Below are 144,179 nucleotides of genomic sequence, written 5' to 3'. Positions count from 1 at the left end.
ATAAAATGTTGAATCACACAATCAAAACATAATCATGGGATATGAACGATCACAAACCTCGACGTTCCTAACAGAGGGATCGGGAGGGACCTCGGGGTATTCGGGAAGTTCTTGATAGCCAGACGCTCGTGCGTTTATGAGATGAGAGAGAGAGCCGACGATGAACTCACCATGACCTTATAGAGAAGAACATTAGCTGCATGGATTGACACTAGATACTACAGCATATACAGAGACCTAAGAGGCAATGCTTGATCTTTCCTAATAAAGATACTAGACAACTCAAGTTTCAACATCACTACTAATGAAGAGACAAAACTGAGATACATAAAGACTCAGGTTTCAACATCATATCCTTCCTGGTGAGGATACTAGACTAGAATGTATAAGGACTCAAAATTCAAAATCAAATCACTCCTAATAAATATACTACACTGAAGAATATATTGGAGTGAAGTCGTAACATCAGATGACTCCTGATGAAGACACTAGACTGGAGAGCATAAGGACTCAAGTTTTAACATCAGATGACTCCAGATGAAGACACTGGACTCAAGCATTTAACAGCCTTGACTGAAGACCTTCCTTCACCTTTGAAAGATGACTCTAACACGGGAGGTGGTTTGGAAGCCAGCAATATCTTCTTGGAGTGTTTAACAATCTGTCCCACCTGAAATATACACGAGAACAAATAAATCGACGCCATTGGAACATGTCATTCGAGTGCTTTATTATACATTAAACAAAGTATTCGTAAAAAAAGAACCGCTGTCCAAACAAACCGAAGTTAATAACTGTAAATCACATTTTAATGGCAAAAGTTTCTCCATTTACTATTGGTTTGAAGATGCTAAAATCAAACTTCCGATATTATAATAGTTTAAATTTATAGCTCAAAACCAGTGTAGTGAGGAAGTTCATACTTGGTAGTACGGGACGGGGCGGGTGGCTGAATGGTTAATTGCGTGAGCTGTAAGCCAGACGGCGCGGGTTCAATCCCGGCTCGTGGCACATCTGGCAATGTGTCTGTAAACCTAGCCCGGGTTGACCAAAGCCATGTGAGGGAAATTTGGTAGAGGAAGCTATGTCCTCGGATGGACTGTATCTGCATTTGCAATGTTGCAGCCTTGTCACACTGTGTCACGCTGATATCAGCGTTGTAGTTGCGTGAAAGGTACGAGTGATTGTAGTCTGGTCAGCTGCCTTCACTATAATTTCAGTAACCAGGATGTTCCACTTTGTGGAACCCTCATACGTCGAAATCGACGGAGTCCATTACTTGGTAGTACAAAAATGTATGAATGGTAAATAATTTAATTTCGAAACTTTGGACGACGAAGTTCAAATCTCGATTGGTTCATTAAAATTTCTTTAAAGCAATAACAAAACAAACAGGAAATATAGATATGTTTCTTATCCAATGAGTGAATGTCTTAGATAAATTATATTAGATAAAATACAACCTAGCCAATGAGTGAATGTTTCAGATAAAACACAACCTAGTCAATGAGTGAATGTCTTAGATAAAACACAACCTAGCCAATGAGTGAATGTCTTAGATAAAACACAACCTAGCCAATGAGTTAACGTTTGAGATAAAATATACAATAAAAAAAGTTCTAAAATTAAACTTCTCTCCGGGAAACACAATGGGACGTAAAAATCGCGCTCGATCCCTTATATCGTAGCTCTGGTCATATTTGGCGAGATTTAATACATATTGACACAACTGCTGAGTCTACAGAAATAGAAGTGGTACGCAGCTTAGTAAGTCAAACTAAGACTAGAAGTGTGAAAAAAATAAAAAATATAAACAGTATATTAAGTAAAAAAGTATATGGTTTGAACCCGGGAGTATCGTTACATGTTTATAAATGTAGATCGTCAAGGTTGGTATAGTCCTGAGAAGGACTGTTTTTGTTGTTGTTGACTGACGTTTCGACAACCTTAGCGGTAGTCATCCTCAGAGTCAAATGAGGAGTAAACGTCAGGTTAGCCGTATTTGTTATCTGGTTCTTACGTCATTGTATTTTGTGTACAGGAAATGTGTGGGTGTCAATTGTGTATTACCAATGTGAATTAGTGTGAAGTTTAATGTTTTTAGTTGATCGTTTGTTTGAATTGTGCACTTTACAAACGATTTATTAATAAGTATAAACGTGTTCAGAAATCAGTTGGTAAAAACTTGAAATTTAAGAAAATTTCTAAGTTTGGAAAGTTTTAAGAAAACACAGTCCAACCTGTATTAAGCGCACCGTATTAAGTGGTGGCCGTATTGTACGAATCCAGACTAGAACCCTCCCTTCCTCCTCACCCAACCCAGGAATAGATCTCACCATCATGGATGTATTCCTGAGTTGCTGCCAATCTATAAATTGATCACCCTAATTCATAATCATAAAGTATTTTCTTCAAGTGGCAAACCTGATTTGGATTGATTAGAATTAATTTCGCACCAAGATTGATGATTTGTAATTTCACAATATCCTCCTGAAAACAACGGAAAAAAACATTAAAACACTCTTTTAAAAAACATTTGTCGAAAAACATGCAGAAATTTCGAGACAAGTTATGCTGAAATGTTGAAATCCATAACTCACAAACCTCCTTTGTGAATGACTTAGCGGCTATTCTCAGTACATCCGGGGCAACCTTTGGAACACGTTCCCCATATTCACCGACGAGCCAAATGATACTGGCACGAGCCATGGGAACCTGCGTGAAACATGGGGAGTAATGTCTTGAAGATTGGGAATAATGCCTTGAAGATCGGGAATAATGCTTGGAATATAGAGAGTAATGCTTGGAAGATAGGGAGCAATGCTTGGAAGATAGGGAATAATGCTTGGAAGATAGGGAGTAATGACTGGAAGATAGGGAGTGCTTGGACAATAATGCTTGGAAGATAGGGAGTAATGACTGGAAGATAGGGAGCAATGCTTGGAAGATAGGGAATAATGCTTGGAAGATAGGGAGTAATGACTGGAAGATAGGGAGCAATGCTTGGAAGATACGGAATAATGCTTGGAAGATAGGGAAGATAGCTTGGAAGATAGGGAAGATTGGAAGATATGGGAATGAAGTAATGCTTGGAAGATAGGGAGTAATGCTTGGAAGATAGTAATGAAGATAGAGAGTAATGCTTGGAAGATAGGTAATGGAAGATAATGCTTGGAAGATAGGGAGTAATGCTTGGAAGATAGGGAATGTTTGGAAGATAGGGAGTAATGCTTGGAACAAAGGGTCATGCATAATTACAAAGATTACATACCGTAATTTTATTCAGTATTTTCGTCATTTGTATGATTATTTGAGATTTATCTTTATGCTAAAAGAAATGAATAACAGCCATCCATCATAATACGTACGTTTATCGCAATCAAGATAAAGACAACGACAAAATTACCTTTAATTGTAATAATTTTTTTATCATTACAACGCTTTCAGCCACCACCGTTTCTAAAGTAAAGAAATTGACGTCTGACATGTATACATCAACTTCGACAAGATAAATTTTCATTCATTTGTAAATCTAAATGAGGATCCAAGGATAGTGCAGAGTTTAAAAAAAACACTACTTTTCGACTCGTAATTTCAATTAACCATAACATGTTTCGCACATTTATTTGATTACGGTATCAACTTCCGTTTCATTTTTATTACCAGGCCTTTAATGACCGAGCGCGAGGTCTTTACGGAGAAATAACGGACCGAGGTCTTTTTGTACAGACCGAGCCCGTAGGGCGAAGTTTGTACAAAAAGACTGAGGTTCGATATTTCTCAGTAAAGACCGAGAAAGCGAGGTTATTAAAAGGATTATTATATGGCATTATTTGACCTGAAACGAAGCTTGATTTCTTTCTCGTCTTTGCTGTTTTTTACCCGTCGGCTTTCACTTTTCTAGTTTTCGTCCATAAAAAATAAATCGTTTCAAATTGTATCGTCTGGATAGTTTAACTGTTTTCCAAGTATTTTTCCTTCGAATCTCATTCGTAAATGTTTTTTTGTTTCGTTTATTTTGTGTTTTGCTGTTTGCATTACGAAGTTTGTTTACATTTGACTGTTAAATTACGCGTTTTTAGACCGTGGTCCATTACGGGAAAATAATGGACCAGCAAAATGTTTCTGAGCTAATCAAAGCGCGCCATTTTGCCATACAACAATGCTTTTAATAATAATAACGTTATTATGCATTGTTGGAGATTTGCATCCGTAAATTTCATTATGAAATAAGCAAGCCCATTGCCAAACGTAAAAATAGTGTAAAAAACACTTGGTATAAAATGAAAAAAGCGAAAAATCCAAGTTTTAAAGATCTCGCGTTGGCCTGTGCGTACATTACAATACCAATTTTGCTTCAGGGTGATTATAGTTTTTGTGAACAAGGCCTGCTTTGAAGAATATTTAACAGCAATTCCCAAGATCGGTTAAAAAGCTATTTTTAACTTACTATTCCTATTGCATAGATAGCAGTTAACCAGACCAGTTAAACAGGTATTGTTATAACTTAACCGGTCTAACTCGACCGGCTAAACAGGTATCTGCAACTTACCATTCCTATTGGATAGCAGTTTAACTAGACCGGTTAAACAGGTATCTGTAACTTTGGGAATGTTCGATGCACAACGGCCAATGGCTTGTATCGTCGACGCAACGAACTCTTTGTCCGAATTGTTGATGTAATTCTGGTAACGAGAACGATGAGATGTAAAAAAGGCCAAAATGGGGCAACTACGTATGAAGAGGATAAAAGTATATATGATAAGGGTAACTAGGAAGTTTTCTTTATTTGATCTTCCATAATTACAGTGCTCGATTCGTTACAGCGGAGCATAATTATATTGTTAAGAAGAAAATTCACAAAACTACAATTTCATCTCGACAAGCCTGGTTGGTAGGTGATGAAGAATTTTTCTTTCAGGCATAGGTGGCATCTTTTGTTGGCGCTGTTGTACGGTTTGCTGTGAGTAATGATGTTTCATGAGATATCGTGAGCGATGTTGTTGTCTTTAAGTGTCCATATGTGTTTACTGAGTTTGGTTAAGTCTCTTAGTTTTTTGTGGCGGAAAGAGGCAGTGTGGTTCCTGTGTCGAGTTTTCAATTCGTTTTCTGCATGTCCGATGTAGGTCTCAGTTGTGTTAGTGTCCAAACGTTTAACAGTTGCTTGGTAGATGACAGATGATTGTAGGTAGTTTTCGTTAAGTGGGCAGTTTTGTTTCTGTCGGAAGTTGCATGTTTTATGTTTGTCTTTTTGTCATTGATGGTGTCATTAGTACTGTCAGGTGCTCTCACCTGATAAGGGTAAGTATGTATTTTGAAGGATAAAGGGCAGCTATGTATGTTCGTGCAATTAAAGGTAACTATGTATTTTAAAGTATAAAGGGCAATTATGTATGTTCGTGCAATTAAGCGTAACTATGTATTTTAAAGGATAAAGGGCAGCTATGTATGTTCGTGCAATTAAGGGTAACTGTGTGCGAAGAGATTAACAACTATATATGATGAGGATCAATTTTTAAAGAGAGGAAAAGTTTTTAAGGTAAAGGAACTCTGTGGGAGGTGACGCAGAAACAAGAGGTTATTGAGGAACAAATATTGTAGCTCTTCAAACTATAACTGCAACTATACAAAGTAACGTTCAGAAAATGACAGACAAGTTTTCATCTCGATGAAGAATATTTAAAATTTCAAAATGGGCAATTTCTTGAAACATCTCAACAAAACAATATTACCTGAAATTCCGCAATAGCAACGTTATATTACTTTCCGAAGCGATGTTCGTCATTATTTCAAGCTAAAAAAATACAAAATGCCGTTGAATCTTCAAGATAATTCTCATGTTAAACACCGATACACGTGTATATGACATGAATTTTTTATCGTCTACAATAACTGTCATGGACTCTCTTTTTAACATAAATGTCTGCATGCTTAGTTTTGGATTTTTTGATTTATTAAGATTTATTATAAGCTCACTTATTTGAAATTGACAACAATTGATGATGTTTAAAGCTCACATTTTTCACGGTCAGTGATGGAATAAAGAAATTCATCTAGATATTTAATTGTGAATTCTGTTTTCGAATTAGTTCAGGGAGCCTATGTATCAATTTGCTTTGCAAATACATTTTGTCTTTTACGTATTGTCAAAGTTATTGATGGTTCATCACTGGTTTTCCAAAATAGTGACAACAAACTTTCTGACGCAAGGGTAAGACGATTTCTGTTACCACTCAACAACATAAATTGAATACAATATAGGCGTATTGTTTTATTGATGAGGCTCACTGTGATGACAAAAGATCCCTAGGCAACAACGTTAATACTATAATAACCCCACTGGTACATAGGCTCAGATAAACCTTATAGTTGTGGTGAGAAAAATCTGTTATATTTGCTAGTGACTGACAATACTTTATGCACTTGTTGACGTAGCATAGACATGGACATTGAAATCGTCACAATATGTCAAATTCAAAAGGCCTCATTTTTTTACACCCTGTACATTAGGCCATGGTAAATAAAAGAAATTTTAATGGTAAAATTTGCCGTTAATGTAATTCTGGTCATCCTTAAATTTGTCCGGGTATAAAGTTTGATATTTTTATCAAGGTTTATGATTGGTTCAAAGTACAATGAACTACAGAACGCTATGAAAATGTCAAATTTGAAAAGCAAGAATTGAATTTTATCACAAACGTCTAAATAACCCATTGCCGGGAGAACTTGTTTTATTTATGAAAGGCTTTAAATTTTAAATCTTACTTTACACCATCTTTGTAGTTCTCCATATTTCTTCTCTAATGAAAAGAACGCAACTTGTAACACTTCTGGGACAAAATGGCAAAGCTATTACTTGAAACTGCGCAGATGACTAAAGCAATGTATTCAAAAATAATAATACTAAATGAAGAAGCGCTATCAACATCAGTGCATAAGCTGGCTGCTTCAGGCTGCCATGCTGCTATGACTCACTGAAAAGCAGAGAATCGACAAAAAATAAATAAATAATTTTTAAAGAAGATATGGACCTCAAAGATCTACAATAAACACTCGAATTGTCATTCCAAACGTCGTTACAAAACCATTAATGTACGCTAAACTACAAAATATTTTATCTTTCTTCCATTGAACGAAGGTTTTTCCAACAATACCAAATACACATACATTGCGACAATGCATGGGAAAGCAATAAGCTTCCAAAAAGATAGGATTGACATATGGCTGACCAACTAAACATTCCTAATATGTATATGTGAGTTGAAAGAGACCAATCAGAAACATGTTGTAAAAATACTTAACATGTTCAATAATTTCTTTTTCAGTGAATAAACAAAAAAACAATATAGCTAGCGCAGCATTAGAGTTGTGTGAATAGGCACGTTTTCTTTGATAAAACATAAAAATTATCTAAGTTGGTCAATTTATTTGACGCAAAACCATATTAGAGTCTTGAAATAAATTATTTCACTAAATTGAGAAAATTTCAGAAATTGAGTAAGTTATCATCAATTCCCGTTGATTAAATGTTTGCTGATAGCAAAGGTACTAGAAATTTTTTGCAACAATTAAAAGCAGAAAACATGTTATCATTTCCAAAACAACATACCAAGTATGGTAATTTCAAGATTTTTCTCGTTTTTTTAACTAATTTGAATCTTTATAAGATCCACAGTTGTTTGTGGAGTATTCTACATATGAAGAATTCAATGCTTGTACGGCCGAATTTGTAAAGAAAATAGTTTATAGTAGATGCCTATAATAAGCTTTCATTAAGTGTTTTAGTCGGTGTAAATGTTTTCATCGTCATCAGCTATATTATGAACTTTTACAACAATATAATCTATTTTTATGTGCTTAAGTAAACTACACTCAAAGATTACAAACTTAGAGACAATATACTTCATGAATAAGAGCTTATTTTACATATCTACATAAATGAGCACTGGTGTCAAATATATCTTGAGGGTTCAAAAAACAGCTGTTTGTATTTTGATTACAGCACGAGGCCAAGTTTGCAATGAAAATATAAAAACTGTATAGAAATCTGTTATGGTGGTGATCACAAATCTAAGCCTTATAGTTGATCCCAATTGTACCTAAATAAGCCTGAAGAACAAAAGCTGTTCATGAAATTTCCCTTTATTAATACCAATTTTGTGTGATGTCTACCCAATGTCAGTTGAGAAAAGAGGTTTAACTTGACCTTCTTGATTAAGATGGATGGGAAAATATCATATGGCTACAACACCAAAACTATCTATAGAACAGGAAACATATGTAAGTGATTCAAAAGCAAACGTTTTTCGATCTGAATTAGCTTAAATTTGTCTTCCTGTGCAGCGCTTCCAAAAACACAACACTTTCCTGTCCAATACTCCATAGATTAATGGAGTGACGGCGTGCGAGCCGAGAACTCGAAAACAATAAGCAACTAATAGATTTAACAAGTTAGTTTCTGCAGAATAAAACATGTCCAACCGAGCTGTCGTGAAATAAATATGACCCAATGCAAAGCAGAAAACCGTGCTGATGCAAACGAAAAAGGTTTTACGATTCTGAGTGTGTCTTTGAAGACTTGAGTTGGATTGTAGATGAGACTGTGTGACATTCGAGAATGCTTTTAGTGCTTTTTTTTGTTTGATCAATGCTCGAGCGATTATGGAGTAAACCACAGTCATGAACATTACTGGGATTATGTAGAAACAGGCGTAAAAAACAAGCAACGTATAAATGTAATAACGACCTTCAGGACCTAAAATGCACGGTTGAGTTGCTACTTCAACTGCCATAAGAAAACCAATGATGTATGCTAAGCCACAAACGATTTTTATCTTTCGTCGACTGAAAGAAGGTTTCAATGGATGAACTATCGCACGATAACGTAAAAATGAAATGATCAACATCATAGATACTCCACTTATTTGAAACCAAACAATTGTGCGATCCATACGAACGCAGTTGAACGATGTAGTGACTCTTATGATGTATATTGGAAATATTTTTAGCAGTACCAGCAAGTCACATATCGCGAGATGCAAGACAAGAAAGTAGAAGTTCTTCTTTAACAAAATCTTTTGTTATAATAACGAAGCGATCACAAGACTATTTCCAATAACGCCAAATGAACATATCGCGACAAGTGAAAATGTATAAGCTTCCATGACGATAAAATTGATGTATCTGAGTTACGTACTAAATGTCACTACTAAATGTAGGTGAAAACGGACCAATTAGACACAATCAAAGATTATGCTGAGAAAATCCTTAATTCCAGCTGTGGATCGCGCTGCAGCTGTACTAAATGCTAATAGCTAGGTTAATTCTCAAGAATGAAATGCATTAAATCATTTAAGATTCTCTTAAATCAATTAGATTTTTTGAACTAAATTGTTTCACTTAACGTATATCAAACATTTGCTCAATACTTTCATACACAATATTGTTTTCATTAGTTAAGAAAAATGCCAAAACTATTACTATGAAATTATTATTCATACCGAGTAGTTTGTCAAAACCTCTCCTTTGTTTTACGCAATTGTTTTTCCAAGTAAAATCTATGGCTTTCCCAGTTCCGGTTGAAATTATATCAAGTCAATGTGTCATGCTTAATTGACACGACAACGTATTATCACGTTCCGTTGCTGACAAAAATACGAGTAAACATATTTCTGTCGAAATCGATAAACAAAAATTGAGTATTCAAATCAAAGTCCAGAGTTTGATGATTATAAAGTGTAATATTCAAATATTGGACCTCGAAAATATATGTATTTTATAATGGCTCATAAGGGACCGTTCCTCCATTTTTTTCCTTTCAAGTTGTGACTTATCTTGCGACTAATGTTGCAACTTAGGTTGTCACTTGGGTTGTCACTTAGGTTGTCACTTAGGTTGTCACTTAGATTGCTACTTACGTTGCCACTTAGGTTGGTACTGGCTTAGAATAAAACGCAGAATTGGTTATAAAACGCAGAATTGAAGATAAAATGCAGAATTGGGGATAAAATACAGCCTATGAAAGTATTGAGCAAAAGATTTCACGCACATTTTCCCCTGATTCGTTTTATAATGAACTCCAAGTCGACTTAATTTTTTTTCTTAATTATTTGACTTAATTAATTTTCCAGGCGACAAAATGTTTATTGCAATCAATTCTTGCTTGATTCTGAAGATAACTACCGCTAAGGTTGTCAAAACGTCAGACAACATCAACACCAACATCCTTATCAGAACTCTACTAACCTGTAAAATCCACACACATGTAAAAAAAATTCCCGTAGCGTATTTGTTTGTAGCTACGACCTTTCCTATTAGCAAACATTTAATAAATGGGAGTTATTGACAATGAATGGTACTTTTCTCAATTTGGTGAAATAATTCATTTCAACAGAATCTAATATGGGTTTTTGTCATAGAAAATGGCCAATTCATAATAATTTCTACGAGTTCTATTCTTAAAGACGTGCTTATTAGCACAGCCGTAATGCTACGCTATATTGGACTTTTGTTTATTCACTGGAAAAGGAATTACTGAACGGCAGTGAAGTTCTTTGATATTTGGTTAAACAACTTTACAGTACAACTTTTCAAAATTTCAGATTTATCTGTTCTAACCTACATTTAATAGTCACAATTTATATAAATGTGTTATATCAATGATATCGTTATGGATATTTTTAATATTTTCCATTGTAACAAGATGTGTATTTGACATTATTGGAAATCCATTTAAAACATGAAATAAAGAAAATCGAGCTCTCCCATACATTAAGTAGCTCAAATTGATTAAGTATATTATTATGAAAGTCGTCCCTGTGTGGCATATAGCAATATGAGTATTTGGTATTGTTGGAAATACACTTGTGATAGCAGAGGCGGATTTAAACTTAGTCAACTAAGTCGGGCGACTAACGTATTAACGTGTCACTTTCAAAAAATTCCGTGGGTATTCCTTAAATTATAACACTTGAGTGCTTTAAAATTTCCGCAGGATTTGGGTCCATATACCGATTTTGATTGGTTTAAATTGATCAATTTGCGAGCATTCATTGGTTAGCGTATCGTGCAGGATCTGCAGGATCTATGTTCATTCTGTGATTCTGATTTGCCCAGACGAACCAGCTATATAGCTGTAATTGATGGAGATTTCTTGCAGGATCTATACCAATTTAAAGCTTGTGATTGGTCAACATTGTTAGTTTTTTGCAGGATATATCTATTTTTGGTATAAGATGTTGCCGAATCTTCGGATTTGATTGGTTGTTGTAGCGAACTTAGTCGGAATATATTTGTCTGCTTCATTGCGCTTGAATATTTATCGATCGTCATGGCTAACTCTAGCAGTATTTTAGATCGGGTTCTCTCTGACTTAAAAAAAAGTGATGATGTTGCTTTGCTTAAGACCTTTGAGGAATTATGTGGTATATATAATTCTTCTCGTTTCTTAATGCCTGAAGAGCATTTTCCTTTAATTGGACGATCTTTGTATCGTGATGTAAATGCTGAGACAGTCTATTTGCCTCATCATGTGAAGGCCGACAATACGAAGCCATCGGTTGCTCTAAGGTAAAATTAGTTAAATTAAGATAAGTAGAAATGAATATAAGCCTAATTGCGTAGTTGTTATGACACGTTAAGACCAAAACTGCCGATTTGTTGTCATTTCATTGTTGTTGAAATGATCGCTTTTAACTCGCTTTGTTGACATTGCATAAATTGTTGCAGTCTTATAATAATCAAGAAATCTTTCGACTGCTGTTTTATTAGATCTGAACCATCTGGAAATTGTCTATACAGCTCTGCTTCTCTGGCCTTGGTTGGAAGCAATGCTCTCATTCACACTTTGAGAGCTATGGTATCTATAGAGCTTTTTATATATGCAAATTATTATTGTTATCATCCAATATTCACTTCCACCTTAGAGAAGCATGGTGACAAGGTCTCTGTTAGTGCAAAAAATGTTTTGGCTATGTCCTGTTGTTTTGAAAGTGTGGATTCACGTTTATCAGGGCTTGATCTTGTTAAAATGGAAGCTCTTTGCAACTGTAGAGATAAAATTTGGGGTAGTTTTTGTGTATACTTGCTCTCTCCTCAGTTACTAATAGAATCATTTCTTTGATGTATCCTGATTGTGGAGAAGTTTCTTTTAAGTTGTTATTCAACCAAATTATTTCACCTCGTCTTCCTTTACCAACACCACCTACTCAATATAACTATTTATACCTCTTGTTTTGTTCTACAACTCTATTGACTTCTAGTAAAGTCTTTAAGCCAAATCACTTTGCACCTCTTATTTTCAAACCTATCAGTAAAACTAAAAGAAAGGCTTCTGCTTTGTTAGAAAAAGCTAACAAGAAAATTCCTCATGTTCAGGCAAAGTTGAAAGGAGAGTCTTCTACTGTTAACATTTCTAATTTTTTTCAACCAGTTTCAACCCCAGCAAGTAATAAGGCTAAAAAATTTATTTTGCCCAAATTATTTAGTACTACACAAACACAATCAACACAATCAAACACAATTAATACATAACCCAAAACAAGAACTTTTGCAATCATTTTCATTAGATTTTTCACAGCAATATCCAAATGATGTGAGATATTTTAGAGAAAAAGCTAGAAATATGAATGATTCTCAAAAGCTCCAGCTCATTCACAATGTTTTTAAACCGAATAGATCCTACCCATTTCCTAAATCAGCTGATGGTCGATCTTTTCTTTATTCGTGGCTGGAAGATTATTCTTGGTTGTGTTACTCCCCTTCTTTGGATGGTGCTTTTTGTCTGCCTTGTGTTTTGTTTGGTGATCAGTTTCGAATAAAAATACAAAAATTAAAAACTTTTAGTGAACCAATGAGATATTGGCCTGATGCTAAAGCTTGCTTCAAACGCCATATTGGTTTGAGTTCTAAGGCTCTCACCAGAGCAGGTTTGCACGAAGCACACGTAATAAATATTTGTCATTAGTTGGTCAGGCATCAGGAGAAGGACTGCAGATTGAGGTGTTGATTGATGAGCACAAACAGCAAGTCATCAGGCAAAATAGGGAAAAACTTGTATCAATAATTGATACTATTAAACTTTGTGGTAGACTTGGGTTAGCATTAAGAGGGCACCGTGATGATTCTTCATATCATCCGGAGGTTGGTTCTTACTCAAAAGGTGGTGTTGGTAACTATGTTGAATTGTTAAATTTTCGTGTTCGGGCTGGTGACACAGTTTTAGCTGATCATTTGAAAAACTGTCCAAAGAATGCTTCTTATATTTCAAAGACTACTCAAAATGATCTAATTGCTGCTTGTGGACAGGTTATCACTGAAAAAAATAACTAGTGAAATAAAAATAAATAAATTTTTTAGTATAATTGCTGATGAAGCAGCAGATTCTGCAGACAAAGAGCAGCTTTCTCTTGTGATTCGTTTTGTGGATTGCAATAGGAATGTTAGAGAAGATTTTGTGAGGTTTTTGCACTGCAAATGGGGTTTATCAGGGGAAAGTCTTGAGAAATTAATTCACAGTGCATTAACAGAACTTAAATTAAGCATTGAGGATTGCAGAGGTCAGGGATATGATGGAGCTGGGGCTGTTGCAGGGCATATCAATGGTCTTTCTGCACGCATTCTTCGTTTGAATTCTAAAGCAATCTACACCCACTGTTACAGCCATAGGTTAAATCTTGCAATATGTAATTCATGTTCTGTCCCCTTTGTCAGAAATGTTTTTTGTCAAATTAAAGAACTTTCTTACTTTTTCAATCTCTCTGATGGACGGCAAATGTTACTTTCAAAAGCAGTTGAAGACTATTGCCCACATTCAGGTAAATCAAAGTTAAAGGATGTTTGTCGAACTCGATGGATTGAGCGAATAGATGGTCTAGATATATTTCAAGAATTATTCCTTCCAATTTTTCATACTTTAACTGAAATGAGCCATAATGCTGGTCATGTGTGTAATCCAGAAACATCTTCTAAAGCTTCTTCTTTCCTAGCATTGATTTCCACCTTCAGATTTATTGTTAGCCTTGTCATTAGTAGAAATATTTTAGATTTAACACTTCCTGTTACTCAGTTATTACAAGCTAAAACCTGTGATGTTATGGATGGAATGCATTTAATTGAGTCATTAAAAAACTTGGGAATTTTATTGAGGAATGATGTTGATTTTCATCATGGTAAATGGTATAGTGAAGCAGTTTCTTTAGCTAAAAACGTAGATGTCGATGAAAAAATGCCCAGAACAGCTGGCAGACAAGTTCACAATGAGAATCACCCATCTTCTAGCGCTTCAGATTATTACAAAAAGGCTCTCACTATTCCTTTTCTAGACCACTTAAACTCTGATCTTCAGGCAAGATTTGATTTTAGTCAAATCAACGTTTATAACGGCTTTAGCGTTGTTCCATCAAAAATGATTTCGCTAATTAACAGTCTTCCACCAAACAAAAGAATTGGAAAGAGAATTTTCGTTTGTTTTCAGATTTTTACAAAGATGATCTTCCTAATCCCTTAGGATTAGATGCTGAATTGGAATTATGGGAAAAGTTTTGGACAACATATGAGGGATCATTACCGGACAGTGCAGCTTCCACACTTAAAGCTTTAGGGTTTGAAGGTTTTGAGAATATTAAGGCATGTCTACGGTTACTAGCCACTCTTCCAGTTACTTCTTGTGAGTGCGAACGCTCTATTTCAGCACTTTGCGTGCTTAAAACTTACAACAGAAGTACGATGGTTGAAGAACGCTTAAATGGACTTGCACTAATGCGAATACATCAGGAAATACTGTTGATGAGGTGATCAATAAATTTGCGTATGGAAACCGGCGATTAGAACTGAAATTGTAAAAATTTGACTCTTTAGGCTTGGTCATTATAGTTTTGACGAGAAGGAAAGAAAGAGCTTCTAATTTTTTGTATAGTCATGATATCTCATAAATCTTAGTGACAAACGTGTCACTTAGCCTTAATTTTGTATATTAAATAATTTCACAAGGGGTAATCCTCTGAGCCTGCGTGAAACCATTTTGAAATTATTTGTATGATGTGTTGCATCATTTTAATATGTCTATTCAAGTTTGAATTAGGAATATTGGATGTAGTATTTCATCTCTTTCTCGTAGCACTTTTTAAAAGAACATTGAAAACGTCAATTTATGTGTGTCATACACAGCACAATTGCTTTTGTATCTCTGTGAAAATGGTACAAATATACAACATCTTCTGTCACTAGACTTTTAATATGACCACCACTAAGGTTGTCGAAACGTCAGTCAACATCAACACCAACAGTCCTTCTAAGGACTATACTAACCCGGCGATCTACATCTTAAAATATATATGATGCGCGTTTTGATGAAGTTACCTAACATACAAGAAATATTCACCTTTTGTAAGGTCTTAATTAATGCATATGCGTTTTGATCTGGGAATAACAACAACTTTGTCTAATTGTGATACTTGTGAAGGAACAATTGACCTTATGAAAGACCAAATATTTAACTTCATCATTAACAGGGTTACTGACATTTGGAGTCATGCTCTCAAAGGAATTAATAAGTTAACTGTGTCACCAGTCAATAGCATATCTTTTCCTAAACAATAACTTTTTATAAAAGAAATCAGTTTGAGCTTGGAGTATCGTCAAAATTTATGGAAATTGAATGTTTAGGTCAGCGTTTCGACGTTTTCCTTAACGGTGGTTTGTGTTACTTTTCTGTTTAGCTCGGCAAAATAACCATTAGATTCAGATTATGTGTGTGCATATTCTTGGAGCGAGGTTAAAGGATTAGAATGACAGGGATGATGTAGAAAACTGAGCAATTTTACATCTTTGAAATGTCCCACGTTGTCGCTTTTTCTAATCAAACTCCTGTTGCTTTGTTGCAAAGGTGTGAAAGGCGAGTATCTGGCGCCTTAAAACCAGACTGCTCTCTTTTTGTTTAAGGCTTCTCATTACGTTGAGGCTGTCCATGTCGGAATTGCATTTTCACGTGGTGAGGGTGCCATTTCCTAGGCATGCTGATGAGCTCTGATATAGGGTGAAACAGTCCTTATAATTCATCATATTAACAATGTTGCGTTAGCAGAATTTTTAACTAATGCGACCACGCCCATTTATTAAAATTTTGTTCGACCACGCCCTTCCGACTAAGGAATTAAAAGTCCTGGATCCGCCCCTAGATAGCGTCAATATAAAAAAAAAGATTCATTAAAAAAAGAACTATGACTTTCTTTTCTTGCGTCTTGCAATATGTGACGTGCTGCCATTGTTATGTATATTTCTTTAGCATTTCAAAAGCGTCATAGTTTTCTTTAACTGCGTTGATATAAATCACATTTATTTTTTGTTTACAACAAGTGGAGTGTCCTATGATGTTTATCATTTCGTTTCAACGTCATCGTGCGTTCGTCAATCCATTGAAACTTTTCTTTAGTCGACGAAAGAAAAAAATTGTTTGTCGTTTAGCGTACATCTTTGGTTTGTTACGACAATTTGAATGAAATTTCATGAGCGCATTGTGGATCTTTGACGTCATTATTACATTTATGAATCGTTTGCTTATTTTACTTGTTTTTACATTTTCATTATAATATTTTCTTTCACTTAGCTACTCCAGAATTGCTCAAGCATTGTTCCAAAAAAATAAAAGCCCTGAGAGCTTACTTTAATACAACACAGTCTCACTCATTTACAATTCTTCACAAGTTCCAGTCTTCGAAGATGTACACAGAGTTTAAAAAAAACTTCGTTTGTGCAATAACTGTTTTCTGTTTTTTAGTAGGTCGTATATATTGTATGACAGGTTTTGTGCATTTTTATTTTACGCCAATTAAAAACGTAAAGATTATATACATTGCTCCTTTATTTAAAATTCTTTGCTCGTACAAAGTCAATCCCCTAATCCATGAAAGACTTGACAGAAAGATGTTGTATTTTTGGAAGTGCTACAAAGAGACAAATTTGAGCTAAGTTAAATAACAAAACACTACCTTTCAATCACTTGCATGTTCTTGTCTTAGTGGTTTTATGTGTTCAAATTACATAATGTTTTTAAAGACGTCTTTTATGTAGTTCAATATACAGACTCAAGAAGACTTCTTACGATTGTTTTAACAAAATATTCTTCTCACGATAGGTATAATCTGCAACTTGCTAAACTATCATAATTCAGTGTTAGCTGCATGAAAGTTGTTCTTTTTTATTATTTTCTAGTTTTTTTACGTGTGGAACATTTAACAATTATAACTGCACACGTTCTTTTTAAAATTCAAGTGAAGATTATAGATTGACAGAAAGATTAAAATGTAATTGCATTTCATTTACATCTAACTTTGACAAACTAAGACTTTTTCTCTAAAGCTATAACTAGCTTATACACTTCCTTCCACAGCGTTACAATACCATCTTTTTTTGACAAATGTTTCGATATATAGTTGCTGTTTTGTTGCATGTTCATTGGTTATCTATAAGCAAAGATCATTGTGATATGCGGGAACCGAAGGAGTTTTACTAAACCTCACGAGGATTAAGGGAACATTTAGTTACTTATATCTCTGAAGGCATGCGTTTGATTTGTAATAGCATGTTTGGAGAGAGTACAATTGATGAGATGCTCTTCTGTTGACAATAATTTTACTAAATTTTGAGTTCACTGATTTGAATATTGGCAACCATTGATGGTGTTCAAAACAATATATTGTTCAAGGTAACTTCTCAAATTATATAAAAACAAACAGTTTCTAAGTTTTGAGTGAATATGCACTGATAAATTAAAGCGTCCCATCATGCACAAGCTATGTTTAATGAGGACGTTCTTAAAACGAAATACATTCAAAACTAATTTAATTTGTGGTATTTTATTGGACAAGAAGCAGCAATAAGTCCCATTAATAAGAACTTTATTGGGCAAAATTGTTCATTAATCATTTCAAGATATGGTGGATTGGCGATGACACATTGAATATATTTTGGAAAAGCTAAAGATTGTTGGTGTACAATAAAGCTGCTGCACACACAGAAAAATGATTTTTTTGCAATAATTGATTTTTGTGGCTCCAATTTCATTAAGCAAACATAGCTATAACTCTTTTCTTAAAACTACAAAGTTTTTACTTTTTTTATATACACTTCAAGAATCTGAAATTTAATCTACAATAGTCCTTCAAAGTTTGGTTGGCAATCTAATAATGAATTTCTATATATACATAATGCAATTTCTTTGATTAAAGGAAGGTTTCAGTTAAATCACACAACAACAAAACTTAAATTCTATTCACACTCTAAATGATCGAACATTACTTTAAACAAATCATTATATTTAAGATAAATATATCCTTTAACACCCGATAAAGGAACATGCGTAAGTAATTAAAGAGCAAACATGTAGTTTTCTGGATTGATTCAAACTTGTCTTTTTGTGCACCACTTGTTCAAAAGAACAGATTTTGTCTGTCAAATATTCCATACATTATTAGATTGACAACGTGTGACCTCAGAATACCAAGAACAGAACCAACATTTATATTGATTATGCTACTTTTTTTATTACATATCTAATAGAATAAAACTGCATACAAATAAATACAACAGACTGCAAAACAAAAAATGTCATCGTACAGACAAATAAAGTTTTAACATTCTATCTGTATCTGTAAAGACTTGAGCTGGTGGAGGATTGTAGATGAGACTGTTTTGCATTGGAAAAAGCTCTAAGAGCCTTTTTTTGTTTCATCAATGCTTGAGCAATTATGGAGTAAGTTAAAATTATGAAGATCATTGGGAAAATGAAGAAACATGAATAAAACGCAAGCAATTTGTAAATGTAATAACGATCTTGAGGATTTACAATGCTCTTTTGAAATGTTATTCCAACTGTCGTAACCAAACCAATGATGTATGCTGAGCAACAAACGATTTTTATCTTTCGTCGACTGAAGGAAGGTTTCAATGGATGAACAATGGCACGATAACGTAGAACTGAAATGATCAATATCATAGATACTCCACTTATTTGAAAAAAAGCATCAATGCTGTCTCTTGAGCAAGCCAACCGAAATGAGTTAATTTTTAACATATATAAAAAATGTAAGATCAATACAAATGCGTCACATATCGCGAGATGTAAGAGAAGAAATTAGTAGTTCTTCTTAACAGAATCTTTTGTTTTAATATTGAAGCGATCACAAGAGTATTTCCAAAAATACCCAATGTGCATATTGCACTACTTAACACAAAGAAAATTTCCATGATAAAAATATGATGGATATGATTAAATTACTATACGTTTTGGAGTGGTCTGTATATTTCTGTATTTCGCAAATACCAAAATGAATTTGGTTTTTTTGTGCTCTGTAAGTGAAATACTCAACAAATGTGTTATATAACTTGTTCTGTCTTGTATGTTAGCTATACTGAGCAATTAGAATTCATAAAAGTTTATATTGTGCAATTACATAACCAAACATCAATAAAACGTATTGCTTTTTATAATATTTAATTTTAGAATATGATTACAGTTAAGTAAAAGCAAACGCACGTAACTTCTCATCACAGCTGCAAATGTGAATAGGCACGTTCCCTAAGACAAAGCGCATTCAAAAGTATCCAAATTTACCATATTTCTTCGACGAAATGCCATATTGAATAATAAATTTTGACTGTTTTAGGCAAAATCATTACATTAAACTCCATAAAATATTAATAACCTCAATGATTGAATGCTTGTCAATATTTAAGGTCATGGACACAAGCATAAACTGACGGAAACTAAAATGACTTTTTTACGGGAATTTCTAGCTTTTTCATTTTTCTATATTAAACTTTCCAAATGCCATGAAAAGCTGTTTATTAGTTCCGAAGTTGTTCAAGTAAATTGTTTTAAAATATAGCAGTACAAGTTTACGCATCTGCTCTTTCTCATTCGTTCTATTTTATTGTTTTAAACACTCCAAATACACTCGCTCATGTTTCACTATCCTAGACACCGCCAACACTCAATTTCTCTAAATCTTAATGAAGCCTTACGCATATGCAAACAAAAATCGATCTTAGAAAACAAATTAAACATTTTAACACAATTTTCTAATTGTAAATATTCTAACTTGTCTCTATCACACTCATATTTACCTTTTTTCTATGTTTACGTTTACCTTGATGTTTATCTTTCTTCGACATTATTGTTAACCTCTTTTATATTTTATACAAGATATTTCAAACAGTGGTCATTTTATAGGAGACAAGCATTGTTTTTAAAAGTGGAAAAGGACACTAATTTATTTTAATTTGCTTTTTTTCTGAATGCGAAGCCATTTTAGGTTCTATTTATTAATAATTTGCTTATATGTTTCTGTCTTTACATTTCTCTCTAGAAACTTTAAAACAACATGCATCAACACTTTTCCAACATTCCACAGAACAAAAGATTGAAAAATAGTATCATAATGAAGAAAACTTTTATTATTTACTAGAAGAATGACGACGAGTGTCATTACTTATTTAGGTTCTAGTGTGCACGTATATATTGCTTAAGATATTTTGCAGATAACTTTAAGTTATTTTGGTTAGTTTCCGTGTTGTGTTAGCCAAAGCAATAAAATTTTTAAAGAACGCTTCAGAGGTCTTCCTTCTTCTTAATTCTATTATTAAATTTGTAAAAGGTATAATTCTTGTTTCAAGACATTAAACTTTTTAAACATCTCCACTACTAGATTAGAACAGGAAACATGCAAGTGATTAAAAACGTTTTGTTATCTGCATCTGCTAAAATCTTCTTGTACAACACTTCCAAAAGTACAGCACTTGTCTGTCAAATATTCCATAGATTAATGGATTGACAGCGTGTGACCCCAGAATTCTAAGACGAAAACCAACAAATGAATGTATCAAGTTAGTTTCTGCTTTATAGTACCACCGCAAACGAGCTGTTACATGATATATATGACCAACTGAAAAACAAAAAACCGTTAGTGCACAAACAAAAAATGTTTTCAAACTTCGAATATATCTTCTAAGACTTGAGCTGGTGGAGGATTGTACTTGAGAATGTGAAGGATTAGAGAGTGTTCGTAGTGCGTTTCTTTGTTTCATCAATGCATGAGCGATTATGGAGTAAGTCACAGTCATGAAGATTATTGGGAAAATGTAGGCACATGAAAACAACGCAAGAATTTCGTAAATGTAATAACGACGTTCAGGATCCACAGCGCACTTGGAAAATATTATTACAACTGTCGTAACCAAACTAATGATGTACGCTAAGCCACAAACGATTTTTATCTTTCGTCGACTGAAGGAAGGTTTCAATGGATGAACTATGGCACGATAACGTAGAACTGAAATGATCAACATCATAGATACTCCACTTATTTCAAAAAAAACATTTAAGCTGTCTCTTAAGCAAGCCAACCGAAATGAGTTAATTTTTGATATGATAAGCAAGATATATAACAAATGTAAGATCAATGCAAGTGCGTCACATATCGCGAGATGTAAGACGAGAAAGTAATAGTTCTTCTTTAACAGAATCTTTTGTTTTAATAATGAAGCGATCACAAGAGTATTTCCAAAAATGCCAAATGTGCATATTGCAATACTCAACACAAAGAAAATTTCCATGATAAAAATATGATAGATATGATTGACGTACTATATGTTCTGAAGTGGTCTGTATATTTCTGTATTTCGCTTTTCAAATACCAAAAAGAATTTGGTTTTTTGGTGCTCTGTAAGTGAAATACTCAACAAATGTGTTATATAACTTGTTCTGCCTTTTATGTTAGCTATACTGACCAATCAGAATTCATGCGCATTCAAAAGTAACCAAATTTAGAAAAAAGATAAGTTTATCAATACAAATGCGTCACATATCGCGAGATGCAAGACAAGAAAGTAGTAGTTTTTTTTCAATAAAATGTTTTGCTTCAATATTGAAGCGATCACAAGAGTATTTCCAACAATACCAAATACTAATATTGCGACAATGGAAATTTTATGAGGTTCCATAAAGATATTACTGATATGTCTGACTTACTGAGTGCCTTATTTTCCTTTATTTCACTTTGCATATGAATGATGCTTATTTTACATATTGTAATATTTGAAATTAGCATCAATTATATGTTGTGGGTATGAAATACAGCTGTTGGTCTTTTCCTTACAACAAATTGGCAGTTATAGTATTGAAAATTGAAGCACTGTATCATTTAAGATGACAATATTATGACAAATTTGTGTTTTATAGTTAATCCAAATAGGCTTGACGAAAAAAAGCTGCTTCTGAGATTCCACTAACTTGATGAAAATTTTGTTTTAATGTCTAAACTATATGTCAGTGAATTAAGATGTGACTAAACATCTCCTTTGTTAATGAAGGGGGGTGGGTAGGGTAGTATTTATGGACACCGGACAAACACTTATTGTTTAGATAAAATTTTGTTTCGCTATTGTGTTTGACAGCTTAGATATTAAATTTTTTGTTTCGCGTAACAATCAATCATAAAAGAGTTCATGAAAATCGAAGTCATCAAAACGCCAATTGTTCACGTCATGTTTATTGCAGTTTGATAATTACCAACGAGACATCTTCTACAGACCAACATCTTCGCTTTCTACCAATGTGAATTTTTTCAGCAATTTATCCAATAAGCCAATCTTTCAGATGCCTTATGAGGTGAAAGTGACAGTTTTTGAGTAAATATTCAACACCGCATCGCATCATGCACAGCTGTGTTTAATTAGGGCGCGTTCTTAAACGATACGAATGCAAAACTAATCAAGTTTGCGTTGTTTTGTTGTATGTGAAACCATAATTTGGTCTCTTAGACAAACTATAATGGACTAAATTGTTCGACCATGTCAATATATCATGAATTGCCGATGACAAATCATCTAATTTTTTGCCCAGGTGAAACGATCTTTGAAGTAATAATGCCTGCTGCTGGACTAAGAAAATGACTTTTATGCAAGAATTGAATTTCAAATATTTTAGAATTAACGAAATAGTAAAGTAAAAATTTAATAGTTCTTAAAAGAACTGTTTTATGTAAACAACACTAACCCAATAGTTCTAAAAGAACTAACCGAAACAATGCATTTCGGCAGACTAATCCTCAGGTGTCAACGTCTGGTAAATGAAATTTTTAAAACCAAACGATATTTATAACGGCAAGAAAGAGTGTACGTCATCTTCAAAAGGAGAGAAATGCCGTTCATTCTTTCAGTTACACGTCACGGAGGCTGTTTTAATAGTTAACTAATCCCGTCCTCTGACGACAAAAGAATTATGTTTTCAATTTATCCCTGTTTTGAGGATTGAAAATGAGACGGTTTTTTATGCTTGTTTCAAACGTCGCATTTTACATGCGCCGAATGCATTAAAGACAAAAGAAAATGAGATGAACTTTTTCATTCTCTTTTGTTTTAATTGCATTCGGCACATGTAAAGTCCGACGTTTAAACGGGTCGGAGGCTTCTCTTTGTCTGATTAGTGCTCGAGCGATTAAGGAGTAAGTTAAAGTCACAGTGTAGAAACAAACAGTAGTCTCACTCCATTGTGCAACTTGGTTCTGTATATTTAATTAGTTTACTGGCTGCGGCTAGCCATCTTAGTGCTCCTACTGGTCAAAAAAAAGCAATTGACTGGCTGGCTTAGGCCTGTTTCAAACGTTGCATTTTACATGAGCCGAATGCAATTAAAACAAAAGATATTGAGGAATTTTATCTCATTTTCTTTTGTCTTTAATGCTTTCGGCGCATGTAAAATGAGACGTTTGAAACGGACCTACTAAATGTGAGATAAAACAGACCAATCAGAATACTAAAATACTTCACTAAATATCAAATAACCTTAATTATTTTAATTCTACTTAATTTAAGCTATTATTATAGTAAATAAAAGCTTTTTGGAACCGCATGCGAGTCATATATCAACGTGCAAATCACATAAGGGGTCTTATGAAATTCCCTCGTGAAACCCATGTTGTTTTTATGTGGGCTTTTTGATAACGAAATGTTTGTGGAAGAATTTGATGAAAGAGTGTTGTTCATATATAGCACGTCTGAAACCACAAAATAAACATGATTCAATGAGAAAAAGGAAATGTGCCAACACAAACAAAAAATATTCTTCATACCCCACATCTTGGAGTCATGTTTCAAATTATTTAGCCCTGTATTTGTATTCTTACAACATGCAATATTTCGTTTTTAAACGATTCACAATTATACTTGCGTGCAGATACGTCAAACGTCGCAACTCAACTGTAAAAATGTGAAATATAAATTCATGCATGCATTTGTCATGAAAAAGATGGCATTTTTACTTTGTTATTAAAAAATATAATTAGCTCACTATCGCTCTAGGTAATTTCTAAATGAACAAGTCTCAGTTTGTCAAAATTGAATATAAAGAAAATACAACATTTTCCTCTCAATCTTTCTCTCTTGATAGTTTTAGAGAACACTAGTTGATTGTCGAATATTCCACGTGGATGTAAAGTTCAAATATAATCTATAGACAATTCTTATTATTTCTTGGAAACATTGTGTTATTCAAGATCTAGTATGCAAGTAAATTGCTTGAAAATTTGTATTTCGTGACTCATCATATTTTAGTCAGCTTCAGTTTCAACTTGTATCATTCGAAGCAAATATTTTTAAGTGTCTTTTTTGGTTCTGTAATTAAATTCATAAAAGGACATTTGTTTAAAGGCATTAAAGGTATGTTGTTTCAATATCTAAACTACTAGAAAAAAAAATGCGAGTGATTGAATATCAAACGTCTGTCATCTGAATTAGCTTAAATTTCTATTTTTGTTCAACACATCTAAAAGTGCAGGACTTGTCTATTAGATATTCCACATATTAATAGACTGATAGCGGGCGACCACAGAATTCTAACACAATAAGCAAGTGATGGATTTACCGTGCTAGTTTCTGAAAAGTAAAACAAATGCAACCAAGCGATAGTATAGAGAACATACAGTACTGCTACTCCATTGAATTTTTTCTTGCCACGCATATCTTATTACCCTATTGGCAGCCAGTAAATTGCATTGTGTGACCAATAGGATTGACGATATGGCAAACGGCAGCCAGTAAACTAATTAAATATACTGCAGCCAGTTGCATAGCAAAGTGGCACAACTGTATATTCCTATTCTGTGACCAAGCTGTCATATAATAAATATCTATTTGTACTTTGTCATTTTGTACACGGTAGTTTAGACAGTGAATTTTCTTGTGTTGTGTAATAATCTATCATAAAAGAGTTGACGAAAATTTAAGCCATCAAACTAACGTTTATTGTTGACGACATTTAATGGCAATTTCATAATTACCAACGAGACGCCTTCTGCCGACCAACACCCCACTCACTAACTCTCTCGGCAGTGCAAAATCGTACTTCTTGTATACAATGTTTATAAACCATATAAGTGAAGAAGGCTGCCAAAGATGTGAGGAAATCATTGTTTGCAGCGGTTGAAGACGATCTAAATATTCATATTCTCATCGTGCTCTTAATCTCTTACATCTCTGATCCTGTTCTCATATTTATCCTCCTAAGTCCTCTTGTTATCCTATACATTTTTTTAATAGTTTTTCAAGTCCTTTGCTATTCATTCACAAAATCTTCTTACTACACCGACATTTGTTTTTCTTGTCTTCCTGATCATATTTGCTGCATTTATCCATTTATCTGAGAGTTTATTTTGATCACCTAGAGCCTTTCTCAAATCTTCCCTTAAAACAAGACAACCCTCTTCATATTGAAATGTTTTAAAATTCAATTTTGCTTTTGAAAACTAGCGTACACAAATCATATCAATAATTTTGCATTCCTGAACAGAACGCACAAAAAATTCTCATTCTTAAACCAAAAAGTAAACATTTTAAAAGGTAAGATATTTACAACGTTATAAAATATAGAGAAATGCTACGTGTTGCATCGAAGCAGTAGCTGACAAAACTATTTAACAGTTAAGCCTGATTAATATGATTTTTCAAAGTACCCAAAAACTGAAGTACATTTTAGAAAGAGAATTTCGTATCTAATACTGAGGTTATAAAGCCGTTATAGTTTGTATGTTTTCTCCGTTATTGCACTGCGTATATACATTGGCGGATAACTAATTACGAGGCCTGTAGGCTACGACAAAGCTGTGTGTCTTAAAGTAATATTTGTTCCTACAAATCAGTTCAGTGTTTTGATGACGTTTGTGTTTCTTGCGTTCCATTGCTTTTGCATTTCCTGGCTTCTGTTTGTAACTCATATAGTGTAAACATTAAGGAACAAATTTAAAATTCAAACTGACTAAGTCCCCTGCACTTTATGAGTTTTGCGCATTAAGCATTAAAACAGTAGATCGTAAAGTTTCCAGCAGCATATATTGTCTAATTTAGAACAAAAACGCAAAAGGTGAAATATGTCTAAATACAACGAGCGTCTTGAAAAGGCGGGCCTGTAGGCTTCAGCCTACTTAGCCTACTGCATTTGTATACGTCACTACGTGTATGCAGTCAAAATTCTTTTATCTCATTTTAGTATTTATTTGTTCAGTATAAAGCAAAATATACGATGTTTACAAAGACGCTGAATTGTTTTGTAAAATGCTGTCGTAGATTGAATAAATGTATTTATCTACGACAAATTTAACAGGAAACTGATTACTTTTAAATATGTTGTTCACAGAAAGAACTCTGCAAAATTAATTTTGAGATCATCATGGCGAACACATTTATTTATTTTATTTGTAAAGTAAATAAAGAGATGGAAAACATGCTGACCTGATTTACAATACTATTATGAAATTATGTATTGTTGGAAATCAACAAAAATGCATTTCTTAGAATTATATAAAAGCTCACAAGGCAATTCAGAACTGAATCATATTCTAGCTACTTTATAATGTTCGAAATACATAAAGGAGCCCCTATATTAAAAATCTCTACTTTTTGATACTGAAACAATTTAGATTGGTCTTATTTTTGGGCAGCATTTCCATAAAAACAACATTTTTCTATCCAATATTCCATAGATCAGAGAATTTAACGCGTGTGAGCCAAAAAGACGGAGAACATAAACAACGTAAAGATTAGTGGATGAATTTGATGGAACAGTGTTGTTTATATGGAGCACGTCTACAATGAAAAAACAAGCGTGACCCACTGTGAAGCAGAGAACTGTGCTGACACAAACAATAAATGTCTTACTATGCCGAGTATATCTTTGAAGACTTGAGGTGGTGGAGGATTGTAGATGAAAATGTGTCGGATTGAAGAGTGTTCGTAGTGCTTTTCTTTGTTTCATCAATGATTGAGCGATTGTAGAGTAAGTCACAGTCATGAAGATTATTAGGAATATGTAGACACATGAATAAGACGCTAACAATTCGTAAATAAAATGCCATGCTTCAGCCCATGGTCAATTAGTAAATAAAGCAACCTCAAAACTGAATCGTAATTCAGAAAGTAAAACCTCTCATTAATATTTACGTTATCCGTCGGTTTCAATAAATTTTGCCATCTACTATTAATCATACTATTAATATTAATCATACTATTAATATATTCTTCAGTTTTCATTCCGCCATGTTAATTAGAGGTGAGATGCAAAAGAATTTTGTCATCACTAGTAATATATTCTTGAGTTTACATTACGTCATGTTGGAGGTCTGATACAAAAGAAAATATGGTCATTGCTATTTTGTGAGCTCTAGCAAGCGTGGGCGATAATAATTGTTTTCCATGGACCATATGGTTAATTGCACCAAAAATTAGCACTACTACTTATCCAATCCTTTTATCTCATCTCAGAATTTACATGTCGATATATAGCTTTATATTGTATATTAACGTCACAGAAAATTTCTTTTTATAAAAATTTCTTCTTTTTATAAAAAAGCTCAAATGCTTTACAAACTGATGTTGTATATTGAAAAAATATTTTTATTTAGGCAATTAGCTACTTGATGCAGTTGAAAATGATGATCTATGAGTAAAAATGCTACAAAACCATTCAAAGCTAAAATATATTCTAGCGAGCCTGTTTTGCAACAGCTAAACAAGCTTGAATCATGAATGTTTTTTTTTTGTTCTTGAGGTTCACAAAGACTATTAAACAAAGAAGTGCGATTTTTCTATTTAACATTCTTTTCTTCGTCTTTCAGCATTATCCATAAATGACTTAAATCATTTCTTTATAAATGTTTCATAAATGTTTTGCCTTGGCTCTTATTGCATTTTATTTTTACCTACATCTGCATTCTGCCATATACGTTTGTGTATTGTAATTGTACCGCCAATCACACGATATAAAAGATCAATATTTTGAAACATTAAGTATAATTATATGCCCTAATTTACCATCTTGAGCCTTAGAATCAACTTCAAACGTCCACATCTCCGAAAACTCTTAGTTGTTGAGGTTAACATTTCGTCCCACAGTTGTTCTTTATGCCATGTTTTTTTGTTTAAGATCAAATTGATGATGATGAATTAGTTATATGCTCAAAATACAAAACTGTATTATTGCCTCTTCACATACAATGAATTAAAGATGGTACTGTCTTCGGATTTTGTTTAAACTTAGCATATTGTATATTAGCTTCCACTACAACTGGCTCAATAATCTTGTATCGAGATTAGCAGCCATTCTGCAAGCAATGGAGTCAATGATAAGTTAACCACACCTTCCTACAGTTGTAGATTTAATATTTATACGGGCTCTCTCAAAAAACCGCTCATCTTCGAAATTAGCCGAAATTCATTCAGAAATAATATATCCCCAAGGAGCAATAACATTGTAAAAAAACGTGTATTTTTGTATTTAAAATGAAGGTTACCTGAGAAAAACATGTTATGCTTCAGCCCATGTTTAATTAGTAAATAAAATTACCTCAGGGGCTCTTTACATGAGCCCGGTAATCGGGATTAGGCGAGGCGTTAAATGAATTTGAAGTAATTAAAAAGAGCAATTGCAAAAACTTAAAGCGCAAAACTTACAACCTTTTCTTAAGCATCATAAGTCATTTTAATTGTAATTTTTAAATCAGGCTAAATTATTTGTTTTCATTTTAAAGGTTTTGTGAATTTGCAGATTCAGAGCATAGAGAAATTCCTCAAACAAGTTTTTCGTTGTGAAATAATTAATCTTTTCCATTTGCCGAAATGATTTAACGCTTCGCTGAATCCCGGCTACCTTGCTCATGTAATCAGACCCTCGAAACTTTAATTGCAATTCGGAAAGAAGAACTTCTAATTAATATTTAAGTTACACGCCAGTCTCAATAAATTTCGACCATTAATATATTCTTCAGTTACAATGCCGCCATGTTGGAGGTGAAATACAACAGAATATATCCGTGGGCAAATGTTATTGTTTTTTACTGCCCCTTTGATTGATTGAAATTAAAACCAACAATTCTTGAGTTTTGATTCCGCCATGATGGACACAAGAATATATTATGATTATCAATGCTATTGCACTACTACGTATCCAATCTTCTTATCTCATCTTAGTATTTACTTGTATAATATAAAGTTTTATATGACATATTAACGTCACAGAAAATGTCTAGTTTAAATGGCGAAATTATTTAAATATTTCCCTGAATTAGCAATTGAAAACTTTTAAAAAGACCTAGTCGAAGGGTTTGACATATTTTAGCGAATTCCATAAGCAAAAATGCTCAAAAAACAATCAAAGATAAAATACATTCTAGTTATTTCGTAGAGCCTGTTTACAAAAGTAAAACAAGCTTGCTCGAAAGTTTGTTTTTTTGTTCTTGAGGTTAGGAAGACAAAAAAGTCAGATTATTCTATGCAATCTTCATTTGTTCTTCTTTCAGCTTATTTAAGTCATATCCTTGTGTTTATCTCAGTGCTAATGATGCATATGTTTCTTCCCTATTCGTTTTGTCTTTGCTTATGCTTATTTCACTCGTGTGAATCACAAAATCAAATACTCTACTGAACAAATACTTTTTGGTATCTCGAATCACTGGAATTTCTCCTATTTTTGTTCAGCATTTTCACCAATATACACATTATTTTTCTATCCAATAATCCATAAATCAGAGGATTTAACGAGTGTGAGCCAAGAATACGGAGGGAAAAAGCAATTTTTAAATTATTTGAGGCATTTGGTGAAAAAGCGGAGTGGTTTTTAAATTCGTTTGCAGCCAAATAATAAATATGACCCACTGCAAAGCAGAGAACCGTGCAGACGCAAACGAAAAATGTCTTACGATCCTGATTGTGTCTTCGAAGACTTGAGCTGGTGAAGGATTTTAGACGAGACTGTGATGCATTCGAAAATGTTCTTAGTACTTTTCTTTGTTTGCTCAATGTTCTAGCGATTATGGAGTAAGTCACAGACATGAATATTATTGGAAAAATGTAGAAACAGGCATAAAACGCAGACAATTCGTAAATGTAACGAAGGCGTTTAGGATCCATACTCGAGGATGCACTCTCGCATTGTCATTCCAACTGTTGTGACCAAACCAATGATGTACGCTAAACCATAAATGATTTTTATCTTCAGTTGACTGAGAGAAAGTTTCAATGGACAAACTATCGCACGATAACGTAGAACGGAAATGAGCATCATGATACAAACTCCGCTTACTTGAAAGAAAAATAAATGTCATTTATATCTAAGCAGTTAAACAATATTAAAGCGCTTTTAAGAAAGTTATCCAATATCAAATGGAGAAATATGCTCAACATTGTAAATACGTCACATATCGCAAGATGTAAGACAAGAAAGTAGAAGTTCTTCTTTAACAAAATCTTTCTTTTTAATATCGAAGCGATCACAAGGGTATTTCCAACGATGCCAAATGAAGATATTGCGACAATGAAAAATATAAAAGTTTCCATAGCGATAAGATTGATATATCTGAGCTACTTTCTATGAAGTGCTCTTCTCTCCTATATATTCCACTTTGCAAATGCAATACAGAGCTGTGTGTTCAAGCTTTTCAGTGGAGTCTCAAAACTCGATAAAAATTTTGCCTTGTCGCATTTTGTTTCCAACTACATCTGCATTATACGTCAGTATATTGTAATTGTGCTTGAAATGTGCGTTAACATTGACCTAATAAAATTCACAAAAGCTCGTTATAAATTTACATAAGCCAGCGACAAAGAGCGTTATCGCTTTTCGCAGTAATTCCTTTTCCAGCGAATAAACGCCGCATCGCAGCTGTGTCAAGCACATTTTCAAAAACGAAACAAACGCAAAACCAATTAGGTTTGCCATTTTATAGGACGAGAAGTCATAATTGCACTAATTTGGACTAAATTAAAGTATTTAAAACTGTCGATGATCTAACGAATCAAACGTTGAAATTGACAAATTTGCGGCAAGACTTTTTTGCAACAATTTAATTCAATGAAGAATTTATCGCTCACGAAAATGTCTCCATATGTAGAGATTTTCGAATATCTTATATTTAAGGTATTCCGTCTCTACAGGGTGTCTCAAAAACTGCTCATGCAGCCGGCGTTTTACAATTAGCATGATTTAGCAGTAATTGATCTCCAAAATATCTTCAAAGGTATTTGAAAACAATATTACATACGAATTGCGACAACTGTTTATTGCAAGTTTCAAGCACGAAATTCATTTCAATAGCATCTACGCCTCTTTGGGGATTAAAAAATTAGCTACTGAATCATGCAAATTCTAAATGTTGGCTTGATTTTAAAGATAAGCAGTTCTTCTGAGACGGCTGTAGTTCGCTGAAAATTTTGACGACCATATTCATATATTTGATCGGCGCATTTCACTTGCTGCACCACAGGACATCTAACCTCCTGTTTGCGTTCCTCATACTAAATATTGTCTCGCTGATTGTGTCGAAGATTTACAAAAGAATAAAATAGTTATAAGATAATTTTACGTGTCTAAAAATACATGAAAATAAAAACTACGACTTTGGAAATCGACAACGAAGTTCAGTGGAATTATTAGTCGTTAATTTCGGTTTGGAAAAACGAAAAATGCCGATTTTGGCAGCATTTACACTTTGAGAACTACAAGAACCTTGACTTTTACAAAGATTTTCGGAGACAACACGGAGCACAGCACATTTGCCGCCATTTTGAATTTTTTAAAACGTGTCCTTGAATTGGACATCTACTTGCATCATTGTTGTTATTGAAGCAATGGTTCTTTTACAGAGTTTTCAATGGTTTTCAATCATACCACCCCCCCCCCCACCCACCCCCCAGCTATGTAAGCATTACAAATAATGGCTAGCAGGAGTTGGGTATGAAGAACGGTAACCAAACTGTTCGTTAAAATTGATCTGACATTCAAAGCCACAAAGCCAAAGTCCTAAGTCATGAGCAAAAATTCGCGCAGGTTAGTGTACCGCGTGACTAAGACCGTCGTCAAGAGTTGTGGATTAGAAGGAGAAATAACGGACAACAGCTGACTGATTTTATTTGTCCTATACGGTTGTGCAAAAAATTTCTTTGAATGTAATTTCCACGCATTCTAAAAGATCAACTCGAAAACATTTTCTAACAAAAAGCATTTCAACGTGGTAATGACAAAAGCTTTAAAGAACCCTCCCACCCCGCCCCCAAAACAATATCAAACTATCATGGATTCATGATGGTGGACGATTCCCCACTCACCAATCCCTTTCTCCGTAAGACAACGTACGCTACAGCAGAAGGTTGTAAACAGAATAAGTTTCAGTTTCAAATAAATTAAACAAGGAATTGTTATTTCACTAAAAAAGCAGAGTCCTTCATGATTTTTCTTACATACATATTAAATCATTCTTGGTTTCATAAAGCAGACAATGATTATACAGAGTTATCATTCGGTGGCGAATCTAGGGTAGATCAACACATGCCAATCTACAATTGAAAATACTTCGAAAACGACGTTGTTGGTTAGAAATTTCTAAACATAAAAATAATGCCAACGTGACTCATTGTAAATTATTTTTGATTGGAAAAAATACTAAGAGTAATATAAATTTCGACCTTTCCAGGTTCGGAACTGTTACCACATTTCCTAGAATTCATTATATTATTTGGCCATTTCGAAGAAATTTCGAAACAGCAGATTTCTAATGCAAAATAGTCTAAGCGAGCTTACAAGTTTTTGGGCAAGTTACAAAATCATAAGAATACTTAGGCCATGTGCGAAGCACGTGCGTTTTACACCCCCTTCACAACCCACACACGTGGATTGCATTACCCAAGAACAAGGATAATTGAATTTTTTCCCTCCTTCAGCTTACATCCTGGGAACTTACGTATCATACTTTTCCCACAGCGGCGACCAGTTCTTTCGCCAAAATTGAATTGATTGTCATTTTTTCGCAATTCACCGTAATCCTACTCGCTTTTCCATAATCCTTAAGTTCGACAGTTATCAATACGGGGACCCCGGATGAAATAGCCGACCCAGAAAACCTATAATAATTTAAGCTGCTATTTCTGGGTAATGCCGCTACACTCGCACAACCCAGGATTTTCGACGCGAGCACGCGTTCCTCGCAGTTCTCCTGCGGGATATCCACAGTCAGAGAGCTTTCATTCATACCCGACAACTTCTCTGTGAACGAAGATAATTTAAGGTAAGTCAATATTTCTGTAATAATTTCATTTTACATGCATTTGTATAAGCAAGATAAAAATTTATAACCGCGATACTTACTTTGCAAACTAAGAAAGTCATTTTCCGTTATCGGCCTCGCGTGAAGCTGTTCTCCCATCGGGCATTTCAACTTGACAGTAAACTTATCGGACTTCGTGCTGGTGAAAAAGCGAAATCAATTTGAACGCATGATAAAGTTTTGCTGCTAGGTATTCTAAATGATCCTCTTATGTTAAAGCTTGGGTCCTTATATACTCCAGTCTAGTGTCTTCATTTGGAGAGATCTGTTGAATGTTGAGTCCTTATGAGTTATCTGATGCTGAAATTGAGTTCATATATACTCCTGAATGGTGTCTTCATCAGACATCAGAGGTGATCTCATGTTGAAACTTGAGTTCTTATAAACTCCAGTCTAGTGTCCTCATCAGGAGTGACGTAATGTTGAAACTTGAGTTCTTATAAACTCCAGTCTAGTGTCCTCATCAAGAGTGACGTAATGTTGAAACTAGAGTTTATATACACCAATCGAGTCGAGATATACACATTGACTTGTTTTTTATGCTAAATCCAATGACTTCAACGGAAATATTTTGATGATAAAAGATAATTAATAATTGATCAAACAGTAACGCGACATACCATATCTCAAAACTAACTGGTTGTATAGTATCCTTAAAATCTATCCCCATGCTCACGGTGACTGTAGAACCAATACCGATCGATTCTAAACAAGAGCAAAGCAACCCCTTCCCAATTATTCACAGGTGATTTGCAGGTTAATATCTTTCTAAGCAGACAACTCACCAATCTTAGGAAAATCGGCTATTTTCAAGCCGAGTCCCACTTTCTAAGATGAGAAAACAAACAGAGTCTCAGTAAGCACATTTCTACTAACGACTATGACTTACAATGCAATTTACCTTCTCGCCAACGTGAATGTTTTCAACACATGAACTGCCGCTGTTAGTAAATGTTACTTCAACGGCAACCATCGTAGTCGAATACAGACACGGACTCCGGGGGAACTTGTATTGAGCCTGCAATCCACGACCAGCCATCTTATTGAGCAGTTCATAAGTCCTCAATTGAGAGAAGTCCGTTACGACCTACATGAGAAAGTCGGCTTGAGCATGATTTGATCACGTGTCATGTCATGCGCAATTCAAGTAGGCGATTGGCTGTGTTGCTATTCATCTGTAGCCTTTCATTGTTATATCAGTTGAAAAGGACCTCGTCCTTAATCTAGAGCATGCGCATTGAATACTTAAGTCATCAATGTACCTTTTGCACAACCGCAGCAACTCCATTCTGTACGACACCAAGGGAAAGTGTTTTCATATCGTCCACCAGCGAGGGAGAAAGAATGTTCTTATGTGCAGGACCATATACAACAGGAGCCACAGGAACTATAAAAAATATTAAAGTATTTCGTATCGAGGAAAAAAATCAATGGGATTGGTGACTTCAGTGCCACAAGTTAAGCCGTTAAAGAGTGAGCTTACTATCTTCATCAAACGAAAGCAATTGATCAGTTGTTGGTGGCTTAGAAACTCGTTTATTCTTCGGAGCATCATCGGATTTCTTCGTTTCGACCTCAATATACAGAATATTGTGATTAATTAATTGCAGCTCATATGTGAAAAGCTGAATTATTTCTCGTTTTTCAAACAGTGGTATACATATCCTTTGAAAGTGTGCACAGTAATTTATCTCACTTTTTTCGCTGGCATTTCTTGTTTAGCATCGTCACTCTCCTGTGACGAATCGCTTTCCGAGGACTCGGCGTCGCTATCCGAAGACTCTTCACTCGTTTTCGACTCGATGCTGCTCTGACTTTCTGATTTTTTTCGACTCTTTGCTCTTTCATTCTTTTCCCCTTCGTCGTCGCTCTCTTGGCTTTCTGAAAAGCGAAATTGAATGACAAAAACTGAGGAAGGGGGAGGTATCTGAGGAAAATGAATGGCGCGGACGCTTTTAAACGCATGACGTTTTGCATGAGATTTTTTTATTTATTTATTCCTTAATAAGTCTATATCACATACTATGGAGTACACTTATGTTTATCTGACAGGAAATAAACAGATTTTCCCGAGGGGTTGCATTAATGTGCTGGCAAAGGCTTCCCGGAGCCCGGGGCTTTGCATTGTGAAGTTGTAAATAAGTTAAACCCTTATACTAAGTCTGTTTGTCATTTTCAAGCGCACGATATTATAGTAGCCATTTCAAATTCTGGTGTGAAATACGTACAATAGGGTACATTCTGGTACATTTCCACACTGCACCATCATGTAAAAACAAAATGAGGTCTTGTCATGAGTAAACTATGTAACCATACATGCCAAAGACAAGGTCAAACTACAAAAAACTTGAGGCGGGAACATTGCTTAAAGTAAATATTTAATCAGAGGAGCCATACAGCAATACACCATTAATGTACTCCACCATTCGTTGGAAAGGGAGGATTGTTTTCTGCCAATACGTATATTGCCTGTGGAGCCATGCAGCAATAGACCATTAATGTACCCCACCATTCGTTGGGAAGGGAGGATTGTTTTCTGTCAATACGTATATTGCCTGAGGAGCCATGCGGCAATACACCATTAATGTACCCCACCATTCGTAGGGAAGGGAGGATTGTTTTCTGTCAATACGTATATTGCCTGAGGAGCCATGCAGCAATACACCATTAATGTACCCCACCATTCGTTGGGAAGGGAGGATTGTTTTCTGTCAATACGTATATTGCCTGAGGAGCCATGCGGCAATACACCATTAATGTACCCCACCATTCGTTGGGAAGGGAGGATTGTTTTCTGTCAATACGTATATTGCCTGAGGAGCCATGCGGCAATACACCATCGCGAAAACCCCGGTATTTGTAGGCAAATATTGTGCTGGTAGCGATCTATATTTTCTATGACTGTGAATATAACGGTACCATACATATCAATTTTAACAGCATACCACGTGATCTCTTACCTGTTTCCGATACAGGTAAAGACTCCATGCTAGACTTACTGACGCTCTCGCTGCCTTCATCGCTCTCACTTTCACTTCCGCTGCTTCCACTTGAACCGGAGCCTGTGGGAACACGATGCAAAAATAGGCACGCAGTGCGTACAAAAGGGTAGCCTTGCTTCACGCAAACGATTTATACAGCAAAACTGTGCATATATGATTATATATATATAAGCTTGAAGATTGGTAACCCAAGCATTATTGTTGAAATTAAATAAACTTAATTACGCGTCCAATAGGAAAAGACTTCGGGGAAGAACGCACCTGATTCAGATTCCGACGCAGAGTCGGATTCAGATTCACTTGAGTAAAATGTAGACTTTTTCTTTGATCTTGACTTCGATTTAGATTTCTCCCACAACGGCTCGACCTACATGAACATATCGATAAAATGTTGAATCACACAATTAAAACATAATCATGGGATATGAACGATCACAAACCTCGACGTTCCTAACAGAGGGATCGGGAGGGACCTCGGGGTATTCGGGAAGTTCTTGATAGCCAGACGCTCGTGCGTTTATGAGATGAGAGAGAGAGCCGACGATGAACTCACCATGACCTTATAGAGAAGAACATTAGCTGCATGGATTGACACTAGATACTACAGCATATACAGAGACCTAAGAGGCAATGCGTGATCTTTCCTAATGAAGAGACTTGACAACTCAAGTTTCAACATCACTACTAATGAAGAGACTAAACTGAGATACATAAAGACTACACTGAAGAATATATTGGAGTGAAGTCTCAACATCAGATTACTACTGATGAAGACACTACACTGGAGAGCATAAGGACTCAAGTTTCAACATCAGACCACTCCTGATGAAGACACTATACTGGAGTGGAGTTTTAACATCAGATGATTCCAGATGAAGACACTGGACTCGAGCATTTAACAGCCTTAACTGAAGACCTTTCTTCACCTTTGAAAGATAACTCTAACATGGGAGGTGGTTTGGAAGCCAGCAATATCTTCTTGGAGTGTTTAACAATCTGTCCCACCTGAAATATACACGAGAACAAATAAATCGACGCCATTGGAACATGTCATTCGAGTGCTTTATTATACATTAAACAAAGTATTCGTGAAAAAAAAGAACCGCTGTCCAAAACAAACCGAAGTTAATAACTGTAAATCACATTCTAATGGCAAAAGTTTCACCATTTACTATTCGTTTGAAGATGCTAAAATCAAACTTCCGATATTATAATAATTTAAATTTATAGCTCAAAACCAGTGTAGTGAGGAATTTCATTCTTGGCAGTACAAAAATGTATGAATAATAAATAATTTAATTTCAAACTTTGGACGAGGAAGTTCAAATCTCGATTGGTTCATTAAAATTTCTTTAACGCAATAACAAAACAAACAGGAAATATAGATATGTTTCTTATCCAATGAGTGAATGTCTTAGATAAATTATATTAAATAAAATACAACCTAGCCAATGATTGAATATTTGAGATAAAATACAACCTAGCCAATGAGTGAATGTCTCAGATTAAACACAGCCTAGCCAATGAGTGAATGTCTTAGATAAAACAACCTAGCTAATGAGTGAATGTCTTAGATAAAACACAATCTAGCCAATGAGTGAATGTCTTAGATAAAACAGAACCTAGCCAATGAGTGAACGTTTGAGATAAAATATACAATAAAAAAGTTTTAAAATTAAACCTTCTCTCCGGGAAACACAATGGGACGTAAAAATCGCGCTCGATCCCTTATATCGTAGCTCTGGTCATATTTGGCGAGATTTAATACATATTGACACAACTGCTGAGTCTACAGAAATGGAAGTGGTACGCAGCTTAGTAAGTCAAACTAAGACTAGAAGTGTGAAAAAAATAAAAAATATAAACAGTATATTAAGTAAAAAAGTAAATGGTTTGAACCCGGGAGTATCGTTACATGTTTATAAATGTAGATCATCCAGGTTGGTATAGACCTGAGAAGGATGTTTTTGTTGTTGTTGACTGACGTTTCGACAACCTTAGCGGTAGTCACCCTAATTCATAATTATAAAGTATTTTCTTCAAGTGGCAAACCTGGTTTGGATTGATTAGAATTAATTTCGCACCAAGATTGATGATTTGTAATTTCACAATATCCTCCTGAAAACAACGGAAAAAAACATTAAAACACTCTTTTAAAAAACATTTGTCGAAAAACATGCAGAAATTTCGAGACAAGTTATGCTGAAATGTTGAAATCCATAACTCACAAACCTGCTTTGTGAATGACTTCGCGGCTATTCTCAGTACATCCGGGGCAACCTTTGGAACACGTTCCGCATATTCACCGACGAGCCAAATGATACTGGCACGAGCCATGGGAACCTGCGTGGAACATGGGGAGTAATGTCTTGAAGATTGGGAATAATGCCTTGAAGATCGGGAATAATGCTTGGAAGATAGGGAGCAATGCTTGGAAGATACGGAATAATGTTTGGAAGATAGGGAGTAATGACTGGAATATAGGGAGTAAAGCTTGGACGATACAGAGTAAAACTTGGAAGATAGGGAGTAATGCTTGGAAGATAGGGAGTAAAGCTTGGAAGATAGGAGTAATGCTTGGAAGATAGGAATAATGCTTGGAAGATAGGAAGTAATGCTTGGAAGATAGGGAGTAATGCTTGGAAGATAGAGTAATGCTTGGAAGATAGGGAGTAATGCTTGGAAGATAGGGAGTAATGCTTGGAAGATAGGGAGTAATGCTTGGAAGATAGGGAGTAATGCTTGGAAGATAGGAGTAATGCTTGGAAGATAGGGAGTAATGCTTGGAAGATACGGAATAATGCTTGGAAGATAGGGAGTAATGCTTGGAAGATAGGGAGTAATGCTTGGAAGATAGGGAGTAATGCTTGGAAGATAGGGAGTAATGCTTGGAACAAAGGGAGTCATGCATAATTACAAAGATTACATACCGTAATTTTATTCAGTATTTTCGTCATTTGTATGATTATTTGAGATTTATCTTTATGCTAAAAGAAATGAATAACAGCCATCCATCATAATACGTACGTTTATCGCAATCAAGATAAAGACAACGACAAAATTACCTTTAATTGTAATAATTTTTTATCATTACAACGCTTTCAGCCACCACCGTTTCTAAAGTAAAGAAATTGACATCTGACATGTATACATCAACTTCGACAAATACATTTTCATTCATTTGTAAATCTAAATGAGGATCCAAGGATAGTGCAGAGTTTAAAAAAAAACACTACATTTTGACTCGTAATTTCAATTAACCATAACATGTTTCGCACCTTTATTTGATTACGGTATCAACTTCCGTTTCATTTTTATTACTAGGCCTTTAATGACCGAGCGCGAGGTCTTTACGGAGAAATAACGGACCGAGGTCTTTTTGTACAGACCGAACCCGTAGGGCGAAGTTTGTACAAAAAGACTGAGGTTATTAAAAGGATTATTATATGGCATTATTTGAACTGAAACGAAGCTTGCTTTCTTTCTCGTCTTTGCTGTTTTTTACCCATCGGCTTTCACTTTTCTAGTTTCTGTCCATAAAAAATAAATCGTTTCAAATTGTATCGTCTGGATAGTTAAACTGTTTTCCAAGTATTTTTCCTTCGAATCTCATTCGTAAATGTTTTTTTGTTTCGTATATTTTGCGTTTTGCTTTACAAAGTTTCTTTACACTTGACTGTAAAATTACGCGTTTTTGGACCGTGGTCCATTACAGGAAAATAATGGACCGGCAAAAATGTTTCTGAGCCAATCAAAGCGCTCCATTTTGCCATATAATAATGTTTAATAACAACAATGCTTTTAATAATAATAACGTTATTATGCATTGTTGGAGATTTGCATCCGTAAATTTCATTATGAAATCAGCAAGCCCATTGCCAAACGTAAAAATAGTGTAAAAAACACTTGGTATAAAATGAAAAAAGCGAAAAATCCAAGTTTTAAAGATCTCGCGTTGGCCTGTGCGTGCATTACAATACAAATTTTGCTTCAGGGTGATTATAGTTTTTGTGAACAAGGCCTGCTTTGAAGAATATTTAACAGCAATTCCCAAGATCGGTTAAAAAGGTATTTACATAGATGGCAGTTAACCAGACCAGTTAAACAGGTATTGTTATAACTTATCCTTCCTATTGGATAGCAATCTAACTCGACCGGTTAAACAGGTATCTGCAACTTACCATTCCTATTGGATAGCAGTCTAACTAGACCGGTTAAACAGGTATCTGTAACTTCCCATTCCTATTGGATAGCAGTCTAACTAGACCGGTTAACAGGTATCTGTAACTTACCATTCCTATTGGATAGCAGTCTAACTAGACCGGCTAAACAGGTATCTGTAACTTCGGGAATGTTCGATGCACAACGGCCAATGGCTTGTATCGTCGACGCAACGAACTCTTTGTCCGAATTGTTGATGTAATTCTGGTAACGAGAACGATGATATGTAAAAAAGGCCAAAATGGGGCAACTACGTATGAAGAGGATAAAAGTATATATGATAAGGGTATCTAGGAAGTTTTGTTTACTTGATCTTCCGTAATTACAGTGCTCGATGCGTTACAGCGGAGCATAATTATATTGTTAAGAAGAAAATTCATAAAACTACAATTTCATCTCGACTAGCCTGTTTCGTGATTTCTCACTCTTCAGGAGATAATAATAAATGCATGTGTCTAACTATATATACAAGAGGAAGTTAGGGTAAAAATTAAGGTAGAACTACATACAAGTTAGGTGTACGATTACAAATTAGATTAAAGTGCCTTGAGTCTATGGCGACAAGAGGAGACAAGTTCGTTACGTTTGTTGAGAGATGATAGTTGTGGTTGGTAGGTGATGAAGGATTTTTCTTTCAGGCATAGGTTGCATCTTTTGTTGGCGCTGTTGTACGGTTTGCTGTGAGTAATGATGTTCCATGAGATATCGTGAGCGATGTTGTTGTCTTTAAGTGTCCATATGTGTTTACTGAGTTTGGTTAAGTTTCTTAATTTTTCGTGGCGGAAAGAGGCAGTGTGGTTCTTGTGTCGAGTTTTAAATTCGTTTTCTGTAAGTCCGATGTAGGTCTCAGTTGTGTTAGTGTCCAAGCGTTTAACAGTTGCTTGGTAGATGACAGATGATTGTAGGCAGTTTCCGTTAAGTGGGCAGTTTTGTTTCTGTCGGCAGTTGCATGTTTTAGTTGTTGCATAAGGCTAACTATGTATTTTAAAGGATAAAGTGCAGCTATGTATGTTCATGCAATTAAAGGTAACTATGTATTTTAAAGGATAAAGGGCAGCTATGTATGTTCGTGCAATTAAGGGTAACTGTGTGCGAAGAGATTAACAACTATATATGAAGAGGATCAATTTTTAAAGAGAGGAAAAGTTTTTAAGGTAAAGGAACTCTGTGGGAGGTGACGCAGAAACAAGAGGTTATTGAGGAACAAATATTGTAGCTCTTCAAACTACAACTGCAACTATACAAAGTAACGTTCAGAAAATACACAAATATCTTCAATATGAAAGACAAGTTTTCATCTCGATGAAGAATATTTAAAATTTCAAAATGAGCAATTTCTTGAAACATCTCACCAAAAAAATATTACCTGAAATTCCCGCAATAGCAACGTTATATTACTTCCGAAGCGATGTTCGTCATTATTTCAAGCTAAAAAAATACAAAATACGGTTGAATCTTCAAGATAATTCTCATGTTAAACACCGATACACGTGTATATTACATGAATTTTTTATCGTCTACAACAACTGTCATGGACTCTCTTTTTAACATAAATGTCTGCATGCTTAGTTTTTGGATTCATTGAAGTATTTGTGGTAGATAAATAAGGGAATGTATGTTCAATCGTTTCCTAATGAGCATAGCTCGTAACTTCCGTTTATTTTCACCAAAAATAAAAACTTTCTTTAAGGGGATGTTTACATAAGCCCTACAGGGAAGGTTGGCCCTACCAAGCGAAATCTCGCCTGCAATTAAATTTCCATAAAAAATCACTTTTCGTTTACATGAGCCCTACAGGGAAGGTTGGCCCTACCAAGCGAGATCTCGCGTGCAATTAAATTTCCACATAAAATCACTCTTCGTTTACATGAGAGGAGAGCCAGCCTTGCCAGCCGAGATCTTCCTATTGTTTACCCGAAATCTCGCCATGTAGGGCTAAGAATGTCCAATGTAAACGCATTCAGCAGGGCTAGACCTTCCTGTAGGGCTGAAAATTCAAAGGATTTTCATGCCTGCGATAAGGCATCGCTTTTCAGCAATGGCGACAACAAAATGCATCAACAGGAGCAAACAAACTTAGAAAGCGTAAAAAATCAAAAGGCGACAACTATATTGGTTTGTTTTCAGCTATTTTGTAATTTTGCGCCGAAATTCGCAGTTTAAACAGAACTCTTGATGTATGGCTAGAATTTGCATGTAAAAGAAAGGTAGAATACAGCCCTATAAAGAAGGCTAGCCCTTTCCGTAGGGCTCATGTAAACAGTCCTTAAGTAGGTGATCATTTTACTAAACAATACAATAGTTTTAACACAGTATAAGCAGGTTTGCAGTACAACAACGAAATAAAACATGATTCAAAAAAAGTAAATCAGAAAACGGCCAAACATAAATTCTTCAATGTGTGTACATGTCGCCAAAACTTTAATAACTCCACAAGAAAGCATGTCAAGATTAGCGTTAAAAACAAAGACAAATGCGGAAGATTGATTCTTCAAAGACAAGAAAAATCGTGTCAAGGGCACTTAAGCAGATCAAGTTAATGTACATCAGAGATGATAAGTAAAATACATAAAGTCTGATATAGACATATAGTCAATCGTCACCTGCTTACCTTAAATGTTTTGATATATTTTGAGTCGTTGGAATGAACGAAGAAACTTTCCAGATGCGCTTCAAGCATTCCCTAGAAGATTTACAAATAAGGAAATTGCTTTAAATAACAGAAATTAAACCAATTTAGGCACATGCAACCAATGCAACGAAAGATGAGGAAATCAAATGAAAATCACCTTCCTTGTCGATAATACTGTTGCTATATTGCTAAGAACGAAATATTGAACTTCTCTAAAGAAAAACACCCATCCAGTATCATCAAAGAGGTCAGTGCCAAGTATTATTGATGACCAACGGAAATCTGAGAGAACTGTTTTTGTTCACTTATTGTGTAACTACATATTTTAATTATAACAGATCAGTGCAAAACCGAGATCGAAAGTCGAGACTTTTCTCCAGCTCGAGAGTACTCACTACCCCTCAAAGGTTTGCATAAGCCAGTGCAAACACGTAAAACATCGTTTATTTCTTTTATAAAATAACAATAATGCGAAAAGGACAGATTTGAAACAAACGCTTTGACCTTTCTTCTAACACGTATTATGATTGATTTGTAAATTTTCTTTGATGCATTTAGTTGATTTAGCTCAGTTAGGTTTGCATAGGCAAATGGAAATTCACTTCTACACCAATCAGCGTACGCGTTTTATTGTATTTATTGTATAATGATTAATATGACAGCTACGGGGTTGTGAAAGTTTGAGAATGTTTGAATTTAAATGTAGAATATCACTGGTCGACAAAGATGCGTGGCAAGATCAACAAAAACAATGCGCATTGCATATTTGGTCAAGATACTTAGATCGGCGAAAAATAATAATTAGCTCGAACATTGCAAAAGAAATAAACTTGAGTTTGTTGAAATAAGTCATTGATTTGAGGAGTAACTTACGAAGACTGGAAACTAGTTAGCTATCTCTACGGACTACGTAAAAGAATGCGTGTCAACATATTGTTGGTCAATCAAAGTCTGGCAGCCATTTTTTAGGTCAAGAAAATGGAGTTTTTGTTATTGTACAAATGCAACTTAGAACAAACGACAATACGTAACTACTGTAAACTAGAGTTTTTAAGTAAATTTGAAAACTTGTGATATGAAATGGCGTCTTTTCCTAAGCGTGGACGGCCAAAATTTGATGTTCAATAACATTGCATTCGTTTACGGATGGACGTATGTATACAAAGAGTGGTTAAAACAAAAAAAACTTTGCTGGATGGGCAGAACAGACGCACAGTGAATTTGCTTCTCCTTTACATGAAATTTTGGATGAAAAGAAACGTGTAGTTTGTCCTACACCAATAATATCAGTGGCGGATAACTAATTACGGGGCCTGTAGGCTACGAAAAAGCTGTGGGTCTTTAAGTAATATTTGTTCCTCCAAATAAGTTCAGTATTTTGATGTCGTTTGCGTTTTTTGCGTTCCATTGCTTTTGCATTTCCTGTCTTCTTTTTGTAACTCATATGGTGTAAACATTAAGGAACAAATTTAAAGTTCAAACTGAGTAAGTCCCATGCACTTTATGAGTTTTGTGCAATAAGCATTCAAACAGCAGATCGTAAAGTTTCCAGCAGCATATATGGTCGAACTTTAGAACAAAAAGGCGAAAGGTAAAATATGTCTAAATACAACGAGCGTCTTGAAAAGGCGGGTCTGTAGGCTTCAGCCTACTTAGCCTACTGCATTTGTAAAACGCCACTGCGTGTATGCAGTCAAAATTCTTTTATCTCATTTCAATATTTATTTGTTCAGTATAAAGCAAAATATGCGATGTTTACAAAGATGCTGAACTGTTTTGTAAAATGCTGTTGTAGATCGAATAAATGTATTTATCTACCACAAATTTGACAGGAAACTGATTACTTTTAAATATTTTGTTCACAGAAAGAACTCTGCAAAAATTAATTTTGAGATCATCATGTCGAACACATTTATTTATTTTATTTGTAAAGTAAATAAAGACATGGAAAACGTCCCGACCTGTATGTAATGTTGGAAATCAACAAAAATGCATTTCTCAGAATCATATAAACGCTCACAAAGCAATTTAGAACTAAATTATTTTCTAGCTACTTTATAATGTTCGAAATACATAAAGGAGCCCCTATATTAAAAATCTCTACTTTTTGATACTGAAAACAACTTAGATTGGTCTTATTTTTGGGCAGCATTTCCATAAAAACAACATTTTTCTATCAAATATTCCATAGATCAGAGGATTTAACGCGTGTGAGCCAAAAAGACGGAGAACATAAACAACATAAAGATTAGTGATGAATTTGATGGAACAGTGTTGTTTATATAGAGCACGTCTACAACCAAAAAACAAGCGTGACCCACTGTGAAGCAGAGAACTCTGTTGACACAAACAATAAATGACTTACTATGCCGAGTATATCTTTAAAGATTGTAGATGAAAATGTGTCTGATTGGAGAGTGTTCGTAGTGCTTTTTTTTGTTTAATAAAGGTGTGAACGATTATGGAGTAAGTCACAGTCATGAAGATTATTAGTACGGCAAAATTTGAACCATTTTTTAGCTGTTGACTGGTATTGCGTTTTTGTGCCACCACGCCATGTGTTTAGAATAATGTTTACTGTCTCCGAAGAAAACCTTTTTACTTGTAGTTTACCCTGGGTACAAGACAGTTGAGAATGTTCAGTTTCTTTGTGTAATGGGTGTTTGAGATTGGGTTAAATAGGAAGAATCAGTAAGTCGGTTTTCGGTGGTAGACATCGAGGCGGTTTCTTTAATATTTGTACCAACAATGGGTACCAACACCGAGTTGGCCAGTCCAGAAAAAGTTTAAATTCCCCTGTCCTTTTCTTCTATTATCTAGCGGAAAAATAGCATGTAAGGATCTGGTCTATAAGAAATGTAGCGACCAAATTGACGATTTAAGCGAGATGCAAACAGATCAATGTCAGGAAGGAAAGCAAAATGCGTCAGAGCTGGGGACATATACGTCAGATTAAGCCTCAATTCAGGGTCAACATTTTTACTATGCGATTCTTTATCGGCGATCACATTGTGCCTCTATGGTATAAACGCATCCGTTAACCACATATTATTTTGTTCACATAATAACCAAGTGCTACCGGTGTGTGTGCCTTTATCAATCATAGCTTTTACAACTTTGTTAGCATGAAAATAATAAACAATTTATAAACCAAAATAGGCAGCTAGAGTTAGAGATAGTTCATATGCTTCGACTTTTCCTCGTTAGTCCAGAATCGACCAGTTCTTTGGTTCCACAATACACCACCCCAACCAGAAAGTGATGCATCTGAGTGAGCTACTACATCTATAGCTGGAGTATGAACGAAATTATTTGCATTTTGAGTTTAAAAGAGCACAAATTCGAGAAGCGATTTTGGAAATTTTTTCCGAAGTTAACTGCATTTTCATAGTTGTCGAGTCTAACGCAAATCCCAAAAACACAGTTTCATTTTGCAAGATAAAGGAAGATTTTTCCACGTGAATGACAAAACATAAACTTGAAAACAAGTCAATAGCCTCTATTTTCGTTGTAAAATAGCGAGGAAAGTTATTTACCTGTAAATCTATTGACGAGTATGTTGTCATAGTTGGGAAGTAATGGTTGTTGAAATTTTTGTTACTGGAAAGAGAAGTGACCCCTTCCCGTTCAGGAGAAAACATTAGTTCGCTTCGTGGGTTGGTATGGCGCAAAACGTGGGCGTGATTTGAAATCGGAGGTTAGCATCTTGCCTTGCAATTTGGCATTAGTCATGGTTTTATTACGGTCATTAGACAACAGAAATTCCACAGGTTTATTTGAGCGGTTACACATTGGATTTCATCCGCTACTAAGAACCGAACGAATTGAATCTCGACGTTTGTACGAAAGTTCTAAGTTGATATGCCCTAATAAGGTAACGGCATCAAAGAGCCTAGTCGTAATGGCGCAAAAATCTGGGAAAGGCTTCGTCTCTCTAAATTTTAATAAATCATCCACAGTAACTGAGAGTGAAATTGTCACACGCAAAATACAATCTTGTAAAACTACAGTGCGCAAATCTCGCTGAAGATGGAAAATTTGAGTTATCTTACACATCAACAGTAGAAATATTTTTGTTTTTGCGCAAAGTTTATAAAACGCTAAGTAATTTAATGTTTCTGACATGGTATTTTCAATTGTAGAGAACACACTAATTAAAGAAGAGCTTTTAGTCGGAAACTCAATAAGTCGGGCGTCAAGTGTGACCTCGCAGTCACACATCATTTTACTAAAAAATCAAAGCGTAAATACAACTAGACAAAAGAAACTTAGCTTCTTAAATTCCAAGGTTAGATAGATGTTTTAATCGAAAAAAACTAAAATCCACAAGAAACGATAACCAACGCATGTTCACCGATTCACATGTACAGCACAACTGGTTAATTCATGTGCAGTGATCTCCTTCTACAACTATAGCTAATGACGTAATAGTATTATATTCTTTAGAAAGTCAAAACAAATAGCGTTTTTCTAAAGGTAATTTGAATTTAAAATTGGCAGCTATAATTTATTTTGACGAACGCTGGATTCGCCATTGCAGCGTCGGTCCTAGATTGTAGCTAATATTTCTCTATCGAGTTTGATGTCAGTTTTTAATTGACCACATGAGCATTGATTGTGAGTTTTATCAATAGAAAGTGAAACACTTTCGTCATTAGTGTTTTCTTGGGCTGTTGTACTAATAAGATCTCTTTTACTAAGATTTCTTCCTTCTTCCATATGAGATATAGTATTATCAGATGCTACCTTAACAATTAAAACATCGCAAAACTGCTGCTTAATTCTGCTATTTTTTTTTCGCAAAAAGCTAAGCTTTTTTCTTTTCTCCACCACATTATTTTCATATCGCCATTACTGTAAGATTTTCTCTCGTCTCTAGTATATTTCCATGTACCATTTAAGTAAATATATGCATTTAAAGAAAGAGTTTTAACAATTGAAAGTCTCCAGTCCAACACAGTTTCAAATTATTGATGAAATCATGCCGTTTATCGTTATTACCACAAGTCGATCGTTTAAGATCTTTTTCTTCTTCAAGAAATTGAATATTTTGTCGAAAGGAGAGTTGGTTGAAGAGCTTAATATCTTACAACCCGGCGCGCCATGTTTGTGGTGAATACCATTGTGTGCCTTTTCAATATTTTTAATAACTTACATCAAATTGTCGATTGAAATGTTTAGAAAACTCCATGGTTTTTTTGAATTTGAGATACGCAAAAAATTGGAACGATGACACTAAGGCCCACTTTACCCTTCTCAAATGGTTAATTAAGGCTCATTTTCATGAAGTTAGGTAGGACATATCACAACTAAAGATACAAAAGCGAATATAATGCTTATTGAATTCGCACATACAAAATAGCTCCGGGCGGTGAGTTAGGTAACCATCCTTAAAAATATTTAAATTGATAACATATTTCTTCATCGTGTAGTGCTCTATAAAAAGGCCAAGTCTACATTCAATCTTCATTCGTCAGCAAACTGTAGAGAAGTAAAGAAGACAGGTCAGACAATTCACTATGAAGATTACTTATCTTGTTTTTGCTCTTTGTTTGCTTTGTACTGTTGCTTATGCAGCCATAATTCCCGACGAAGAAAAGCTCAAAGATGGGACTTTAAACGGTATGAAAACGTTCTTCCTACATGTTCATTTAGAAGACTTGAAGCTAGGTATTCCATGCATTATCCGTCATAAAACGTTTCATGAAAGCAAGTTTTGTTTCGTCTAGAATCTGACGAAGAAACGTCCCCAGAAAAAAGCATGGAAAAGGAACTACAAGAAACTGTTGATGAAGATAACCTGTTGGAAGATGAGTGAGTAAGATTTTGTAAGTGATTAACCATGTTTTGAATTGGTAGTGAAGTGTCTTCTTATGTTTTCATAAGACTTACTATCAAAAAGCTTTGGTTTGTAAATTTTTGAAGGCAAACTCCTCAAATTAAACACCATAACAGAATCTTAAAATTGTCTTGCGAAAAAGAATAAACTTATTTACTTGATAGGAAATGTAAACTTACGAAAAATATCTACACACGAAACTATCAGGGATAAGCTACAATTGTCGAAGTTAAACCTATTAAGCTCATCTCTTAAGCTCTCGCTATTTATTAACAAACGCACAGTAAATAACTTGCCAATATGATGGGAAAACTTTCTCTTCGTGCATACTGCTCAATCGGAAGTCTCTTGAACCTTTCAGTATTTCCAAAACGCCCTCACTTAGGTTGAATATTACTTGACTGTACTTGTGTACTCCAATTATACAAAATGAGAAAATTTAGCTACTTTTAAGATTTCTCACAGTTTAAACGACAAAATTGGTGCCGTTTCGAGGGGAAAATATTCTTTACAATAAAAAATATCGCCAGCAGCTTGTCTTTCTAAAATAATTTTTTGACTTTTATCAGAAGCCGATGTTTTCAACCAATCGATCAACAAACCTAAGCTAGCATTGACACTATATTTTTATTTCTTGACGAACGTTCGGTGTTGTTTTGATTGATTTCATCCAATAATATATTTTTTCCAAAAATAATCTCCCTATTACAAATAAAGATAAGCTTGAATGCAAATCGATTATTGTTAGTGATAGGAAGTATTTCAATACATTTCTGCTATCACATATTTAAACACGTATCATGTGTTAACATTTTTTGTCATTTTGATGTCATGTAAGTGCAGTTTGATCTTTTTTTGTAATTAATATACAACATAAAATTTATTACGTTTTTCCCTTTCATTTAATTCACCGGCCGAGTAATGCGCCAAGAATGTACCAAACAGCAATGCAAATAATGCAAAACAATGCAAATAAGTACTAAATTGGACCAAATAGAAGCACTGTACATTGTATTAAGTATACAAGTTTCTCGTATTGTTTGCCTAAAATAATGTTTTTGAACGGGTGCATAGGTCGATTGTACCTGTTACAAGTAATTTACGTTCGAACACGTTCACATATTAAAAGTTAACAGTACTACAGCGTAACTATTATGTCAAAAAAAACTACTGCACATTTTGGAATATATTGACATTTCAAAAACCTTTAGAGACAAGTTTATTGGTAGAATTATATGCTTTAGAAGTTGAAAACACATTGTTTTTCAGAAAGGAGCTAATTTAATTTTAAAATTGAGCATCTATAATTTATATGGACGAACGCTGGATACTCTAATGGTGTTAAGCCGCTGAGCAAGTATTGATGCTTTTCACGTTAGCCATGAAAAAGGTCTGATACTAAGAGCATTTTTGAATGATAAATCCGAAAAGATTGACCGCATGCCTGGCAAAATTTTGATTTATGATAAATCCGAAAAGATTAAGTGCAAATCAAAAATTTAATTCTATTCACTGTCCAAAGTTTGACGTATATAATATGTTAAGTTTGATAATTATGACTGTAAGTATTACAAACCACACCGGCTAAGATATGAATCACACGCGAAAACCACACGATTACTGTTTTTAACGTAAATTGCTTAAGAGCTATTTGCCACAACCAGTTTAGGCAGAACGATGACATTGATGGATTCGTTTAAGCAGAAAATCAGACCAATAATATCACTTGTACATATCTCGTGGTTACAAAACTTAAAAAGCAACAGGAAAATTTTGCTATTTGTTTTATAGTTTTGTGGAAGAGAACTCTTCATAAAAGTAAACTGTCGAAAACAGTTTATTAATAGCTAATAGCGTTCATTAGAAATGAACTTTTTGTAAGCTCCAAAATACAAAACATCATTACACATTAAGTCACGGCAAATTTTTAAATGTCCTCTTTCTTAAGTCCGTAAAACTTTTCGATGTAATAAAGGCTCGTGTCGGTCATAGTATTGATATATTGAAGTAAGTGCTATTTTTCAATGAAAAGGAGAGAAATATAACTCAGAACGGTCTAAAGTCGTATCGCTTGTTGAGCCTAAACAACAAATCCGATTGAATTCAGAGCTGTACAAATATAAAACCAGCATGAATATAAACTCAAATTAACATTCACACCGGTTTGAAAATGACACAAGGCATGCGCTTTAAGTACAAAAGCAAATAAGCAATAAAATGTAAAAATATCCTGCTAAAGGAGTGTTACACTGATGAGGATTTTTTATTATTTCGTGCAGGTTCCGTGTTGACATTCCAAAAATTCCGATTTTCATTTTGGTTTAACATCGTTCCGGTCTCATGTAAACAGGGCCTAGCTTACGAATAAAAAAAGATATGAATGAATTAATTTCGAAAGTCCCGTGACATTTGAAGAGTTCTGCTCGATAAAAATAAAACTTAGATAGAAAACTTTCGTCTTACTACCTATTTCATCCACATCAACAATCATTAAAAACACTTTGTAGTACGTTGCACTACTTAGTAAAGACGCAAAATTGACGGGCATTAAACATTGCTTTCTGTAGGGTCGACGAGGAAGCTAATCCAGATCTAGAAAAACGTTCACCTTATCGTTACCGTCGTAGGTGTTATTCCGGTCGCCGCCGTGTTTATTACGGTCGCTGCCGTCGTTATTACGGTCGTCGCCAAGGATATTTCGGTCGCCGCCGTCGTTATTTCAGTCGTGGCCAACGATATTACGGTCTCCGTCGTCGTTATTACAGTCGTCGCCGTCGTTATTCCAGTCGAAGATACAGCTACTAGTGATAGAGATCGAAGCCTTCAATAAGAAACATTTTTTACGTGGTTTTCCAACTAAATTGTAACTTGCCTTAATGTAGGAAAAATAATAAATGCTTGCAATGATCATTAAATGGATGTAAACGATGAATGACTGATGGATCATATGTTTGCAAGTAAAACAATGAAAAAAATAATGAAACTAAAAAGTGCTTTTTTGTTTAAGTTTGAATATGAAATGAAGCAATTGTAAGCATGCTCAATTACTATTATGATTACTACCAACTATAACAAGGAAATCCAATTTATTGGAAACAAATATTGTAATAATGCACGAAAGGATCTCGTGGGAAGAAACAAAATTTAACAAGGACGATGGTGCATGTTTCGAGTATGTGGACAAAAAACAGTCTTAAAAAACAGTCAGAGCAATGTAATTGGAGATGATGGCGGTTTTCTTAACCCCTGCCGATGCTGCTAACAGTAGTTTAACATTCTAGCAAAAACTGTTTAGAAACTTGAGACTGTTCTGAAGCCAGTTTTCCCAACAGATAATGGACGCAATTTGCTATACATTTGTTCATAACAAACTAGAACAGAAAAACAAAGAAACAACCACCATTGTCCAGTTACGAACAAAGGCATGTGAAGGAAAATATATCAGTGGTGAGCATAAACAGCTTTTGGTTGTCTTTATGAAGAACTGCCACGAAACAATCTGTTATTACGTTTTCTGAATACACAATAAAAACATTTCTTTGTGATGCTGAAATCTGGAAACAATAAAGCAAAAAAAAAATCACTACATTATACCACATATCTAGATCTAGACCTTTGGAGTGATAATGTAAAATACTCTCATGATGATATACAAATGTTAAATATGACTGACAACTGTTAGAAGTGAAATGTTTTGCAAAAAAGTCTACTTCCCATATAATTATTGTAAGTCCATCAATGACAAAGTTTTACAACTAAAGGTGAATGCTGAAAGCTCCTTGCAATTGTTGTCATTTAATCGCCCAAAAATCGGGAGCAGTTGTAAAAGTTGAATCTGTTTTAATTTTTAAAGCAATTATAACACTTGTCAACATAAGAAATTTGTATGGGATCGCTAATCATAGATGGCAAGTTATGTTTTCTTTCCATTTCTCTCACAATTGTGCCAGATAAGAACACGCATTCTTTCATACAGAATCAAAAAATTTTGACGAAAGTTTAGTAATTTGAACATTTATAATCATGTATTGTCCGGTGTATGGCTGCAAAGCGATAGTAAAAAAGACAAAGAAAACGGAATACATCACTTTTCATTTCCTAAACCAAAAAACAAGGAGGAAAGCAAAAGGCGAAGTATTTGGATAGAATTCTGCAAGCTTTAAAAATCCCTACATTTCGCCTTCGAAGCATTTCTTCCCGGACATTCTCCAGATTTTTTAAAGTCAACTAATTTTGTCGGTAAACAAAAGGTAATGCTAAAACCTGATGCTGTACCAACTGAAAATAAACCACTTAACAAGAAACAAAATAACTCTTCAGAACAAAGAAATCAGCTGGTTCTCTTTCACGAAAAAAAGTGAGCACTTTATAATCTTGTGTTTTCTTTATTACCTTAAAAATTAATAAGATACGAGAATTTAATTTGATTTTGGTATTTTTTGAAAGAGGGAAACTAGTACATATTTTATGGGTTTTTTTCCAGGAGGTTGAAAGTTTAATTTCTTACGCTGAATGTATGACCGTGTCCGTAAACAATCAATGCAACAAAGAAGATATGTCGACTAATTGCAAATGGGAAATTGGCACAACAGTACACCCCCAAGATTCATATATGGGTGAAAAAACAAAACGCTGTTCATTAGGCGTTCAGATCATTTTTGGTAGTATCCCAATGATCATGATGAAAACTAAGGCTACCCAAACTTTTATCAGTTCTGTGTCGCTAGATAGTCTTTTTACCAGGAACAAGTCGTCAACATCTACTCAAACTGATTCAACCAATAATTTTTATAAAAAACGACATAATGGATACAAAAACAAAATATTCTGACAAAGACTGTCCAGAAAAATCGACGTCGGAAAATCATGAAAACGCTAATGTCTTTGAATATCGGGACATGTTTTAAGTACAAGAAACTCTATGTAAAAGCGAAGAACAATACTTACCATCCTTAGATGAGGAAACATAATCTAATAAAGAATTTCATTAGACTGATGAAAACTGCAATACAAAAATATTGTTTACCACTCACAAATCTTTCACAGATGAACTTAATTTCATTATATGCGAAGAATCAATAGCCAGGACGTTTTCTACTTGCTTCAAATGTGTGAGTCGGTGTATTGTAAATGTTGGAAGTGTAATTGGTTGTTTTTGTAGGATTTCTATCTCCTGTTCTAGAACAACAGAACACGACATTTCTTGGTCTACAAGGCCAATTTCAAAACCGTTTACCTGTTTTAAATCTGCTTTTCAGTGGGCAAATCGACGTCGAATTGACGTCGGCTTTCTCTACATTTCTTAATATAAATGTTCTCGCCCGACATTAAACTTTCAATAAGGCCATAGATAGAAGATTTTATTAACAGTAGCGTTTTGTCTTTAACTTAAGAAATATATCGTTATACATAGGAAGTTTGAAAATATGAATACTAATTATACGATATTCACAAAGTGTTAGGTTACAAAGTGTGATGATGATTGATGACAATGTGGTGAGATTTTGTGTGTTTAGCAATATAATGGGTTTGAATGGAGAATCTCTGTAAATATCGATCGTAAAATTAGATAAATTTTTTCAAACTTCCTATGTAGAATGCATTTCAGTCAAATGATGTCTTACAATTAAAGACTAAATATTACTATTCATAAAAAGTTTTTCGTTGTGAAGTAATTAATCTTTTCCATTTGCCAAAATGATTTAACGCTTCGCTGAATCCCGGCTACCTTGCTCATGTAATCAGACCCTCGAAACTGAATTGCAATTCGGTAAGAAAAACTTCTAATTAATTAAGTTATACTAACTAATTTAAGTTATACGCCAGTCTGTTTGGCCGCCATGTTGGAGGTCAAAAAGAAAAGAATATATCCGTGGGAAAACGTTATTGTTTTCTATTGCCCCTTTGATTGATTGAAATTGAAACCAACAATTCCTGAGTTTTGATTCCGCCATGTTGGATCACAAGAATATATTATGATTATCAATATCTATTAGGACATATTAACAAACAAATTGGGACATTGGAACAATAGCATGAAAAAATGGGCTGAACTCTAATTAGAAATTCTTCCAGGGTTTTTCTGGACTTGGTCGTGCAACAGCATTAGTAGGCAATCTACATATCACAAGCAAATGTATTTTCAGTGATTTAAGATTACAGATTTAAGATTACAAACTAAGAGATAATATACTTGATGAATAAGGACGTATTTTACATATTTACATATATGAGCACTTGTGTCAAATATATCTTGAGGGTTCAAAAAACAGCTGTTTGTCTTTTTATTACAGCACGAGGCCAAGTTTTCAATAAAAATGGAAAAACTGTAGGGAAATCTGTTCTGGTGGTGATCACAAATCTAAGTCTTATAGTTTATCCCAATTGTACCTAAATAAGCCTGAAGAACAAAAACCGTTCATGAAATTTCCCTTTATTGATACCAATTTTGTGTGATGTCTACCCAATGTTAGTGGACAAAAAAGATTCAACTTGACCTTTTATAATTAAGGGGGATGATGAAAATAACACATAGTTACAACAACAAAACTATCTATAGAACAGGAAACATATGTAAGTGATTCAAAAGCAAACGTTTTTCGATCTGAATTAGCTTAAATTTGTCTTCCTGTGCAGCGCTTCTAAAAACACAACACTTTTTTGTCTAATACTCCATAGATTAATAGATTGACGGCGTGCGAGCCGAGAACTCTAAAACAATAAGCAACTAATAGATTTACCAAGTTAGTTTCTGCGGAATAAAACATGTCCAACCGAGCTGTCGTGAAATAAATATGACCCAATGCAAAGCAGAAAACCGTGCTGATGCAAACGAAAAATGTGTTACGATTCTGAGTGTGTCTTTGAAGACTTGAGTTGGATTGTAGATAAGACTGTGAGACATTGGAGAATGCTTTTAGTGCTTTTTTTTGTTTGATCAACACTCGAGCGATTATGGAGTAAACCACAGTCATGAACATTACTGGGATTATGTAGAAACAGGAGTAAAAAGCAAGCAACGTATAAATGTAATAACGACCTTCAGGACCTAAAATGCACGGTTGAGTTGCTACTTCAACTGCCATAAGAAAACCAATGATGTACGCTAAGCCACAAACGATTTTTATCTTTCGTTGACTGAAAGAAGATTTCAATGGATGAACTATCGCACGATAACGTAAAAATGAAATGATCAACATCATAGATACTCCACTTATTTGAAACCAAACAATTGTGCCATCCATACGCACGCAGTTGAACGATGTAGTGACTCTTATGATGTATATTGGAAATATTTTTAGCAGTACCAGCAACTCACATATCGCGAGATGCAAGACAAGAAAGTAAAAGTTCTTCTTTAACAAAATCTTTTGTTTTAATACCGAAGCGATCACAAGACTATTTCTAATAACGCCAAATGAACATATCGCAAAAATTGAAAATGTATAAGCTTCCATGACGATAAAATTGATGTATCTGAGCTACGTACTAAATGTCGCTACTAAATGTAGGTGAAAACGGACCAATCAGACACAATCAAAGATTATGCTGAGAAAATCCTTAATTCCAGCAGTGGATCGCGCTGCAGCTGTACTAAATGCTAATAAGTAGTTTAATTCCCAAGAATGAAATGCATTAAATCATTTAAGATTTTCTTAAATCAATTAGATTTTTTGAACTAAAACGGTTTCACTTAACGTGTATCATACATTTGCTCAGTACTTTCATACACAATATTCTTTTCATTAGTTATAGAAAAATGCCAAAACGATTACTATGAAATTATTATTTATACCGAGTAGTTTGTCAAAACATCTCCTTTATTTTACGCAATTGTTTTTCCAAGTAAAATCTATGGCGTTCCCAGTTCCGGTTTAAATTATATCAAGTCAATGTGTCATGCTTAATTGACACGACAACGTATTATCACGTTCCGTTGCTGACAAAAATACGAGTAAACATATTTCTGTCGAAATCGATAAACAAAAATTGAGTATTCAAATCAAAGTCCAGTATTTGATGATTATAAAGTATAATATTCAAATATTAGACCTCGAAAATATATGTATTTTATGTTTGCTCATAAGGGACCGTTCCTCCATTTTTTTCGTTTCAAGTTGTGACTTACCTTGCGACTAACGTTACAACTTAAGTTGTCACTCTGGTCGTAACTTAGGTCATCACTTAGGTCGTCACTTAGATTGCTACTGGCTTAGAATAAAACGCAGAATTGGTTATAAAACGCGGAATCGAAGACAAAATGCAGACTTTGGGATAAAATACAGCCTATGAAAGTATTGAGCAAAAGATTTTATAATGATTTCATATAAAATGGCCAATTCATAATAATTTCTACGAGCTCTATTATTAAAGACGTGCTTATTAGCACAGATGTAATGCTACGCTATATTGGATTTTTGTTTAGTCACTGGAAAAGGATTTACTGAACGGCAGTGAAGTTCTTTGATGTTTGGTTAAACAACTTTACAGTACAACTTTTCAAAATTTAAGATTTATCTTTTCTAAACTACATTTAATAGCCACATTTCGTATAAATGATTTATATCAATAATATCGTTTTGGATGCTTTTATATTTTCCATTGTGACAAGATTTGTATTTCGCATTATTGGAAATACTCTGTGATCCCTTTAATATTAAAACAAAGGATTTTATGAAAGAAAACATATTACATTCTTGTCTAGCATCTAGGAAGAAGGGACTTATATACAGTGATACGTTGGTATACATTTCTCCGTGAGATCTTGCTATTCATTCTTAAAAGCACACTGCGAGCATTAAACTACACTGAAAATTTAAAAAGGTCATTTTTTCATTCCATTTGAAACGTGAAATAAAGAAAATCGAGCTCTCCCATACATTAAGTAGCTCAAATTTGATAAGTATTTTATTATGAAAGTTGTCCTTGTGTTACATATAGAAATATCAGCATTTGGTATTGGTGGAAATACACCTGTGATAAGTGTCAATATTAAAAAAAAAAGATAAGTTTATAAATACAAATGCGTCACATATTGCGAGATGTAAGACGAGAAAATAGTAGTTCTTTTTTAACAGAATCCTTTGTTTTATTATTGTAACGATCACAAGAGTATTTCCAAAAATACCAAGAATGCATATTGCAATTCTCAACACAAAGAAAATTCCCATAACAATATATGATGAATATGATTGACTTACTATATGGTTTAGAATGATCTGTATATTTCTGTATTTCACTTTGCAAATACCGAAAAGAATTTGGGTTTTTTGTTGCTCAGTAAGTGAAATACTCAACAAATGTGTTATATAACTTTTTCTGCCTTCTTTAATGGCTATACTGACCAATTAGAATTCATAATAGTTTATAATGTGTAATTACATAACCAAACATCATTAAAACTTAATACTTTTTATAATATTTAATTTTAAAATATTATTACAGTTAAATAAAAGTAAACCCACGTAACGTCTTATCACAGCTGCAAATGTGAATAGGCACGTTCCCTAAGACAATACGCATTCAAAAGTATCCAAATTTATCATATTTTATTTGAGGAAAAGCCATATTAAACAGTAAATTTTGACTGTTTTAGGCAATATCATGACATTAAATTCCATAAAATATCAATAACCTCAATAATCAAATGCTTCTCAATATTTAAGGTCATGGAAACAAGATAAACTGACGGAAACTAAAATGACTTTTTTACAAGAATTTCTGGCTTTTTGATTTTTTCTATATTTCGCTTTCCAAATGCCATGAAAAACTGTTTATTAGTTCCTAAGTTGTTCAAGTAAATTGGTTTAAAATATAGCAGTACAATTTTACGCATGTGCTCTTTCTCATTCGTTCTAACTTATATTTTTAATTACTCCAAATACACTCGCTCATGTTTCACTACCAAAGACATCGCCAATACTCAATTTTCTCTAAAACTTAATGAAGCCTTACACATACGCAGCAAAAACCGATCTTAACAAACAAATTAGGCATTTTAACTTTATTTATTATCGAAATGAGTTAATTTTTAAATTGGTACTCAAGATATTAGAAAAAGATAAGTTTATCAACACAAAAGCGTCACATATCGCGAGATGCCAGACAAGAAAGTAGTAGTTTTTCTTTAAAAGAATCTTTTGTTTTAATATTGTAACGATCACAAGAATATTTCCAAAAATACCAAGTACACATATTGTGAGAATGAGAGTTATATCAGCTACCATCATGATATGAGTGAGCTACCTTTTTAGAGTGCTCTAGTTTTCGATATCTCACTGTGGAATTGCCATGAAAAATTGCGTTTCCAGTTTTCAGTGTGTTGTCTTGTTCTGTATTTTCTTATTAGCTACATTTGCAATATATGTATACGTTCATGGCACTGGAAATGGGTACAGTGTTAAAACGGACCAATCAGCAAACTTTATACTATTTAATTACCTTTAATCACCAAATATCGACGAAACATTTTATTGCTTTTTAGTTAATTTATTTTAAAGTAATTCTTGCAGTGAATAAATTTAAAAGCTATTTTATAGTTGCATTACCTGCAGAATAAAAACTTTCTTGGAGGCAAAGAATATTTAAAACTAGCTATTTAAAAGGACGTCATTATGAAAGCCCAGATAGGTAGTTTCTCAAGACGGGATGATAAACTGGTTCTGCATAGAGTCACACTTTGTTCTGATCATTTTGACAAAGTCCTCTATCCGCAGGGTTAGGCAAGATGCCTGTTTAACAACTAGGATCCCATTCTACGAGGAACTTTTTTTGGTCAAATAACTGCTCCATACCACCTACCCCTCACTACTGGACCTGTTATTGATGAAATATTTCACTTGCAATATTTCGATACAAACATGTGAAATCATTCGAACACAGGTTCGTTTTATAAAAAATTACAACATCATGGCAAGCAAAACAAGTAGATGGTGGTCGAAGCTTTTTTTAACTTCGATTTCTGTTCCTGTTAAATGCAGAGCAACAAATATACCATTCTTAAAGCAAGATTTTGAAATAAATAACGAAGTAATTTCATGCAGAAATGTTAATTAAATTCATAAAATGAAGGATGCATAATAAACTACAAATTTCTATCCAGCACATGATTGCAGGGTGTGTTACAAAGTTGAGAACCTTGAAATACTTAGTAAAGTATAATATTAGACAAATAACCCACAAACTTGTGCTAGTATGAGTACTTTAGCATCGTTAGTTCAAGCTAAGATGCATAATAGAAAATCGTCCTCGGAAAACAGAAAAGTGATGTGCGGGAAAAAAATCTTGAAGGTTTATATGGGGTTTTAAAAATCAGTTTTCATTTCTTGTGTTGAAAGTTTTGGCTTGGCTTGATAAAGAATGGAATTTTCAGAAAATTTGATGTAGAGTAAGTCTACCGCGCAAATACATAAACTTGAATTATGTTTCAACTCAAAGTTAGCGTGACCTTTTTCCTGAGCGAACAATAACCTCCAATTCAAATTATTTTATTAATGCTTCACGTAAATTTTAATGCTTTTGTCCTTTCTTTCATTCTATTGAGGATATTTATTAATTAAGAGAGAGGCAAGCATTTAATGGTGTATGCCCTGAAACCATAACCCAAACTCACGCATCAGCTCGGTGGTATTATTGACTTACTCTTCATCAAATTTTCAATCTATGTAAACCTTCAATCTATAATCTAAACCACAATAACACTATCCATAAAATCTAAACCTTTAATACCCAAACCTTTAATCCGTAAATAGAGGATTTTGTAACACTTTATTCATGTTTTCACAAGCCTTTCAAATTGCATTTTATGCAAATTGCTCTCCTGTTTTTTAAGGTTGAATAATTGTTTGTTGCTATGAGGTTTCACTATAGTATTCAAACAAGCGCAAGTGTATGCGGTGTTTAATTAAACTTATTCAGTACACAACATGGATTTAAAAATTTTCTACATGTTTTGTTACATCATGTACAACCAAAATATAATCATGTCCAAATGCCTGTGCTCAGACAAACGAAAAATGTTTTAGTATTCCTATTTTTTCTTTATACACTTCAGTTGTATCAGTAGCGGATATCAAAGTACTTTCAGAAAAACACCATTGGTTTTAAGTTTGTAAAAAAAATAACTTTACCAATGGATTTGCCTCTAAGGTACTTTGAAATGTAAATACATGCCAAAATGGACTGCAGTAATTTATTTTTACTTACCCTAGATCTGCCTCTGAGCTGTATGAGGATTGTAGAGGAAATTATGCTATTAAGGCTCTTATTGTTTTTCTTTGCTTGATAAATGCTCGAGCGATTATGTTCTGTTTTTTGTAAAAAAGAGAGCACTACTAATTATACTTACATTTTGGCATCTCACATCACTAGAACATTTTCTGTTTTGGAGTAGCATTTCCACAGAAGACATTCTTTTTCCATATTCCATTATAGATCAGACGATTTAACGAGTGTGATCCAAAAATACTGGTAAGAAATACTGGTATAAAATTTTGTTTGATCATTTCCATTGTGCTTTAAGAGCTTTCGTAAATGATAATCAATTCACTTTTGAAGTATATATCATATGACAATGAATAAAGTATATTCTTGGTGCGCCTGCTACGTCACGGCCGCCATGATGGTGGTCAAATGCAAAAGAAGATTTTACTAATGCTATTGTTGGCACTAGTCGGCTCACCCACGCCGACTAGTGCCAATAATAATTGTTTTATAATTTCATGGAGGTTGGTGGCAATCCAAGAATTGATATAAAACAAAAAAATATTAATTTGAAACATGCCTATTACTCACGTTTGAACATCTTGAGAAGTAAACCGATTTCATCATAGCCTATTGTATGTAATAGTTGGGACATCTATTGTTCTTACATTATGATCAAGGTGATTGGGTAGAATGGGTCACATGGGCATCTAGCCGCCATTTTTGTTCCTAAAGCGCAAATTATAACCATTTTTTACATAGGAGATAAATTATAAAAGATGTTGTCAATGATTTATGTTGCGTTATAATAGTGCCAATCAAAGCGATGACGAATAGAAACATACGCGCTTCCTTGTTGCAAAAACATCATTAAAGGCAGATAAATTAGATCCACAGCATTAATCAAATACTTTTCTATTGTTATGACATCTATAAACAATTGAGTTACAAAGATAGTGATCGCTGCTTATTCATGAATAAGAAAGCACAACAGAAACTTTGTCTTTCTACTATTTACTGCTCTAAGTTTGCTGGCTTTTAGAACAAAAATAGCGGACGCTAAGCAATTTTTTCCGGTGTCCCAACCCTCTCAATACAGGGCTTTGGATTTCATACGTTGTGCAGTTCTTATTTATGCTATATAATCCTCCATTTAGGATCGACATGTAGTTGTTTTTGTCCAGTTTAACCAGGTCAATATTCCTGGAATTTTTGTTAGGCAGCTATTCCACAGTTGTCACGGCGATATAGATATGGTCAGCAAAAACGGATACACTTTAAATAAATATAACTCAAATAAACTGAAAGGTGAAAGCCGACATTTATCCGGAGTAGTGTGAACACAACATCAAAACGGAGCAAAACTATGAGAGCATCGTGTGAACAGCCATTTGTGTTATACAGTACATTTATCGATGTATTTTCCGTACTTTTCATCTTGTTTCCAAGCCTTTTTCAAATCTACGTAATTTGACTTATTGGCTTCCTTTGATCTTATCGGATGAAAACAGAGGAAGTTCCTATTTCCATCGGAATTTTTAAATTGACAGATCCGACTTTCGGAGGCTCACTTTATAAGAGTTCACACGATCCGTTTCATAGGATCCAACAAATCGGAACATGTGAAAGAGCCTTTATAGGTATCTACATGCATTGTCTGCAATGTTTTCAATTTCTACAGTTTACACTACACAATTTTCGCAGTGTTATGTTCTTTAATGCTCAAGGAAAATAAAAGCAAAATGTTAGTCTTGAACAAAATGACATTGCTATCGAAACGATGTCGACAAAAAAGCAAGACTGCATTAATTAAACTATTTGTTCAGTGATCGTTGCTAATATCTTGTGCATATATACAGCCATTAAAAATATACACACAGAAAAGAAGAGAGAATCATGCATAAAGTAACCAGCTAAAGTAAATAAAATCTCCTCTTTAACTATCGAACAATTGATATACTCTAAATTACAGACAATTTTTATCAACAGAATCTTTTTTTAACGAGGCAATAAGCCACAATTGTGTTTTGACTTATCCTAAGTATACAAATTTAGGATCTCTCAGAGGGTTTAGCAAAGGGGGCATGTTAAGGTTCATACACTTAAAAAAGGGTGCCAGATGAGAAAGGAGGCAAAGAAAAGAGAAAGGAAGGTGTGTCTATGTGTTTCAGTGAAAGCATCCCAAAACTTGATTGTGCTCTAGATCGGTGCTTCTAATTTCTCCAAATGGTAAGAGTAAAGGGCGTTGGAAGATTGATAATTGGGGTGTTATCATATACATATATTCATGTCATAATAATCTGAAAACAATGGATTTCAAAAGAGCTTAAGCCTGTATATCATGAATATATGAATATGAGCGCGCCCCCCCCAATTATTGATCTTCCTACGCCTATGGTAGGATCTGACACTGTAGGATCTGACATTTTAAAGGAGTCAACTTTTTAATACATCGTCATTTCATAAGAGTCGTCTTTTCAACGTCTACCCTTTTTGTCTACCATTTTTTCATAGCAGTCGACGTTTGATTTAACTCGTCACTTAATGTATGGCGCAACTAACTATTGAACTATACAACTAAACAACAAAAAAACCCTCTATTCAACTCACATGTGTGGCCACATCGTTTTTAAAAGTAGCCTATTCTAAGTGCTTACACACTTAAGAAAAGTATATTCTGACATGCACAACCTATTCATGCATTTTATAGAACACATACTCAGATCTCTTCACTCCACCTCCTTCAACTATACACTAAAGAAGAGAGTCAGACCCTACAAGTCCCGGGCTTTTGACCGGTATTGCCGTGTTTAAAGGTGAAAGGAAATTTACTTTATTTAGTAGTTGATCTACTATCCAAGCGACAAATGCTGTAAAGCAAGATTATAGCTTCTTGCACGCACAAAAGAGATAAGGTAATATGATATGAAATTCAATCACATGAAATAGGATGTAAACTAGTGTGCGTCATATTAGAAATAGAGTAATAAAGCCTATTTCACATATAGTTGTAATTGTTGTAATTCCATTGGAGATGAAGTCAACAGCAATTAGAACAGTAAGCGTTCACACATAGTTGTATTTGTTATAAAATAGCACGTTAGCACCAAGGTCTCGCACGTTATGATGTCGGCAAATTTGGTTAGATTTACGCATGCGTTAGGACATCTTAACTGGAAATGAAAAATATGGCGCGTGTTAATCAAAGAGTCTCATGAATGTATCAACGAAGGGTGTGGACAAAATGCGGACTCGGACTGGTGGACTGCCTCATGGATAGTGTGGATGAAGTTTTAAATTAACTGAAGAATTTGGACTGGTGGACGCTTACTGAGGCTAAACTATATATTATTTAGTGTACATCACAGCTGTAATAAGCGCATTTGCAACCATAAAACGGATAGAAAACTATTTAAATTTTCTATTTTATTGGTATCCATTTTACGATTTAAATAAAATAGTTATGTCCGTTTGTAGCTCTTCGTACCACATACCTTAGAATTATTTGTGAAACATTTTTTCAATACTTTTATAGAAGTAAGATTCTATTTTCAAATAATATTCACATATAAATGTTATCAATCAATGAAAATGCAATTGCAGAACAAAAATTTATCTATCAAACATCCGTCAATGTTGCCTGTTTTAAAGGAAATTTCTTCGCTAATTATTGTTATAGATGTTTTCTAATTGAAAGTTTGTCAATTCTATATGTCTATTGTGTTTATATTTGTCTCTTGAGTGTTTATAAGATCATACCATGCAGTTAACTCTTGATTGTTCCACGGATAAAAAAAACAAAGGAGACAACTTTCCTCGTTTATTCAAAAAGTCTGGGTTATTGGGGATATTTTTATAAAACGCGTAAAAGTTCGCAGCTAACTAAACTTACGACATTTTACTTAGATTTAGTTTTACTTCTATCATTTGAAGCAAAAGCTTTCTAGTGAACATGTTAAAGGTCTTATTGTGGTTTTGATGTTAACACGAAAGACCTCTTGTTTAAAAGCATTATAAATTTCAAACAGATAATTACACGAACATGAAACATACAAATGATCGAGTATCAAACGTTTTCTTCTCTATGCTTGCTTAAATTTGTCCTTTTGTGAAGCGATTATGGAATAAGTCACAGTCATCAATATTAATGAAAAATGTGGCAACAGGCATAAAAAAGCAAACCATTCGTAAATGTAATAACGACCTTGAGGATCTACAATACATTTTTGAATTTTTATTCCAACAGTGGTGACAAAACCAATGATGTACACTAAGCCACAAGCGAGTTTTATCTTTCTTCGACTGAAGGAAGGTTTCAATGGATAAACTATCGCACGAAAACGTAGGACTGAAATTATCAACATCATAGATACTCCGCTTATTTAAAACAAATTATCCATGGAAGCTATATATGAGCAACTGGAAAAAAATGAGGCACTTTTGAACTGAATGAAAAATATACTTAGAAGAGCAAATACTTCACAAGTCGCAAGATGCAAGAGAAGAAAGTAGTAGGTTTTCTTTAACAAAATCTTTTGTTTCGATATTGAAGCGATCACAAGAGTATTTCCAACAATACCAAATACAAATATTGCGAGAATGGAAATTATACGAGGCTCCATAAAGATATTGCTGATATGTCTGACTTACTAAGTGCCTTATTTTCCTTTATTTCACTTTGCATATGCCTTAAGAAAATAAACTTAAAGAATTATGCTTATTTTACATATTGTGATATTTGAAATTAGCATCAATTATATGTTTTGGGTATGAAATACAGCTGCTGGTCTTTTCCTTATAACAAATTGGCAGTTATAGTAATGAAAATTGAAGAACTGTAGCATTTAAGATGACAATATTATGACAAATTTGTGTTTAACAGTTAATCCAAATAGGCTTGACGAACAAAAAGCTGCTCCTGAGACTTCACTATATTGATGAAAATTTTGTTTTAATGTCTAAACTATGTGTCGGTGAATTAAGATGTGAATAAAACATCTTCTTCGTTAATGAAGGGGTGTGGGGTAGGGTAGTATTTATGGACACCGAATAAACACTTATTGTTTAGATAAAATTTACGTTTCGCTATTGTGTTTGACAGCTTAGATATTAAATTTTTATGTTTCGCGTAACAATCAATCATAAAAGAGTTCTTGAAAATAGAAGTCATCAAACCAACGCCAATTGTTCACGTTATGTTTATTGCAGTTTGATAATTACTAACGAGACATCTTCTACAGACCAACATCTCGCTTTCTACCAATGTAAAAGTGAATTTTTTCAGCAAATTTATCCAATAAGCCAATCCTTTAGATGCCTTAATATCGTCTTTTCTCTCTTTACAAGAGAATAAAAAGACGTCCTAACAGCGTGAGGACGTCTCTAACGCAAAAACAGCCAACATTTTTTAGAATACTTAAATATAGTCACGAATAAATGACCAAAATTTGCGTCAAGTAAGAGAAATGCAAAATTCATATCCCATAGAAGTGAAAAGGGCTACCGAAGTCTAAAGCAATAAGAAAATGGTTTTTCCCAGCAGTCTATAGAGCATCTGAATATTCATATTTTCTTGTGAAGTGATATCCCCACCTCGAAATATTCAAAAGGTTCTTTCATCCCTGATGGATTAAACCTTATGACGTATCTTCCGTATCTCATATTTACTCTTTTTAGCCTTCTTGTAACCACACATCTTCTTTGGCAATCTTTTAATTTCCACAGTATATTATTCATCCACAAACTCTCCTTATCTACTTTTCTTCCAAACAACACACTAAGTACCTTTCTACCTGTCTCTTTCCTCATATTTGCTTCATGTAACACATTATGGAATTACCTATCAAAATTTTTTCCCAATACTTCATTTTCACCATGCAGCAATATTTTATTTTTTAAACAATATGCATTTCATAATTTTATTCTCAAATAAACCAAACATTAAAACTGCATTTGAGCAACTAAAATGTGAACTAATTAGGAATGAATACATTTGTTAAAAGAAAGATAGCATTTTAACTGGCTAACGCAGTCAATTAAAAACAAATATCAGCTAATTGCAGTATTTGTATTTTCTACATGAACTAGTCAAAGTTATAAATAAAGACAATCCAAATACATTTCTGTTTTTTTGTCTATAGTTCTCTTATGCTATTTCAAAACAACACTCTACTTAATTGTCAAATATTCCACGTGAATGACATGTTGAAATGCAATATAGCTAAAGACAATTTTCATTATCTTGGAAAAATTGTCTTATTCGGGATCTATGTAAAGATTACTTGAGAACTGTAATGTGCAGCTAACTTTGACGTTATTCTAGTTAGTTTTAGGTTTTAACGTGTATCATTCGAAGAAAATATTTTTTCAGTAAGCACGTTAGAGGTCATCTTGGATCTGATACTGAACTCAATAAAGGCCTTGTTTTTGAAACATTAATTAAACGTAAATAGTTTAAACATTAAAACAGGAAACATGTAAGTAATTATTAAACGTCCTGTTATTTGAATCAGCTAATAATTATCTTCTTGTGCACCACTTCCAAAAGTACAAAACTTTTCTATCAAATATTCCATAGATTAATGGATTGACAGCGTGTGATCCTAAAATTCTTACGCAAATAGCAACTGATGAGCTCACTGTGTTACTTTCACCAGAATAAAACAAGTGCAACCAATTTGTCGTATAATAAATATGACCAACGGAAAAACAGAGAACCGTTATTGCACAAACGAAAAACGTTTTTAAACCCCGAGTATATCTTTGAGAACTTGAGTTGGAGGAGCATTGAAAATGAGACGGTGTTGCATTGGAGAATGCTCTTAGGGCTTTTCTTTGTTTGATCAATGCTCGAGCGATTATGGAGTAAGTTAAAGTCATGAATATTATTGGGAAAATGTAGAAACAGGCAAAAAAAAGCAGCCATTCGTAAATGTAATGACGACGTTCAGGATGCACATCGCACTTGGAAAATATCGATCCAACTGTCGTAACCAAACCAAGGATGTACGCTAAGCCACAAACGATTTTTATCTTTCGTCGACTGAAGGAAGGTTTCAATGGATGAACTATGGCACGATAACGTAGAACTGAAATGATCAACATCATAGAAACGCCGCTTATTTGAAAAATTAAAAAACATATGCTAAAAATATTTATGCAGTTTGACAAAAATGTGACGATTTTGAGATGCACAAAGAAGAAAGATAGCAACGTGAATGCGTCACATATCGCAAGATGCAAGACAAGAAAGTAAAAATTTTTCTTTAGCAAAATCTTCTGTTTTATTATTGAAGCGATCACAAGGGTATTTCCAACAATACCAAATACACATATTGCCACAAAGAAAACCTCAAAATCTTTCATTCTCAATGATTTTTCTGGCCAACTTGGAGTGCCCTCTTTTTATCAATTTCCATGTGATAATTTGATGATAAACGGTGTTTTTAGTGTTTTCAGAGTAAATATTCAACACTGCATCGCATCATGCACAGCTGTGTTTAATGAGGGCACGTTCTTAAAACGATAGGGTTCCAAAACTAATTAAGTTTGCGTTGTTTTGTTGTTTGTGAAACCATAATTTGGTCTCTTAGACAAACTTTATTTGACTAAATTGTTCGACCATGTCAAGATATCATGAACTGCCGATAACAAATCATCTAATTTTTTCCCAAATGAAACGATCTGTGAAGTAATCATGCCTGCTGTTGGAGTAAGAAAATGACTTTAATGCAAGAATTGAATTTCAAATATTTTAAAATGAACAAAATAGTAAAGTAATAAATAGTAATAAATAGTAATTAATAGTAAGTTAATAGTTCTTAAAAGAACTGTTTTAGGTAAAGAGCACTAACCCAATAGTTATAAAAGAAGTAAACGACACGATGCATTTCGGCAGACTACTCCTCGGGTGTCAACATCTGCTAAATGAAATTTTTAAAACCAACCGATATTTATAATGTCAAGAAAGAGTGTACGTTGTCTTCAAAGGAGAGAAATGCCGTTCATTCTTTCAGTTACGCCTCACGGAGGTTGTTTTAATAGTTAACTAATCCTGTCCTCTACCGACAAAAGAATTATGTTTTCAATTTAGCCCTGTTTTGAGGATTGAAAATGAGACGTTTTGCATTGGAGAGTGCTCTTATGCCCGTTTCAAACGTCGCATTTTACATGCGCCGAATGCATTGAAGACAAAAGAAAATGAGATGAACTTCCTCATTATCTTTTGTTTTAATTGCATTCGGCTCATGTAAATGCAGCGGTTGAAGACGATCTAAATATTCATTTTCACATAGTGCTTTTAATGTCTTACATCCCTGATCCTTAAACCGAATGACGTATATTTCTGTTCTCTTATTTATCCTCCTAAGTCCTCTTGTTATTCTATACATTTTTTTACTAATTCTTCAAGTCCTTTGCGATTCATTCACAAAACCATCTTACTACAGCGACATTTTGTTTTTCTGTCTTATTAATCATATTTGCTGCATATATCCATTTGTCTGAGAGTTTATTTTGATCACCTAGAGTCTTTCTCAATTCTTCACTTAAAACCAGACCACCCTCCTCATATTGATGTGTTTTAAAATTCAATTTTTCCTTTTGAAAAACTAGCGTACACAAATCATATCAGTAAAATTCAAAAAAAATTCTCATTCTTAAAACGAAAATTAAGCATTTTAAAAGGTAAGATATTTACAGCGTTCTAAAATAAAAAGAAATGCTACGTGTTGCATCGAAGCAGTAGCTGAAAAAACTATTTAACGGTTAAGCCTGGTTAATATGATTTTTCAAAGTACCCAAAAACTGATGTACATTTTAGAAAGAGAATTTAGAATCTAATACAAAGGTTATAAAGACGTTATAGTTTGTATGTTTTCTCCGTTATTGCACTGCGTATATACAGTGGCGGATAACTAATTATGAGGCCTGTAGGCTACGACAAAGCTGTGGGTCTTTAAGTGATATTTGTTCCTCCAAATAAATTCAGTATTTTGATGACGTTTGCATTTTATGCGTTCCATTGCTTTTGCATTTCCTGGCTTCTGTTTGTAACTCGTATAGTGTAAACATTAAGGAACAAATTTAAAATTCAAACTGACAAAGTCCCCAGCACTTTATGAGTTTTGTGCATTAAGCATTAAAACTGTAGATCGTAAAGTTTCCAGCAGCATATATTGTCGAATTTAGAACAAAAACGCAAAAGGTAAAATATGTCTAAATACAACGAGCGTCTTGAAAAGGCGGGCCTGTAGGCTTCAGCCTCCTTAGCCTACTGCATTAGTGAAACGTACTGCGTGTATGCAGTCAAAATTCTTTTATCTCATTTTAGTATTTATTTGTTCAGTATAAAGCAAAATATACGATGTTTACAAAGACGCTGAATTGTTTTGTAAAATGCTGTTGTAGATTGAATTAATGTATCAACGACAAATTTGACAGGGAACTGATTACTTTTAAATATTTTGTTCACAGAAAAAACTCTGCAAAATAATTTTGAGATCATCATTTCGAACACATTTATTTATTTTATTTGTAAAGTAAATAAAGAGATGGAAAACATGCCGACCTGATTTACAATGCCATTATGAAATTATGTATTGTTGGAAATCAACAAAAATGCATTTCTTAGAATCATATAAACGCTCTTAAAGCAATTCAGAACTAAATTCTTTTCTAGCTACTTTATAATGTTCGAAATACATAAAGGAGCCCGTATATTAAAAATCTCTACTTTTGATACTGAAACAATTTAGATTAGTCTGATTTTTGGGCAGCATTTCCATAAAAACAACATTTTTCTCTCCAATAATCCATAGATCAGAGAATTTAACGCGTGTGAGCCAAAAAGACAGAGAACATAAACAACGTAAAGATTAGTGGAAGAATTTGATGGAACAGTGTTGTTTATATAGAGCACGTCTACATCCAAAAAACGAGCGTGACCTCTGTGAAGCAGAGAACTGTGCTGACACAAACAATTAATTTCTTACTATGCCGAGTATATCTTTGAAGACTTGAGCTGGTGGAGGATTGTAGATGAGAATGTGTCGGATTGGAGATTGTTCGTAGTGCTTTTCTTTGTTTAATTAATGCTTGAGCAATTATGGAGTAAGTCACAGTCATGAAGATTATTAGGAAAATATAGAAACATGAATAAAACGCAAATAATTCGTAAATAAAATAACGAGCTTTAGGATCCACAATGCACTCTTGAAATGTCATTCCGAATTTCGTAATAAAACCAATGATGTACGCTAAACCACAAACGATTTTTATCTTTTGTCGACTGAAGGAAGGTATTAATGGATGAACTGAAATGATTATTATCGGAGAACACCACTCATTTGAAAAAAATATTTATGCTACTTATAGATGAGCAGTTTAACAAAATTGGATTGCTTTTCGAATGGTGTTCAAAGATCTCAAAGAGAAATATACTCAATAGTATAAATGCGTCACATATTGCGAGGTGTAAGAAAAAAAATTAGTAGTTCTTCTTTAACAGAATCTTTTGCTTTAATATTGTAACGATCACAAGAGTATTTCCAAAAATACCAAATATGCATATTGCAATACTCAACACAAAGAAAATTTCCATGATAAAAGTATGATGGACGTGATTGAATTACTATACGTTTTGGAATGGTCTGTATATTTCTGTATTTTACTTTTCAAAAACTAAAAAGAATTTAGTCTTTCGTTGCTCAGTAAGTGAAATACTCAACAAATGTGTTATATAATTTGTTCTGCCTTCTATGTTAGCTATACTGACCAATCAGAATTCATGAAAGTATATAATGTGTAATTACATAACCAATCATCAACAAAACTTAATGCTTTTTATAATATTTAATTTTAAAATATTATTACAGTTAAATAAAAGTAAACGCACGTAACGTCTCATCACAGCTGCAAATGTGAATAGGCAGGTTCCCTAAGACAAAGCGCATTCAAAGTATCCAAATTTATCATTTTTTATTTGATGAAAAGCCATAGTGAGCAGTAAATTTTGACTATTTTACGCAAAATCATTACATTAAATTCCATAAAATATCAATATGCTCAATGATCAAATGCTTGTCAATATTTAAGGTCATGGAAACCACAGTAAATTGACGTAAACTAAAATGACTTTTTTTACGAGAATTTTGAGCTTTTTCATTTTTTTCTATATTACACTTTCCAAATGCCATGAAAAACTGTTCATTAGTTCCTAAGTTGTTCAACGAGCGATTATGGAATAACTCACAGTCATGAATATTAACTGGAAAATGTGGAAACAGGCATAAAAAACAAACCATTCGTAAATGTAATAACGACCTTGAGGATCTACAATGCACTCTTCAATTTTTATTCCAACTGTTGTGACAAACCCAATGATGTACACTAAGCCACAAGCGACTTTTATCTTTCTTCGAGTGAAGGAAAGTTTTAATGGATGAACTATCGCACGATAACGTAGGACTGAAATGATCAACATCATACAAATTCCACTTATTTGAAACAAAGTATCTATGGAACCTATATATGAGCAACTGAACAAAAATGATGTGCTTTTCAACTGAATGAAAAATATACTCAGCAAAACAAACACTTCACAAGTCTCAAGATGCAAGACTTATTACAAGTCTCATTACAGCGTAAGGTCGTCTCTAACGAGAAAACAGCCAAAATTTGCTAGAATACTGAAATGAAGTCATGAATAAATGACCAAAATGTGCGTCAAGTAAGTGAACTGAAAAATTTATATCCCATAGAAGTGAAGAGTGCTACCGAAGTCCGAAGAGGTAAGAAAATGGTTTTTCCCGGCAGTCTATAGAGCATCTGAATATACATATTTTCTTATGAAGTGAAAGTATCAGTTTTTGAGTAAATATTCAACACCGCATCGCATCATGCACAGCTGTGTTTAATGATGGCGCGTTCTTAAACGATACGAATCCACAACTAATCAAGTTTGCGTTGTTTTGTTGTATGTGAAACCATAATTTGGTCTTTAGACAAACTATATTGTACTAAATTGTTCGACCATGTCAAGATATCATGAATTGCCGATGACAAATCATCTAATTTTTTGCCCAGGTGAAACAATCTTTGAAGTAATCATGCCTGCTGCTGGACTAAGAAAATGACTTTTATACAAGAATTGAATTTCAAATATTTTAGAATTAACGAAATAATAAAGTAAAAATTTAATAGTTCCTAAAATAACTGTTTTATGTAAACAACACTAACCCAATAGTTCTAAAAGAACTAACCGAAACAATGCATTACGGCCGACTACTCCTCAGGTGTCAAAGCCGGCTAAATGAAATTTTTAAAACCAAACTATATTTATAATGCCAAGAAAGAGTGTACGTCATCTTCAAAAGGATAGAAATGCCGTTCATTCTTTCAGTTACGCGTCACGGAGGCTGTTTTAATAGTTAACTAATCCCGTCCTCTACCGACAAAAGAATTATGTTTTCAATTTATCCCTGTTTAAAGGATTGAAAATGAGATGGTTTTGCATTGGAGAGTGCTCTAATGCTCTTTCAAACGTCGCATTTTACATGCGCCGAAAGCATTAAAGGCAAAAGAAAATGAGATGAACTTCCTCATTCTCTTTTGTCTTAATTGTATTCAGCACATGTAAAGTTTGACGTTTGAAACGGGCCTAAGGCTTTTCTTTGTTTGATTAGTGCTCGAGAGATGAAGGAGTAAGTTAAACTCACAGTGTAGAAACAAACAGTAGTCCACTCCATTGTGCAACTTGGTTCTGTATGTTTAATTAGTTTACTGGCTGCGGCTAGCCATCTTGGTCAAAAAAAAGCAATTGACTAGCTGGCTTAGGCTTGTTTGTAACGTCGCATTTTACATCAGCCGAATGCAATTACAACAAAAGATAATGAGGAATTTTATCTCATTTTCTTTTGTCTTTAATACTTTCGGCGCATGTAAAATGCGACGTTTGAAACGGGCTTTACTTTAAATTAATTATTACAGTAAATAAAAGCTGTTTGGAACCGCATGCGAAGCATATATCAACGTGCAAATCACAAAATGGGTCATATGAAATTCCCTCGTGAAACCCATGTTGTTTCTATGTGTTTTTTTGATAACAAAATAACAAAATAACTACTGTTAAACCGCATGTTGACGTTTGTTCTCAGTATAGGACTGGTTTCGGGGCTAAGCTGGGGAGGAAAATGGATCGAATGCATCGTGGCTTAATCGCATCAGATTACACAACCAATGATAACATCTTCTCCATTAACGTTCGTATAACCAAGAGAAAACCAATCAAACATATTAAAATAAATAAGGGATACAATACGAATTATGGCAAGTGCAACTTTTTAGAAATTATAACTAATAGTAATGATCCAGTCAAAACCTTTCTCCCAACAATCATGCTCACAAATGCATGTCATATAACTAATAAAATTGATGAACTACATGGAGTCGTCATGAATAATGGTCCTGAAGTTGTACTGATTACAGAATCCTGGCTTTCTCCTAATATACCAGACACGGCAATATCGATTAATGATGAATACAAAATATTTCGCAAAGACAGACCCACCCTTGGCGGAGGAGTTCTTACTTATGTACATCAAAGTATACCTGTTAGTCGTAAGTTATTTGATGAAGACAACGATAAAGAGGTGCTATGGTTAGTACTTAAACCAACAAGAACGCCTCGCCCATTTAGTGCAGTTATTATAGTCATTATTTATTATCCACCTGGACAAAGTGCCGAAAAAGAGCATGATATGATTGAATATCTCATCAAATTTTAGATCAGTTGCTATGTGAACGTCCATCCTCTGCAATTATAGTTGCTGGAGACTTCAATAAATTAAACTTGACTAATCTATGTAATTGTTTCAGTTTAAAAAAATCTATCCTATACCCAACCAGAGGAAAAAACGTTTTGGATCAAGTCTTGACAAATATGCGAGATATGTATAAACCAACACAGCATCTACCACCATTGGGACGTTCTGATCACAATTGCCTTCTATTAGTGCCAAAACAGAAAGAAAAAACACCAACAATTCCCAGAAGGGTAAGACTCTTAACAACTGGAAAAGTAAATGTCTTATGCAGAAAACTTATTCTTGAAGATTGGTCGGAGGTCTTTAATGTACAAGATGTAGATGAAAAAGTAAATGCTTTTACCTCGACGATGCTTAGTATTATGGATGAAACTATTCCTGAAAAAACAGTACGAATGCATCATTCAGATAAACCTTGGATGACAAGCTTTATAAAATCAAAGATCAAAGCCAGACAACGTGCTTTCTCATGTAATAATTAAGCACGTTATGAAAAACTATGTTCTCATGTCTCAAAACTTATAAACAACGCCAAAATTTCATATTACAAACGAAAAGCAAAAGACTTTCGTACGACTAACCCCCAAAAATGGTATAAATCAATCTTCTTAATGTTGGGAATTAATAACGGGAATAATGTAAAAAGAAATGTTTATGATGAAAATGTACTGGAACTAGCTGAAAAATTACAACAAGTCTTTACAAAACCTTGGTTAAACCAATTACCCGACTACGAAATTGAAGATAACTTGATCAACCAAACACTTAAGGATGTTAAACCTCCTTTACCATCTATTGGACAGGTCAAGAGTTGTCTACAGCACCTAAATCCCAGAAAAGCAACAGGTGATGACAAAATTCCGGCATGGATACTTAAACGTTTTTGCGAAGATCTTGCACCAGTCGTACACAATATAGTCACCACAAGTATAAAACAATGCAAGTACCCCAGCCAATATAAACATGCACTAATAACTCCAGTTGCTAAAGTTAATAATCCAAGCAATGTTTAAAATGATTTCATCTACCTATATCTGTCCTTTCTCTAATGGCTAAAGTAGTAGACAAACTTCAACTCCATTTGAATAAATCAGATTTTAAAATAAAGAGCAACCAACATGCCTTTACTCATGGCCGATCTACTTTATCTGCTCTAATATCTATGACACAAAATTGGTATAATGCAACAGATAATTCTCAATTAGGTAGAAAGGGAGTTCACCTATTATTTATAGACTTTCGAAAGGCGTTTGACATGGTGAATCACAATATATTACTACAAAAATTAGCATCTATGGAAATTAATAAGTCTTTCTGGCAATGGATTCGAAGTTTTTTGACAGGAAGAACGCAACAAGTCAACCTACAAGGAGTCATGTCATCCATCCAACCTTGCCCTTTGGGCGTGCCAAAAGGCGCTGTCATATCACCAGTGCTCTTTAATGTATATATAAATGATTTAGAGGACAATATTCCTAAAGAAATAGATGCTAATACATGTAAATATGCGGATGATTGCACTCAGAACCAGATTGTCGAAAGAGGTGAATGCAGTTCCATGCAAAAAGTAATCGACGAATTACGGAAATGGGCTGATAATAACAGAATGGCTCCCGAATCCGAAAAAAAACAAAGGATATGTGGATATGTTTTACGGACTCAATACAAGAACCACCCTCCCTATTTATTGGAGAAGAAGAAATAGAAAGAGTTACTAATTTCAAACTTCTTGGCGTAACATGTCAAAATGATCTTAAATGGAATGAACATGTACACCAAATTACAAGAAAGGCAAATAAAAGACTATATCATCTTCGACTTTGTAGGAAGTCTCAATTACCTTCAGATGTTGGATTATTAACATATACATCTAAAATAAGACCAGTATTAGAGTATGCATCGGCAGTCTGGGCAGGACTTCCACATTTTTTACAGCAAGAAATTGAACGTGTACAAAGAAGAAGTTTAAAAATTTTACAACTAGATAAAAACTACTTGCCCTCTTTGAAAAGCAGACGTGAACTAGCAACTTCCCAAGAGATCAAAAGGATTATAGAGGAACCTGATCATGCAGGCAAATTTTTAGTACCTTATCCTAAAGAAAATTCGCACGAGTTGCGTAAAAGCAAAACTTATAGTATTTTATCTCGGACCAAACGTCATAAACAATCTTTTATTGCTAGATCTTGTAAATATATATATAATAAAGTAAACATATAATTCTTAGTATAGTATGATAAATAGATAGACAATCAATGTAAATTCATCGTACTTTTTAATCTGAAGATGAATAATAAAAAAAAACCTTTAATCTAATCTAATATATCAACGTGCAAATCACAAAAGGGGTCATATGAAATTCCCTCATGAAACTCATGTTGTTTCTATGTGTTATATTGATAACAAAATGTTTGTGAAAGAATTTGATGAAAGAGTGTTGTTCATATATAGCACGTCAGCAACCACAAAATAAACATGATTCAATAAAAAAACAGAAAATGTGCCAATACAAACAAAAAATATTCTTCATGTCTCATGTCTTGGAATCATGTGTCAATTATTTAGCCCTGTATTTGTATTCATACAACATGCAATTATTTGTTTTTAAACGATTTCACAATTTTATTTGCGTGCAGACACGTCAAACGTTGCAACTCAACTGTAAAAATGTGAAATATAAATTCATGCATGCATTTGTGATGAAAAAGATGGCGTTTTTATTTTGTCATTAAAAAATATAATTAGCTCACTATCGCTATAGGTAATTTAAAAATGAACAAGTCTCATTTTCTCAAAATTGAATATGAAGAAAATACAACATTTTCCTCTCAATAATTCTCTATTGATAGTTTTAGAGAACACTAGTTGATTGTCGAATATTCCACGTGGATGTAAGGTTGAAATATAATCTATAGGCAATTCTTATTATTTCTTGGAAACATTGTGTTATTCAAGATCTAGTGTGCAAGTAGATTGCTTGAAAATTTGTATTTCGTGACTCATCATATTTTAGTCAGTTTCAGTTTCAACTTGTATCATTCAAAGCAAATATTTTTAAGTGCCTTTTTTGGTTCTGTAATTAAACTCATAAAAGGACATTTGTTTAAAGGCATTGAAGGTATGTTGTTTCAACATCTAAACTAGTAGAAAAATAAAAATGCGAGTGATTGAATATCAAACGTCTGTCATCTGAATTAGCTTAAATTTCTATTTGTGTTCAACACTTGCAAAAGTGCAGGATTGTCTATAAAATATTACACATATCAAGCAATTCAGAACTGAATTATATTCTAGGTACTTTATAATGTTCGAAATAAATAAAGGAGCCCCTGTATTAAAAATCTCTGCTTTTTGATACTGAAAACAACATAGATTGGTCTTATTTTTCGGCAGCATTTCCATAAAAACAACATTTTTTTATCCAATATTCCATAGATCAGAGGATTTAACGCGTGTGAGCCAAAAATACGGAGAACATAAACAACGTAAAGATTAGTGGAAGAATTTGATGGAACAGTGTTGTTTATATAGAGCATGTCTACAACCAAAAAACAAGCGTGACCCACTGTGAAGCAGAGAACTGTGCTGACAAAAACAATAAATATCTTACGATGCCGAGTATAACTTTGAAGACTTGAGCTGGTGGAGGATTGTAGATGAGAATATGTCGGATTGGAGAGTGCTCGTAGTGCTTTTCTTTGTTTAATCAATGTGTGAGCGATTATGGAGTAAGTCACAGTCATGAAGATTATTGGCAAAATGTAGAAACATGAATAAAACGCAAACAATTCGTAAATAAAATAACGAGCTTGGGGATCTACAATGCACTCTTGAAATGTCATTCCAACTGTCGTGACTAAACCAATGATGTACGCTAAGCCACAAATGATTTTTATCTTTTTTCGACTGAAGGAAGGTTTCAATGGATGAACTATCGCACGACAACGTAAAAATAAAATGATTAACATCATAGATACTCCACCTATTGGAAAAAAAGTATCTATGCCACTTACATATGAGCAGTTTAACAGAATTGGATTGCTTTTTAAATGGTGTTTAAAGATCTCAAGGAGAAATATACTCAATAGTACAAATGAGTCCCATATTGCAAGATGCAAGACAAGAAAGTAGTAGTTCTTCTTTAACAGAATCTTTTGTTTTAAAATTGAAGCGATCACAAGAGTATTTCTAGCAATGCCAAGAACACATATTGCCACAACGAACACTACAATATCTTTCATTATTAATGATTTGTCTGACCAACTTTGGAGTGCCCTACTTTCTTCTACTTCCTTGTTCAAATGTGATGATAAACTGTGTTTTCCGTAAATATTGAATACTGCACCTCATCATTCACAACTGTGTTTAATGAGGGCGTTCTTAAAACGAAACGTGTCCAAAACTAATCAAGTTTGCGTTGTTTTATTGGATGTGTAATATGATCTCTTAGACAAAGTTTATTGGACTAAATTTGTTGACTATGTCAAGATATAATGAATTGCCAAAAACATATTGATCTTATTTTTGTGAAAACAAGCGATTTTTGAAGTCATCATGCCATCTGCTGGCAGACTGAGATATAAATTTTTGCAGGAATTAAAGTTCAAATATTTTAGAATAATAAAATCTATTTAGAGTCCGTTGTGCGACATGCATGCATGGACACTATTGAGATATTTATGCATGTACAACTGAGAAAATGATTATTAAACATAAATTTTAATATATAAAATGACAAATGCAATTAAACACAGTAGTGTTAATAATAATTTCAAGCGTTTGCGGAGAACGATATTATCGAACTTGAAAATATTTTTAAAGGACATAGTAACGATAGGATCTTGTAGAAATTTAATCAGTTATATGGCCAGTTATCTTCTGAATGAACATGTTTTATTTTTGAGTTTGTTCATATTTCTGCCTTATTTGAATCTCCAAAAGAAAATCAGTTGTTTGCTGGGTATCAAACTACAATATTTGACACATGATTAAAAATTAAAACATCTTACATTAGATGCCTGTAACAATGACTACCATCACAACGTTTTTTGTATATAAAAAATATTTACACAGATCTCTGCTTGCATGTGTTTATCTCTGAGTGTTAATGGTTTTCAACCTGTTCCTGTTCAACAATTTTTATACAGTTTTAGCTATTTAATGCATGAAAGTTTCGGGCAAGTAAAAAACTTGAAAACAAAGTGCAATGATAATTACTAGAATTTTATCAATTTTTTAACAGCTATTTCAGTAGTAATGCCGTTCGGTACTTCTCTATCCAGCATTTTATAGATCAGAAGATTCAACAAATGCGACCTCAAAAACAGACAGAAAATGCAGTGTACATATTTGTAGAAGCCTTCAATGAAGGAAGAATAGATGACTGAATCATTGTGTACATATTTGTATAAGTCAATCATAAGTTATAGCCACACCTTGGAATAATTGGTTTATACGTAGAGGCTGTCGCTAAAACCTGTTTGTATTTGAAATTATTCGACAATTAGAAGTTGCTCGATTCAGGAATACTTAATCCCCAAAGAGCAATAACATTGAAAGAAAAACGTGTTTTGCAATTAACATGAAGGATTAGTTTAGAAAAAAATTTTATGCTTCAGCCCATGATGATCATTTAGTAAATAAAGCAACATCAAAACTGAATGGCCATTCAGAAAGAAAAACCTCTCATTGATGTTTAAGTTATATGTCGGTTTCAATGAATTTTGCCATCTATTTTGTTCTATTTTCATTTTCAGCTTTACATCTATTTATGTGTTAAAACTGAGCAATTAGAACTATCGAAAGTTTATACTGTGTAATTATCAAACCCAACATCAATGAAACTTATTGCTTTTTTGTTGAATTTAATTTTTAGATACTAGTACAGTACATAAAATTAGAAGCTAATATAGCGTCACGGCACAGCTTCAAGTGTGAACAAGCACGTTCCCAAATACAAAACGCATTAAAAAGTATTCAAATTTTCTATATTTTATGACGATACGCCACAATGGACAATAAACTGTGACTTTTTAATACGAAATTTTTCTACTAAATTAAAGAAAATTCAAGAAAATATCAGTAACTTCAATAATCAAATGCTTGTGAATGTTTAGGATCGTGTAAGTAAATAAACTGCTGGAAGCTGAGAAAACGACTTTCTTCCATAAATTTCTAGCTGTTTTCATTTTTGTATTTCACTTTCTAAATGTCAAGAAAAACTGCGTTTTTTTGTAATTTATCAGTGCAGTTTCAATGCTCAACAATGTTACATATTTCTTTGTTGTTATGTACATCTGCAACTAAAAGGACATTATTTCACGTTTGTAAAATAACTGTTAAAATTGACCAATAAAAAACCACTGACAAAAGTTTGCACTGCGTAATAAAACAAACCAATAACGATGAGTGAGTTAAGAGCAAAATCGCAGATGTCAATATGCAACTTCTCAAAGACAAAAGGCAGAGAAAACGAAGAAATAAACCATTTTTCAAATCTTAATTTAAGTCGTGGCATCGATTAAATTGCTTGACATGGAAAAATAGATTTTTTTGAGAATTGAAGCAAAAAATAATCTATCAATTACGAATATAGCTCAGATTGCTCAAAGTTTGTACGTTATACGAAATTTCTAACGAGATACTGAGAACGATGGAACTGTCAGTAAATGCTTGCTAATAATGGACAAACAGAAATATATTCATAAACAGAAATATATTTTACTGCGCATGTTCTCTTGTTTTTTATTAAACTAATCACGTTTTAATCAATTCCATCATTTGTTATGTAAAATATATAGCATTAGGTTGGTTTTGAGTAAGTTTTAGGAGCTATGAATAATTTTTAATCTTGTATTCAAATTATTTGGGATTAATTCCATCTTTATGTCTTCCTTTATGTCTACCATTTTGTCTACATTTATATCTAGCTTTATGTCTACTTTTTTGTCTACTTTGTTACTACCTTTATGTCTACCTTTATGTTTACCTTTGTGTCTACCTTTATGTCAACCTTTATGTCTACCTTTATGTCTACCTTTATGTCTACCTTTATGTCTTCTTTTATGTCTACCTTTTTGTCTTCCTTTATGTCTACCTTTACGTCTACCTTATGTCTTCCTTTATGTATACCTTTATGTTTACCTTTGTGTCTACCTTTATGTTTACCTTTACATCTACCTTTATGTCTACCTTTATGTCTACCTTTGACTTCACCTTTGTGTCTGCCTATATGTCTACCTTTATGTCTACCTTTATGTCTACCTTTTTGTCTACCTTTATGTCTACCTTTATGTCGATCTTTATGTTTACATTCAAGTCTACCTGTGTTTACCCATTGACGAGGCCCAATTGCTGGCAACAAATATTCCTATCTTTAATTAACTACAAACAATTTACTACTAAATTTTGAGTGAAGGCGATACAGTTTTTCTATTCGAGAAACGAATTCAATTTTTCATTCATTTTAATGAAAGCTTGTTAACTATACAAAATTTCTCAAAAATAATTTTGAATTGTTTGGTGATAATGAACGGCAAGGCATTCCATGGCATTTTTTCTTAGGGTAGATAGAGTCTCTTGATTGTATAGAAAGTTTTAACTTATGAGCAATATAAGCTTAAAAGAAGTAGATGGACCTTGTATGAATAATTATCTGAGAGTAGTTTTAACCTAAAGGTGATCTACGGATGAGTTGTTGGCGGTAAATAATCCAAACTAATATTACCCACATGAAATGGTATTTTCTTTCACTGATGGAAAGTTTTACAAAGTGCAATTACATTATAACGAAGCTCTGATAAATTAAGAATCACTAACGAGAATATATTACTTACGTATGAACATCTTTATCTCTACAAACAATTTCATGTGTATATATTATCTTAAAGATTCTGCTGTTAAGTTTCACGTTTTGCACAATTGTTATTTATGCTATATTTTTTTGTTTGAGTACAACTTTATTTTCGCACTGGCAAAATGTTCTTGTAACTTTCTGGTTTAGAAGCCATTTCGCCAGCATTGGTAATCACTAACAAGCTAATCGCTATTTTCACGGTCAGTGATGGAATAAAGAAATTCGTCTAGATATTTAATTGTGACTTCTGTTTTCGAATTAGTTCAGGGAGCCTGTGTATGAATTTGCTTTGCAAATACATTTTGTCTTTTAATTATTGTCAAAGCTATTGATGGTTCATCACTGGTTTTTTCCAAGTTAGTGACAACAAACTTTCTGACGCAAGGGTAAGACGATTTCTGTTACCACTAACAACATAAATTGAAAACAATATAGGCGTATTGTTTTATTGATGAGGCTCACTGTGATAACAGAAGATCCTTAGGCAACCATGTTATTACTATAATAACCCCAATGGTACATAGGCTCCGATAAACCTTATAGTAGTGGTGAGAAAGATCTGTTATATTTGCTAGTGACTGACAATACTTTATGCACTTGTTGACGTAGCATAGACATAGACATTGAAATCGTCACGATACGTCAGTTTCAAAAGGCCTCAATTTTTTACACCCTGTACATTAGGCCATGGTAAATAAACGAAATTTTAATGGTAAAATTTGCCGTCAATCTAATTCTGGTCATCCTTAAATTTGTCCGGGTATAAAGTTTGATATTTTTATCAAGGTTTATGATTGGTTCAAAGTACAATGAAGTACAGTACGCTATGGAAATGACAAAACTCAAAAGCGAGAATTGAATTTTATCACAAACGTCTAAATAACAAATTACCGGGAGAACTTGTTTTATTTATGAAAGGCTTTAAATTTCAAATCGTACATTACACCATCTTTGTTGTTCTCCATATTTCTTCTATTTTCTCAAATGAAAAGAACGCAACTTCTAACTCTTCTGGGACAAAATGGCAAAGTTATTACTTGAAACTGCGCAGATGACTAAAGCAATGTATTCAAAAATAATAATAATAAATGAAGAAGCGCTATCAACATCAGTGCATAAGCTGGCTGCTTCAGGCTGCCATGCTGCTATGACTCACTGAAAAGCAGAGAATCGACAAAAAATAAATAAAGAATTTTTAAAGAAGATATGGACCTCAAAGATCTACAATAAACACTCGAATTTTCATTCCAAACGTCGTTACAAAACCATTAATGTACGCTAAACTACAAAACATTTTATCTTTCTTTGATTGAACGAAGGTTTTTCCAACAATACCAAATACACATACATTGCGACAATGCATGGGAAAGCAATAAGCTTCCAAAAAGATAGGATTGGCATATGGCTGACCAACAAAACATTCCTAATATGTATATGTGAGTTGAAAGAGACCAATCAGAAGCATGTTGTAAAAATACTTAACCTGTTCAATAATTTCTTTTTCAGTGAATAAAGAAAAAAACAATATAGCTAGCGCAGCATTAGAGTTATGTAAATAGGCACGTTTTCTTTGATAAAACATAAAAATTATCTAAGTTGGTCAATTTATTTGACACAAAACCATATTAGAGACTTGAAATAAATTATTTCTCTAAATTGAGTAAATTTCAGAAATTGAGTAAGTTATCATCAATTTGCAATGATTAAATGTTTGCTGATATCAAAGGTACTAGAAATTTTTTGCAACAATTAAAAGCAGAAAACATGTTATCATTTCCAAAACAACATACCAAGTATGGTAATTTCAAGATTTTTCTCGTTTTTTTAACTAATTTGAATCTTTATAAGATCCACAGTTGTTTGTGGAGTATTCTACATATGAAGAATTCAATGCTTGTACGGCCGAATTTGTAAAGAAAATAGTTTATAGTAGATGCCTATAATAAGCTTTCATTAAGTGTTTTAGTCGGTGTAAATGTTTTCATCGTCATCAGCTATATTATGAACTTTTACAACAATATAATCTATTTTTATGTGCTTAAGTAAACTACACTCAAAGATTACAAACTTAGAGACAATATACTTCATGAATAAGAGCTTATTTTACATATCTACATAAATGAGCACTGGTGTCAAATATATCTTGAGGGTTCAAAAAACAGCTGTTTGTATTTTGATTACAGCACGAGGCCAAGTTTGCAATGAAAATAGAAAAACTGTGGAGAAATCTGTTATGGTGGTGATCACAAATCTAAGCCTTATAGTTGATCCCAGTTGTACCTAAATAAGCCTGAAGAACAAAAGCTGTTCATGAAATTTCCCTTTATTAATACCAATTTTGTGTGATGTCTACCCAATGTCAGTTGAGAAAAGAGGTTTAACTTGACCTTCTTGATTAAGATGGATGGGGAAAATATCATATGGCTACAACACCAAAACTATCTATAGAACAGGAAACATATGTAAGTGATTCAAAAGCAAACGTTTTTCGATCTGAATTAGCTTAAATTTGTCTTCCTGTGCAGCGCTTCCAAAAACACAATACTTTCCTGTCTAATACTCCATAGATTAATGGATTGACGGCGTGCGAGCCGAGAACTCGAAAACAATAAGCAACTAATAGATTTAACAAGTTAGTTTCTGCAGAATAAAACATGTCCAACCGAGCTGTCGTGAAATAAATATGACCCAATGCAAAGCAGAAAACCGTGCTGATGCAAACGAAAAATGTTTTACAATTCTGAGTGTGTCTTTGAAGACTTGAGTTGGATTGTAGATGAGACTGTGTGACATTCGAGAATGCTTTTAGTGCTTTTTTTTGTTTGATCAATGCTCGAGCGATTATGGAGTAAACCACAGTCATGAACATTACTGGGATTATGTAGAAACAGGCGTAAAAAACAAGCAACGTATAAATGTAATAACGACCTTCAGGACCTAAAATGCACGGTTGAGTTGCTACTTCAACTGCCATAAGAAAACCAATGATGTATGCTAAGCCACAAACGATTTTTATCTTTCGTCGACTGAAAGAAGGTTTCAATGGATGAACTATTGCACGATAACGTAAAAATGAAATGATCAACATCATAGATACTCCACTTATTTGAAACCAAACAATTGTGCGATCCATACGAACGCAGTTGAACGATGTAGTGACTCTTATGATGTATATTGGAAATATTTTTAGCAGTACCAGCAAGTCACATATCGCGAGATGCAAGACAAGAAAGTAGAAGTTCTTCTTTAACAAAATCTTTTGTTTTAATAACGAAGCGATCACAAGACTATTTCCAATAACGCCAAATGAACATACCGCGACAAGTGAAAATGTATAAGCTTCCATGACGATAAAATTGATGTATCTGAGTTACGTACTAAATGTCACTACTAAATGTAGGTGAAAACGGACCAATTAGACACAATCAAAGATTATGCTGAGAAAATCCTTAATTCCAGCTGTGGATCGCGCTGCAGCTGTACTAAATGCTAATAGCTAGGTTAATTCTCAAGAATGAAATGCATTAAATCATTTAAGATTCTCTTAAATCAATTAGATTTTTTGAACTAAATTGTTTCACTTAACGTATATCAAACATTTGCTCAATACTTTCATACACAATATTGTTTTCATTAGTTAAGAAAAATGCCAAAACTATTACTATGAAATTATTATTCATACCGAGTAGTTTGTCAAAACCTCTCCTTTGTTTTACGCAATTGTTTTTCCAAGTAAAATCTATGGCTTTCCCAGTTCCGGTTGAAATTATATCAAGTCAATGTGTCATGCTTAATTGACACGACAACGTATTATCACGTTCCGTTGCTGACAAAAATACGAGTAAACATATTTCTGTCGAAATCGATAAACAAAAATTGAGTATTCAAATCAAAGTCCAGAGTTTGATGATTATAAAGTGTAATATTCAAATATTGGACCTCGAAAATATATGTATTTTATAATGGCTCATAAGGGACCGTTCCTCCATTTTTTTCCTTTCAAGTTGTGACTTATCTTGCGACTAATGTTGCAACTTAGGTTGTCACTTAGGTTGTCACTTAGATTGCTACTTACGTTGCCACTTAGGTTGGTACTGGCTTAGAATAAAACGCAGAATTGGTTATAAAACGCAGAATTGAAGATAAAATGCAGAATTGGGGATAAAATACAGCCTATGAAAGTATTGAGCAAAAGATTTCACGCACATTTTCCCCTGATTCGTTTTATAATGAACTCCAAGTCGACTTAATTATTTTTCTTAATTATTTGACTTAATTAATTTTCCAGGCGACAAAATGTTTATTGCAATCAATTCTTGCTTGATTCTGAAGATAACTACCGCTAAGGTTGTCAAAACGTCAGACAACATCAACACCAACATCCTTATCAGAACTCTACTAACCTGTAAAAATCCACACACATGTAAAAAAAATTCCCGTAGCGTATTTGTTTGTAGCTACGACCTTTCCTATTAGCAAACATTTAATAAATGGGAGTTATTGACAATGAATGGTACTTTTCTCAATTTGGTGAAATAATTCATTTCAACAGAATCTAATATGGGTTTTTGTCATAGAAAATGGCCAATTCATAATAATTTCTACGAGTTCTATTCTTAAAGACGTGCTTATTAGCACAGCCGTAATGCTACGCTATATTGGACTTTTGTTTATTCACTGGAAAAGGAATTACTGAACGGCAGTGAAGTTCTTTGATATTTGGTTAAACAACTTTACAGTACAACTTTTCAAAATTTCAGATTTATCTGTTCTAACCTACATTTAATAGTCACAATTTATATAAATGTGTTATATCAATGATATCGTTATGGATATTTTTAATATTTTCCATTGTAACAAGATGTGTATTTGACATTATTGGAAATCCATTTAAAACATGAAATAAAGAAAATCGAGCTCTCCCATACATTAAGTAGCTCAAATTGATTAAGTATATTATTATGAAAGTCGTCCCTGTGTGGCATATAGCAATATGAGTATTTGGTATTGTTGGAAATACACTTGTGATAGCAGAGGCGGATTTAAACTTAGTCAACTAAGTCGGGCGACTAACGTATTAACGTGTCACTTTCAAAAAATTCCGTGGGTATTCCTTAAATTATAACACTTGAGTGCTTTAAAATTTCCGCAGGATTTGGGTCCATATACCGATTTTGATTGGTTTAAATTGATCAATTTGCGAGCATTCATTGGTTAGCGTATCGTGCAGGATCTGCAGGATCTATGTTCATTCTGTGATTCTGATTTGCCCAGACGAACCAGCTATATAGCTGTAATTGATGGAGATTTCTTGCAGGATCTATACCAATTTAAAGCTTGTGATTGGTCAACATTGTTAGTTTTTTGCAGGATATATCTATTTTTGGTATAAGATGTTGCCGAATCTTCGGATTTGATTGGTTGTTGTAGCGAACTTAGTCGGAATATATTTGTCTGCTTCATTGCGCTTGAATATTTATCGATCGTCATGGCTAACTCTAGCAGTATTTTAGATCGGGTTCTCTCTGACTTAAAAAAAAGTGATGATGTTGCTTTGCTTAAGACCTTTGAGGAATTATGTGGTATATATAATTCTTCTCGTTTCTTAATGCCTGAAGAGCATTTTCCTTTAATTGGACGATCTTTGTATCGTGATGTAAATGCTGAGACAGTCTATTTGCCTCATCATGTGAAGGCCGACAATACGAAGCCATCGGTTGCTCTAAGGTAAAATTAGTTAAATTAAGATAAGTAGAAATGAATATAAGCCTAATTGCGTAGTTGTTATGACACGTTAAGACCAAAACTGCCGATTTGTTGTCATTTCATTGTTGTTGAAATGATCGCTTTTAACTCGCTTTGTTGACATTGCATAAATTGTTGCAGTCTTATAATAATCAAGAAATCTTTCGACTGCTGTTTTATTAGATCTGAACCATCTGGAAATTGTCTATACAGCTCTGCTTCTCTGGCCTTGGTTGGAAGCAATGCTCTCATTCACACTTTGAGAGCTATGGTATCTATAGAGCTTTTTATATATGCAAATTATTATTGTTATCATCCAATATTCACTTCCACCTTAGAGAAGCATGGTGACAAGGTCTCTGTTAGTGCAAAAAATGTTTTGGCTATGTCCTGTTGTTTTGAAAGTGTGGATTCACGTTTATCAGGGCTTGATCTTGTTAAAATGGAAGCTCTTTGCAACTGTAGAGATAAAATTTGGGGTAGTTTTTGTGTATACTTGCTCTCTCCTCAGTTACTAATAGAATCATTTCTTTGATGTATCCTGATTGTGGAGAAGTTTCTTTTAAGTTGTTATTCAACCAAATTATTTCACCTCGTCTTCCTTTACCAACACCACCTACTCAATATAACTATTTATACCTCTTGTTTTGTTCTACAACTCTATTGACTTCTAGTAAAGTCTTTAAGCCAAATCACTTTGCACCTCTTATTTTCAAACCTATCAGTAAAACTAAAAGAAAGGCTTCTGCTTTGTTAGAAAAAGCTAACAAGAAAATTCCTCATGTTCAGGCAAAGTTGAAAGGAGAGTCTTCTACTGTTAACATTTCTAATTTTTTTCAACCAGTTTCAACCCCAGCAAGTAATAAGGCTAAAAAATTTATTTTGCCCAAATTATTTAGTACTACACAAACACAATCAACACAATCAAACACAATTAATACATAACCCAAAACAAGAACTTTTGCAATCATTTTCATTAGATTTTTCACAGCAATATCCAAATGATGTGAGATATTTTAGAGAAAAAGCTAGAAATATGAATGATTCTCAAAAGCTCCAGCTCATTCACAATGTTTTTAAACCGAATAGATCCTACCCATTTCCTAAATCAGCTGATGGTCGATCTTTTCTTTATTCGTGGCTGGAAGATTATTCTTGGTTGTGTTACTCCCCTTCTTTGGATGGTGCTTTTTGTCTGCCTTGTGTTTTGTTTGGTGATCAGTTTCCGAATAAAAATACAAAAATTAAAAAACTTTTTAGTGAACCAATGAGATATTGGCCTGATGCTAAAGCTTGCTTCAAACGCCATATTGGTTTGAGTTCTAAGGCTCTCACCAGAGCAGGTTTGCACGAAAGCACACGTAATAAATATTTGTCATTAGTTGGTCAGGCATCAGGAGAAGGACTGCAGATTGAGGTGTTGATTGATGAGCACAAACAGCAAGTCATCAGGCAAAATAGGGAAAAACTTGTATCAATAATTGATACTATTAAACTTTGTGGTAGACTTGGGTTAGCATTAAGAGGGCACCGTGATGATTCTTCATATCATCCGGAGGTTGGTTCTTACTCAAAAGGTGGTGTTGGTAACTATGTTGAATTGTTAAATTTTCGTGTTCGGGCTGGTGACACAGTTTTAGCTGATCATTTGAAAAACTGTCCAAAGAATGCTTCTTATATTTCAAAGACTACTCAAAATGATCTAATTGCTGCTTGTGGACAGGTTATCACTGAAAAAATAACTAGTGAAATAAAAATAAATAAATTTTTTAGTATAATTGCTGATGAAGCAGCAGATTCTGCAGACAAAGAGCAGCTTTCTCTTGTGATTCGTTTTGTGGATTGCAATAGGAATGTTAGAGAAGATTTTGTGAGGTTTTTGCACTGCAAATGGGGTTTATCAGGGGAAAGTCTTGAGAAATTAATTCACAGTGCATTAACAGAACTTAAATTAAGCATTGAGGATTGCAGAGGTCAGGGATATGATGGAGCTGGGGCTGTTGCAGGGCATATCAATGGTCTTTCTGCACGCATTCTTCGTTTGAATTCTAAAGCAATCTACACCCACTGTTACAGCCATAGGTTAAATCTTGCATTATGTAATTCATGTTCTGTCCCTTTGTCAGAAATGTTTTTGTCAAATTAAAGAACTTTCTTACTTTTCAATCTCTCTGATGGACGGCAAATGTTACTTTCAAAAGCAGTTGAAGACTATTGCCCACATTCAGGTAAATCAAAGTTAAAGGATGTTTGTCGAACTCGATGGATTGAGCGAATAGATGGTCTAGATATATTTCAAGAATTATTCCTTCCAATTTTTCATACTTTAACTGAAATGAGCCATAATGCTGGTCATGTGTGTAATCCAGAAACATCTTCTAAAGCTTCTTCTTTCCTAGCATTGATTTCCACCTTCAGATTTATTGTTAGCCTTGTCATTAGTAGAAATATTTTAGATTTAACACTTCCTGTTACTCAGTTATTACAAGCTAAAACCTGTGATGTTATGGATGGAATGCATTTAATTGAGTCATTAAAAAACTTGGGAATTTTATTGAGGAATGATGTTGATTTTCATCATGGTAAATGGTATAGTGAAGCAGTTTCTTTAGCTAAAAACGTAGATGTCGATGAAAAATGCCCAGAACAGCTGGCAGACAAGTTCACAATGAGAATCACCCATCTTCTAGCGCTTCAGATTATTACAAAAGGCTCTCACTATTCCTTTTCTAGACCACTTAAACTCTGATCTTCAGGCAAGATTTGATTTTAGTCAAATCAACGTTTATAACGGCTTTAGCGTTGTTCCATCAAAAATGATTTCGCTAATTAACAGTCTTCCACCAAACAAAAAGAATTGGAAAGAGAATTTTCGTTTGTTTTCAGATTTTTACAAAGATGATCTTCCTAATCCCTTAGGATTAGATGCTGAATTGGAATTATGGGAAAAGTTTTGGACAACATATGAGGGATCATTACCGGACAGTGCAGCTTCCACACTTAAAGCTTTAGGGTTTGAAGGTTTTGAGAATATTAAGGCATGTCTACGGTTACTAGCCACTCTTCCAGTTACTTCTTGTGAGTGCGAACGCTCTATTTCAGCACTTTGCATGCTTAAAACTTACAACAGAAGTACGATGGTTGAAGAACGCTTAAATGGACTTGCACTAATGCGAATACATCAGGAAATACTGTTGATGAGGTGATCAATAAATTTGCGTATGGAAACCGGCGATTAGAACTGAAATTGTAAAAATTTGACTCTTTAGGCTTGGTCATTATAGTTTTGACGAGAAGGAAAGAAAGAGCTTCTAATTTTTTGTATAGTCATGATATCTCATAAATCTTAGTGACAAACGTGTCACTTAGCCTTAATTTTGTATATTAAATAATTTCACAAGGGTAATCCTCTGAGCCTGCGTGAAACCATTTTGAAATTATTTGTATGATGTGTTGCATCATTTTAATATGTCTATTCAAGTTTGAATTAGGAATATTGGATGTAGTATTTCATCTCTTTCTCGTAGCACTTTTTAAAAGAACATTGAAAACGTCAATTTATGTGTGTCATACACAGCACAATTGCTTTTGTATCTCTGTGAAAATGGTACAAATATACAACATCTTCTGTCACTAGACTTTTAATATGACCACCACTAAGGTTGTCGAAACGTCAGTCAACATCAACACCAACAGTCCTTCTAAGGACTATACTAACCCGGGCGATCTACATCTTAAAATATATATGATGCGCGTTTTGATGAAGTTACCTAACATACAAGAAATATTCACCTTTGTAAGGTCTTAATTAATGCATATGCGTTTTGATCTGGGAATAACAACAACTTTGTCTAATTGTGATACTTGTGAAGGAACAATTGACCTTATGAAAGACCAAATATTTAACTTCATCATTAACAGGGTTACTGACATTTGGAGTCATGCTCTCAAAGGAATTAATAAGTTAACTGTGTCACCAGTCAATAGCATATCTTTTCCTAAACAATAACTTTTATAAAAGAAATCAGTTTGAGCTTGGAGTATCGTCAAAATTTATGGAAATTGAATGTTTAGGTCAGCGTTTCGACGTTTTCTTTAACGGTGGTTTGTGTTACTTTTCTGTTTAGCTCGGCAAAATAACCATTAGATTCAGATTATGTGTGTGCATATTCTTGGAGCGAGGTTAAAGGATTAGAATGACAGGGATGATGTAGAAAACTGAGCAATTTTACATCTTTGAAATGTCCCACGTTGTCGCTTTTCTAATCAAACTCCTGTTGCTTTGTTGCAAAGGTGTGAAAGGCGAGTATCTGGCGCCTTAAAACCAGACTGCTCTCTTTTTGTTTAAGGCTTCTCATTACGTTGAGGCTGTCCATGTCGGAATTGCATTTTCACGTGGTGAGGGTGCCATTTCCTAGGCATGCTGATGAGCTCTGATATAGGGTGAAACAGTCCTTATAATTCATCATATTAACAATGTTGCGTTAGCAGAATTTTTAGCTAATGCGACCACGCCCATTTATTAAAATTTTGTTCGACCACGCCCTTCCGACTAAGGAATTAAAAATCCTGGATCCGCCCCTAGATAGCGTCAATATAAAAAAAAAGATTCATTAAAAAAAGAACTATGACTTTCTTTTCTTGCGTCTTGCAATATGTGACGTGCTGCCATTGTTATGTATATTTCTTTAGCATTTCAAAAGCGTCATAGTTTTCTTTAACTGTGTTGATATAAATCACATTTATTTTTTGTTTACAACAAGTGGAGTGTCCTATGATGTTTATCATTTCGTTTCAACGTCATCGTGCGTTCGTCAATCCATTGAAACTTTTCTTTAGTCGACGAAAGAAAAAAATTGTTTGTGGTTTAGCGTACATCTTTGGTTTGTTACGACAATTTGAATGAAATTTCATGAGCGCATTGTGGATCTTTGACGTCATTATTACATTTATGAATCGTTTGCTTATTTTACTTGTTTTTACATTTTCATTATAATATTTTCTTTCACTTAGCTACTCCAGAATTGCTCAAGCATTGTTCCAAAAAAATAAAAGCCCTGAGAGCTTACTTTAATACAACACAGTCTCACTCATTTACAATTCTTCACAAGTTCCAGTCTTCGAAGATGTACACAGAGTTTAAAAAAAACTTCGTTTGTGCAATAACTGTTTTCTGTTTTTTAGTAGGTCGTATATATTGTATGACAGGTTTTGTGCATTTTTATTTTACGCCAATTAAAAACGTAAAAATTATATACATTGCTCCTTTATTTAAAATTCTTTGCTCGTACAAAGTCAATCCCCTAATCCATGAAAGACTTGACAGAAAGATGTTGTATTTTTGGAAGTGCTACAAAGAGACAAATTTGAGCTAAGTTAAATAACAAAACACTACCTTTCAATCACTTGCATGTTCTTGTCTTAGTGGTTTTATGTGTTCAAATTACATAATGTTTTTAAAGACGTCTTTTATGTAGTTCAATATACAGACTCAAGAAGACTTCTTACGATTGTTTTAACAAAATATTCTTCGCACGATAGGTATAATCTGCAACTTGCTAAACTATCATAATTCAGTGTTAGCTGCATGAAAGTTGTTCTTTTTTATTATTTTCTAGTTTTTACGTGTGAACATTTAACAATTATAACTGCACGTTCTTTTAAAAATTCAAGTGAAGATTATAGATTGACAGAAAGATTAAAATGTAATTGCATTTCATTTACATCTAACTTTGACAAACTAAGACTTTTTCTAAAAGCTATAACTAGCTTATACACTTCCTTCCACAGCGTTACAATACCATCTTTTTTTGACAAATGTTTCGATATATAGTTGCTGTTTTGTTGCATGTTCATTGGTTATCTATAAGCAAAGATCATTGTGATATGCGGGAACCGAAGGAGTTTTACTAAACCTCACGAGGATTAAGGGAACATTTAGTTACTTATATCTCTGAAGGCATGCGTTTGATTTGTAATAGCATGTTTGGAGAGAGTACAATTGATGAGATGCTCTTCTGTTGACAATAATTTTACTAAATTTTGAGTTCACTGATTTGAATATTGGCAACCATTGATGGTGTTCAAAACAATATATTGTTCAAGGTAACTTCTCAAATTATATAAAACAAACAGTTTCTAAGTTTTGAGTGAATATGCACTGATAAATTAAAGCGTCCCATCATGCACAAGCTATGTTTAATGAGGACGTTCTTAAAACGAAATACATTCAAAACTAATTTAATTTGTGGTATTTTATTGGACAAGAAGCAGCAATAAGTCCCATTAATAAGAACTTTATTGGGCAAAATTGTTCATTAATCATTTCAAGATATGGTGGATTGGCGATGACACATTGAATATATTTTGGAAAAGCTAAAGATTGTTGGTGTACAATAAAGCTGCTGCACACAGAAAAATGATTTTTTTGCAATAATTGATTTTTGTGGCTCCAATTTCATTAAGCAAACATAGCTATAACTCTTTTCTAAAACTACAAAGTTTTACTTTTTATATACACTTCAAGAATCTGAAATTTAATCTACAATAGTCCTTCAAAGTTTGGTGGAAATTGAATGTTTAGGTCAGACGTTTTGATTAACGGTGGTTTGTGTTACTTTTCTGTTTACTCGGCAAAATAAATTAGATTCACATATTCTTTAGCGAGGTTAAATATTTAAATGAAGGGATGATGTAAAAACTGAGCAATTTTACATCTTTGAAATGTCCCACGTTGTCGTTTTCTAATCAAACTTGTCTTTGTTGCAAACTTGTTCAAAGGCGAGTATCTTGCCTTCAAACCAGACTGCTCTCTTTTTGTTTGGCTTCTCATTACGTTGAGGCTGTCCATGTCGGAATTGCATTTTACGTGGTGAGGGTGCCATTTTAGGCATGCTGATGAGCTCTGATATAGGTGAAACAGTCCTTATAATTCATCATATTAACAATGTTGCGTTAGCAGAATTTTTAGCTAATGCGACCACGCCCATTTATTAAAATTTTGTTCGACCACGCCCTTCCGACTAAGGAATTAAAATCCTGGATCCGCCCTTAGATAGCGTCAATATAAAAAAGATTCATTAAAAAAAGAACTATGACTTTCTTTTCTTGCGTCTTGCAATATGTGACGTGCTGCCATTGTTATGTATATTTCTTTAGCATTTCAAAAGCGTCATAGTTTTCTTTAACTGCGTTGATATAAATCACATTTATTTTTGTTTACAACAAGTGAGGTCCTATGATGTTTATCATTTCGTTTCAACGTCATCGTGCGTTCGTCAATCCATTGAAACTTTTCTTTAGTCGACGAAAGAAAAAAATTGTTTGTCGTTTAGCGTACATCTTTGGTTTGTTACGACAATTTGAATGAAATTTCATGAGCGCATTGTGGATCTTTGACGTCATTATTACATTTATGAATCGTTTGCTTATTTTACTTGTTTTACATTTTCATTATAATATTTTCTTTCACTTAGCTACTCCAGAATTGCTCAAGCATTGTTCCAAAAATAAAAGCCCTGAGAGCTTACTTTAATACAACACAGTCTCACTCATTTACAATTCTTCACAAGTTCCAGTCTTCGAAGATGTACACAGAGTTTAAAAAAAACTTCGTTTGTGCAATAACTGTTTTCTGTTTTTTAGTAGGTCGTATATATTGTATGACAGGTTTTGTGCATTTTATTTTACGCCAATTAAAACGTAAAGATTATATACATTGCTCCTTTATTTAAAATTCTTTGCTCGTACAAAGTCAATCCCCTAATCCATGAAAGACTTGACAGAAAGATGTTGTATTTTTGGAAGTGCTACAAAGAGACAAATTTGAGCTAAGTTAAATAACAAAACACTACCTTTCAATCACTTGCATGTTCTTGTTTAGTGGTTTTATGTGTTCAAATTACATAATGTTTTAAAGACGTCTTTATGTAGTTCAATATACAGACTCAAGAAGACTTCTTACGATTGTTTTAACAAAATATTCTTCGCACGATAGGTATAATCTGCAACTTGCTAAACTATCATAATTCAGTGTTAGCTGCATGAAAGTTGTTCTTTTTTATTATTTTCTAGTTTTTTTACGTGTGGAACATTTAACAATTATAACTGCACACGTTCTTTTTAAAATTCAAGTGAAAATTATAGATTGACAGAAAGATTAAAATGTAATTGCATTTCATTTACATCTAACTTTGACAAACTAAGACTTTTTCTCTAAAGCTATAACTAGCTTATACACTTCCTTCGACAGCGTTACAACACCATCTTTTTTTGACAAATGTTTCGATATATAGTTGCTGTTTTGTTGCATGTTCATTGGTTATCTATTAGCAAAGATCATTGTGATATGCGGGAACCGAAGGAGTTTTACTAAACCTCACGAGGATTAAGGGAACATTTAGTTACTTATATCTCTGAAGGCATGCGTTTGATTTGTAATAGCATGTTTGGAGAGACAATTGATGAGATGCTCTTCTGTTGACAATAATTTTACTAAATTTTGAGTTCACTGATTTGAATATTGGCAACCATTGATGGTGTTCAAAACAATATATTGTTCAAGGTAACTTCTCAAATTATATAAAACAAACAGTTTCTAAGTTTTGAGTGAATATGCACTGATAAATTAAAGCGTCCCATCATGCACAAGCTATGTTTAATGAGGACGTTCTTAAAACGAAATACATTCAAAACTAATTTAATTTGTGGTATTTTATTGGACAAGAAGCAGCAATAAGTCCCATTAATAAGAACTTTATTGGGCAAAATTGTTCATTAATCATTTCAAGATATGGTGGATTGGCGATGACACATTGAATATATTTTGGAAAAGCTAAAGATTGTTGGTGTACAATAAAGCTGCTGCACACAGAAAAATGATTTTTTTGCAATAATTGATTTTTGTGGCTCCAATTTCATTAAGCAAACATAGCTATAACTCTTTTCTTAAAACTACAAAGTTTTTACTTTTTTATATACACTTCAAGAATCTGAAATTTAATCTACAATAGTCCTTCAAAGTTTGGTTGGCAATCTAATAATGAATTTCTATATATACATAATGCAATTTCTTTGATTAAAGGAAGGTTTCAGTTAAATCACACAACAACAAAACTTAAATTCTATTCACACTCTAAATGATCGAACATTACTTTAAACAAATCATTATATTTAAGATAAATATATCCTTTAACACCCGATAAAGGAACATGCGTAAGTAATTAAAGAGCAAACATGTAGTTTTCTGGATTGATTCAAACTTGTCTTTTTGTGCACCACTTGTTCAAAAGAACAGATTTTGTCTGTCAAATATTCCATACATTATTAGATTGACAACGTGTGACCTCAGAATACCAAGAACAGAACCAACATTTATATTGATTATGCTACTTTTTTTATTACATATCTAATAGAATAAAACTGCATACAAATAAATACAACAGACTGCAAAACAAAAAATGTCATCGTACAGACAAATAAAGTTTTAACATTCTATCTGTATCTGTAAAGACTTGAGCTGGTGGAGGATTGTAGATGAGACTGTTTTGCATTGGAAAAAGCTCTAAGAGCCTTTTTTTGTTTCATCAATGCTTGAGCAATTATGGAGTAAGTTAAAATTATGAAGATCATTGGGAAAATGAAGAAACATGAATAAAACGCAAGCAATTTGTAAATGTAATAACGATCTTGAGGATTTACAATGCTCTTTTGAAATGTTATTCCAACTGTCGTAACCAAACCAATGATGTATGCTGAGCAACAAACGATTTTTATCTTTCGTCGACTGAAGGAAGGTTTCAATGGATGAACAATGGCACGATAACGTAGAACTGAAATGATCAATATCATAGATACTCCACTTATTTGAAAAAAAGCATCAATGCTGTCTCTTGAGCAAGCCAACCGAAATGAGTTAATTTTTAACATATATAAAAAATGTAAGATCAATACAAATGCGTCACATATCGCGAGATGTAAGAGAAGAAATTAGTAGTTCTTCTTAACAGAATCTTTTGTTTTAATATTGAAGCGATCACAAGAGTATTTCCAAAAATACCCAATGTGCATATTGCACTACTTAACACAAAGAAAATTTCCATGATAAAAATATGATGGATATGATTAAATTACTATACGTTTTGGAGTGGTCTGTATATTTCTGTATTTCGCAAATACCAAAATGAATTTGGTTTTTTTGTGCTCTGTAAGTGAAATACTCAACAAATGTGTTATATAACTTGTTCTGTCTTGTATGTTAGCTATACTGACCAATTAGAATTCATAAAAGTTTATATTGTGCAATTACATAACCAAACATCAATAAAACTTATTGCTTTTTATAATATTTAATTTTAGAATATGATTACAGTTAAGTAAAAGCAAACGCACGTAACTTCTCATCACAGCTGCAAATGTGAATAGGCACGTTCCCTAAGACAAAGCGCATTCAAAAGTATCCAAATTTACCATATTTCTTCGACGAAATGCCATATTGAATAATAAATTTTGACTGTTTTAGGCAAAATCATTACATTAAACTCCATAAAATATCAATAACCTCAATGATCAAATGCTTGTCAATATTTAAGGTCATGGACACAAGCATAAACTGACGGAAACTAAAATGACTTTTTTACGGGAATTTCTAGCTTTTTCATTTTTCTATATTAAACTTTCCAAATGCCATGAAAAGCTGTTTATTAGTTCCGAAGTTGTTCAAGTAAATTGTTTTAAAATATAGCAGTACAAGTTTACGCATCTGCTCTTTCTCATTCGTTCTATTTTATTGTTTTAAACACTCCAAATACACTCGCTCATGTTTCACTATCCTAGACACCGCCAACACTCAATTTCTCTAAATCTTAATGAAGCCTTACGCATATGCAAACAAAAATCGATCTTAGAAAACAAATTAAACATTTTAACACAATTTTCTAATTGTAAATATTCTAACTTGTCTCTATCACACTCATATTTACCTTTTTTCTATGTTTACGTTTACCTTGATGTTTATCTTTTCTTCGACATTATTGTTAACCTCTTTTATATTTTATACAAGATATTTCAAACAGTGGTCATTTTATAGGAGACAAGCATTGTTTTTAAAAGTGGAAAAGGACACTAATTTATTTTAATTTGCTTTTTTTCTGAATGCGAAGCCATTTTAGGTTCTATTTATTAATAATTTGCTTATATGTTTCTGTCTTTACATTTCTCTCTAGAAACTTTACAACAACATGCATCAACACTTTTCCAACATTCCACAGAACAAAAGATTGAAAAATAGTATCATAATGAAGAAAACTTTTATTATTTACTAGAAGAATGACGACGAGTGTCATTACTTATTTAGGTTCTAGTGTGCACGTATATATTGCTTAAGATATTTTGCAGATAACTTTAAGTTATTTTGGTTAGTTTCCGTGCTGTGTTAGCCAAAGCAATAAAATTTTTAAAGAACGCTTCAGAGGTCTTCCTTCTTCTTAATTCTATTATTAAATTTGTAAAAGGTATAATTCTTGTTTCAAGACATTAAACTTTTTAAACATCTCCACTACTAGATTAGAACAGGAAACATGCAAGTGATTAAAAACGTTTTGTTATCTGCATCTGCTAAAATCTTCTTGTACAACACTTCCAAAAGTACAGCACTTGTCTGTCAAATATTCCATAGATTAATGGATTGACAGCGTGTGACCCCAGAATTCTAAGACGAAAAACCAACAAATGAATGTATCAAGTTAGTTTCTGCTTTATAGTACCACCGCAAACGAGCTGTTACATGATATATATGACCAACTGAAAAACAAAAAACCGTTAGTGCACAAACAAAAAATGTTTTCAAACTTCGAATATATCTTCTAAGACTTGAGCTGGTGGAGGATTGTACTTGAGAATGTGAAGGATTAGAGAGTGTTCGTAGTGCGTTTCTTTGTTTCATCAATGCATGAGCGATTATGGAGTAAGTCACAGTCATGAAGATTATTGGGAAAATGTAGGCACATGAAAACAACGCAAGAATTTCGTAAATGTAATAACGACGTTCAGGATCCACAGCGCACTTGGAAAATATTATTACAACTGTCGTAACCAAACTAATGATGTACGCTAAGCCACAAACGATTTTTATCTTTCGTCGACTGAAGGAAGGTTTCAATGGATGAACTATGGCACGATAACGTAGAACTGAAATGATCAACATCATAGATACTCCACTTATTTCAAAAAACATTTAAGCTGTCTCTTAAGCAAGCCAACCGAAATGAGTTAATTTTGATATGATAAGCAAGATATATAACAAATGTAAGATCAATGTGCGTCACATATCGCGAGATGTAAGACGAGAAAGTAATAGTTCTTCTTTAACAGAATCTTTTGTTTTAATAATGAAGCGATCACAAGAGTATTTCCAAAAATGCCAAATGTGCATATTGCAATACTCAACACAAAGAAAATTTCCATGATAAAAATATGATAGATATGATTGACGTACTATATGTTCTGAAGTGGTCTGTATATTTCTGTATTTCGCTTTTCAAATACCAAAAAGAATTTGGTTTTTTGGTGCTCTGTAAGTGAAATACTCAACAAATGTGTTATATAACTTGTTCTGCCTTTTATGTTAGCTATACTGACCAATCAGAATTCATGCGCATTCAAAAGTAACCAAATTTAGAAAAAAGATAAGTTTATCAATACAAATGCGTCACATATCGCGAGATGCGAGACAAGAAAGTAGTAGTTTTTTTTTAACAAAATCTTTTGCTTCAATATTGAAGCGATCACAAGAGTATTTCCAACAATACCAAATACTAATATTGCGACAATGGAAATTTTATGAGGTTCCATAAAGATATTACTGATATGTCTGACTTACTGAGTGCCTTATTTTCCTTTATTTCACTTTGCATATGAATGATGCTTATTTTACATATTGTAATATTTGAAATTAGCATCAATTATATGTTGTGGGTATGAAATACAGCTGTTGGTCTTTTCCTTACAACAAATTGGCAGTTATAGCATTGAAAGTTGAAGCACTGTATCATTTAAGATGACAATATTATGACAAATTTGTGTTTTATAGTTAATCCAAATAGGCTTGACGAAAAAAAGCTGCTTCTGAGATTCCACTAACTTGATGAGAATTTTGTTTTAATGTCTAAACTATATGTCAGTGAATTAAGATGTGACTAAACATCTCCTTTGTTAATGAAGGGGGGTGGGTAGGGTAGTATTTATGGACACCGGACAAACACTTATTGTTTAGATAAAATTTTTGTTTCGCTATTGTGTTTGACAGCTTAGATATTAAATTTTTTTGTTTCGCGTAACAATCAATCATAAAAGAGTTCATGAAAATCGAAGTCATCAAAAAACGCCAATTGTTCACGTTATGTTTATTGCAATTTGATAATTACCAACGAGACATCTTCTACAGACCAACATCTTCGCTTTATACCAATGTAAAAGTGAATTTTTTCAGCAAATTTATCCAATAAGCCAATCTTTCAGATGCCTTATGAGGTGAAAGTGACAGTTTTTGAGTAAATATTCAACACCGCATCGCATCATGCACAGCTGTGTTTAATTAGGGCGCGTTCTTAAACGATACGAATGCAAAACTAATCAAGTTTGCGTTGTTTTGTTGTATGTGAAACCATAATTTGGTCTCTCAGACAAACTATAATGGACTAAATTGTTCGACCATGTCAATATATCATGAATTGCCGATGACAAATCATCTAATTTTTTGCCCAGGTGAAACGATCTTTGAAGTAGTCATGCCTGCTGCTGGACTAAGAAAATGACTTTTATGCAAGAATTGAATTTCAAATATTTTAGAATTAACGAAATAGTAAAGTAAAAATTTAATAGTTCTTAAAAGAACTGTTTTATGTAAACAACACTAACCCAATAGTTCTAAAAGAACTAACCGAAACAATGCATTTCGGCAGACTAATCCTCAGGTGTCAACGTCTGGTAAATGAAATTTTTAAAACCAAACGATATTTATAACGCCAAGAAAGAGTGTACGTCATCTTCAAAAGGAGAGAAATGCCGTTCATTCTTTCAGTTACACGTCACGGAGGCTGTTTTAATAGTTAACTAATCCCGTCCTCTGACGACAAAATAAATATGTTTTCAATTTATCCCTGTTATGAGGATTGAAAATGAGACGGTTTTGCATTGGAGAGTGCTCTTATGCTTGTTTCAAACGTCGCATTTTACATGCGCCGAATGCATTAAAGACAAAAGAAAATGAGATGAACTTTTTCATTCTCTTTTGTTTTAATTGCATTCGGCACATGTAAAGTCCGACGTTTAAACGGGTCGGAGGCTTCTCTTTGTCTGATTAGTGCTCGAGCGATTAAGGAGTAAGTTAAAGTCACAGTGTAGAAACAAACAGTAGTCTCACTCCATTGTGCAACTTGGTTCTGTATATTTAATTAGTTTACTGGCTGCGGCTAGCCATCTTAGTGCTCCTACTGGTCAAAAAAAAGCAATTGACTGGCTGGCTTAGGCCTGTTTCAAACGTTGCATTTTACATGAGCCGAATGCAATTAAAACAAAAGATAATGAGGAATTTTATCTCATTTTCTTTTGTCTTTAATGCTTTCGGCGCATGTAAAATGAGACGTTTGAAACGGACCTTACTGAATGTGAGATAAAACAGACCAATCAGAATACTAAAATACTTCACTAAATATCAAATAACCTTAATTATTTTAATTCTACTTAATTTAAGCTATTATTATAGTAAATAAAAGCTTTTTGGAACCGCATGCGAGTCATATATCAACGTGCAAATCACATAAGGGGTCTTATGAAATTCCCTCGTGAAACCCATGTTGTTTTTATGTGGGCTTTTTGATAACGAAATGTTTGTGGAAGAATTTGATGAAAGAGTGTTGTTCATATATAGCACGTCTGAAACCACAAAATAAACATGATTCAATGAGAAAAAGGAAATGTGCCAACACAAACAAAAAATATTCTTCATACCCCACATCTTGGAGTCATGTTTCAAATTATTTAGCCCTGTATTTGTATTCTTACAACATGCAATATTTCGTTTTTAAACGATTCACAATTATACTTGCGTGCAGATACGTCAAACGTCGCAACTCAACTGTAAAAATGTGAAATATAAATTCATGCATGCATTTGTCATGAAAAAGATGGCATTTTTACTTTGTTATTAAAAAATATAATTAGCTCACTATCGCTCTAGGTAATTTCTAAATGAACAAGTCTCAGTTTGTCAAAATTGAATATAAAGAAAATACAACATTTTCCTCTCAATCTTTCTCTCTTGATAGTTTTAGAGAACACTAGTTGATTGTCGAATATTCCACGTGGATGTAAAGTTCAAATATAATCTATAGACAATTCTTATTATTTCTTGGAAACATTGTGTTATTCAAGATCTAGTATGTAGGTAAATTGCTTGAAAATTTGTATTTCGTGACTCATCATATTTTAGTCAGCTTCAGTTTCAACTTGTATCATTCGAAGCAAATATTTTTAAGTGTCTTTTTTGGTTCTGTAATTAAATTCATAAAAGGACATTTGTTTAAAGGCATTAAAGGTATGTTGTTTCAACATCTAAACTACTAGAAAAAAAATGTGAGTGATTGAATATCAAACGTCTGTCATCTGAATTAGCTTAAATTTCTATTTTTGTTCAACACATCTAAAAGTGCAGGACTTGTCTATTAGATATTCCACATATTAATAGACTGACAGCGGGCGCCCACAGAATTCTAACACAATAAGCAAGTGATGGATTTACCGTGCTGGTTTCTGAAAAGTAAAACCAATGCAACCAAGTGATAGTATAGATAACATACAGTAGGGCTACTCTATCGAATTTCTTCGTGCCACGCATATCTTATTACCCTATTGGCAGCCAGTAAATTGCATTGTGTGAATAATAGGATTGACGATATGGCAAACGGCAGCCAGTAAACTAATTAAATATACTGCAGCCAGCTGCATAGCGAAGTGGCACAACTGTATATTCCTATACTGTGACCAAGCTGTCATATAATAAATATCTATTTGTACTTTGTCATTTTGTACACGGTAGTTTAGACAGTGAATTTTCTTGTGTTGTGTAATAATCTATCATAAAAGAGTTGACGAAAATTTAAGACATCAAACTAACGTTTAGTGTTGACGACATTTAATGGCAATTTCATAATTACCAACGAGACCCCTTCTGCCGACCAACACCCCACTCACTAACTCTCTCGGCAGTGCAAAATCATACTTCTTGTATACAATGTTTAAAAACCGTATAAGTGAAGAAGGCTGTCAAAGATGTGAGGAAATCATTGTTTGCAGCGGTTGAAGACGATCTAAATATTCATATTGACATAGTGCTCTTAATCTCTTACATCCCTGATCCTGTTCTCATATTTATCCTCCTAAGTCCTCTTGTTATCTTATACATTTTTTTACTAGTTTTTCAAGTCCTTTTCTATTCATTCACAAAATCTTCTTACAACACCGACTACTGTTTTTCCTGTCTTACTTATCATATTTGCTGCATTTATCTAATTATCTGAGAGTATATTTTGATCACCTAGAGCCTTTCTCAAATCATCCCTTAAAACCAGACCACCCTCTTCATATTGAAATGTTTTAAAATTCAATTTTTGTTTTTGAAAAACTAGCGTACACAAATCATATCAATAATTTTGCATTCCTTTACAGAACGCAAAAAAAAATTCTCATTCTTAAACTAAAAAGTAAACATTTTAAAAGGTAAGATATTTACAGCGTTCTAAAATATAAAGAAATGCTACGCGATGCATCGAAGCAGTAGCTGACAAAACTATTTAACGGTTAAGCCTGATTAATATGATTTTTCACAGTACCCAAATACTGAAGTACATTTTAGAAAGAGAATTTCGTATCTAATACTGAGGTTATAAAGACGTTATAGTTTGTATGTTTTCTCCGTTATTGCACTGCGTATATACAGTGGCGGATAACTAATTACGGAGCCTGTAGGCTACGACAAAGCTGTGGGTCTTTAAGTGATATTTGTTCCTCGAAATAAGTTCATTGTTTTGATGACGTTTGCGTTTCTTGCGTTCCATTGCTTTTGCATTTCCTGGCTTTTGTTTGTAACTCATATAGTGTAAGCATTAAGGAACAAATTTAAAGTTCAAATTGAGTAAGTCCCCTGCACTTTATGGGTTTTGTGCATTAAGCATTAAAACAGTAGATCGTAAAGTTTCCAGCAGCATATATGGTCAAACTTTAGAACCAAAAGGTGAAATATGTCTAAATACAACGGGCGTCTTGAAAAGGCGGGCCTGTAGGCTTCAGCCTACTTAGCCTACTGCATTAGTAAAAAGCCACTGCGTGTATGCAGTCAAAATTCTTTTATCTCATTTTAGTATTTATTTGTTCAGTATAAAGCAAAATATGCGATGTTTACAAAGACGCTGAATTGTTTTGTAAAATGCTGTTGTAGATTGAATAAATGTCTTTATCTACTACAAATTTGACAGGAAACTCTTTACTTTTAAATATTTTGTTTACAGAAAGAACTCTGCAAAATTAATTTTGAGATCATCATGTCGAACACATTTATTTATTTTATTAGTAAAGTAAATAAAGAGATGGAAAACATGCCGACCTGATTTACAATACTATTATGAAATTATGTATTGTTGGAAATCAACAAAAATGCATTTCTCAGAATCATATAAACGCTCACAAAGCAATTCAGAACATAAACAACGTAAAGATTAGTGGATGAATTTGATGGAACAGTGTTGTTTATATAGAGCACGTCTACAACCAAAAAACAAGCGTGACCCACTGTGAAGCAGAGAACTGTGCAGACACAAACAATAAATGTCTTACTATGCCGAGTATATCTTTGAAGACTTGAGCTGGTGGAGGATTGTAGATGAGAAAGTGTCAGATTGGAGAGTGTTCGTAGTGCTTTTCTTTGTTTAATCAATGCTTGAGCAATTATGGAGTAAGTCACAGTCATGAAGATTATTAGGAAAATGTAGAAACATGAATAAGACGCAAACAATTCGTAACTAAAATGCCATGCTTCAGCCCATGGTCAATTAGTAAATAAAGCAACCTCAAAACTGAATGGTAATTCAGAAAGAAAAAGCTCTCATTAATATTTACGTTATACGTCGGTTTCAATAAGTTTTGCCATCTACTATTAATCATACTATTAATATATTCTTCAGTTATAATTCCGCCATGTTAATTAGAGGTCAGATGCAAAAAAATTTTGTCATCATCTATTAATATATTCTTGAGTTTACATTACGTCATGTTGGAGGTCTGATACAAAAGAAAATATCGTCATTGCTATTTTGTGAGATCTAGCAAGCGTGGGCGATAATAATTGTTTTCCATGGACCATATGGTTAATTGCACCAAAAAATAGCACTACTACTTATCCAATCCTTTTATCTCATCTCAGAATTTACTTGTTCAATATATAGCTTTATATTGTATAATAACGTCACAGAAAATTTCTTGTTTTCAAACAAAAAACAAACAGCAAAATTATTTCAATATTTACCTAAATTTATTCCTGAATGAGCAAATGAAGACATTCAAAAGGACCTAGTTGAAGCAGTCGACGTATTTTAGCAAAAAGAAAAGATAAAAAAAAAGGTTATGCAAACGTTGATTTATACTTTGTCGTCTACAACAAAATTTAACAAAATTGATAACCATTGCTTGCTTATTCTGTGAGCCAATCACATTATGCACTTGACTAGAGCTAGCCAATAGCAATTCTTTACTCCTATAGATCATGTACGCGTAATATTTGCAATACCATGACTTTATCAATTTTGAACTTTCCAAATAAGTGTGCTGGAAAAGAAAAGCAACTTGTTTGCCAGTCAAATTTTGGGAATTGTTTCAGTGTCAAATATGATATGTTTATAAAAAAGCTCAATTGCTTTACAAACTGCTGTTGTATATTGAAAAAATATTTTTATTTAGGCAATTAGCTACTTGGTGCAGTTGAAAGTGATGATCTATGAGTAAAAATGATATAAAACCATTCAAAGCTAAAATATATTCTAGCGAGCCTGTTTTGCAGCAGTTAAGCAAGCTTGAATCATGAATGTTTTTTTTTTGTTCTTGAGGTTCACAAAGACTATTAGACAAAGAAGTGGGATTTTTCTATTTAACATTCTTTTCTTCGTCTTTTGGGCATTATCCATAAATGACTTAAGTCATTTCTTTATAAATGTTCGATAAATGTTTTGTCCTCGCCCATTTTATTTTTACCTACATCTGCATTCTGCCATATACGTTTGTGTATTGTAACTGTACCGCCAATCACACGATATAAAAGATCAATATTTTGAAACATGTATAATTATATGCCGTAATTTACCATTTGAGCCTTAGAATCAACTTCAAACGTCCACCTCTCCGAAAACTCTTAGTTCTTGAGGTTAACATTTCGTCCCACAGTTGTTCTTTATGCCATGTTTTTTTGTTTAAGATCAAATTGATGATGATGAATTAGTTATATGCTCAAAATACAAAACTGTATTATTGCCTCTTCACATACAATGAATTAAAGATGGACTGTCTTCGGATTTTGTTTAAACTTAGCATATTGTATATTAGCTTCCACTACAACTGGCTCAATAATCTTGCATCGAGATTAGCAGCCATTCTGCAAGCAATGGAGTCAATGATAAGTTAACCACACCTTCCTACAGTTGTAGATTTAATATTTATACGGGCTCTCTCAAAAAACCGCTCATCTTCAAAATTAGCCGAAATTCATTCAGAAATAATATATCCCCAAGGAGCAATAAAATTGTAAAAAAACGTGTATTTTTGTATTTGAGATGAAGGTTAGCTGAGAAAAACATGTTATGCTTCAGCCCATGTATAATTAGTAAATAAAATTACCTCAGGGGCTGTTTACATGAGCCCGGTAATCGGGATTAGGCGAGGCGTTAAATGAATTTGAAGTCATTAAAAAGAGCAAAAACTTAAAGCGCAAAACTTACAACCATTTCTTAAGCGTCATAAGTCATTTTAGTTTTAATTTTTAAATCAGGCTAAATTATTTGTTTTCATTTTAAAGGTTTTGTGAATTTGTAGATTCAGAGCATAGAGAATTTCCTCAAACAAGTTTCTCGTTGTGAAGTATTTAATCTTTTCCATTTGCCAAAATGATTTAACGCTTCGCAGAATCCCGGCTACCGTGCTCATGTAATCAGACCCTCGAAACTGAATTGCAATTCGGAAAGAAAAACTTCTAATTAATATTTAAGTTACACGCCAGTCTCAATAAATTTCGACCATTAATATATTCTTCAGTTACGATGCCGCCATGTTGGAGGTGAAATACAAAAGAATACAACCGTTGAGAGAACGTTATTGTTTTTTATTGCCCCTTTGATTGATTGAAATTGAAACCAACAATTCTTGAGTTTTGATTCCGCCATGTTGGAGATCACAAGAATAGATTATGATTATCAATGCTATTGCACTACTACGTATCCAATCTTCTTATCTCATCTTAGTATTTACTTGTATAATATAAAGTTTTATATGACATATTAACGTCACAGAAAATGTCTAATTTAAATGGCGAAATTATTTAAATATTTCCCAGAATTAGCAATTGAAAACTGTTAAAAAGACCTAGTCGAAGCGTTTGACATATTTTAGCGACTTCCATAAGCAAAAATGCTAAAAAAACAATCAAAGATAAAATACATTCTAGTTATTTTGTAGAGCCTGTTTACAAAAGTAAAACAAGCTTGCTTGAAAGTTTATTTTTTTGTTCTTGAGGTTACGAAGACAAAAAAGTCAGATTATTCCATGCAATCTTCATTTGTTCTTCTTTCAACTTATTTAAGTCATATCCTTGTGTTTATCTCAGTGCTAATGATGCATATGTTTCTTGCCTTTCGTTTTGTCTTTGCTTCTGCTTATTTCACTCGTGTGAATCACAAAATCAAATACTCTACTGAACAAATACTTTTTGGTATCTCGAATCACTTGAATTTCTCCTATTTTTGTTCAGCATTCTCACCAATATACACATTATTTTTCTATCCAATAATCCATAAATCAGAGGATTTAACGAGTGTGAGCCAATAATACGGACGGAAAAAGCAATTTTTAAATTAGTTGAGGCATTTGGTGAAAAAGCGTTGTGATTTTTAAATTCGTTTGCAGCCAAATAATAAATATGACCCACTGCAAAGCAGAGAACCGTGCAGACGCAAACGAAAAATGTCTTACGATCCTGATTGTGTCTTCGAAGACTTGAGCTGGTGAAGGATTTTAGACGAGACTGTGATGCATTCGAAAATGTTCTTAGTACTTTTCTTTGTTTGCTCAATGTTCTAGCGATTATGGAGTAAGTCACAGACATGAATATTATTGGAAAAATGTAGAAACAGGCATAAAACGCAGACAATTCGTAAATGTAACGAAGGCGTTTAGGATCCATACTCTCGAGGATGCACTCTCGCATTGTCATTCCAACAGTCGTAACCAAACCAATGATGTACGCTAAACCACAAACGATTTTTATCTTCAGTTGACTGAGAGAAAGTTTCAATGGACAAACTATCGCACGATAACGTAGAACGGAAATGAGCATCATGATACAAACGCCGCTTACTTGAAAGAAAAAATAAATGTCATTTATATCTAAGCAGTTAAACAATATTAAAGCGCTTTTAAGAAAGTTATCCAATATCAAATGGAGAAATATGCTCAACATTGTAAATACGTCACATATCGCGAGATGCAAGACAAGAAAGTAGAAGTTCTTCTTTAACAAAATTTTTCTTTTTAATATCGAAGCGATCACAAGGGTATTTCCAACGATGCCAAATGAAGATATTGCGACAATGAAAAATATAAAAGTTTCCATAGCGATAAGATTGATATATCTGAGCTACTTTCTATGAAGTGCTCTTCTCTCCTATATATTCCACTTTGCAAATGCAATACAGAGCTGTGTGTTCAAGCTTTTCAGTGAGTCTCAAAACTCGATAAAAATTTTGCCTTGTTGCATTTTGTTTCCAACTACATCTGCATTATACGTCCGTATATTGTAATTGTGATTGAAATGTGCGTTAACATGGACCTATTAAAATTCACAAAAGCTCGTTATAAATTTATATAAGCCAGCGACAAAGAGCGTTATCGCTTTTCGCAGTAATTCCTTTTCCAGCGAATAAACGCCGCATCGCAGCTGTGTCAAGCACATTTTCAAAAACGAAACAAACGCAAAACCAATTAGGTTTGCCATTTTATAGGACGAGAAGTCATAATTGCACTACTAATTTGGACTAAATTAAAGTATTTAAAACTGTCGATGATATAACGAATCAAACGTTGAAATTGACAAATTTGCGGCAAATGACTTTTTTGCAACAATTTAATTCAATGAAGAATTTATCGCTCACGAAAATGTCTCCATATGTAGAGATTTTCGAATATCTTATATTTAAGAAAACATCTAAAATAATGATGAACACTAGATGTCCGTCTCTACAGGGTGTCTCAAAAACTGCTCATGCAGCCGGCGTTTTACAATTAGCATGATTTAAGCCCGCCGCACACTGGAGGAACTTGCCTACGCCAAGTGTCATTCGTGATACTTGGCGTAAGCACTTTCCTCTAGTGTGCGGTGCCGTTTGGAGCGCTTTTTGTCACGCGTGTCACTTGCATCTGATATTCAACATGTTGAATAATTTTTGCCACGAGTGATACTTTACTCCAAGTGTGCGGTGAACGAAAGCTTCTAGGTTACAGCTTCAATCTAATACGCATGCGTTGTGTGCACTCTGATACAACAAAACAAACATGGCGGCGAGCCCCAGCTCTACCAGTGCAGTTGTTACCGAAGCAATTTTGGAAGACCAAATCGCTGATTTGTGGCCTGAATACCCATGCCTATACGATGTTAGGTCACCAGAGTTTAAAAACAGAGAAATGAGAGAGCGTGCTTTGGAAGAATTGGCTGAAAAATTGGGTCAAACTGGTAAGTCAAATTCAATTGAATTTGTTGATTCAACTGTGAAATGTCTTAGTGATTATTAGCGCTTATTTTGCAGTTGCATGGTTAAAATCTAAATTGAAAGCATTACGAAATAGTTACGTGAAAGCCAAGAAACCATCAGCAAGTGGGAGTGCTTGGAAAAATCCTACGAAACGGTCAACGTGGCTGTTGGAGAAATTACAGTTTTTAGCTCCCCACGTGGCTTTTAGGGCGTCTGTTTCCAACTTGGATACGGTATGGAATTTTACACTCAAAGACATGTATAAATCAGTTAAATTCATTTTTCATTGGGTTTAAATACTCTTGAAATATTTATATGTAACTAAAATTTATGACATATCAACAATTCGGTTTTGCCATGGCACTGCTCCATCATTGTTGAAATAAATTGTTAGCAGTTCACGTTGAACTTTTGCACCTCTAGATGTATTAGGCACTAATGTACGCTGCATGTCAGTTAAGTTTGGGTCATTCCTCTAAGTTCCAGGTGATATTGTGTGATCTGCATTCTCTTGGTCAACTGCTACGGTATATGTTGCTTTGTTCTTGTTGATCATGTAATTGTGCAAGCAACAGGCAGCTAATATAATATCGGTTATTTTGTCTGGGGTCAGTTTGATAGTGGTTAAAAACACTCGCCATCTATGTGCAAATATGCCAAAAGCATTTTCAACTACCCGGCGTGCCCTTGACAATCTGTAGTTAAAAATGCGCTGTCCTTTTTCTAAGTTACGATGAGGATAAGGTTTCATCAGGTTGGTTGACATGGGAAATGCATCATCGCCAACAATGTGACAATGTATTTTTGTTGCTATCCCTTGTACATTTTGTGGAGAGGGAAGATTTAAAATGTTGGATGATAATGCCCTTTTCAATGCAGAATCTCTGAATACTCCAGCATCCCCAGAACGACCTGCTGCTCCAACATCCACATAAATGAACTTGTAATTAGCATCAACAAGGGCCAAGAGAATAACACTGAAGTAATGTTTGTAATTAAAAAACTCTGATCCACTTGCAGTAGGTTGCTGGATACTAATATGTTTTCCATCTATGGCACCTATGCAGCATGGGTAGTTCCACTTGCTTTCAAAGTCACCAACAATTTTCAACCAATCTTCTTCTTTGCAAGGAGTCTAAAATGAACAATCTTTTGTTTAGGTGTCATGTACAACACCTACATCAGATCTCAGCACTGTAGAGCTTGATGACAGCATTGAAGATGACAATTTCTCAATTGAAAATGAATCATGGGAAAACAATGATACTGACACAATTGAAATAGTAAAGTCAACAAAAGAACCACTCAAATCCAGGCAAATTAACACAAAAAGAGGCAAGCTGATCACGAATATTCCTTGATAAAAATCTTTCTGATTCAATTTCTCAAAGAAACAAGAAACCCAAACCTGATGAAACTTCAAAAAAACAATATGATGCATTTGGAAAATATGTATCTCAAGCACTATCAGATTTGGACAGTGCAACACGTCATCTGGCCCAACATCAAATAAACAATATTATATTCCAGGCTCAAACTGGAATGCTAACTCAGGATTCACAACAAGCAGTGGTGGTACAACCGCAATACAACCAATTTCGGCCCATACAATCATATCACATTCCCTCGACAAACAACTATCCCACATCTCCATTCAACTAAGCAAGTCCTCCGCTACATAATTCCTTACGAGAAGAATCAACTATATTTAATCAAAATAGGTGGTCTTCAAACTGACAGATGATGATGTGGCTTGAAGTATAGTCAAACAGTTCATTGCACATTTATTAAATAAAACATGTTCAGATAAACCTTCAAATATTCTTCTTTTAATATGGCATACAATGCTTTGCAAGTGTCTTCTACAATCCCAGAGATAGTCCTTTCTCCTATTCGGTACTGGAAGGACAAGCTTCTGAAAGATTCTCCTAGGCATGTTTTAATAACAATACATTATACCCTGGCTGCTTCATAGGATGCATTATAACACTACTTTAGCATTAATGAACCCATCAACACATTAGAAAACCTACTCAACAAGTGAATGAATAATGCGACATAAAATCCTTCCACTCCTCCTTTCAAAGGTAACAAATCTGCTCAAAAGCAGAAAGTCATACCCTGCAAGTCTGTGGTTTGTCAAAAAGGTGAAAGGATACTTAAATTGTTTTTAAGTTTAGACATACCTGTTGCAAGAAAGCCTAAAGTTACTGACAAACGCTCAGAAGGCTTAATCGAAGCTCGCAGTTGTGTATCTTTTTTCTCAATATGTGGCGACACTATACCTAAAATCTCCTCGAACGAACGTCGTTCAACCCTATGATATTGCCTAAATTTTTCTGGGTCTTCTACATTGATCTCACGAATAAGATTGGCGAATGCCCCTTGAGACTCACGACGTAAAATCCACTTCCTCGTCCAAATCTTTCGCTTTTTGGCCCTAAGTCGTCTTCGCCGCCGGCGTAATAATAGAAGAAGTAACAATATCTCTTCATCTTCGGATGAATATGAATTATCTTCGGACGAGCTTGAATTTTCTTCGCATGAATCTGAGTCTGAGTCGTACGTTTCGCACGCTGCAGCCGCCATGTTTGTATCAGAGTGCACACAACGCATGCGTATTAGATTGAAGCTGTAAGCTAGAAGCTTTCGTTCACCGCACACTTGGAGTAAAGTATCACTCGTGGCAAAAATTATTCAACATGTTGAATATCAGATGCAAGTGACACGCGTGACAAAAAGCGCTCCAAACGGCACCGCACACTAGAGGAAAGTGCTTACGCCAAGTATCACGAATGACACTCGGCGTAGGCAAGTTCCTCCAGTGTGCGGCGGGCTTTAGCAGTAATTGATCTCCAAAATATCTTCAAAGGTATTTGAAAACAATAATACATACGAATTGCGACAACTGTTTATTGCAAGTTTCAAGCACGAAATTCATTTCAATAGCATCTATGCCTCTTTGGGGATTAGAAATTAGCTACAGATTCATGCAAATTCTAAATGTTGGCTGATTTTAAAGATGAGCAGTTCTTCTGAGACGGCTGTAGTTCGCTGAAAAAAATGAGGACCATATTCATATATTTGATCGGCGCATTTCACTTGCTGCACCACAGGACATCTAACCTCCTGTTGCGTTCCTCATACTAAATATTGTCTCGCTGATTGTGTCGAAGATTTACAAAAGAATAAGATAGTTATAAGATAATTTTACGTGTCTTAAAAATACATGAAAATAAAATTACGACTTTGGAAATCGACAACGAAGTTCAGTGGAATTATTAGTCGTTAATTTCGGTTTGGAAAAACGAAAATGCCGATTTTGGCAGCATTTACACTTTGAGAACTACAAGAACCTTGACTTTTACAAAGATTTTCGGAGACAACACGGAGCACAGCACATTTGCCGCCATTTTGAATTTTTTAAAACGTGTCCTTGAATTGGACATCTACTTGCATCATCGTTGTTATTGAAGCAATGGTTCTTTTACAGAGTTTTCAATGGTTTTCAATCATACCACCCCACCACCCCCAGCTATGTAAGCATTACAATTAATGGCTAGCAGGAATTGGGTATGAAGAACGGTAATCAAACTGTTCGTTAAAATTGATCTGACATTCAAAGCCACAAAGCCAAAGTCCTAAGTCATGAGCAAAAATTCGCGCAGGTTAGTGTACCGCGTGACTAAGACAGTCGTCAAGAGTTGTGGATTCGAAGGAGAAATAACGGACAACAGCTGACTGATTTTATTTGTCCTATACCGTTGTGCAAAAAATTTCTTTGAATGTAATTTCCACGCATTCTAAAAGATCAACTCGAAAACATTTTCTAACAAAAAGCATTTCAACGTGGTAATGACAAAAGCTTTAAAGAACCCCTCCCACCCCGCCCCCAAAACAATATCAAACTATCATGGATTCATGATGGTGGACGATTCCCACTCACCAATCCCTTTCTCCGTAAGACAACGTACGCTACAACAGAAGGTTGTAAACAGAATAAGTTTCAGTTTCAAATAAATTAAACAAGGAATTGATATTTCACTAAAAAGTAGAGTCCTTCATGATTTTTTTTATATACATATTAAATCATTCTTGGTTTGATAAAGCAGCTAATGATTATACAGAGTTATCATTCAGTGGCGAGTCTAGGGTAGATCAACACATTATGGCAATCTACAATTGAAAATACTTCGAAAACGACGTTGTTGGTTAGAAATTTCTAAACATAAAGATAATGCCAACGTGACTCATTGTAAATTATTTTTGATTGGAAAAAAATACTAACAGTAATATAAATTTCGACCTTTCCAGGTTCGGAACTGGTACCACCTTTCCTAGCATTCATTATATTATTTGGCCATTTCGAAGAAATTTCGAAACAGCAGATTTCTAATGCAAAATAGTCTGAGCGAGCTTACAAGTTTTTGGGCAAGTTACAAAATCATAAGAATACTTAGGCCATGTGCGAAGCACGTGCGTTTTATACCCCCTTCACAACCCACACATGTGGATTGTATTACCCAACAAGGATAATTGAATTTTTTCCCTCCTTCAGCTTACATCTGGGGAACTTACGTATCATACTTTTCCCACAGCGGCGACCAGTTCTTTCGCCAAAATTGAATTGATTGTCATTTTTTCGCAATTCACCGTAATCCTACTCTCTTTTCCATACTCCTTAAGTTCGACAGTTATCAATACGGGGACCCCGGATGAAGTAGCCGACCCAGAAAACCTATAATAATTTAAGCTGCTATTTCTGGGTAATGCCGCTACACTCGCACAACCCAGGATTTTCGACGCGAGCACGCGTTCCTCGCAGTTCTCCTGCGGGATATCCACAGTCAGAGAGCTTTCATTCATACCCGACAACTTCTCTGTGAACGAAGATAATTTAAGGTAAGTCAATATTTCTGTAATAATTTCATTTTACATGCATTTGTATAAGCAAGATAAAAATTTATAACCGCGATACTTACTTTGCAAAGTAAGAAAGTCATTTTCAGTTATCGGCCTCGCGTGAAGCTGTTCTCCCATCGGGCATTTCAACTTGACAGTAAACTTATCGGACTTCGTGCTGGTAAAAAAGCGAGATCAATTTGAACACATGATAAAGTTTTACTGCTAGGTATTCTAAATTATCCTCTTATGTTAAAGCTTGGGTCCTTATATACACCAGTCTAGTGTCTTCATTTGGAGAGATCTGTTGAGTCCTTATGAGTTATCTGATGTTAAAACTTGAGTTCTTATAAACTCCAGTCTAGTGTCCTCATCAGGAGTGACGTAATGTTGAAACTTGAGTTTTTATAAACTCCAGTCTAGTGTCCTCATCAGGAGTGACGTAATGTTGAAACTTGAGTTCTTATAAACTCCAGTCTAGTGTTCTCATCAGGAGTGACGTAATGTTGAAACTTGAGTTCTTATAAACTCCAGTCTAGTGTTCTCATCAGGAGTGACGTAATGTTGAAACTTGAGTTCTTATAAACTCCAGTCTAGTGTTCTCATCAGGAGTGACGTAATGTTGAAACTTGAGTTCTTATAAACTCCAGTCTAGTGTTCTCATCAGGAGTGACGTAATGTTGAAACTTGAGTTCTTATAAACTCCAGTCTAGTGTTCTCATCAGGAGTGACGTAATGTTGAAACTTGAGTTCTTATAAACTCCAGTCTAGTGTTCTCATCAGGAGTGACGTAATGTTGAAACTTGAGTTCTTATAAACTCCAGTCTAGTGTTCTCATCAGGAGTGACGTAATGTTGAAACTTGAGTTCTTATAAACTCCAGTCTAGTGTTCTCATCAGGAGTGACGTAATGTTGAAACTTGAGTTCTTATAAACTCCAGTCTAGTGTTCTCATCAGGAGTGACGTAATGTTGAAACTTGAGTTCTTATAAACTCCAGTCTAGTGTTCTCATCAGGAGTGACGTAATGTTGAAACTTGAGTTCTTATAAACTCCAGTCTAGTGTTCTCATCAGGAGTGACGTAATGTTGAAACTTGAGTTCTTATAAACTCCAGTCTAGTGTCCTCATCAAGAGTGACGTAATGTTGAAACTAGAGTTTATATACTCCAATCGAGTCGAGATATACACATTGACTTGTTTTTATGCTAAATCCAATGACTTTAACGGAAATATTTTGATGATAAAAGATAATTAATAATTGATAAAACAGTAACGCGACATACCATATCTCAAAACTAACTGGTTGTATAGTATCCTTAAAATCTATCCCCATGCTCACGGTGACTGTAGAACCAATACCGATCGATTCTAAACAAGAGCAAAGCAACCCCATCCCAATTATTCACAGGTGATTTGCAGGTTAATATTTTTTCTAAGCAGACAACTCACCAATCTTAGGAAAATCGGCTATTTTCAAACCGAGTCCCACTTTCTAAGACGAGAAAACAAACAGAGTCTCAGTAAGCACATTTCTACTAACGACTATGACTTACAATGCAATTTACCTTCTCGCCAACGTGAATGTTTTCAACACATGAACTGCCGCTGTTAGTAAATGTTATTTCAACGGCGACCATCGTAGTCGAATACAAACACGGACTCCGGGGGAACTTGTATTGAGCCTGCAATCCACGACCAGCCATCTTATTGAGCAGTTCATAAGTCCTCAATTGAGAGAAGTCCGTTACGACCTACATGAGAAAGTCGGCTTGAGCATGATTTGATCACGTGTCATTTCATGCGCAATTCAAGTAGGCGATTGGCTGTGTTGCTATTCATCTGTAGCCTTTCATTGTTATCAGTTGAAAAGGACCTCATCCTTAATCTAGAGCATGCGCATTGAATACTTAACTCATCGATGTACCTTTTGCACAACCGCAGCAACTCCATTCTGTACGACACCAAGGGAAAGTGTTTTCATATCGTCCACCAGCGAGGGAGAAAGAATGTTCTTATGTGCAGGACCATTTACAACAGGAGCCACAGGAACTATAAAAAATATTAAAGTATTTCGTATAGAGGAAAAAAATCAATCGGATTGGTGATTTCAGTGCCACAAGTTAAGCCGTTAAAGAGTGAGCTTACTATCTTCATCAAACGAAAGCAATTGATCAGTTGTTGGTGGCTTAGAAACTCGTTTATTCTTCGGAGCATCATCGGATTTCTTCGTTTCGACCTCAATATACAAAATATTGTGATTAATTAATTGCAGTTCATATGTGAAAAGCTGAATTATTTCTCGTTTTCAAACAGTGGTATACATATCCTTTGAAAGTGTGCACAGTAATTTATCTCACTTTTTCGCTGGCGTTTCTTGTTTAGCATCGTCACTCTCCTGTGACGAATCGCTTTCCGAGGACTCGGCGTCGCTATCCGAAGACTCTTCACTCGTTTTCGACTCGATGCTGCTCTGACTTTCTGATTTTTTTCGACTCTTTGCTCTTTCATTCCTTCCCCCTTCGACGTCGCTCTCTTGGCTTTCTGAAAAGCGAAATTGAATGACAAAAACTGAGGAGGGGGGAGGTATCAGAGGAAAATGAATGGCGCGGACGCTTTTAAACGCATGACGTTTTGCAAGAGATTTTTTTATTTATTTATTCCTTAATAAGTCTATATCACATACTATGGAGTAGACTTATGTTTATCCGACAGGAAGCAAACAGATTTTCCCGGGGGGTTGCATTAATGTGCTGGCAAAGGTTTCCCGGAGCCCGGGGCTTTGCATTGTGAAGTTGTAAATAAGTTAAACCCTTATACTAAGTCTAACTGTTTGTCATTTTCAAGCGCACGATATTATAGTAGCCATTTCAAATTCTGGTGTGAAATACGTACAATAGGGTACATTCTGGTACATTTCCACACTGCACCATCATGTAAAAACAAAATGAGGTCTTGTCATGAGTAAACTATGTGACCATACATGCCAAAGACAAGGTCAAACTACGAAAACTTGAGGCGGAAACATTGCTTAAAGTAAATATTTAATCAGAGGAGCCATACAGCAATACACCATTAATGTACCCCACCATTCGTAGGGAAGGGAGGATTGTTTTCTGTCAATACGTATATTGCCCGAGGAGCCATGCAGCAATACACCATTAATGTACCCCACCATTCGTAGGGAAGGGAGGATTGTTTTCTGTCAATACGTATATTGCCTGAGGAGCGATACAGCAATACACCATTAATGTACCCCACCATTCGTAGGGAAGGGAGGATTGTTTTCTGTCAATACGTATATTGCCTGAGGAGCCATGCAGCAATACACCATTAATGTACCCCACCATTCGTTGGGAAGGGAGGATTGTTTTCTGTCAGAACGCATATTGCCTGAAGAGCCATGCAGCAATACACCATCGCGAAAACCCCGGTATTTGTAGGCAAATATTGTGCTGGTAGCGATCTATATTTTCTATGACTGTGAATATAACGGTACCATAGATATCAGTTTTAACAGCATACCACTTGATCTCTTACCTGTTTCCGATCCAGGTAAAGACTCCATGCTAGATTTACTGACGCTCTCGCTGCCTTCATCGCTCTCACTTTCACTTCCGCTGCTTCCACTTGAACCGGAGCCTGTGGGAACACGATGCAAAAAATAGGCACGCAGTGCGTACAAAAGGGTAGCCTTGCTTAACACAAATGATTTATTCAGCCAAACTGTGCATAATTGGTTATATATGTATATATATAAGCTTGAAGATTGGTAACCAAGCATTATTGTTGAAATTAAATAAACTTAATTACGCGTCCAGTAGGAAAAGACTTGGGGGGAAGAACGCACCTGATTCAGATTCCGACGCAGAGTCGGATTCAGATTCACTCGAGTAAAATGTAGACTTTTTCTTTGATCTTGACTTCGATTTAGATTTCTCCCACAACGGCTCGACCTACATAAACATATCGATAAAATGTTGAATCACACAATCAAAACATAATCATGGGATATGAACGATCACAAACCTCGACGTTTCTAACAGAGGGATCGGGAGGGACCTCGGGTATTCGGGAAGTTCTTGATAGCCAGACGCTCGTGCGTTTATGAGATGAGAGAGAGCCGACGATGAACTCACCATGACCTTATAGAGAAGAACATTAGCTGCATGGATTGACACTAGATACTACAGCATATACAGAGACCTAAGAGGCAATGCTTGATCTTTCCTAATAAAGATACTAGACAACTCAAGTTTCAACATCACTACTAATGAAGAGACTAAACTGAGATACATAAAGACTCAGGTTTCAACATCATATCCTTCCTGGTGAGGATACTAGACTAGAATGTAGGACTCAAAATTCAAAATCAAATCACTCCTAATAAAAACACTACACTGAAGAATATATTGGAGTGAAGTCGTAACATCAGATTACTCTTGATGAAGACACTAGACTGGAGTGCACAAGGACTCAAGTTTTAACATCAGATCACTACTAATGAAGACACTAGACTGGAGTGCATAAGGACTCAAGTTTTAACATCAGATCACTACTAATGAAGACACTAGACTGGAGTGCACAAGGACTCAAGTTTTAACATCAGATCACTACTAATGAAGACACTAGACTGGAGTGCATAAGGACTCAAGTTTTAACATCAGATCACTACTAATGAAGACACTAGACTGGAGTGCACAAGGACTCAAGTTTTAACATCAGATCACTACTAATGAAGACACTAGACTGGAGTGCATAAGGACTCAAGTTTTAACATCAGATCACTACTAATGAAGACACTAGACTGGAGTGCATAAGGACTTAAGTTTTAACATCAGATCACTACTAATGAAGACACTAGACTGGAGTGCACAAGGACTCAAGTTTTAACATCAGATCACTACTAATGAAGGCACAAGACTGGAGTGCACAAGGACTCAAGTTTTAACATCAGATGACTCCAGATGAAGACACTAGACTGGAGTGCACAAGGACTCAAGTTATAACATCAGATGACTCCAGATGAAGACACTGGACTCAAGCATTTAACAGCCTTGACTGAAGACCTTCCTTCACCTTTGAAAGATGACTCTAACACGGGAGGTGGTTTGGAAGCCAGCAATATTTTCTTGGAGTGTTTAACAATCTGTCCCACCTGAAATACACACGAGAACAAATAAATCGACGCCATTGGAACATGTCATTCGAGTGCTATATTATACATTAAACAAAGTATTCGTAAAAAAAGAACTGCTGTCCAAAACAAACCGAAGTTAATAACTGTAAATCACATTCTAATGGCAAAAGTTTCTCCATTTACTATTGGTTTGAAGATGCTAAAATCAAACTTTCGATATTATAATAGTTTAAATTTATAGCTCAAAACCAGTGTAGTAAGGAAGTTCATACTTGGTAAATATGGTATACGGTATAATAATGGTAAATAATTTAATTTCGAAACTTTGGACGACGAAGTTCAAATCTCGATTGGTTCATTAAAATTTCTTCAACGCAATAAAAAAACAAACAGGAAATATAGATATGTTTCTTATCTAATAAGTGAATGCCTTAGATAAATTATATTAGATAAAATACAACCCAGCCAATGATTGAATATTTGAGATAAAACACAACCTAGCCAATGAGTGAATGTCTTAGATAAAACACAACCTAGCCAATGAGTGAATGTCTTAGATAAAACACAACATAGCCAATGAGTGAATGTTTTAGACAAAATATGACCTAGCTAATGAGTGAATGCTTTAGATAAAACACAACCTAGCCAATGAGTGAATGTTTTAGACAAAATATGACCTAGCTAATGAGTGAATGCTTTAGATAAAACACAACCTAGCCAATGAGTGAATGTTTTAAACAAAATATGACCTAGCTAATGAGTGAATGCTTTAGATAAAACACAACCTAGCCAATGAGTGAATGTTTTAGACAAAATATGAGCTAGCCAATGAGTGAATGTTTTAGACTAAATATGACCTAGCCAATGAGTGAATGTTTTAGATAAAATATAATCTATCCAATAATTCAATGTTTTCGATAAAATATACAATAAAAAAGTTCTAAAATTAAACCTTCTCTCCGGGAAACACAATGGGACGTAAAAATCGCGCTCGATCCCTTATATCGTAGCTCTGGTCATATTTGGCGAGATTTAATACATATTGACACAACTGCTGAGTCTACAGAAATAGAAGTGGTACGCAGCGTATTAAGTCAAGCTACGACTAGAAGTGTGAAAAAAATAAAAAATATAAACAGTATATTAAGTAAAAAAGTAAATGGTTTGAACCCGGGAGTATCGTTACATGTTTATAAATATAGATCATCCAGGTTAGTATAGTTCTGAGAAGGACTGTTTTTGTTGTTGTTGACTGACGTTTCGACAACCTTAGCGGTAGTCATCTTCAGAGTCAAATGAGGAGTAAACGTCAGGTTAGCCGTATTTGTTATCTGGTTCTTACGTCATTGTATTGTGTGTACAGGAAATGTGTGGATGTCAATTGTGTATTACCCAATGTGGATTAGTGTGAAGTTTAATGTTTTTAGTTGATCGTTTGTTTGTATTGTGCACCTTACAAACGATTTATTAATAAGTATAAACGTGTTCAGAAATCAGTTGGTAAAAACTTGAAATTTAAGAAAATTTCTAAGTTTGGAAAGGTTCAAAACACAGTCCAACCTGTATTAAGCGCGCCGTATTAAACGGTAGCCGTATTGTACGAATCCAGACTAGAACCCCTCCCTTCCTCACCCAACCCAGGAATAGATCTCACCATCATGGATGTATTCCTGAGTTGCTGCCAATATATAAATTGATCACCCTAATTCATAATTATAAAGTATTTTCTTCAAGTGGCAAACCTGGTTTGGATTGATTAGAATTAATTTCGCACCAAGATTGATGATTTGTAATTTCACAATATCCTCCTGAAAACAACGGAAAAAACATTGAAACACTCTTTTAAAAAAACATTTGTCGAAAAACATGAAGAAATTTCGAGACAAGTTATGCCGAAATGTTGAAATCCATAACTCACAAACCTCCTTTGTGAATGACTTCGCGGCTATTCTCAGTACATCCGGGGCAACGGAACACGTTCCGCATATTCACCGACGAGCCAAATGATACTGGCACGAGCCATGGGAACATGTGGAACATGGGAATAATGCTTGAAGATAATAATGCTTGGAAGATAGGAGTAATTGGAAGATAGAGAATGCTTGGAAGATAGAGTAATGCTTGGAAGATGGAGTAATGCTTGGAAGATAGGGAGTAATGCTTGGAAGATCGGAGTAATGCTTGGAAGATTGGCAATTTGCTTGGAAGATTGGGAATAATGCTTGGAAGATAGGAGTCATGCTTGGAAGATAGGGAGTAATGCTTGGAAGATTGGGAATAATGCTTGGAAGATAGGGAGTAATGATTGGAAGATAGGGAGTAATGATTGGAACAAAGGGAGTTATGCAAATTATAAAGATTACATACCGTAATTTTATTCAGTATTTTCGTCATTTGTATGATTATTTGAGATTTATCTTTATGCTAAAAGAAATGAATAACAGCCATCCATCATAATACGTACGTTTATCGCAATCAAGATAAAGACAACGACAAAATTACCTTTAATTGTAATAATTTTTTTATCATTACAACGCTTTCAGCCACCACCGTTTCTAAAGTAAAGAAATTGACGTCTGACATGTATACATCAACTTCAACAAGATAAATTTTCATTCATTTGTAAATCTAAATGAGGATCCAAGGATAGTGCAGAGTTTAAAAAAACACACTACATTTTGACTCGTAATTTCAATTAACTATAACATGTTTTGCACATTTATTTGATTACGGTATCAACTTCCGTTTCATTTTATTACTAGGCCTTTAATGACCGAGCGCGAGGTCTTTACGGAGAAATAACGGACCGAGGTCTTTTGTACAGACCGAGCCGTAGGGCGAAGTTTGTACAAAAGACTGAGGTTATTAAAAGGATTATTATATGGCATTATTTGAACTGAAACGAAGCTTGCTTTCTTTCTCGTCTTTGCTGTTTTTTACCCGTCGGCTTTCACTTTTCTAGTTTTCGTCCATAAAAAATAAATCGTTTCAAATTGTATCGTCTGGATAGTTTAACTGTTTTCCAAGTATTTTTCCTTCGAATCTCATTCGTAAATGTTTTTTTGTTTCGTTTATTTTGCGTTTTGCTGTTTGCATTACGAAGTTTGTTTACACTTGACTGTTAAATTACGCGTTTATGGACCTTGGTCCATTACGGGAAAATAATGGACCAGCAAAAATGTTTCTGAGCCAATCAAAGCGCGCCATTTTGCCATACAACAATGCTTTTAATAATAATAACGTTATTATGCATTGTTGGAGATTTGCATCCGTAAATTCCATTATGAAATCAGCAAGCCCATTGCCAAACGTAAAAATAGTGTAAAAAACACTTGGTATAAAATGAAAAAAAGCGAAAAATCCAAGTTTTAAAGATCTCGCGTTGGCCTGTGCGTACATTACAGTACCAATTTTGCTTCAGGGTGATTATAGTTTTTGTGAACAAGGCCTGCTTTGAAGAATATTTAACAGCAATTCCCAAGATCGGTTAAAAAGGTATTTGTAACTTACTATTCCTATTGCATAGATAGCAGTTAACCTGACCAGTTAAACAGGTATTGTTATAACTTATCCTTCCTATTGGATAGCAATCTAACTAGACCGGTTAAACAGGTATCTGAAACTTACCATTCCTATTGGATAGCAGTCTAATTAGACCGATTAAACAGGTATTTGCAACTTACCAATCGTATTGGATAGCAGTTTAACTAGACCGGTTAAACAGGTATCTGCAACTTACCATTCCTATTGGATAGCAGTCTAACTAGACCGGTTAAACAGGTATCCGTGACTTCGGGAATGTTCGATGACTTCGGGCTTGTATCGTCGACGCAACGAACTCTTTGTCCGAATTGTTGATGTAATTCTGGTAACGAGAACGATGAGATGTAAAAAAGGCAAAAATGGGGGGACTATGTATGAAGAGGATAAAAGTATATATGATAAGGGTAACTAGGAAGTTTTGTTTATTTGATCTTCCGTAATTACAGTGCTCGATGCGTTACAGCGGAGCATAATTATATTGTTAAGAAGAAAATTCACAAAACTACAATTTCATCTCGACAAGCCTGTTTCGTGATTTCTCACTCTTCAGGGGATAATATTAAATGAATACAAATGCACGTGTCTAACTATATATAGGTAGAACTACATACAAGCTAGGTTTACGATTACAAATTACATTAAAGTGCCTTGAGTCTATGGCGACAAGAGGAGACAAGTTCGTTACGTTTGTTGAGAGATGATAGTTGTGGTTGGTAGGTGATCAAGGATTTTTCTTTCAGGCATAGGTTGCATCTTTTGTTGGCGCTGTTGTACGGTTTGCTGTTAGTAATGATGTTCCATGAGATATCGTGAGCGATGTTGTTGTCTTTAAGTGTCCATATGTGTTTACTGAGTTTGGTTGAGTTTCTTAGTTTTTTGTGGCGGAAAGAGGCAGTGGGGTTCCTGTGTCGAGTTTTAAATTCGTTTTCTGCATGTCCGATTTAGGTCTCAGTTGTGTTAGTGTCCAAACGTTTAACAGTTGCTTTGTAGATGACAGATGATTGTAGGCAGTTTTCGTTAAGTGGGCAGTTTTGTTTCTGTCGGCAGTTGCATGTTTTAGTTTTTGTATATTTTTGTCATTGATGGTGTCATTAGTACTGTCAGGTGCTCTCACCTGATAAGGGTAACTATATATTTTGAAGGATAAAGGGCAGCTATGTATGTTCGTGCAATTAAGGGTAACTATGTATTTTGAAGGATAAAGGGCAGCTATGTATGTTCGTGCAATTAAGGGTAACTATGTATTTTAAAGGATTAAGGGCAGCTATGTATGTTTGTGCAATTAAGGGTAACTATGTATTTTGAAGGATAAAGGGCAGCTATGTATGTTCGTGCAATTAAGGGTAACTATGTATTTTAAAGGATAAAGGGCAGCTGTGTATGTTCGTGCAATTAAGGGTAACTATGTATTTTAAAGGATAAAGGGCAGCTATGTATGTTCGTGCAATTAAGGGTAACTATGTATTTTAAAGGATAAAGGGCAGCTATGTATGTTCGTGCAATTAAGGGTAACTGTGTGCGAAGAGATTAACAACTATATATGCTGAGGATCAATTTTTAAAGAGAGGAAAAGTTTTTATGGTAAAGGAACTCTGTGGGAGGTGACGCAGAAACAAGAGGTTATTGAAGAACAAATATTGTAGCTCTTCAAACTATAACTGCAACTATACAAAGTAACGTTCAGAAAATACACAAATATCTTCAATATGACAGACAAGTTTTCATCTCGATGAAGAATATTTAAAATTTCAAAATGGGCAATTTCTTGAAACATCTCAACAAAACAATATTACCTGAAATTCCCGCAATAGTAGCGTTATATTACTTTCCGAAGCGATGTTCGTCATTATTTCAAGCTAAAAAAATACAAAATACCGTTGAATCTTCAAGATAATTCTCATGTTAAACACCGATACACGTGTATATGACATGATTTTTTATCGTCTACAACAACTGTCATGGACTCTCTTTTTGACATAAATGTCTGCATGCTTAGTTTTGGATTTATTGAAGTTTTTGTGGTAGATAAATAAGGGAATGTACGTTCAATCGTTTCCTAATGAGCATAATTCGTAATTTCATTTATTTTCACTAAAAATAAAACTTTTTTAAGGGCTGTTTACATGAGCCCTACAGGAAGGTTGGCCCTTCCAAGCGAGATCTCGCGTGCAGTTAAATTTCTACATAAAATCACTCTTCGTTTATATGAGAGGTAGGCCAGCCTTACCAGCCGAGATCTTGCTATTGTTTACACGAAATCTCGCCATGTAGGGCTGAGAATGTCCAATGTAAACGCATTCAGAAGGTCTAGCCCTTCCTGTAGGGCTGAAAAATTAAAGGATTCTCATGCATGCGATAAGGCATCGCTTTTCAGCAATGGTGACAACAAAAGACATCAACGGGAGCAAACAAACTAAGAAAGCGTAAAAAATCAAAAGGCGACAACTATATTGGTTTGTTTTCAGCTATTTTGTATTTTGGCGCTGAAATTCTCAGTTCAAACAGAGCTCTTGATGTATGGCTAGAATTTGCATGTAAAAGAAAGGTAGAATACAGCCCTACAAAGAAGGCTAGCCCTTTCCGTAGGGCTCATGTAAACAGTCCTTAAATAGGTTATCATTTTACTAAACAATACAATAGTTTTAACACAGTACAAGCAGGTTTGCGGTACAACAACGAAATAAAACATGATTCAAAAAAAGTAAATCAGAAAACGGCCAAAAATAAATTCTTCAATGTGTGTACATATCACCAAAACATTAATAACTCCACAAGTAAGCATGTCAAGATTAGCGTTAAAAACAAAGACAAATGCGGAAGATTGATTCTTCAAAGACAAGAAAAAATCGTGTCAAGGGCACTTAAGCAGATCAAGTTAACGTACATCAGAGATCAGAAGTAAAATACATAAAGTCAGATATAGACATGTAGTCAATCGTCACCTGCTTACCTTAAATGTTTTGATATATTTTGAGTCGTTGGAATGAACGAAGAAACTTTTCAGATGCGCTTCAAACATTCCCTAGAAGATTTACAAATAAGGAAATTGCTTTAAACGACAGAAATTAAACCAATTTAGGCACATGCAACCAATGCAACGAAAGACGAGGAAATCAAATGAAAATCACCTTCCTTGTCGATGATAATGTTGCTATATTGCTAAGAACGACATATTGAACTTCTCTAAAGAAAAAAATCCATCCAGTATCATCAAAGAGGTCAGTGCCAAGTATTATTGATGACCAACGAAATCTGAGAACTGTTTTTGTTCACTTATTGTGTAACTACATATTTTAATTATAACAGATCAGTGCAAAACCGAGATCCAAAGTCGAGACTTTTCTCCAGCTCGAGAGTTCTCACTACCCCTCAAAGGTTTGCATAAGCCAGTGCAAACACGTAAAACATCGTTTATTTCTTTTATAAAATAACAATAATGCGAAAAAGACAAATTTGAAACAAACGCTTTGACCTTTCCTCAAACATGTATTATGATTGATTTGTAAATTTCCTTTGATGCATTTAGTTGATTTAGCTCAGTTCGGTTTGCATAGGCAAATGGAAATTCACTTCTACACCAATCAGCGTACGCGTTTTATTGTATTTATTCTGTAATGATTAATATGAGAGCTACGTGATTGTGAAAGTTTGAGAATGTTTGAATTTAATGTAGAATATCACTGGTCGACAAAGATGCGTGGCAAGATCAACAAAAACGATGCGCATTGCATATTTGGTCAGGATACTTAGATCGGCGAAAAATAATAATCAGCTCGAGCATTGCAAAAGAAATAAACTTGAGTTTGTTGAAATAAGTCATTGATTTGAGGAGTAACTTACGAAGACTGGAAACTAGTTAGCTATCTCTAAGTAATTACGTAAAAGAATGCGTGTCAACATATTGTGCGTCAATCAAAGTCTGGCAGCCATTTTCTCGGTCAAGAAAATGGAGGATTTTGTTATTGTACAAATGCTACTTAGAACAAACGATAATAAGTAATTACTGTAAACTAGAGTTTTTAAGTAAATTTGAAAACTTGTGATATGAAATGGCGTCTTTGCCTACGTGTGGACGGCCAAAATTTGATGTTCAATAACATCGAATTCGTTTACGGATGGACGTATGTATACAAAGAGTGGTTAAAACAAAAAAAACTTTGCTAGATGGGCAGAACAGACGCACAGTGAATTTGCTTCTCCTTTACATGAAATCTTGGATGAAAAGAAACGTGTAGTTTGTCCTACACCAATAATATCAGTGGCGGATAAATAATTACGGGGCCTGTAGGCTACGACAAAGCTGTGGGTTTTTAAGTGATATTTGTTCCTCCAAATAAGTTCAGTGTTTTGATGACGTTTGTGTTTTTTGCGTTCCACTGCTTTTGCATTTCCTGTCTTCTTTTTGTAACTCATATAGTGTAAACATTAAGGAACAAATTTAAAATTCAAACTGAGCAAGTCCCTGCACTTTATGAGTTTTGTGCATTAAGCATTAAAACAGTAGATCGTAAAGTTTCCAGCAGCATATATGGTCGAACTTTAGAACAAAAGGTGAAAGGTAAAATATGTCTAAATACAACGAGCGTCTTGAAAGGCGGGCCTGTAGGCTTCAGCCTACTTAGCCTACTGCAATTGTAAAACGCCACTGCATGTATGCAGTCAAAATTCTTTATCTCATTTTAGTATTTATTTGTTCAGTATAAAGCAAAATATGCGATGTTTACAAAGACGCTGAATTGTTTTGTAAAATGCTGTTGTAGATTGAATAAATGTATTTATCTACCACAAATTTGACAGGAAACTGATAACTTTTAAATATTTTGTTCACAGAAAGAACTCTGCAAAATTAATTTTGAGATCATCATGTCGAACACATTTATTTATTTTATTAGTAAAGTAAATAAAGAGATGGAAAACATGCCGACCTGATTTACAATACTATTATGAAATTATGTATTATTGGAAATCAACAGAAATGCATTTCTTAGAATCATATAAACGCTCACAAAGCAATTCACAACTAAATTATATTATAGCTGCTCTATAATGTTCGAAATACATAAAGGAGCCCCTATATTACAAATCTCTACTTTTTCATAATGAAAACAACTTAGATTGGTCTTATTTTTGGGCAGCATTTCCATAAAAACAGCATTTTTCTATCCAATATTCCATAGATCAGAGGATTTAACGCGTGTGAGCCAAAAAGACGGAGAACATAAACAACGTAAAGATTAGTGGATGAATTTGATCGAACAGTGTTGTTTATATAGAGCACGTCTACAACCAAAAAACAAGCGTGACCCACTGTGAAGCAGAGAACTGTGCTGACACAAACAATAAATGTCTTACTATGCCGAGTATATCTTCGAAGACTTGAGCTGATGGAGGATTGCAGATTAGAATGTGTCGGATTGGAGAGTGTTCGTAGTGCTTTTCTTTGTTTAATCAATGCTTGAGTGATTATGGAGTAAGTCACGGTAATAAAGGTTATTAGGAAATGTAGAAACATGAATAAAACGCAAACAATTCGTAAATAAAATAACGAGCTTGGGATCCACAATGCACTCTTGAAATGTCATTTCAAATGTCGTAATCAAACCAATGATGTACGCTAAACCACAAACGTTTTTATCTTTTGCCGACTGAAGGAAAGTTTTAATGGATGAACTATTTCATGATATCGTAGAACTGAAATGATTAACATCATAGATACTCCACTTACTTAAAAAGTATCTATGCTACTTATATATGAGCAGTTTAACAAAATTGGATTGCTTTTCGAATGGTGTTCAAAGATTTTAAAGAGAAATAACGCAATAGTATAAATGCGTCACATATTGGGAGATGTAAGAAAGAAAATAGTAGTTCTTCTTTAACAGAATCTTTTGTTTTAATATTGTAACGATCACAAGAGTATTTCCAAAATACCAAGTATGCATATTGCAATACTCAACACAAAGAAAATTTCCATGATAAAAATATGATGGATTATTAAATTACTATACGTTTTGGAATGGTCTGTATATTTCTGCATTTCAATTTCTAAATACCAAAATAATTTGGTTTTCGTTGCTCTGTATGTGAAATACTCAACAAATGTGTTATATAACCTGTTCTGCCTTCTATGTTAGCTATACTGACCAATCAGAATTCATGAAAGTTTATAATATGTAATTACATAACCAAACATCAATATAACTTAATGCTTCTTATAAGATTTAATTTTGAAATATTATTACAGTTAAATAAAAGTAAACCCACGTAACGTCTCATCACAGCTGCAAATGTGAATAGGCACGTTCCCTAAGACAAAGCGCATTCAAAAGTATCCAAATTTACCATATTTTATTCGACGAAAAGCCATATTGAACAGTAAATTTTGACTATTTTACGCGAAATCATTACATTAAATTCTATAAAATATCAATAACCTCAATGATCAAATGCTTGTCAATGTTTAAGGTCATGGAAACAAGCATAAACTGACGGAAACGAAAATGACGTTTTACGAGAATTTCTAGCTTTTTCATTTTTTCTTTATTTCACTTTCCAAATGCCATGAAAAACGGTTCATTAGTTTTTAAGTTGTTCAAATGAATTGTTTTGAAATATAGCAGTAGAAGTTTACGCATCTACTCTTTCTCATTAGTTATTGTTTTAAACACTCCAAGTACACTCGCTCATGTTTCACTTTCCTAGACACCGCCAACACTCAATTTTCTCTAAAACTTAATGAAGCCTTACACATACGCCAAAAAAAGCCGATCTTAACGAACAAATTAAACATTTTAACACTATTTTCTAGTTGTAATTATTCTAACCTGTCTCTATCACATTCATATCTACCTTTTTTCTACCTTTACGTTAATCTTTATGTTTATCTTTTTTGCGACATTATTGTCAACCTCTTTTATATTTTATACAAGATATTTCAAACAGTGGTCATTTTATAGGAGACAAGCATTGTTTTCAAAAGTGGAAAGGACACTAATTTATTTTAATTTGCTTTTTTCTGAATGCAAAGCCATTTTAGGTTGTATTTATTAATAATTTACTTATATCTTTCTATCTTTACATTTCTCTCTCGAATCTATAAAAGAACATGCATCGACAGTTTTCCAACATTCCACAGAAGAAAAGATTAAAAAATAATATCATAATGAAGAAAACTTTTATTATTTACTAGAAAAATGATGAAGAGTGTCATTATTTATTTCGGTTCTAGTGTGCACGAATATATTGCTTAACATATTTTGACTTATTTTGGTTAGTTTCCGTGTTCGTTATTCAAAGCAATTAAATTTTTAAAGTACGCTTCAGAGGTATCCTTTTTCTTAATTGTATATTTAAATTTGTAAAAGGCTTAATTCTTGTTTCAAGACATTAAATTTTTAAACATCTCCACTTCTAGATTAGAACAGGAAATATACAAGTGATTAAAAATATTTTGCTGTATAAATTTGCTAAAATCTTCTTGTACAACACTTCCAAAAGTACAGCACTTGTCTGTCAAATATTCCATAGATTAATGGATTGAGAGCGTGCGACCCCAGACTTCTAACACAATAACCAACATATACATGTATCACGTTAGTTTCTCCACTATAGTACTGCTGCAACAAAGCTGTGATATAATAAATATTACCAACTGAAAAAAAAAAGAACCGTTGGTGCACATACAAAAAATCTTTTCAAACTTCGAATATATTTTCGAAGACTTGAGCTGGTGGAGGATTGTACATGAGAATGTGTCGGATTCGAGAGTGTTTGTAGTGCTTTTCTTTGTTTCATCAATGCTCGAGCGATTATGGAGTAAGTCACAATCATAAAGATTACTGGGAAAATGAAAACACATAAATATTGCGCAAACTGTTTGTAAATGAAATAACGATCTTGAGTATCTACAGTGCAATTTAGAATTGTCATTCCAACTGTCGCAACCAAACCAATGATGTACACTAAGCCACAAGCAATTTTTATCTTTCTTCGACTGAAGGAAAGTTTTAATGGATTAACTATCGCACGATATCGTAGAACTGAAATTATCAACATCATAGATACTCCACTTTCAAAAAAAAGACTTATTATACCTCTCATCAAACAGAACATCCAAGATGAGTTAATTTTTGAATTGGTACGCAAGATATTTAAAAAAGATAAGTTTATCAATACAAATGCGTCACATATCGCAAGATGCAAGACGAGAAAGTAGTAGTTCTTTTTTAACAGAATCTTTTGTTTTATTATTGTGACGATCACAAGAGTATTTCCAAAAATACCAAATATAAATATTGTAAGAAGCAACACAAAGAAAATTCCCATGGTAAAAATATGATGGATATGATGGACTTACTATATGTTTTGGAATGGTCTCTATATTTCTGTATTTCACTTTGCAAATACCCAAAAGAATTTGGTTTTTTCGTTGCTCAGTAAGTGAAATACTCAACAAATGTGTTTTATAACTTGTTCTGCCTTCTTTAATAGCTATACTGACCAATTAGAATTCATGAAAGCTTATAACGTAAAATTACATAACCAAACATCATTAAAATTAATACTTTTATAATATTTAATTTTAAAATATTATTACAATTAAATAAAAGCAAACGCACATAACATCTCATCACGGCTGCAAATGTGAATAGGCACGTTCCTAAGACAAAGCGCATTCAAAAGTATCCAAATTTATCATATTTTATTTGATGAAAAGCCATATTAAACAGTAAATTTTGACTATTTTACGCGAAATCATTACATTAAATTCCATAAAATATCAATAACCTCAACGATCAAATGCTTGTCAATATTTAAGGTCATGGAAACAAGCATAAACTGACGGAAACTAAAATGACTTTTTACGAGAATTTCTAGCTTTTTCATTTTTCTATATTTCCCTTTCCAAATGCCATGAAAAACTGTTTATTAGTTCCTAAGTTGTTCAAGTAAATTGTTTTAAAATATAGCAGTACAATTTTACGCATCTCCTCTTTCTCATTCATTCTAACATATTGTTTTAAACAATCCAAATACTTTCGCTCATGTTTCACTATCCTAGACACCGCCAACACTCAATTTTAAAAATGCTTAATGAAGCCTTACACGTGCACAAGTAAAACCCGATCTTATCGAATAAATTAAACATTTTAACTACATTTGTTACCGAAATGAGTTAATTTTCAAATTGGTACGCAATATATTAAAAAAAGATAAGTTTATCAATACAAAAGCGTCAGATATCACGAGATGCAAGACAAGAAAGTAGTAGTTCTCCTTTAACAGAATCTTTTTTTTTAATAATGTAACGATCACAAGAATATTTCCAAAAATACCAAATACACATATTGCGAGAATGAGAGTTATACCAGATACCATCGGGATATAAGTGAGCTACCTTTTTAGAGTGCTCTAGTTTTCGATATCTCACTTTGGAAATGCCATGAAAAATTGTGTTTTCAGTTTTCAGTGTGTTGACTTGTTCTGTATTTTCTCATTAGCTACATTTGCATTATATGCATATGTCAATGGCACTGGAAATGTGTACAGTTTTAAAACGGACCAATCAGCAACATTTATACTATTTAATTACCTTTAATCACCAAATATCGACGAAACATTTTATTGCTTTTTAGTTAATTTCTTTTAAAGTAATTCTTGCAGTGGATAAATTTGAAAGCTTTTTTAACGTTGCATCACCTTCAGAATAAAAACTTCCTCGGAGACAAAGAATATTTAAAACTAGCTATTTAAAAGGACGTCATTATGAAAGCCCTGATAGGTTGTTTCTCAAGACGGGATGATAAACTGGTTCTGCATAGAGTCACACTTTGTTTTGATCGTTTTGACAACGTCCTCTATCCAAAGGGTTAGGCAAGATGCCTGTTTTACACTAGGATCCCATTCTACGAGGAACTTTTTTTTGGTCATATAACTGCTCCATACCACTTGCCCCTCACTACTGGACCTTTTATTGATGAAATATTTTACTTGCAATATTTCGATACAAACATGTGAAATCATTCGAACACAGGTTCGTTTTATAAAAAATTACAACATCATGGCAAACGAAACAAATAGGTGGTGGTCGAAGTTTTTTTTAACTTCGATTTCTGTTCCGGTTAAATGCAGAACAACAAATATACCATTCTGAAAGCAAGATCTTAAAATAAATAACGAAGTAATTTCATGCAGAAATGCTAATTAAATTCATAAAATTAATTATGCACAATAAACTACAAATTTCTATCCAGCACATGATTGCAGGGTGTGTCACAAAAGTTGAGAACCTTGAAATGCTTAGTAAAGTATAATATAAGACAAATAACCCACAAACTTGTGCTAGTATGAGTACTTTAGCATCGTTAGTTCAAGCTAAGATGCATAACAGAAAATCGACCTCGGAAAACAGAAGAGTGATATGCGGGAACAAAATCTCGAAGGTTTGTATGGGGTTTTAAAAATCTGTTTACATTTTTTGTGTTGAAAGTGTTGGTTTGGCTTGACAAAGAATGGAAGTTTCAGACAATTTGATGTAGATTAAGTCTACCGCGCAAATGCATAAACTTGAACTATGTTTCAACTCAAAGTTTGCGAGACCTTTTTCGTGAGCGAACAACTACCTCCAATTCAAATTATTTGATTAACGCATTCACGTAAATTTCAATGCGTTTGTCCATTCTTTCATTCTATTGAGGTTATCCCCTGCACCTGGATCATCACGTTGTAGTCGTGCAGGGGCTTAATGCAGGGAAAATTTAAAAATTTTCTAGATGTTTTGTTACATCATGTACGACCAAAATATAATCATGCCCAAATTCCTGTGTTCAGACAAAGGAAAAATATCTTAGTATTCCCATTTTTTCATTACAAACTTCAGTTGTATCAGTAGCGGATCCATCGTTAGTCAAAATAAATCATAGCTGCATAATTTTAAATTCAAAGTACTTTCAGAAAAACACCATTGGTTTTAAATTTCTAAAGAATATAACTTTACCAATGGATTTGCCTCTAAGGTGTTTTGAAATGTAAATACATGCGAAAATGGACTGCAGTAATTTATTTTTACTTACCCTAGATCTGCCTCTTAGCTGTATGAGGATTGTAGGGGAAATTATGCTATTAAGGCTCATAGACTTTTTCTTTGCTTGATAAATGCTCGAGCGATTATGTTCTCATTTTTTGTATAAAAGAGAGCACTATTAATTATACTTGCCTTTTGGCATCTCACATCACTTGACCATTTTCAATTTTGGAGTAGCATTTCCACAAAAGACATTGTTTTTCAATATTCCATTATCGATTAGACGATTTAACGAGTGTGATCCAAAAATACTGGTATAAAATTTTGTTTGATCATTTCCATTGTGCTTTAAGAGCTTTCGTAAATGGTAATGAATTCACTTTTAAAGTATATATCACACGACAATGAAGAACGTATATTCTTGGTGTGCCTGCTACGTCACGGCCGCCATGATGGTGGTCAAAAGCAAAAGAAGATTATATTAATGCTATTGTTGGCACTAGTCGGCTTACCCACGCCGACTGGTGCCAATAATAATTGTTTTATAATTCCATGGAGGTTGGTGGCAATCCAAGAATTGATATAAAACAAAAAAAATATTAATTTGAAACATGCCTATTACTCACATATGAACATCTTGAGAAGTAAACCGATTTCATCAGAGCCTACGGTATGTAATAGTTGGGACACCTATTGTTCTTGCATTATGATCAAGGTGATTGGGTAGAATGGGTCACATGGGCATCTAGCCGCCATTTTTGTTCCTAAAGCGCAAATTATAACCATTTTTTACATAGGAGATAAATTATAAAAAAATGTTTTCAATGATTTATGTTACGTTATAATAGTGCCAATCAAAGCGATGACGAATAGAAACATACGCGCTTCCTTGTTGCAAAAATAGTATTAAACGCCAATAAATTATATCCACATCGTTAATCAAATACTTTTCTATTATTATGACATCTATAAACAATTGAATTACAAAGATAGTGATCGCTGCTTATTCATGAATAAGAAAGCACAACAGAAACTTTGTCTTTCTACCATTTGCTGCTCTAAATTTGCTGGCTTTTAGAACAAAAATAGCGGACGCTAAGCAAATTTTCCGGTGTCCCAACCCTCCCAATACGGGGCTTTGGATTTCATACGTTGTGCAGTTCTCATTTATGCTATATAATCCTCCATTTAGGATCGACATGTAGTTATTTTTGTCCAATTTAACCCGCTCAATATTCCTGGATTTTTTGTTAAGCAGCTATTCCACAGCTGTCACGGCGATATAGATATGGTCAGCAAAATAGATACACTTTAAATAAATATAACTGAAATAAACTGAAAGGTGAAAGCCGGCATTTATTCGGAGTAGTGTGAACACAACATCAAAACGGAGCAAAACTCTGAGAGCATCGTGTGAACAGCCATTTGTGTTATACAGTACATTTATCGATGTATTTTCCGTACTTTTCATCTTGTTTCCAAGCCTTTTTCAAATCTATGTAATTTTACTAATCGGCTTCCTTTGATCTTATCGGATGAAAACAGAGCAAGTTCCTATTTTCAACCGAATTTTTAAATTGACGGATCCGACTGTCGGAGACTGACTTTATAAGAGTTCACACGATCAGTTGCATAGGATCCGACAAATCGGAACATGTGAACGGCCTTTTATAGGTATCTACATGCATTCTCTGGAATGTTTTCAATTTCTACAGTTTACACTACAAAATTTTCGCAGTGTTATGTTCTTTAATACTCAAGGAAAATGAAAGCAAATGTTAGTCTTGAACAATATGCCATTGCTATTGAGACGATGTCGACAAAAAAGCAAGACTGCATTAATTCAACTATTTGTCCAGTGATCGTTGCTAATATCTTGTGCATGTATACAACCATTAAAAAATATACACACAGAAAAGAAAAGAATCATGCATAAAGTAACCAGCTAAAGTAAATAAAATCTCCTCTTTAACTATCGAACAATTGATATACTCTAAATTACAGACAATTTTTATTAAAAGACTCTTTTTTTAATGAGGCAATAAGCCACAATTGTGTTTTGACTAATGTTAAGTATACAAATTTAGGATCTCTCAGAGGGTTTAGCAAAGGGGGCATGTTAGGGTTCATACACTTAAAAAAGGGTGCCAGATGAGAAAGGAGGCGAAGAAAAGAGAAAGGAAGGTGTGTCTATGTGTTTCAGTGAAAGCATCCCAAAACTTGATTGTGCTTTGGATCGGTGCCTCTAATTTCTCCAAATGGTTATGAGTAAAGGGCGTTGGAAGATTGATAATTGGGGGGTGTCATATACATATATTCATGTCATAATAATCTGAAAACAATGGATTTCAAAAGAGCTTAAGCCTGTATATCATGAATATATGAATATGAGCGCCCCCCCCCCCAATTATTCATCTTCCTACGACTATGGTAGGATCTGACATGTCAAAATGTTGTCATTTTAAAGGAGTCAACTTTTCAATACATTGTCATTTCATTAGAGTCGTCTTTTCAACGTCTACCCTTTTGTCTACCACTTTTCATAGCAGTCGACATTTGATTTAAGTCGTCACTTAATGTATGGCGCAACTAACTATTGAACTATACAACTAAACAACAAAAAACCCTCTATTCAACTCACATGTGTGGCCACATCGTTTTTAAAAGTAGCCTATTCTCAATGCTCACACACTTAAGAAAAGTATATTCTGACATGCACAACCTATTCATGCATTTTATAGAACACATACTCAGATCTCTTCACTCCACCTCCTTCAACTATACACTAAAGAAGAGAGTCAGACCCTACAAGTCCCGGGCTTGTGACCGGTATAGCCGTGTTTAAAGATGATAGGAAATTTACTTTATTTTAGTTGTTGATCTTCTTCCCAGCGACAAGTGCTGTAACGCAAGATTATAGCTTCTTGCACGCACAAAAGAGATAAGGTAATATGATATGAAATTCAATCACATGAAATAGAATGTAAACTAGTGTGCGTCATATTAGAAATAAAGTAATAAAGCCTACTTCACATATAGTTGTAATTGTTGTAATTCCATCGGAGATGAAGTCAACAGCAATTAGAACAGTAAGCGTTCACACATAGTTGTAATTGTTATAAAAAAGTACGCTAGTACCGAGGTCTCGCACGTTATGATGTCGGCGAATTTGGTTAGATTGACGCATGCGTTAGGACATCTTAGCTGGGAAGGAGAAATATGGCGCGTGTTAATCAAAGAGTCTCATGAATGTATCAACGAAGGGTGTGGATAAAATGCGGACTCGGACTGGTGGACTGCCTAATGGATAGTGTGGATGAAGTTTTAAATTAACTGAAGAATTTGGACTGGTGGACGCTTACTGAGGCTAAACTATATATTATTTAGTGTACATCACAGCTGTAATAAGCGCATTTGCAACCATAAAACGGATAGAAAACTATTTAAATTTTCTATTTTATTGGTATCCATTTTACGATTTAAATAAAATAGTTATGTCCGTTTGTAGCTCTTCGTACCACATACCTTGGAATTATTTGTGAAACATTTTTTCAATACTTTTATAGAAGTAAGATACTATTTTCAAATAATATTCACATATAAATATTATCAATCAATGAAAATGCAATTGCAGAACAAAAATTTTATCTATTAAACATCCGTCAATGTTGCCTGTTTTAAAGGAAATTTCTTCGCTAATTATTGCTATAGATGTTTTCTAATTGAAAGTTTGTCAATTCTATATGTATATTCTGTTTATTTTTGTCTCTTGAGTGTTTATAAGATCATGCCATGCAGTTAACTCTTGATTGTCCCACGGATGAAAAAGACAAGGGAGACAACATTCCTCGTTTCTTTATAAACTCTGGGTTATTGGGGGTATTTCTTCAAAACGCGTAAAAGTTCGCAGCTAACTAAACCTACGGCATTTTACCTAGATTTAGTTTTACTTCTATCATTTGAAGCAAAAGCTTTCTAGTGAACGCGTTAAAGGTCTTCTTGTGGTTTTGATATTAACACGAAAGACCTCTTGTTTAAAAGCATTATAAATTTCAAACAGATAATTACACGAACATGAAACATACAAATGATCGAGTATCAAACGTTTTCTTCTCTATGCTTGCTTAAATTTGTCCTTTTGTGAAGCGATTATGGAATAAGTCACAGTCATCAATATTAATGAAAAATGTGGCAACAGGCATAAAAAAGCAAACCATTCGTAAATGTAATAACGACCTTGAGGATCTACAATACACTTTTGAATTTTTATTCCAACAGTGGTGACAAAACCAATGATGTACACTAAGCCACAAGCGAATTTTATATTTCTTCGACTGAAGGAAAGTTTTAATGGATAAACTATCGCACGACAACGTAGGACTGAAATGATCAACATCATAGATACTCCACTTATTTGAAACAAATTATCTATAGAAGTTATATATGAGCAACTGGACAAAAATGAGGCACTTTTGAACTGAAAGAAAAATATACTTAGAAGAGCAAATACTTCACAAGTCGCAAGATGCAAGACAAGAAAGTAGTAGGTTTTCTTTAACAAAATCTTTTGTTTCAATATTGAAGCGATCACAAGAGTATTTCCAACAATACCAAATACACATATTGCGAGAATGGAACTTATACGAGGCTCCATAAAGATATTGCTGATATGTCTGACTTACTAAGTGCCTTATTTTCCTTTATTTCACTTTGCATATGCCTTAAGAAAATATACTTAAAGAATGATGCTTATTTTACATATTGTGATATTTGAAATTAGCATCAATTATATGTTTTGGGTATGAAATACAGCTGCTGGTCTTTTCCTTACAACAAATTGGCAGTTATAGTAATGAAAATTGAAGAACTGTAGCATTTAAGATGACAATATTATGACAAATTTGTGTTTTATAGTTAATCCAAATTGGCTTGACGAACAAAAAGCTGCTCCTGAAATTTCACTATATTGATGAAAATTTTGTTTTAATGTCTAAACTATATGTCAGTGAATTAAGATGTGACTAAACATCTTCTTTGTTAATGAAGGGGTGTGGGGTAAGGTAGTATTTATGGACACCGAATAAACAGTTATTGTTTAGATAAAATTTACGTTTTGCTATTGTGTTTGACAGCTTAGATATTAAATTTTCTTGTTTCCCGTAACAATCAATCATAAAAGAGTTCATGAAAATCGAAGTCATCAAACTAACGCCAATTGTTCACGTCATGTTTATTGCAGTTTGATAATTACTAACGAGACCTCTTCTACAGACCAACATCTCGCTTTCTACCAATGTAAAAGTGAATTTTTTCAGCAAATTTATCCAATAAGCCAATCTTTTAGATGCCTTAATATCGTCTTTTCTCTCTTTACAAGAGAATAAAAAGACGTCCTTACAGCGTGAGGACGTCTCTAACGCAAAAGCAGCCAACATTTGTTACAATTCTTAAATATAGTCACGAATAAATGACCAAAATGTGCGTCAAGTAAGAGAAATGCAAAATTCATATCCCATAGAAGTGAAAAGGGCTACCGAAGTCTAAAGCGATAAGAAAATGGTTTTTCCCAGCAGTCTATAGAGCATCTGAATATTCATATTTTCTTGTTAAGTGATATCCCCACCTCAAAATATTGAAAAGGTTCTTCCATCCCTGATGGCTTAAGCCTTATGGCGTATCTTTCGTATCTCATGTTTACTCTCTTTTGTTCTCTTGTAACCATGCATCTTCTTTGGCAATCTTTTAATTTCCACAGTATAATATTCATCTACAAAGTCTCCTTATCTACTTTTCATCCAAACAATACACTAAGAACTTTCTACCTGTCTTCCTTCGCATATTTGCTTCATGTAACACATTATGGAATTTCCTATTAAATTTTTTTCCCAACACTTCATTTTCACCATGTAGCAATATTTTTTTTCAACAATGTGCATTCCATAATTTTATTCGCAGATAAACCAAACAGTAAAACTGCATTTGAGCAACTAAAATGTGAACTAGTTAGGAATGAATACATTTGTTAAAAAAAAGATGGCATTGTAGCTGGCTCACGCAGTCAATTAAGAACAATTATCAGCTAATTTCAGTTGTTTGTAATTTTACATGAACTAGTCAAAGTCATAAATAATAACAATCTAAATACATTTCTATTTTTTTTGTCTATAGTTCTCTTATGCTATTTCAAAACAACACTCTACTTAATTGTCAAATATTCCACGTAAATGACAGGTTGAAATACAATATAGTTAAAAACAATTTTCATTATCTTGGAAAAATTGTCTTATTCGGGATCTATGTAAAGATTACTTGAGAACTGTAATGTGCAGCTAACTTTGACTTTATTCTAGTTAGTTTCAGGATTTAACTTGTATCATTCGAAGAAAATATTTTTTCAATAAGCACATTAGAGGTCTTCTTGGTTCTGATACTGAACTCAATAAAGGCCTTGTTTTTGAAACATTAATTAAACGTAAATAGTTTAAACATTAAAACAGGAAACATGTAAGCAATCATCAAACGTCCGGTTATCTGAACTAGCTAATAATTATCTTCTTGTGCACCACTTCCAAAAGTACAAAACTTTTCTGTCAAATATTCCATAGATTAATGGATTGGCAGCGTGTGATCCCAAAATTTGTACACAATAAGCAACTGAGTAGTTTACTGTGTTAGTTTCAGCAGAATAATGCAAATGCAACCAAGCTGTCATATGATAAATACAACCAACGGAAAAACAGAGAACCGTTATTGCACAAACGGAAAACGTTTTTAAATCCCGAGTATATCTTTGAGAACTTGAGTTGGAGGAGCATTGAAAATGAGACGGTGTCGCATTCGAGAATGCTCTTAGGGCTTTTCTTTGTTTAATCAATGCTCGAGCGATTATGGAGTAAGTTACAGTCATGAATATTATTGGGAAAATGTAGAAACAGGCAAAAAAAGGCAGCATTCCGTAAATGAAATAACGACGTCGAAGAAATTTAATGCACTCTAGATTAAGTAAAACTGTTGTAACCAAACCAATGATGTACGCTAAACCACAAACGATTTTTATCTTTCGTCGACTGAAGGAAGGTTTCAATGGATGAACTATTGCACGATAACGTAGAACTGAAATGATCAACATCATAGAAACTCCGCTTGTTTAAAAAATTAAAATACATATGCTCAAAATATTTATGCAGTTTGAAAAAAATGTGCCGATTTTGAGCTGCCCAAAGAAGATAGATAGCAGCGCGAATGCGTCACATATCGCAAGATGCAAGACAAGAAAGTAAAAATTTTTCTTTAGCAGAATCTTCTATTTTATTATTGAAGCGATCACATATTGCCAAATACATTTCCAACAATACCAAATACACATATTGCCACAACGAAAACCACAAAACCTTTCATTCTCAATGATTTTTCTGGCCAACCTGGAGTGCCCTCTTTTTATCAATTTCCCTGTTATAATGTGATGATAAACGGTGTTTTCAGTGTTTTCAGAGTAAATATTCAACACCGCATCGCACCATGCACAGCTGTGTTTAATGAGGGCACGTTCTTAAAACGATAC

At 34.0% G+C, this 144,179-nt stretch overlaps 5 protein-coding genes and 1 pseudogene across 5 annotated transcripts in view; 3 read left to right on the top strand and 3 right to left on the bottom strand.

The window, feature by feature from the left end:
- LOC124446661 (AP-3 complex subunit beta-1-like) overlaps nucleotides 1-4,599 on the bottom strand; it is an 8,166-nt gene extending 3,567 nt beyond the window's left edge. Inside the window, exons 1-8 of the mRNA XM_046997511.1 lie at nucleotides 4,553-4,599; nucleotides 3,407-3,459; nucleotides 3,272-3,328; nucleotides 2,605-2,715; nucleotides 2,425-2,490; nucleotides 1,631-1,738; nucleotides 592-670; nucleotides 58-176 (exon numbers count right to left, since the gene is read on the bottom strand). Coding sequence (XP_046853467.1) covers nucleotides 58-176; nucleotides 592-670; nucleotides 1,631-1,738; nucleotides 2,425-2,490; nucleotides 2,605-2,715; nucleotides 3,272-3,328; nucleotides 3,407-3,433 — 567 coding nt within the window. The 5' untranslated portion in view covers nucleotides 3,434-3,459; nucleotides 4,553-4,599. The remainder of the gene's footprint in view (nucleotides 1-57; nucleotides 177-591; nucleotides 671-1,630; nucleotides 1,739-2,424; nucleotides 2,491-2,604; nucleotides 2,716-3,271; nucleotides 3,329-3,406; nucleotides 3,460-4,552) is intronic.
- Nucleotides 4,600-11,258: 6,659 nt separating this feature from the next.
- On the top strand, nucleotides 11,259-12,812 carry LOC124446687. The gene is made up of 2 exons (XM_046997542.1): nucleotides 11,259-11,568; nucleotides 11,770-12,812. The coding sequence occupies exons 1-2, from the start codon at nucleotides 11,330-11,332 to the stop codon at nucleotides 12,119-12,121; spliced, it is 591 nt and encodes a 196-aa protein (XP_046853498.1). The 5' UTR covers nucleotides 11,259-11,329; the 3' UTR covers nucleotides 12,122-12,812.
- Nucleotides 12,813-32,864: 20,052 nt separating this feature from the next.
- On the bottom strand, nucleotides 32,865-129,081 carry LOC124446202 (annotated as a pseudogene).
- Nucleotides 48,985-52,261, top strand: LOC124446697. Its single transcript, XM_046997554.1, has 3 exons — nucleotides 48,985-49,115; nucleotides 49,223-49,307; nucleotides 51,900-52,261. The coding sequence occupies exons 1-3, from the start codon at nucleotides 49,013-49,015 to the stop codon at nucleotides 52,135-52,137; spliced, it is 426 nt and encodes a 141-aa protein (XP_046853510.1). The 5' UTR covers nucleotides 48,985-49,012; the 3' UTR covers nucleotides 52,138-52,261.
- On the top strand, nucleotides 88,629-90,707 carry LOC124446679. The gene is made up of 2 exons (XM_046997531.1): nucleotides 88,629-88,938; nucleotides 89,140-90,707. The coding sequence occupies exons 1-2, from the start codon at nucleotides 88,700-88,702 to the stop codon at nucleotides 89,489-89,491; spliced, it is 591 nt and encodes a 196-aa protein (XP_046853487.1). The 5' UTR covers nucleotides 88,629-88,699; the 3' UTR covers nucleotides 89,492-90,707.
- On the bottom strand, nucleotides 112,276-114,804 carry LOC124446669 (protein ALP1-like). The gene is made up of 3 exons (XM_046997523.1): nucleotides 114,200-114,804; nucleotides 113,826-113,941; nucleotides 112,276-113,148 (listed from the first exon to the last, which is right to left on the bottom strand). Exons 1-3 carry the CDS (start codon nucleotides 114,627-114,629, stop codon nucleotides 112,489-112,491), a joined length of 1,206 nt encoding a protein of 401 aa, XP_046853479.1. The 5' UTR covers nucleotides 114,630-114,804; the 3' UTR covers nucleotides 112,276-112,488.
- Nucleotides 129,082-144,179: the final 15,098 nt, after the last annotated feature.

The sequence above is a fragment of the Xenia sp. Carnegie-2017 genome, unplaced genomic scaffold, assembly GCF_021976095.1.
Source record: "Xenia sp. Carnegie-2017 unplaced genomic scaffold, XeniaSp_v1 HiC_scaffold_12, whole genome shotgun sequence".
Taxonomy (NCBI): Eukaryota; Metazoa; Cnidaria; class Anthozoa; order Malacalcyonacea; family Xeniidae; genus Xenia; species Xenia sp. Carnegie-2017.
This window is presented reverse-complemented; position numbering and strand designations above follow the sequence as displayed.

What these genes read in the sequence shown, in the direction of transcription:
- LOC124446687 (XM_046997542.1), top strand. Translation starts at nt 11,330, where the DNA reads ATGGCTAACTCTAGCAGTATTTTAGATCGGGTTCTCTCTGACTTAAAA. An exon ending in AAGCCATCGGTTGCTCTAAG is followed by an intron (nt 11,569 to 11,769) that starts GTAAAATTAGTT and finishes CTGTTTTATTAG; the next exon opens with ATCTGAACCATCTGGAAATT.
- LOC124446697 (XM_046997554.1), top strand. Translation starts at nt 49,013, where the DNA reads ATGAAGATTACTTATCTTGTTTTTGCTCTTTGTTTGCTTTGTACTGTT. An exon ending in CAAAGATGGGACTTTAAACG is followed by an intron (nt 49,116 to 49,222) that starts GTATGAAAACGT and finishes TGTTTCGTCTAG; the next exon opens with AATCTGACGAAGAAACGTCC. An exon ending in GATAACCTGTTGGAAGATGA is followed by an intron (nt 49,308 to 51,899) that starts GTGAGTAAGATT and finishes TGCTTTCTGTAG; the next exon opens with GGTCGACGAGGAAGCTAATC.
- LOC124446679 (XM_046997531.1), top strand. Translation starts at nt 88,700, where the DNA reads ATGGCTAACTCTAGCAGTATTTTAGATCGGGTTCTCTCTGACTTAAAA. An exon ending in AAGCCATCGGTTGCTCTAAG is followed by an intron (nt 88,939 to 89,139) that starts GTAAAATTAGTT and finishes CTGTTTTATTAG; the next exon opens with ATCTGAACCATCTGGAAATT.
- LOC124446669 (XM_046997523.1), bottom strand. Translation starts at nt 114,629, where the DNA reads ATGCGTTGTGTGCACTCTGATACAAACATGGCGGCTGCAGCGTGCGAA. An exon ending in TTTAGGCTTTCTTGCAACAG is followed by an intron (nt 113,942 to 114,199) that starts GTATGTCTAAAC and finishes AAACATGCCTAG; the next exon opens with GAGAATCTTTCAGAAGCTTG. An exon ending in TAAAAGAAGAATATTTGAAG is followed by an intron (nt 113,149 to 113,825) that starts GTTTATCTGAAC and finishes TGTTCATTTTAG; the next exon opens with ACTCCTTGCAAAGAAGAAGA.